Here is a 144179-nt window from a genome sequence, read left to right as displayed (position 1 = left end):
TCCGCTAAGCGCTGCAAACGAGTGCTGACCGACCTGAATGAAATTGACAATGATTCAGGAAAATAGGATCTTCTCAGCTACTTGGCAGTCGAAGACGGGGGTTAGCGGATCGATGGTTTTTCCGTCCAATTCTCAAAAAGGCTCAAGATAAAACACAGACGGTTATGTTCCTATGCTGGATTATTATAATTCAGAATGTGGAGTCTTCAGGACATTGCTAACCATCCCCTTTGATGCCTGGCGTGACAAGATGATCGAATAGCAGACCGGATTTCAACGCTGTTTCGCGACTGCCGCAACTGGAAAGACATTTTGGGGGTCAAGAAAGCGCTTGCTTTTTAGGACCCGCCCCTCACAACGCTAATACCACCCCTTCAACGTTAACCACACCCTTCTCAGTATATAAATACAACCAGCCAGACCGATCGGGACTCTGTGCAACTTCGCTGACAGGACTTCTTACCAGAGAAAGCATCCTCACATCGCTAAAGAGAAACACCATGATCTGGACCGGATCTCGCCCTGAAGGCCTCAACCTACACCAAGAGATCTTTGTTTTAAGGAGTGACAATTCCGAGTTTACTCCCTCACCACCTCAGCGGCGACCGTGGGTGAAGATTCACAAGCGGTGGATCTTCCTGCCTCCCCACCGCTTTTCCAAAGACTCAGAGCTCCCCTGCAGCCAAGGAGATCAGGGCTCCGCGGTGGAGCACATCCCTGAGAGCCAGATGGATCAGGCCTCAGCGCCACCTGAGGATGACTCAGAACTCCCCTGCAGCAAAGGATATCCGAGGCTCCGCGGTGGAGCACATCCCTGAGAGCCAGACGGATCAGGCCTCAGCGCCCCCATCGCCACCTGAGGATGACTCAGAGTTCCCCTGCGGCCAAGGAGATCCAGCAATCGCCATCAGAGAGCCAGATGGATGCGACCTCAGCACCCCCATTGCAACCTAAGGACAACCCAGCCAGACGGTGAGAGCGGTGCCGATGAAAACGATGGGTGGATTCGCTTCGGTTTCATCAGAGCGGTGAAAACTATGGTGTACCATCTTTTGTACCAAGCCATCAACAAGTTCATGCATGAAAAATGTTATGGGTGTTGCTCACGATCGTCCTAGTCAAAAAGAGCATGAATGCTTAGACGATACTGAGGATGGATTATTGAAAGCAACTACATCGTATAATGCCGCTGCTTTGTAATGAGCGTTTCATTGAGCCATTCAACACTTTCTAGCCGCACGCAACATTCATCAAAGACAACAATTCAGGTTAATGCTGTCGCACAGGCATATCTGTACGAATTGAGGCTGGTCAAGCAGGTGTATGACCCCCTCAATGTTGCATTTGCTCACGCAGTTGAAAAAGCTCCGAATATAGAGATCAGCTTCTAGCCGCCTTTGATTACTGGCGAGGGTCTTGAAACCAATGCATACATGTTTTCTGTCTTTCTTTTTATATATTAAACTAGTTAGTACATCGTATTAAAAGAGTGTCTGTTTTATTTTCTACATCTTTTCTTTCTTTCTTATATGAAATGAAATGATTGTTTTACAATTAGTTTGTGGTATTATAAATGAGTGTAATTTCTTTCCTGATGAAATGATGTTTTACAATTAGTTTGTGGTATTATAAATGAGTGTAATTTCTTTCCTGATTATGTTAATAAAATATATAAAAACTTGAATACAGATGTCTTCTCCTTCATTTAGCATCACTACGTGTGTGGGAAGGTATGGCTGAAGCAAAGTTAATGAAGCGTGTATATTACACACCTGCTCACCCAGGTTCTTTTGGTGGAGTAGATAGATTACAGAGGGCTATGCAGAGTGAAACCGGGAAAAAGGTTCCGATTGAAATGGGTCCGAGACTTTTTATCAGAACAAGATGCATATTCTTACATAAACCAGCAAGAATAAGATTTCCTAGAAATAGAGTGTTTGTTCACCAGGCCTCTGAGACAGTTTCAAAACAGATCTTTGTGATATGCAGAGTTTATCCAAAGAAAACGACGGCTACCATTATTTATTAACCGTTATCGACGTATTCTCCAAAGAGCCTACGTCAGAGTTTTAAAAAGGAAACAGCGTCCGATGTCGTAAACAGCTTTCGAGTCTGTTTTAAAGGAGAGTGGGGTTCCAAAGAGACTTCAAACTGACGATGGTAAAGAATTTTTCAACAAAATCATTCAAAGCGTTAATGGATAAAAACGGAAATTGAACATTTTTCCACAGCTAGTGAAATAAAAGCCTCGTGGTTGAGAGGTTTTAATCGTACGTTAAAATCAAGAATGTGGAGATATTTCACAGCAAACAACACTCTCTCCGTTATGTAAAACGTGCTTCAGATCTGGTCAAAAGTTACAACCACAGCTATCATTCGAGTATTGAAATGGCCCCTGTGGAAGTCATCGCTACTAACGTTTTTCAGGTTTTCAGAATTTGTACGGGACTAATTCCAAACGCTGCACAAAAACTCAAGATGGCGTTTTAAGCAGGGTGATCATGTCAGAATATCGAAAGTGCTGGGGTGTTTGACAAAAAATATGAACAGAATTTCACGGATGAAATCTTTACAGTTACAGAAGTGATACGCGATCTCCACCCATCTTCAAGCTGAAAGATTTAGACGGAGAGCCCGTCCGAGGTTCTTTTTATGCTGAGGAGCTTCAAAAAGGTGAAAATGTCAAAAAACAAAATGTGGGTGAAATATTAGACAAACGCACAGTTCGGGGGGTCAGACAGGTCTTAGTACATTGGAAAAATTGGCCGGAGAAATTCAACAGCTGGGTGAGAGCCGATGACCTCCGTGATGTATAAAACAAGGCGCTGCTCTCCGGAGGGTGACATTGCAACATGGATCGCTTAACTGAGGACCAGGGTTTTTATCTGACGCTGCCGTCCAACACTAGCCTCAATGTTTTTAAGGATAATAGCATATATCGAGTTTCCGTGTGGATTTAGCCAAACCTATTAACTTACAAGGTCAGTGGCAAGTGGCTTTGACGGAGGTTTCATACCACACACATGGCATAATGTCCCCTCAGAAAACGCCTATTTCGAATCGCGGGAAAAGCAGGCCAGGAAAAAGTCCAACGTGTACAGATAGAAACGGATACTACACTGATTTGAATCAGCTTATCACAGAGATTGAAGCACATCTGAGAAAGATAGATTCAGATATTATTTTCAAAGTTAACCGCACTGCTAACATGCTAACTTTTCAAGCAGGTGGCCAGAACCACCTATGTTTTTACGCTCCAATCGCCTTTATGTTAGGCACGGAACCTGGAGAATAGGTCAAATTCGACCACTGGCACGCCCCTCGACCTATAGACTTTAAGGCAGGGTTCTACCATCTGTATTTCTACAGCGACGTTGTTGCCTCCCAGATGGTGGGTGACATTCACGGCACCGCTATGGGCGAACCGTCCAGGTCCAAGGGGTTTTGGGATGTTATAACGGAACTTTCCATAATCCTTACTATTTACTGTTGGCTAAGAAACACATTGAAAATATACATTTGAAATATAAAACGGATCAGAACACCCTGTGAAACTTTACATACGGAAAGTGCATCGTGAAGTTGCATTTCAGACCTGTGACCTCACACCGAGCATTCACGTGAAACAGATTGTGGATATAAAAAAAACACGCACGACTGCGACCGGAATCATTCATAGCCGTGCAATCATGTCGCACCAGCAACGTTGCAATGTACTAAAACGTGAGAAGGAAAAAATAAATTAAAAAATCAAGAAAACATGGTTTTCCTGAGAGAAGACCCACACCGTTTCGTCTCCTATTACCAAAGCCAGGTTGGGGGTGCTTTACCAGGTTCTATGGCGCTCCCGTTATGTACGGGCGGGGGATTGGATCCATTTTTTTCAAAACTATTTCGTTTTGTATCGCCCCTAGTTAAATCCGGCTTCGCAATAGCGAAACCCCATCTGAAAAGGGCGGCCACAAACATTGCTTCAGACGTCATAGGTAAAGCAATGACCAAAATAACAGGTGTGAATAACCAGGAGGGGTCAGGGGTGATGGTTTTTGTCAAAAAGGGCTAGAAAGCGACCTCCGGGGCAGCGTGTTTGGCGCTCACATAAACTCGCACCGCGGAAGAAGAACAAGCCAGTTTGCAACAGCAAGCCTAGGAGAAGGAAGTCTGCTGCGAGCAAGGATATATTTAACTGATTTAGTGTTTTCATTAAAAATCAATCATGGCTCTTTTACATCAGAAATCATCAGAATGTACCCTGGCCGAACTTGATCTTTTCACGGTCCCTATGACTCAACTATCTGTGGAAGACGTCCGTCTAAAAATTACCAACGCAGACGGGAGCAATCTGGCTAATGATGCAGCCGTCGGACTCATAAATTACCCGTTGAATACAATGTTCAGTCAATGCGACGTTATGCTGGGAGATAGGTTAATTTCACAGAGTAGCGCGACTCATCCTTACAGGGCGATTATTGAAACCTTACTCAATTATTCGGACGACACTTTAAAGAGTCAATTTAGCGCAGGTCTCTTTTACAAAGATACAGCTGGAGCAATCGATTCTATTGTTACGTCAGACGGTCCTAACTTGGGTATGAACCGCAGAGCTTCATTCACCGCTAATTCAAGGGAATTACACCTGATGGGACCGCTTCACGCTGATATATTCTTTTGCGAAAGACTCCTATTGAACTCTGTCGACATGAGAGTTAAATTGACCAGAGCTAGTGATGCATTCTCTTTGATGGGGCCTCGTGATTCAACCTTCCGACTGAAAATTCTAGGGGCTTCTCTATTTGTGAAAAAAGTTTCAGTCTCCCCGGCTATCCGGTTGGGCCACGCTTCTGCATTAATGAGAGGAAACGCTCTATATCCACTTTCCCGCGTGAACGTGAAAACATATTCTATCCCAGAAAATTCCAGGATATGTACACAGGAGAATCTGTTTTTGGGTACCTTACCTCGATACGTAGTTTTAGCTCTGGTGGACCATGAAGCCTTCACAGGCCGGAGAAGCATGTCGCCTTTCAACTTTAAACATATGGATGTAGAATACTTAGCTCTCTGCAAAGACGGCAGACAGGTGCCAGCCAAAGCATTTCAACCTCAATTCAACGATGGTATTTCAGTGAGGGAATATTACAACATGTTCACCGCTACAGGTCGTCATTTAAAATAACTTCCTTTGAGCATCGCTCGAGAGGACTTTAACGAAGGTTACTCCCTGTTTGTTTTTAATCTCAGCCCGAGCGAGGACGCTGATGCTCTGTCCCCGGTGTGTAATGGGAATTTGAGACTGGAAATGAGGTTCAGAGTTCCTCTGCCTAACACGGCCACCCTGATTGTGTACGCATGTTACGATTCAATTTTGGAAATTGACTCAAAAAGGCAGGTCTTGGTGGATTTTTATTAAAAACATGAATAACCACCAAATCGAGAATTTGATGCATCATCTCCTGGGGGATTTATTTCACGGCGTCTGGGCATCTGATCAGCTCCCGCTGCTGAAACGCACGTACAAAGGACCGGCCTATTTCATCGTAAACACTCATCCTTCACACATGCCTGGAGAACACTGGCTAGCTTTGACTTTGGAAGAGAATGATCAAACCACCTTTTTCGACTCTTATGGATTCAGTCCTGATTTTGAATTTTATCCACCAAGCATAGTAACATTTTTGAAAGATAGATCCTCGAAAATATTGTATCATAATCGTCAACTTCAAGACACTCTATCCGTCGTGTGCGGCCATCACTGTGTTTATTATCTGTGTCATAAAGCCTGTGGGCTTTCAGTGCATGACATACTGGCTACCTACCACGATGACGTTTATGAAAATGATGTCATGGTTTACGATTTTGTGAAAAAGTATCAGAATTGTAATAAAAACAAGGCCTCGTGTTCGTTTATTCACGGAACCTGCTCTTTACAAATGTTTAAAGATTGTTACAAGTTGTAACCTGTCTAAAATGAAAACACTGTACACATGAATAATTTGAAACATTTTTCTTTATTACAAATTTATTTCTCCAGTTTTTATTTCATACAGACTTTTAGGGTGAAAATTTCAACCATGCAGGGGTTTTGTTGACTCTCTTGCTTCGAGCACGGCCATTTTCAGGGGTGGGATGCTCAAAGTCTATTCCGGAGAATTTAGGGGACAACACAATTTTTCCTTTACGTTTCACGACGGGCTTATCTTTGTTCTTCTCCAATACACCCGCTTCTGCCATGCCTCTGTATTGGTCACGAGCTTGCGGATTACTGACTGACGACACGGGGATGTTTAACTCCTTCAGGGTGGCCATGAACGGGGTCCAACCTACAGGTTCCTGACTCTGTGTTTTCCTCCTAATTGGAAGGAGGAGGTTTTTCAACAAATCAACCAGATGTGAACCCCCCCATCACACGGTCGCGGTAAACAAATTCCCCTTTCGAAGTCCAACTCGTACCAACTTGCGTTAACCTTTTCAGTATGTATTCAGCTTTTTTGCGATCTCTGTTAGGCAGAGCTCTTAAAAACCTCGATAGCGGTTTCATCCAATTCAACAGGAGACGCTGTAGAAGCAGTAGAAGCAGTAGAAGCAGAGTCCGCCTCGTTATTTTCAGGCACAGGGTCATGTTGCATAGTTAAAGTCACTAGGGGTTCCTCAAGCTGATCTTGTTTCATTAGAGTCAGATATCTCTGCAGCAGAGCGTTGTACCTTTTAATTTTTTCATAAGAACTCAGTCCCGGTTCATTCAGTATCTCTCTCATTTTAGAATCCAAATCCTCTTCAGCGGTCTGTCTGATGGATGGGTCCGACGGGGTCAAACGTTTGAACTGATGCGGTGAAACCAGATACATCTTTTGCGCAGTCCTAAGAGACATTTTTTCTCATCTCCTGATGAGACCTCCCTCCGATTAAAGGAGCCACAACACTTAACAAGGGCAGAATGAATCCACCTGTTTGATTTTTCAGAACCGACTGCTTGCGTTTTAAGCCAGTTCTTTTATCAGCCAGCAATCTGATGATTTTTTTTCTGCTTTTCCAATTTTTTATGCTGGGAATGAGATATTTTCATGTTACCTTTTAAGATGTTCAGAGCTATTTCACACAAGGCTTTGAGAAAGTCGGGCGAGCAGTGAGCAAGAATGTCTTTACGCTTCTTTGCTGTGGCTTGATATAGCGCTCTGAATAAGGGAATGTTCCTTCTTATGCGAGCTGACATGATAAAATTTATTTAATTTCGGTACATAGATAGCCGGCCACTGACCTGGGAGCATTCCTGTTCTCAGTCTGAAACGATCTGGCAAGTGGGAGTCAGATCCACGATTAAATATCCGTGAGATCTCTGGTGGCGTCTTGAAAACTCTCCATGAAGAAAGTTTTCTCTGACGGGAATATTTGACGGGCTAATATATTCAGTTGCAGTTTATCTCTGGGATTCTTAAACAGCACTATATAATTAGCGTTTAAACTAATGGTTCGGCTATACTTCCCTTTATGAAAAATATTCTGGGTTAACATTATAACACTCATATTTTTATGATGTCTGTATTGAGTGAAAATTTTCACCACTTCCGGATGGTCTGAAGCCTGGAAAATCACATCGTCTAAAATAACCAAATGATTTTGATCAGGAGGAAACAGATTTTCATCATCAAAAGAATCAGGTAGTCCTTCGATGAATTTAATCTTTTTATTAATTTTTTGCAATTCAGAATACATACTTTGAAAACAGGTGTAAATCCAAACGATATTTACGGGAACAACATCCATAACATGGTTACAATTCTGCAAAACACTTTTAACAAAAAAAGATTTACCACAACCACTCGGCCCTGCTATTAGAAGTGAAAAGGGAGTTTTGAATCTAGGATCAATTCGACCTCCTGTGTTTCACGGGAGAGAGACGTTTTATTTAGATTTTTTATTTTTCTCAGTTAACCTTTAATAACCAAACGGAAGAGTTGTACCGTCAGAAAAAAGCCTTCGCTTGTCATACATGACTCTGAGCATTGTCTGAAATGTGGCATTTTGAAGCTGGAAGTTTCTTTTATGCCTTCTGATGGTGTGCTGTGGAGCTTGTAAAACATCCCCTGTAGAACCTTGCAAATAACCTTCAACCAGCTCTTTTACACAGTCAAAATTCACTCTCTCACAGCATTCACGAGTCAGAGTGATACCTTTAAACTTCATCACAACCCGTTTCTGGCTTCTGGTCCGGTAGGCGTAGCTTTTGGGACCTGCGGAAAACATATTCGTCTATCGAGTCACCTGAAAGTTCATCAGTCAAGTCACCTAATAAATGTCCGAGCTCGAGGGAGGTCTGACCCGGTTTAACCACGTAGATCAGACTGTCCGTGCCAATGTACAGAACTCGCTCTTTAAGTCTTTCGAGACAGGTGTACAACTTCAGACGCGCGTGGGCAGTTGTAAAGGCAGCGATGAAGATATTATTCACCTTGTTGGGTGGAGAGACGCATCGTTTGTTGTATTTCCACTGAACCATACATATTTCATCGTTCAGGAAGTGAAAGTAGCTTACTGTGTATTTACCTGAAAAAAGGAAGTTAAAAAACTCTTCGGGCTCGCTCACAATGCTTGTCTGAGCCAAATCATTTCTCTGTGCAAATTTGCCCCAGAAACTGTTCAGACACAATTTTGCCACCTGCCTTTTAGCCGGATTCACCTCAATCTTCCGTACATCTAGCTGGATGCTTTGCTCACGTTTGTAGTCTGCCAGATATTTCATACGACTTTCCTCATCCGTAGCTTCAGCCGGGAAACCTGAAGCCTCCTGTTTACCCTTGAAAAATGTGTGGATATACGGTTTAAAGATTGAACTGCTCTGTTTTTCAAAATGCCAAACCTCAGTGATATTAGCAAGCCGATATCCCTGCTCAAGAGCCTTGTTGAATTCCACACTTACCCATACACCTGTTAACGCTCTCTCTTCGTCAGAGTGAGTGCAAGGATCCGACTGGTAGTTCATCTCGGCGCAAGCCCGGCACAGTGTGAACACCAGTTTACCGGTAGATGTCTTGTATGGTAGAACGGGGAAAAACAGACCCCGAGGTGGGTACACGGTCGCCCTGATGAAGCCGAAATAGTTATGAGGATCATCAAAATCTTTGCAAATGATTTTGGGATGGCCTAACGGATAGCTGCAGTTGGCATTCACAAATGGATACAAAGATGTGAAATCTACATAACGTACAGATTAATTCTCTCCAGCCGTGTACCTGAGCCTAAGAGCACAAGTTCGACCCCCAAACAAACCATCCCGCGGGCAAAGAGGTACAGGGGCGTTGAAACAGTCCAGAAACCTTTTGAGACCAGAGTGTGACGCCTTCATCAAACTCCAAGTATGTTCCCAACTCATCTCCACATGTACCCCATAAACCGATTCCAACACTCTGGCTCTCTCCATGGTAGCATAATGGAAAGTCTCAAAACAGACTCCTCTGAGCGGGCATTTCTGGTCAGCTGGAAAACAGGTGGGACAACCATGATAAAAACATCCATTGAACTCAAAAGCAGTTTTTACTCCTCGAATTTCTGCAAATCCATCCACATAATAAGGCCCCACTCTCATTTCACCTCGATTAAGAGAATGTTGAATGAAAATGCCCCGTTCAGCAGCTACCCACTCTAACCACTGAATGGACGCATCCGAAAAAGTCTTGAACTGCCAACGGTAATCCACCGGGGAAGGTATGGCTAAAGTGTTAGGGAGCAGGAAATTTGAAGTAAAAGCTTTAATACATGCGGATGCTATTGTTATGGACTTTAATGGATCCACATTTGTCTCTTTAAAGAACTCTTCTCTGAATTTCACACAAGCCCTGAAAAGAATCTCCACGTCATTTTTGCAATAATAAAGAGCCTCTTTCTGAAAGTCAAAGGGGTGCTTACAAGCCTCATTGTACCAGCTGGAAAAACGTTCCTGCTCGGCGGGGTTCATGTGTTCCACAGCGTAGAAACTAGGTGGAGGAAGCGGACCTACGTAGTTTAAAGTCTTCTCAGAGGAGAACAAGTGGGGAAAAAAACCTTTAGAATGGTCCGAGAAGCCTAATGCTTTTGGCATCTGGCTGAGTTTCATAGTAAGGAATGAGAGACTGTCTATGAATTTAAGACTGTAGTCCCGCTCGGTAAAACAGAGAACTTTACTTCCCTGCGTTATTAAATGTGGTTTTATACCCAACTGAACCATCACACTCAGAATCAAGTAAGAGTCAAATCCTCTGCTGTTGTGAGCCAGAAAAGTATAACCTCTATAACAAGGTCTGCGAAAATGGAGCAGAAGCTCCTTGACACAGTTCAACCCATAGGAATACCAAGTTTCCCCCTTCAACGTTTTAGTGCAAGCAAGATATGGAATGTGTGAACCAGACTTATCTGTAAAAGTTTCGAGATCGTAGAAAACCAATTTGTCATTGAGTTCAGCATCAGTTCGACTTGGCTGAATATAACACTGATGACCGTTTAGCGTTACATCAGCACCGGCAAGCACTTTCTCATGACAGATCGGACATTTTATGGAACACTCGTGAGGTTTGCTCTCTTTGCCGGCTGACAAATCATATAGCCTTTTACAAACAGGACAGAATTTAGTGGTGTCACAGCTACTCACATGCTTGTTGAGTTTGGGCCTCAATCTGGGCACCTTGTGGCTATTAAAACATTGCAGATTACGACATATGCGCTTACAGTCAATGCATTGCACAGAACTGTACGGCTGCATCGTACAGTTCGGATCAAGGCAAACTGCACAGCGACCTTCGCAGTTATGTCTGTTGATGTTTTGGAAGCCGCTAAAGCAGTAGCTACAGATGTAATTAGAGCCTGTGAATGCTGTGAGACTTTTTATTCCATAGTAATGATTTTTGAACAGAAACAAAAAAATTGGATTTGAACGATCTGAAAAGTCAGTCTGGAAATTACGAAGCAGTGCATCCTTGCTGTCTTTATAGAAAACGACAATTTTCCTGTTGAGAATATTTTCAAATTTGTGCACATCACCGAAAGTTACTGGAGTCTGCTCGGTCAGACCTGCCATATGCTGCCAAATTGTCCCTTGGTGGACGGCTTCACTGTCTGTAAAAGCCGGATTAAAGAGATGTGCTAGACTTGTTGCAAAACAGAGTTGATTAGAAGAATTTTCAACTATATATAGATGCCGCCGTTTTTTATGGATCAGTTCACAGTTTTAACAACCTTACGTTTTGCACCCCCGCTTGGCGTTCTTACAACCTGAAGGACAATTTCTACGTTGTCGGTTAATTCCTCGTTAGATTGTGTTAAGTCGTCTAAAAATTCCTGAAATGCAGGCAAAATTGAATCGCCTTCGTCATCGACTTGTACGATGGTATGATAAGCAAACCCCTGCCCGCTTAATTCAAGTTGAATAATGTCGTTACGGGAGGTAAGAGGTATAACAGATTCTGCCAAGTCAGCCAGAACATCATAAACCTGTGTGTAAAATTCTACGGGATTAGGAATCTCACCAGGCTGCATAGCGGTGATGTTTAAAGAGCGTCTTATTTCTGTGACATTGTAGCGGTCGCGCTGGATGCTGGATGTAGAGGACTGCTGAGTGTGCTCAGAGCTTTTTACAGCTGACTGGCTCGTGCAGGGTTGATCCTGCAGGCCCTGCATGTCTGGCAGTTGATGCGTGCTGGAGGTGGGGTTTTGCAAAACTTTATTAGAAGAACCAGATGGATTATGATTTAAACTACCCCCATGCTGCTGCTGCTGCAGGTGGTGATGAGGAGACTGTTGGCCTGCAGGATTAGGGTTAAATGGCTGAGAGGTGGATGCGTTTAATTGATGGAGGGCTTCTTCTAGCAACGATAAACGTTCAAAATTCCAACCCTGGCCAGCGTGAACCTGTTGTCTATCCGGTGAACCATTACCTTCATGTAAATTAGCACCCTCAGACGTATCCCGAACCGGTATATTTTGAAGGTCGTTAACCATTTGCGTGATTTGATTTAAAACATCTGTAACTTGCATCTCAAAGTGTAATGAATCATTTTCCGGGGAGGAGGGTTGAGAGAATGAAACGTTTAATTGTTGCAGGGCTTGTTCTAACCGAGAGGGTGAAGCATTAGGTAGATTCAGAACCCCCGACGTATCACGAACAGGTTTATTTTGTAATTCGTTTACAGCTTTAAACATTTCATTTAATGCATTTCTCATTTGCTGGCTACCCATGTTTACAGAGGTCACAATTTTACTTGATTACACTGAGTGGAGTGTTGATGACTGGAACAGCAGTTCGAGCTGGATCTGGCAGGATCTCACAAGTTCTCCAGCCTGCATGCAGTAGAGCTCTGCTCCGTCTCCTGACGGCGGAATTTGCTCAATAACCGTTGCGGTTTCTGTGATACAAATAAAAAATAAAAAATAGAATATCATTAAGATTTTTAACGTAATCAGGTTGAATACAATTAATAGATCACAAACTAACTCTATGAAAGCTTTGAAATGAAATAATACCCTGAATAATTCTTTTCACAGCACGAGCTTTGATGATTATCCGACGGATGTCTTGTTGCAGGTTCAGGACAGATGAACGGAGGCTGATCAAGCAAGGATATCTCTGTTCACTTGCTGTACGACGCAATGCAGGCGGCCGGAACAGTTGATCCAGCTGGATCTGGCAGGATCTCACAAGTTCTCCAGCCTGCATGCAGTAGAGCTGTGCTCCGTCTCCTGACGGCGGAATTTGCTCAATAACCTTTGAGGTTTCTGTGATACAAATAAAAAAAATAAAAAATAAAAAAAGAATATCATTAAGATTTTTAACGTAATCAGGAATGAATACAATTAATAGATCACAAACTAACTCTATGAAAGCTTTGAAATGAAATAATACCCAGAATAATTACTTTCACAGCACAAGCTTTGGTGATTATCCGACGGATGTCTTGTTGCAGGTTCAGGACAGATGAACGGAGGCTGATCAAGCTAGGGGTGGCTCGAGCTACTGCAAACATGAGCATAAAGAATAAATTAATAAATAAATAAAATATAACTACAGAATAAAAATAACAATGACCCAATGAGGGCTTACAGCTGGGCTGAGGAGCTTCTGCTGCTGGTGGTGGTGGTGGGGTCTGCTCTGGTATGCTTGCCCTGGAAACTGCTCGCTGAGGGGTGAGACCCTCTAATGGCTCACTGGCTGCGTCTGCATGGGCTGCTGTTACAAACAAACAAATAAATAAATAAAATATAACTACAGAATAAAAATAACAATGACCCAATGAGGGCTTAGCTTACAGCTGGACTGAGGAGCTTCTGCTGCTGGTGGTGGGGTCTGCTCTGGTATGCTTGCCCTGGAAACTGCTCGCTGAGGGGTGAGACCCTCTAATGGCTCACTGGCTGCGTCTGCATGGGCTGCTGTTACAAACAAACAAATAAATAAATAAAATATAACTACAGAATAAAAATAACAATGACCCAATGAGGGCTTAGCTTACAGCAGGACTGAGGAGCTTCTGCTGCTGGTGGTGGGGTCTGCTCTGGTATGCTTGCCCTGGAAACTGCTCGCTGAGGGGTGAGACCCTCTGCACGGGCTGCAGCTGAAGAAATTTTATTTATAAAGTTAAATATAAATACTGGATAAGATAGTAACAAACTGTTATTCATTTACCTTCAGGCCGAGGGGTTGAGGTGTGGGGAGGAACGTCTGCAACTAACAGAGATTCAGCCGGTGTATTCTGGGTTACTGAAGGAATCATAAACATACAAAGAGATACTTTAAAAACATTCCATACACGGAAAAAAAAAAAAAAAAAAAAAAGTTCATTTACCGTCCGGCCGGTTAAATCCGGCTAGCTGAATTCCGGCTGTAAGCACTGCTTCAACGAGAATGTGTCGGTGGTTTGTTACTGTCGGGTAAATAAGCAAATACAGTAAACGAACCGAGATACTTTGGAAATGTACAATCAGGGTTAGATTCAGAGTTAAAATAGTTAACTTACGCGTCGCGTGTGAGTCCTGGACGGTTCGATCCGGTGAATTCACAACGTTTCAAACGGGAGACTCAGGCGGGCTGATTACTATGTATGCAGCTTCAAGTTCTCCGATCCTCTGACGCGCGGAGCCCGAGGCGTTGTGAAACCCTATTTCACGTCTCCTCTGGCGGCGCAGTCGATTTTGACGTTGCGTTCGCTGTCTGTCCGGTTGAGGCTGAATGCCCGCTAATTCTCCGTGGTACACATTAGGATTGACCCGGTTCGAAGAGCTGGGATATTCGTCTATATAATACAGGAAATAAAATGAAAAAATAAATAAATAAAATAGTTACATATATAGGGTCAGGGTTAAAATAAAATCAACATAAACTTGAAAGATATCTCACCATAGTCGGTCTGAGTAAATTGTATTCCTTCCAACTCTCGAGGCGTAGGCCCTGAAAAATATTATTTTTAAATATATTGTACTAATGCAGATGGAACAGATATTGCTCTATGTAACGTTGGAATGCTTGGTAAACTCCAGCGCTCCTGAACGTCTCACTGGTAAAAACCCCTGCGTCATTTCGCTAGCGTCACAGGGAAACCCGGAAACACTCTACAGAGAACTGAACTAGCAAGCTTGCATTCTAAGAGCTAAAAAAGTAGCTATTGGTTGTAGATATAAAAATATTTAAACGTTTACTCACGGGCGAAAATGCGGTTATACTCCTGGGATTCAGTCACTCCATCGCTATGTATCTCCGCTGTCGCTGCGTATGTTGAAGGTCCGTAAGACATGTTGTATCAATCAGCTATGCCTCGCGTTGAGACCAGATTGAGACTGATAGTTTTTAAAACGTTCTTTAAAGGTAAACCCGCCCGCCTCCTAAGGGGGTGTCGCGTCCAGACTTGTAGATCAACGGCACCTGTATGCTTTGTTGAAGAGGTGAAACACAGCAGGGGCCGGGTGGAAGCCGTTTGATCCTTACCATGGCGGATGTTTCGCCTTGCATCTAAAAAGTCTGATCTTATTTTATTTCCTGGGCGCATAGTATGCTGACATGCAGATTGATACGCAGCGCGGTGGGACGCAGTCTATTCTCCCACCTCGTACTATTGTAGGATCCGGTGCTGTATGCCTAAAAGGTGTCAGCAGAGTCGCGTCTCGGCGCCACGCTATTGTGTGACTCAATTTTATTGCTAGAACCGCTGTTTCTAGCAAACACCTGGCCCGGTTGCGGTGGGGTGGAAACCGTTTGATTCTAAGAACACGGTGAAGTGTCCTGCAGGGTTTTACAGATCTGATTGAATAAACTTCAGACGCATTGACGCCTCGAACAGGCGCAATGGGGCTTTAACAAACTGCCCCCTCAAGAGCAAAGATTCCTATCCTGCAAATGCAGACTATAAGTCTGAAGGTTTATACAACTAAAGTTACACATTTGATAATAAGTAACCCTACAATAAGCACATTTCCAGACCAACCCCATATGCATTAAAGAATAATTAAATAAATAGGCAAATAAATACTTGAAGTAATGTATGTGTGTGTGTGTGTGTGTGTGTGTGTGTGTGTGTGTGTGTGTGTGTGTGTGGCCTGGCGGCAGGAATGTGTGTGTGTGTGTGTGTGTGTGTGTGCGTGCGTGTGTGTGTGTGTGTGTGTGTGTGTGTGTGTGTGTGTGTGTGTGCGCAGGGTGGGGGTCAGGAAGGGGGGTCTGGAGGGGTTCACATAGGGGTGAGAGGTCTCATAAAAAGGGGAGGGGGTCAGGAAGGAAGGAAGGAAGGAAGGGGGGGGGGGGGGGGTCCGGAAATCATAAATCATATTTTTTGGAAGGAGGGGGGTGATAGGTGTCATAAATCATAAGGTCATATAGAGTTCATAAGGGTCATAAATTAACTTTTGACACAAGGTATATACTATTAGTGTGTCCCCATAACGAAAAAAAAAAAAAATTAAATCATCCCAAAGCTCATATATTTACATACATCTTTTTGGGACAACTGTCAGTCAGGGGCCCTAACTTTTCCGCCCTATATGGCAGCCCTGGCTGGACCACAGCGTGTCAGGTTTTGCATAGTGCTTTGTGGACCATAGTACAGGTGAAAGTTCTGGGGGCGCACAATAAAAGAAGCTTATTTATCGACGGACCCCGATCATTGGGATGACTCTAGATAATACTAAGATATTTCTGCCATGTGTGGTAAGTTAAGAGTGACCTGGTCCACTTGGAAGAATGTTGGGAACGTTCCGACCTTGACTCTGGGATATCCAACATGTTGGATATCCATGCCTTGATAGCCTAGCGCGTGGTGTTCCCAGAGAACAAACAAGCACGCAGCTTGTTGACTCTGACATGTAGCTAAACAGAAAGCTAGGCGAAGGAACCTAGCTTTCCCCCGTTTGGGAGACCAAAAGTACTTTTTTTAAGAGGCCGAAATCCTAAACATCCTTCATAGAATCCATTACCTGTCATCTAGAACGCACTATGACGCCGGCGCGACGGTTGAGACACCGGATATCAGCATGAATTTAAATTGCAACGCCCCGGTCTCACCATGCGAGACCTGGGCGCTGTAATAACGTGGCGTTGCAACGTGATGTGATTCAGTGATACCACTATGGCTTCGAAGCGAGTGCGAGGACACCTGACAAAGGAGACGATTTAAGGCCAAACAAGAAAACCAGACAACCATCTCTTTTGAAATTCTGGTCCAATCAAACAGAAGGGAAAGTAGAAACCACTTTAATGCTTTATTTTCTAAATAACAGCAAATGTATATGATTTTTTTGTCGTAAACAGTGAACATATGTTGCCAGAAAAAGAAAAAAAATGACCGAAACCCGGCGGCCGACAACAGGCAAATTAAAAAATAAGTCCGTTCAACAAGGATCATTAGCTATATCTTAAACCAAAATGTTTGTGGTGATTTTGTGAATTTAGCGTTAATCGATAAGGAAAAAAAAGCATACATTGTCGTCTCGATCACTGTGTAAAGAGCAGCCATATTGCGCGCTACTGGTCGACATCACATCCTGTGACGTCTCTATGCGTTGCTGCACTCTACAAGCTACAACCGTTGTGCACAGCTCCAACAATTATTTTGGATTTCGGGAGGACTTCACCATTGAAATTCGCGAGAGCTATTGTTGAAGCAACAGCGACCACGTGCATGGCAGTTGGATGTTCCAATACATCGGGTAAAAGTGAAAAAAACAAAACAAAACATTAGTTTTCGCCGTTACGTTATCAGGTGGAGGAATAATTCCGCCATTGTCTGTAGTGCGGCAGTTTGAAGCACAAACACGCGACTCCAAAGAAAAAGAAACACAGAGTTCATTTATTGACCAGTATGTAATAGTTTTATATTTAAAGTACTTTCAGCAGTTAGAATTCTGATTTTGACCGGGCTTTTCCTTTAACAACTTTCCCCAATGTCGTGCTGTTGTGCTGTGCACTGCGGTTCCTAATTCAAGGGACCGTTTTGCACAGCTCCTATCAACAATTATTTTGGATTTCGGGAGTACTTCACCATTGAAATTTGTTAGAGCTATTGTTTAAGCAATGACCATGTGCGTGGCCGTTGGATGTTCCAACACATCGGGAAAAAGTGAAAAAAAAAACAGTTTTCACTGTAATGTTATGAGGCGGAGAGATATTTCCGCCATTGTCTGTAGTGCGGCAGTTTAGAGCACAAACAAGCGACTTCAGAAATTTTGTCGTGTTGTAGTAATAAATCCAAAGTGTAGGCTTATGTCTATAATCTAAATAACACAGATTGAAATGTTTAAATCTTGTTTTCTATTCTTCAGTGGACCTGGCACAACTACAGAAAATGACCACAGCGTTGACCTGTATGAACGTTCAGATATTGGAGACGCACAGAAAAAAGGTATGATGATTGCTAGAAAACGTTCATAATGAGAAAACATGGCATTCTCACAAGTTGTTTAAAGTTGCAAAGTAATGCAATTGTAGGAATACTTTTTACCTGATCACAAAAATTATTTTCTTTTCCAGATGAACAACAAGGACCATGTTTCGGTGAAAAGACAACTGAAGAGCTGGCGCTCAACCAAGCGGATTTTCCCCAAACAACTTATGACATAGGTTAGTAATAGTTGTATTTTTTTCAATGTCAAAAAACCTATTTCTTTTTTTGTTTTACACGATTGACTTTTTTGTTTAATCTTGAAATCTTACATTTCATAATCATTATTTCATAATAAAGTAAGACTATACAAAAGCTTCATGTAGGCAGATTTACAACTCTACCAGCACCCATACAAAATTGACAATGAAAATATCAATCTTATTACAGATATATCAAAGGCCAAGGACCGGATTAGTGAAACGGGCGACTCTGAAAAATTCTAACTTCTTCAGACCAGAAAACCACCCAAGTCTTTCAATTTCCCTGCCAAAGAATTTAAAGACAACCGGAGAGCCGGTGGGGTGACCAACAGAACATGCCAGAGGGACTGGCTGGACAAGTATGACTTTTTATCATACTCTGCCCAGGAAGATGGCGTGTACTGTTTGCCATGCATTTTGTTTCCTGTTCAGCGGCGAGACGCTGCTGAACCAATCCCCAGTGTGCGCGCCCCGCCCACCAGTCAACTAGAAACACCTGCGGAGAATGCAGAGGCAGAGCCAGCAAGCAACATGGCTCTACTGACTGAGTCCTGACATAATGGAATATTTACTGAAGGAAATTCATCAAGTGAAACAACAGTTTACTGCTGATAGCTTGTGCTTGATGCAAAACAGCAAATGATAAAAAATTATAAGATAATCATTATGAGGAAAACAAAGAAAAATATGTTTACCATGTCAATGGTATTGGCACCCTTTGCTGCAAATCAGTATCAAAACCCAATTCGGCTCACCTGTTGCAAATCACAAATGAAGATCACTTATGATGAACTGCCTCCACACATGTGACATGAATTAACCAATGAATAATCATGTTGGTGCTTTAAAAGGCACATGTTAGTCCATCTTTACATGTGACAATGGTAAAGACAAAGGAGCGGTCTGAGGACACCAGAAATGCTATTACTTGTAAGCACAAGAACTCCAAAGGGTATAAAGCCATCTCCAAAGACCTTGGTATCCCTGTTTCAACAGTGCGTCATGTTATTAAGAAGTTTTCCAGGCGTGGAACTGTCCAGAACCTTCCTGGACGTGGGGGGAAGAGACAAATTGATGACAGAAGTCTTCAACGGTTGGTGCGAATGGTGGAAAAAACATCAAGTCAATAATGGTGAGCAGGACTGTAAATGCTTCAGCTCACTGATAACCTGGTCAGCTATCTTTGTTGTGACTGTGGTTAGTAGCATTCGAGCTATACAGTCTAACCACCCAATAGGTAGAAGTAGTCCCCTTAAAACAGCCCCTCCTAATTTGTATAATGAGGCAGAAATGCATTCAGAAATTTAAAAAGGACAGGCAAAAAATAAATAGCGTTGAAGAAATAAATAGGGTAACAAAAAATTAAAAGGAAGCATAAAAAAGACAAAACTATAAAATTATATACAGAAATAAATGCATTTCAAAATTAAGCAATTGATAAATAAATAAGATAGTTATTACAAAGGTAAATAAATAAAGAAGCTAATTAAAAGATATGTATATATGTGTTATGGTATACAATTACACACACATTGTCAGGATTTGTTCTGATGAACCCGAACACCACCACACACAGAGCTGCGTTTTAAGAAGTTTTATTGAAGGCTTTGAGTAATGGAGATGGAGACCAGAGACTGTACCAGACTGGAACAGACGAGTGGTGGTGGAGATGGCTGAGGGTGGAGACGCGGCGGAGCTGGAGCAGGTAGTCGGCTGAGCACGGAGTCTGAGGTAGGGATCTCAGGCAGGAAGATGCAGAAAACACAGGCTAGTTGACGTGTGAAACTCAGGCAGGCAACAAGGTGAGAATGCAGATGACCCAGCGACGAGGAGTAGACTGAAGAGGGCTTATAAAGGAGAGCTGGCAGGTGTATTGAGTCCGGACTTGATTATTGCAGCAGGTGAAACTGATCCAGCATGGAGTGAAGCAGGGCAGAGTGGATGGTGGAAGGATCTGGAACTGTCCATGGTTCAGAAGGGAGACCTGCACGCTGACATTACCCCCCCCCCCCCCCCCTCAAGGCCGAATTCCAGGCTGCCTAAACAAAACACTAGTTCAAAAACAAGAACACCCATCCCGGGTGGGCGGAGGTAGGATAGGACGGGGGGTCAGACTCCAACAAAAGGTGCCGGGAGAACAGAAACCTCTTGAAGCGCGCTGGAACTCGTGGGACTTGACAGCGCTGGAAACCGTGGGATTTGACAGCGCTGGAACCCGTGGGACTTGACAGCGGCCGCTTGGGAGCGACGCCTCTTTGAGAGCGGCTGCGCTTGGGAGCGACGCCTCTTTGAGAGCGGCGGCGCTTGGGAGCGACGCCTCTTTGAGAGCGGCGGCTTGGGAGCGGCGGCTCGGGCGCGGCAGGTGGCGGAGCAGCAGAGTCCTCGGCAGGCTCCGTGGAGGACGGCCTGGGCGCGGGAGGCGGCGGAGCAGGGTCAGCCAGCGGCAGGGCAGTAGAGTCTCAGGCGGCAGGCGGCGCGGTGGGCGACTCCCCCCTGGACCGCCTCTCTGAACTGGAGAGCTGGTACTGGAGGCGGGTCCCCCTGGACCGCCTCTCTGAACTGGAGAGCTGGCACTGGAGGCGGGTCCACCTGGACCGCCTCGCTGGACTCGGGTGCGTAGACTGGAGGCGGGTCCACCTGGACCGCCTCGCTGGACTCGGGTGCGTAGACTGGAGGCGGGTCCACCTGGACCGCCTCGCTGGACTCGGGTGCGTAGACTGGAGGCGGGTCCACCTGGACCGCCTCGCTGGACTCGGGTGCGTAGACTGGAGGCGGGTCCACCTGGACCGTCTCGCTGGACTCTGGGTGCGTAGACTGGAGGCGGGTCCACCTGGACCGTCTCGCTGGACTCTGGGTGCGTAGACTGGAGGCGGGTCCACCTGGACCGCCTCGCTGGACTCTGGAGCTGTGACTGGAGGCGGGTCCCCCTGGACCCCCTCTCTGGACTCTGGAGCTGTGACTGGAGGCGGGTCCCCCTGGACCCCCTCTCTGGACTTGGGAGCGTAGGCTGACGCTGGCAGCGGCTCAGCAGGATCCTCAGACACTGACGGCGGCTCAGCAGGAACCGTTGTTGTGACTGGCTGAGCAGAGACCATAGAGACGGCCGGCAGTGCTGGAACGTGCACACCCACGCAGGCTTGGGCCGTGGCGTGTGCCGCAAGAACCCTTGGGACAGCCGGCTGTGCAGGTTGAGGGTCTTCGGCGGCCGGCGGAACGTGCGCACCCACGCAGGCTTTGGCCGTGGCGTGCGTAGTGGGAACCTCAGCAATGGCCGGCAGAGTGGAGATTTCGGCAGCTAGTGGCGCAGGACCCTTTAGGACGGCCAGCGGCGCAGGACCCTTTAAGACGGCCGGCGCCGCAGGACCCTTTAAGATGGCCGGCGGCGCAGGACCCTTTTCTCTCGTCGGCCGGCGGGGCTTTTCTCTCGTCGGCCGGCGGGGCTGAGCTTTCTTCAGCCGGCTGCGCTGGGATCTTGGAGACGGCCGGCAGAGAGGACTTGCGCACACCCACGCAGGCTTGGGTCATGGCGTGTGCGGTTGGAACCTCTGCGATGGCTGGCAAGGCGGTGTGCACCCCGGCCTCGTACACTGTGCGGGTCTTGTCAGGGACAGACCAACATGGGAGAAGGTCGTCCCTGTCCCCGTAGAAAAAATCCCACAGCTGATCTTCATGAAGGCGGGGTGCTCTAGCCAGACTCTCCTGAGCGGCAGCATCTGCGCCCGGCCGACTCACCGGGGAAAGGGAGGTGACGTCGGCTGCAGTTGGTGTGGCTTCAGCGGGAATGTCAGGCTTCGCCTCGGGAGATTTCACGTGCCGCCGAGTCCGGCGTCTGCGCCGGGAGGAGCCGGGCGGCGATGTAGAAACAACTGTCGACGGTGAGGTATCGGGAGCTGCAGCAGAGACAGCAGCGGCCGAAGTTGCAGGAGCAGCGGGAGCCGCAGCAAAGACAAGTGCTGAAGCTGAACATTTAGCGGCGGCTGCGGATGAAGCAAAGGCAGCAGGTGAGGTGGACAGACTGGTTGGCGGAGGTCTGGGTGGTGGTAATTTGCTGAGGAGCTGGGCAAGCGCTGCTTTGATGTTCCATTCTAGCTCCTCAAACAGCCCAGACACTCCGAGGAGCGACAGAAGCCCCATCTGGTTTTCCAATCCGTTTCTTGGGTGGGCTGAGAGTAGGCAAGGTCCTCAAATTTTCCTGGAGCTGAATCCAGAATCGTTCCGCTGCGTCTCGTAAGACGAGCTCACCATGAGAGCTCTGTGTGGGCATCGGGTTCAACTTTGGCTGGGTCATGCTGTCAGGATTTGTTCTGATGAACCCGAACACCACCATACACAGAGCTGCGTTTTAAGAAGTTTTATTGAAGGCTTTGAGTAATGGAGATGGAGACCAGAGACTGTACCAGACTGGAACAGACGAGTGGTGGTGGAGATGGCTGAGGGTGTAGACGCGGCGGAGCTGGAGCAGGTAGTCGGCTGAGCACAGAGTCTGAGGTAGGGATCTCAGGCAGGAAGATGCAGAAAACACAGGCTAGTTGACGTGTGAAACTCAGGCAGGCAACAAGGTGAGAATGCAGATGACCCAGCGACGAGGAGCAGACTGAAGAGGGCTTATAAAGGAGAGCTGGCAGGTGTATTGAGTCCGGACTTGATTATTGCAGCAGGTGAAACTGATCCAGCATGGAGTGAAGCAGGGCAGAGTGGATGGTGGAAGGATCTGGAACTGTCCATGATGCAGAAGGGAGACCTGCACCCTGACACACATCCTTTTGTAAATACTTACTGATTTGATAGTGGCTGGTGGCTGAGAGGTGACAGGCTGATAAGAAAAGTGCAAAGCAAAAAAAAAAAAAAAAAAAGATCTAAATAATGACAAGTTTGTTTGACATTACATGAAGCTTCAGGTTGTTGGAGCAAAAATTGGGAAAACACCAGATAATTCACATTGACACTATATCTATATATTCAAGAAACATATATTTAGAAGTTTAATCAGATTTCTGATTCTCAACTAAAGGTGTCCTTTCTTAACCTGACTCATGTCGCTCCGCCTAGCTCGGCGGAGCGACATGGGTCTGGCTTGAGTCAGGTTAGTCCTTTCTAGCATTTGCTATAATTTTTTTTACTTTTTAAAATCATTGACTGACAGACTATATCGTTTTTTTATTATTGAATATGAATGACAACTTGCATATTCCCTTTGTAACAAAATATGAAGCACATTTTTAAACAATTGTGCTGACAAAATAAAGGTGCACTTGTGCTACTCTGCAGAGCATATGAGCAAAAAAAATCTAAATATACTAAACAGTTCAGTTGAACTTACAAGTAAAGATTTTAAACATTTTTAAAATGCATACAAATTAAATATCAAATAGGGTGTATACACCAAAAACATAAATGCTCCATAATTGGAGCCCTCTTTACATGTCCTAAACCTCCATGTATTAACCACGCTGCTTATTTTAGCTAAACAGAAAGGGATGTATAACTATAAGAAAAACATGAAGCTGTACCCATTGAGGAATTTCAAGTAATTATGTAAATATTTACTGTAACATGAACAATATTGAAATTCTTTTCCTTGGCTGAAAGAAAATGTTCTCTTTCGCAAAAAATGGGTACATATAAATGTTAATACACAAAGTTGTTTATAAAATGTAGATAAACAAGTGATGTAATATCTTGCTATTAAGCGATCATCAAACCCACCTCATTTTAGTAGCCTTTGTTGAATGTATGTAAGAGCTACACAATGTCAATAATCCAGATGTTGCAGTCCAATACTGCATTGAATTCAGACCTGAACTCTGGAAAGCTATCATAGCTATCAGCTAGCTCTAACACCCTTCCACATGTGTGGGCAATAGGCCTTCGAGAGAATCTTGACATGTTTGTGAACAGAATCTCAATTTGGCTACAGGTCATCACATCACTTCCAGTTTTAAATCTTAGAAACTTCCGCAGTTTCTCTTCATCCAATTCTCTGAGGTATTCTCTTAAGGTGTTTCTCTACATCCTGTTGCTTTGGTGTCATCATTGCAGAGAACTGCATCAGTGCCTGCACCTTCTTAGGCATTGGTTTGAGACTGTTATACATCTGTATAAACTAATCATGCTTAAGGATAAGATTTGACTGCAAAATCTCTCTCCAACAATCTATAACATACATGGGTTTTTGCACAAGCTCTTTGTGTGCAATCTCCATCAGGACCTCTCTAAGTGTTTCAGCAGCAACTCTTCTTCGACATTCATAGTTGTCAAGAACTTCCAATAATTCATCTTTATCAACAGAGGAAAAATCCTTGAGAGCCTTTAGAAGAATATCCTTGTCTTGGCAACTGACAAACTGCAAGAAGGTTCCAAGAAGCTCACTCTGCACAGCTCCAAACAAGATCTCCTCCAAAAGAGGGAGTGCTAGCTTTATGGGGAGGTACTGACATGTTTCATAACCTTCAAGCAGAATTCTGCCAATGGCTTTCCAGATGTCGCAGGTGAAGTCATGCCTAATGAAAGGGACTTTCACTGTTGTTCCTAAAGTGCATCGGTCATAAAATTCTTGCCAGAATGAACTAAAAACATCTCTCAAAACACCCGAACCACAACCATTTCCCTTGGTATTGTCAGGAAGTAGTCGATCTATAATCAGGTTTTGTGTCAACACAGCTGAATCTTAGAATGCAGTGATCATTTCATCCAGACAGTTGCCATGGTGTAAGGTTATTATCTTTACACCTGTTGACATTGGGGAGGAGAACTGTTGGACCACATCAATGGAAACATTAGAAGTGGAGGGACACTGTTGGAGCGACACATCAAAATTATATGGTTCAGTGCCATCTTCATCTCTTTCATGCTCACTGACACATGGGCCAAATGTGACTTCAAGATCAGATGATTCGGATGTGACGTTTGAAGTACTCTCCTGCTCTATGGTTATAATGGAATAGTTATCATAGATAAGGTTAGTACTTGTGTCACCATGGTAATCAGGTTGTGTTAATGAAGGGTGGTCCATTGAGTAAACTTCTGTGAAGTTGTTGTGAAGGGAACCATCATCTTGCTCATGTAGTAGAGAATAATTTTCAAACAGACCCATTTTTGTGTCTTCAATGTTTTTTGGGCTTACCAATGCCAAGCGATCTCTATAAGAAGAAATATATTTGGCCAGGTCCCCATCTTCCATGAGAGGAATGACATCTTTGTCGATCTGTTGAACGAATGTGACAGAGTTAATATAGTTCTCTCTATGATAACATGCACTGATTTCTAGTAAGGCTACACATACTGTCCCCTTTAACATTATTTCATACATTCAGTGTCCAAATTTTGGAACAAATTGCACTCCAAAACATAAATATTACTTACAGAGTAACATCCTGTTAAAATTAAACTATGATTTTAAATTGAAACTTGCCAGCTGTTAAAATAATTTTGAGCTGAACTGTCTTTGTCTACGGATAAAATACAAGTTATGGGAAAAAAGTAACTAAATGTACATCAATCAGTACAGTTGGTACAGTTTAGCCATAAGATCTTACTGTAGATGGAATAGCATAGAATTTTCTCAACACATTACTGCAAAGAATTAATTGAAGAAACATGTTCCCATTCAAAATAGACTTAAATATATATAGCAAAAAATTATGGGACTAAACTGACTGAGTGAGAAACAGCTCCAGGAATAATGTAGTTATCAACAACGAATGTAGTTATCAAGAGAACTCTCGAAATGGCTACTACAGTAGTTAATTTGATTTCCATTTAATTTATATAGTGCCAATTCATGATACATGTCATCTAAAGGCACTTTCCAAAGTCAAATTCATTCAGATTATACAGATAGGATCAGATTATATAGATTCGATCAGATTATACAGATTGATCAAAAAAATTCCTCTCTAAGGAAACCCAGTAGATTGCATCAAAGTCCCGACAAGCAGCATTTACTCCTGGAGAAGTGTAGAGCCACAGTGACAGTTGTCTGCATTGTCCATGGCTTTGCAGCAATCCCTCATACTGAGCAAGCATGAAGCGACAGTGGAAAGGAAAACTCCCCTTTAACGGGAAGAGAAAACCTCCAGCAGAACCAGACTCAGTATGAACAGTCATCTGCCTCAACTGACAGGTGGTTACAGAAGACAGAGAAGACACACAACAAGACAGACAAAAAAGCACAGAAGCACACATTGATCCAGTAATCTGTTCTATATTAGATGGTAATAGCGGGTGATCTGTTTTCCATGGATGATGTCACAGCTAGGAGAACGCCAGAGCAGGTGTACCTACTATGAAGAAAAAAATGACAGAACAAAAAGACAAAAGATGAAATAACAATCAAGCAAAGTAGATTGGAGAACAGATGGATAACTCAGCAGAGTGAGAGAAATAGACCCTGATGTCAGAATTTGAAAGCATGACATTTAAAGTCATCCAGTTTTTAATGTCATCAAGACATGCCTATAGTTGAAGTAATTGATTGGATTCATCGAGATTTATGGATAGATATAGCTGAGTGTCATCAGCATAACAGTGGAAATGAATCCCACTCTATTCAATTCAATTCAATTTATTTATATAGCGCCAAATCATGAAACATGTCATCTCAAGGCACTTTACAAAATCAAGTTCAATCATATTATACAGATTGGGTCAGATTATACAGATTGGTCAAAAATGTCCTATATAAGGAAACCAGTTGATTGCATCAAAGTCCCGACAAGCAGCATTCACTCCTGGGGAACCGTAGAGCCACATGGAGAGTTGTCTGCATTGTACATGGCTTTGCTGCAATCCCTCATATTGAGCAAGCATGAAGCGACAGTGGGAAGAAAAACTCCCCATTAACGGGAAGGAAAACCTCCGGCAGAACCGGGCTCAGTATGAACGGTCATCTGCCTCGACCGACTGGGGTTACAGAAGACAGAGCAGAGACACAACAAGAGAGACAAAAAAGCACAGAAGCACACATTGATCTAGTAATCTGTTCTACATTAGATGGTAGTAGCGGGTGAGCCGTCTTCTCTGGATGATGTCACAGTTAACAGAACGCCAGACCAGGTGTACCTACTATGAAGAAAAAGAGAGAGAGCAAAAAGTTAAAAGCTGAAATGACGACAGTCATTTCAATGTAATACAATGCAAAACTGGAGAAAAGTAGACTGAAGAACAGTAGAAATCAGTAGAGTGAGAAAATTAGACCCTGATGTCCTCCAGCAGCCTAGGCCTATCACAGCACAACTATAGAGATAGCTCAGGGTAACATGAGCCACTCTAACTATAAGCTTTGTCAAAAAGGAAAGTTTTAAGATTATTCTTAAAAATAGATAGGGTGTCTGCCTCACGGACCAAAACTGGGAGTTGGTTCCACAGGAGAGGAGCCTGATAGCTAAAGGATCTGCCTCCCATTCTACTTTTAGAGACTCTAGGAACCACCAGCAGACCTGCAGTCTGAGAGCGAAGTGCTCTGTTAGGAACATACGGGGTAATCAGAGCTCTGATATATGATGGAGCTTGATTATTAAGGGCTTTATACGTTAGAAGGAGAATTTTAAAGTCTATTCTTGATTTAACAGGAAGCCAATGAAGGGAAGCTAAAATTGGAGAAATATGATCCCTCTTGTTGATTTTCATCAGAACTCTTGCCGCAGCATTTTGGATCAGCTGAAGACTTTGAACTGCATTTTGTGGACTTCCTGATAGTAAAGAATTACAATAGTCCAGCCTTGAAGTAACAAATGCATGGACTAGTTTTTCAGCATCACCCCTGGACAGAATGTTTCTAATTTTGGCGATATTCCGGAGGTGAAAAAATGAAACTCTGGAAACCTGTTTAATATGAGATTTAAATGACATGTCTTGGTCGAAAACAACACCAAGATTTTTAACTTTATTACCAGAGGCCAAGTTAATGCCATCCAGATTAAGTGATTGATTAAGAACTTTATTTTTTGAAGACTCTGGCCCAAAGATTACAACTTCTGTCTTGTCAGAATTTAAATGCAGGAAATTTAAAGTCATCCAGCTTTTGATGTCATCAAGACATGACTGCAGTCGAAGTAACTGATTGGATTCATCAGGATTTATGGATAAATATAGCTGAGTGTCATCAGCATAACAGTGGAAATTAATCCCATGCTGTCTGATAATTTTGCCAATACGAAGCATATATATAGTAAATAGAATTGGTCCAAGGACTGAACCCTGTGGTACTCCACAGGTGACGCTAGAGTTTGAGGAAGATTTATTATTAACATGGACAAACTGGAATCTGTCCGACAGATAAGATTTAAACCAGCCTAATGCTTTTCCCTTAATCCCTACAGTATGCTCAAGTCTTTGTAGGAGAATATTGTGATCAACTGTATCAAATGCAGCACTGAGATCTAACAGGACAAGTATAGACACAAGTCCATTATCTGAGGCCATGAGAATATCATTGGTGACCTTCACCAGAGCTGTTTCAGTGCTATGATGAGCTCTAAAGCCTGACTGAAACTCCTCAAGTAGGTCATTATTTTGTAAATGTTCACATAGTTGATTAGCAACTACTTTCTCAAGAATTTTAGATAAGAAAAGAAGATTAGATATAGGTCTGTAATTTACTAACTCATCTTGATCAAGAGATGGTTTCTTAAGTAAAGGTTTAATAACAGCTACTTTAAAAGCCTGTGGTACATATCCATTTACCAAGGATAGAATAATCATGTCTAAAATAGGACCACTGATCAGAGGGAATACCTCCTTAAACAACTTGGTTTGGATTGGGTCTAACATGCAGGTAGAAGGTTTAGATGAAGCTAAAGTTTTAGATAGCTCAGAAAGCTCTACTGCTTCTAAACAGTTCAAACTCCGATCAGGTTCTAAAGATTCCTCCAACGCTTCCTCACTTACTGTGGATGAGGTAATTATGTCTGAGAGGACACCAATTATTTTATTATTAATGGAATCAATTTTATTTCTGAAGAATCCCATAAAATCATTACTGCTAAGAGCTAAGGGAATGGATGGATCAACGGAGCTGTGACTCTGACTAGGTTTGGCAACTGTACGGAAGAGATATCTAGTATTAATTTTATTCTCCTCAATTAATGACGAAAAAGATGCTGCTCTAACTCTGTGAGACTGTTTTACTGTATTAGGTAGGATTCCTCTTGTTCAGGTTTTCCCAAAATTTTTGAGTCGCGCACCCCATTCCATGTCCCCACCGGGTCGACACACACCCAACCTTCCAAACAAACATATCTATCTATCTATCTATCTATCTATCTATCTATCTATCTATCTATCTATCTATCTATCTATCTATCTATCTATCTATCTATCTATCTATCTATCTATCTAAATACATATATATATATATATATATATATATATATATATATATATATATATATATATATATATAGGTTATATACAGGTTATATAGATACAGATAGGACCGGGTTGTGAGGAAATACTGTTAATTCTTCACATTCAGTGCCATATGTCAGCACAAGGTCTAAAGTATGAAGGCAAGAGTGCGTTGGTTTATGCACATTTTGAGCAAAACCAATACACTAAGGTTATCACATTCTGTGTCAACATGAACATTAATAATAATAATCTTGTCAGTGCTTAACACCAAATCAGATAAGAAGTCTACCAACTGATCCAAAAAGTGAAGGGCCTGGTGGACGATACAAAACAACAAATAGAAGTGGTTTTATTGCTTTGCAGTTTGGATAAGGGAAACTGAGGGTTAAATGTTCAAAAGAACTGTAGTTATTAATTCACCTGGGACTAATTAATAAATCAGACTGGAAGATGGTTGATACTCCTCCACTGGCCCAGGGGCGGCTATCAGCTGTTTTTTCAACAGCAGGGAACCGGGTCTGCAATTCAGACACACTCACTTCCAAAGCTATAAAATGTACATGTACCATTATCTGTAAAGGAGGCAGAGGAATAACTAAACATCTGACACAGAGAGCAGGAGATAAGGGGATACTTAGACAGACATGGAGAAGCTGAAGGAAGAGTAGGAGGAGAAGCCATTGTGAGGCCTGACTGACATTTTTGGAGTTTTTTTTTTATATACGTCAGCTGACATTTTCATTTTATTGCTATGTACTCAAATGAATAATGATCCCAACAATTTGGACTAAAGAAAAAACAGCCAATTTCACTGCAATTTTAAATCAAGTGCACTAATTCGGACACACTAGTAACTCCGCGCGTTTCTTTGAAGACGTAACACAATAGTGGATATCTAACAGTGGTAACAGGTTGACTGTCAACTTTGCACAGACGTGCACAACTTATTTGTTGTTTATCACACCACCCCAACACATTGTCAATATAGAAGACTAAAACACAGTCGTCTTTGTATCAGAACATTGTCCAACAACATTTAAAAAGTTGGTGCCGAATCTTAACAGACCGTGCTAGGAGCACCATGTCATTAAAAGACCGGCAAACTGAGCTGTCTGCCAGAAAAATCAGATGTGACTTGTCACTCTCAGGCATTAGTTACTTCAGAAGCATAATGACAACTACTTGATGCAGCCATGTGGAACGTTCTTCCTCACAAACGATGATAAGTCCGAGGCGGACGATGTCAACTCTGCACCCGAGACAAGTCAACCTCATCAAGGAGAGAGATGTAGCGACCGCAGACTTTAGGAAAGGTCTAGAAGCGCATTTCGTTGATTTTCCACTTCAATCTCAGAGAAGTGCATCTCGTTGATTTGCCACTTCAATCTCAGAGGACTTCAGGCATCATTTGTCAGAAATATCCGCAAATTTCGGAGGTTTTTTTTAATAAATTGCATAGTGTTGTTCTTGCAAATTTCTGACTCAACAATGTCTGAAAATATCCTAGTTTAAATGTTAGAAATATCTGCCTTTAATTATGAAAATCTTTGATTTATTCCCCCACAAATGTACGACCTATGAAGTTGAACGACAGAAATTTTCCGAGTTTTCCCTTGAAAATTTGTGCAATTTATCTCAAAACTTCTGAGTTTTTAGGTAGAGATTTTTGACTTTTCAAAATTAGAAAATTTCCGGGTTTTTTTTTTTTTTTTTGAAAATAGCCTATAAAATTAATCTCCAAATTTCTGAGTTTTTAGGCGGAAATTGACTCTATTTTTTTTTTTTTTTTGGTCTAAAATGGCCCTAATACACCGTCGTAAAAAATACGTCCTCCCTTCATTACATCGGAAAATATTTTTTATCACTAAGCATGTATACAGAGAGAGAGAGAGAGAGAGAGAGAGAGAGTTGTGCTTACAACTGTTTGTGAAGATCATTTTTACAATAGACTTCTAAAGAAAGCACACACACGCAAAACAAAATGAGACGTAGCTGACAGGCAGAAAACTACGTGACAATAAAGTAGACGTGGTGGTGTTGCCGGGGGCTCCGAGGCGGAGGTGATGGGCAGCAACGTCACATACTTCATCTCCTCCCCGCACTTTTATATTCGGTGACGTAAGGCCCGGAAAGTACTTTAAAAAGGATACCGGACACCCCGCTGCTGTAGTGCACCAAGTACAGCTCACTGGTTGTTCGTTTGGGTTGTCTTGGTTCGTTTAGGTTGTCTTCGTCGGGGATAAGTTGGACCTGTCGTACCTCATAAAGCGGCGAAGCGCGTGTCAAAACACCTGAGGGAGAGACAGAACCGCTTCGTTTCTTGTGCAGATTTGTCAAAACACAAACAGGTCTCACGCCTTCTGCTGATCCTTCTTTGGAGAGAAACTATAGAAAAGCCTCGTTGTTTTCCATTCAACAGAGGTAAGAAACAAATACACACATTTTCACTTTTACAGTTACAACTATCAGCTACTACAACTTAACTAGTGTTTATCACATATAATATCAACAAAGACTGATTTGTATTGTATCATAATAATATAACTTAAAATAATTTGACAACATATTGAATCCTGTATTGTAATAAAGAGCTTGTGATTACTGTAAAACAGATGATGATCTAATGGTGGCATTAGAAGTTGATGGTTAGTCGGAACGGTTATTGTAGATCAGGTTATTTTTTTTTCTTTTCTTTCTGAAGTCGTAGCAGAACACTAAGAGTACCACAGTGAGAATCAATCATGTCATTTTCGCCCGTCCTTAGTCAATGGCTGTGACCGCTCAGTGCAGCTGCCTCTGGATGCTGCTGACCTGCACATGTGTTTGGCTGGTGGCTGGATCAGACTGCGGGACGGAGTGTGCACCTTGTGTATACGGTCTGCAAGGACAAAAGTCTGCTTTCTCATCTCTGGTAATGTGATTACACATTCATCTTATATTGTTTGTTCTTTTAAGCCAAATTATGACTAGATATACCGGATAGACAGGTGTCTTGCCTTGTAAATTTTATCACTTACAAACTTCAAACGCGATGGACGCAGCAGTGTTTTTCTACCTCAACAAATATATTAGCAGCTGCATTTTAAAATGTATTAGATTACCATGTTGTCTTTATCACGAAATTCTGGCTGTCCAGATATCACGTCAGTATTTCTGTGTTGAGTTTGTTATTTTCTTGTTTTACCTATCCTTCTCCCCTCTTTTCTGTGGCTTCTTCTATGTCTTCTAGTTTTTTTTAATTAACTTCACAACTGCCTTATTTTATTTTCACATTTGTAGTATATTCATACTTGCTATGTTTGTTTTAGGTATTCTTGACTCATGATACCATGTGTGGTACAAAAAAAAAAAAATCTAATCAGGCCACAGTACATTCTCTATAACAATATTCAGAGGCAGTTGCAGAATTTTATTTCAGTAATTTCTATTTTTATATTTGAACACTTCAATATTTATTTCTCTTTGCTTTTAATCTATTGTTTTAGTCTTCCCTTATATTTGTATAAATATCCTGACTATAGAATACATATATTATCAAGATGTATAAATATATTCAGAATAATGAGGTAATGGATTAGAAATTCTCTGTAAAGCATTCTGCAAAACAACCTATGTTAAAGGGGGTTGTTTAATAGGAAATGATTTATGCGTTTACTATTAAAACAATATCTACTCTGCAAGCTCATTAATTGTAAACACTTGTTGGCAATCTTTTCTAATCATGCCGGCATTCATCTTCATTACTTTCTTTTCAAACTTTTCCATAACAACCATGGTTCTTCAATGTCAGACAGTAGAAATCTTGTTTAAAACATACCTCAAAAAGATTTACATAATTTTGCAGAATATATTCACTGTGTGGCATGTGCAAGTAAAATATTTTACTTTTACGTCCGAAAATCTTACATGTCAGTATGGTCCACTCTGACCAAGTAACAGTTCAATTCTTTTGATTCTGCTGTTCTAATCTACCCCCACCCTCACCCCTTTTCCCAAACACTGATGATGAAAGCATATAATGTCTTTTCAGAGCATAAATCATTTATCAGTATCATATAAATAAAGCCTGACTTATTGTATATAGATCAAAATAAGATGTAAAAATTCTGGCTTCTAATAAATTAGTATTCTTTTAAATATTGAACCAATCTCTAAAAGACTACCAAATTAATGTCAATCTACTTGACATTTTCTGGAAGTTGCTCATTATTTATTTATTTTTTGATAACTTGTCCATGCATGCCCATTTACTACAGGAGAACTTTGCCACGTATGCAAGCCTTGACCAAAAAATTATTATATAGGTGGCCTATAGAATACGATTGAATGGATACAAAGGCTTTGTTAATTTTCCTCATATTTTCTGTATGTTTGCCAGACGAGTGTACTGCTTCATTCTCTCTGTATCTCAGGTACCAGTGTGTCCTCATTCAGTTCAATTTTCCTGTTCATTAATTCAGTTTTCATAAGCCTGCAGCTGTGAAAGCTCAGCAAGAATCCTGTCAGGGCAATCAAACTGTCAAATCCAGTCATACTCTGAGATGTGTTGTCTTGACAATGTGCAGCCGCTGAGGTTTAGTAGTTGCAGTTAATGCTCTGGTTGTAACATGGAGTGTCAGTGTTAAACAACCTTTGTGGTTTGAGACACAGACAGTTTTTTTTTCAGGAAAAATATTTGCTCAATTCATTTTACTACGACAGTTTACTATGATATTTAAAGACTTCATGGGGAACCATGAGTCTCTCATTGATCACTCATATAATTTACTAACTTGTGTCACTTCTTCTCTTTTTTTTTTTTTACACAGTATGATAATTTATTAATGGAGAGAAGAACACGCACGATAATAGGTGCAGTCTTCTCTGTGATTGGGAACTGTTTTTGTTTTGTTTATAAATTAAATAGCATCCAACCAAATTATAGTGTCTGCATTTAATATATGTATGCGCAAATACTATAAAATTGACAAACCATAACACGACTTCCGCTTACGTCATGTCTTAGAGCTGCCTGCTTTTTTCTCAGCTCCGACAGACCCTGACAAAAATAACTGAATCCTGACATAGGCCTATAAATGATAAATGAACACTCGTCAACGTGTGAAAAAAATCAACATTGAACATTGAAGTAAGGACCTGAAAGGAACCAAAGAAGACAACGGAAAGGCCGAGGCTATAGCTACTGATGCTACACAAACCCCAAACAGACCTGTTGGGGACGATAACCCGGATAATGAAGTGCTAGCTGAAATGTGGAAACTCAAAACAAAAAATGGAAAATCTAGAAGAGAGAGAGAGTGATTGAAGCGGAGAAAAGAATAAGGGATGTTGAAGACGGACACACGGAACACAAGAGGATGCTAACATGTCACAGTGTTACATAAGTTTATTTTTACCAAAGTATCTTTATTGAGATTTTCCATTTGAAAATACAATCTTGATCCAGTCTGTTATAGTCCCTACATGACAGCAACATAAAGCTACAAGCTCATTCTATAGCAATTAAAAACTAAATAAGAAGTAGAATAAATATACAAACAGCTTCTCCAAATAACAGGAGTAATTTAGCATTATCAAACTGATTTGATACCACTGTACATGTCTATTCAATATGTCACACTACAGGTTCCAGCTTATCAAGAGTCTAACAAGCCCTCTAAAAAGTCTAAGTTCTTAATAAATTAAATTAATGAAAGGATTCTGAACCTTGTCATAAAGATATTGTTTGGATTTCCTAATATATACTATTTTTTGCAGTGGCAAATTAGATGACATCTGCTTTCACCATTGGGTGGCGTTGAGTCTGTTCACATTCTTCTAAGCCAAAGCTATATACTTTTTTGCAGATAACAAGCTTATATCTATAAAGGTGCATTCTGCTTTACTAAAATTATGCTTCTCAGGGTGAAATTCTAAACTGTCTTTGAGAGATTTTTTTCAATTATAACTCTCACCTGCTTTGAAAATATATTGATTTGTGTGTATTCCCACATGCAGTACGATTCACTTTTACTGTGTTTCTTTATATTGTGCCCCACTTTGGCGAACTTTGCAAAAAGCTCTCTGAGAACCACCTTTCTCTGACCTCACCAAGTTATAAACTGTTCACCAGTCTTTTAGCAGCATTTTCTTTGAGCATCCTGGTGCGCAGCTACTCAATGTCAATGTGCTATGAGGTGGGACACTGATGCATATTTTGATTGACAGCCAACTCAGTTTTTGTCTGTAACTGCAGCTCTGCTTTCTTTAAATGTAAAACATGCTTGTCACATCATTTTTGGACTTTTCAGAATTCAACTCAGTCAAATAGGCAAAATTGATTCAGTTTGTAGGACAGAGGTGAAAAATGCGGCACAGTCCCACCACAAATGGTAACTTGTACAGGTTCTTCTCAAAATATTAGCAAATTTGGATAAAGTTAATTATTTTCCATAATGTAATGATAAAACTTGAACATTCATATATTTTAGATTCATTGCACACTAACTGAAATATTTCAGGTCTTTTATTGTCTTAATACGGATGATTTTGGGATACAGCTCATGAAAACCCAAAATTCCTATCTCACAAAATTAGCACATCATGAAACGGGTCTCTAAATGAGCTATGAACCTAATCATCTTAATCAACAAATTAACTCTAAACACCTGCAAAAGATTCCTGAGACCGTTAAAACTCCCAGCCTGGTTCATCACTCAAAACCCCAATCATGGGTAAGACTGCCGACCTGACTGCTATCCAGAAGGCCATCATTGACACCCTCAAGCAAGAGGCTATGACACAGAAAGATATTTCTGAATGAATAGGCTTTTCCCTGAGTGCTGTATCAAGGGACCTCAGTGGGAAATCTGTGGGAAGGAAAAAGTGTGGCAGAAAACGCTTGTGGAGAAAGATTGTGGAGAAGGGCCGATTCCAGACCTTGGGGGACCTGCGGAAGCAGTGGACTGAGTCTGGAGTAGAGACATCCAGAGCCACCGTGCACAGGCGTGTGCAGGAAACAAGTGCCACATTCCCCAGGTCAAGCCACTTTTGAACCAGAAACAGCGGCAGAGGCGCCTGACCTGGGCTACAGAGAAGCAGCACTGGACTGTCGCTCAGTGGTCCACAGTACTTCTTTCGCAAATTTTGCATGTCATTTGGAAATCAAGGTGCCAGAGTCTGGAGGAAGACTGGGGAGAAGGAAATGCCAAAATGCCAGAAGTCCAGTGTCAAGTACCCACAGTCAGTAATTGTCTGGGGTGCCATGTCAGCTGCTGGTGTTGGTCCACTGTGTTTTATCAAGGGCGGGGTCAATGCAGCTAGCAATCAAGAGATTTAGGAGCACTTCATGCTTCCATCTGCTGAAAAGCTTTATGGAGATGAAGATTTCGTTTTTCAGCACGACCTGGCACCTGCTCACAGTGCCATGGTCAGGGTTACTGACCATGGTATCAATGTGCTCAGTTGGCCTGCCAACTCTCCTGATCTGAACCCCATAGAGAATTTGTGGGATATTGTGAAGAGAAAGTTGAGAGACGCAAGACCCAAAACTCTGCATGAGCTAAAGGCCGCTATCGAAGCATCCTGGGCCTCCATAACACCTCAGCAGTGCCACAGGCTGATTGCCTCCATTCCACGCCGCATTGAAGCAGTCATTTCTGCAAAAGGATTCTAGTGTTGAGTGAAATATAGTGCCTTGTCTCATTAAAAATGTCTTCTTTTTTTGCTTTGTTGTCCCACATCAATGCTTCAAATGATCAAACTAAGTTTATATAGGATAAAGAATCAAGAATCTTTATGGTAATAGAAATTTTTGATGAGACTGAGGCACAGACACATACATATAACATACATACATTACATATAACACATAGACACAACAAGACATATTTTTTCCACAGTTTATTTTTGTAAAATCAGTTGATTGCACTGACCAATCCCTTCCTAAACCTTCATTTTATAGAACTGTGCAGTCTGTATGCATGGATGTCCAGACAGACAAAGTGTGCAAATAGGCATTAACAGTAGTGTGTTGGTAAACATGTAAAAGACTGGACATTTCTCAGCAGGGAAATAGACCTGGCATCTTCTGGAAAGAAGCTGGTTTTGAATATATTAGTTTTTGATTTAATATTTCTGAAGTGTTTACCTGATGGAAATGGGCAAAACAGTACATTGCCCGGTTGGGTTGGATCCGTGGCAATGCATCTGGCCCTTTTCTGGATTTGTACAGCATAAAATGTGTCCAGGTCTTGTTGACGGCATCCCACAATCCCATGTGCTGTTCTGTGCCATGCAGCTCCCCTACTACACTCTTATGCTCAGGCACAATATGCTTTCTACTGTTGCTCTAATAAAGTTTATTAGTAGCAGAGTAGAAAGTCAAGTCTGTTTTAATTTACTGAGGAAGAAGAGCCATTGTTAGGCCTTCTTCTCCATGTGGAAGGTGTTTACAGTCTGGGAAAGGTCAGAAGAGATGTAAATGCCCAGGAACATTATGATGTCCACATGCTCCACCACCTCCCCCACTATGCTGAGAGAAGTATGTTCAGTCTTCCTGGACCTCCTGAAGTCCACTTTGACCTCTGCTAAGATTACGGGTCCATCCCTACTCCATTTCATCACGGCCCGTCTCATCCAGGTTTGAGGATTTGGCAGCAAAGGAAAAAACAATTATCAGAGACCAAACACTTATAGCATACATATATTTATTTCAATTTGGAATTCCAAAGAGGGAGACAGCACTTACAAACTTTATCAGCGACCACACATAGCCTATTTTACCCCGACATGTCTTCCATGCGATTGCAAGTTGTTGTCTCATCGTACAAACCCAAAACATGTCTTTTTAACAACACCTCAAGGACTCCCAAAGGGGTTGGATTCACCCCCCTGCGGACATTCAGTCTCCAGCAGACATGTGCTTTCTGACACTTCAGCCATTAGTTGCAAGTAATGGCCCTAGCCTGTTCCTGAGAGTTAACTAAGATAAAATTAAGAGCCATGAGATAGTTTTGAAAACCGTTAACTATTCTGCAAAACCCCCATATATAACTCCCGTGCTGTTCTGCACCTGGCACCTTACTGGAGCTTGAATTAAGTCATTAGCTGCGTCTCAATTCGCAAGCTGCGTCCTTCAAAGGACCCAGCCTACACAGCCTTAGGAGGACCCAGCCTTTGGAGGATGCTCCGGAGGATCCTCAGCCGTTGGTAAATGGGACAGTCTAGCCTTTGGAGCACTTCCTGGTTGAGACACGACGTCATCACGTCTACCCCAAGCCTGGGAAAAACAGTGCCAGACAAAAATCAACAGGATAAACGACACAATAATGGATATGGAAATTTTTTCTATTATTTTTTATTTATTTACTTGTTATTGGAGGACAGTCGGCTCAGACGGCTTCGGCGGCAGCGAAACCGGCGACAAATTTTTCTCAGGCTGGGAGAGCGCAGTGGAGAGGTAACATTTACCTGCTATTATTTTCACCCACAGGGGCCTGCTAATGATCATAATATACCAGTTATTAAACAAACGCTTGTCAGCAGATTGATGAATATGTTTAAATATAAAATGTTATATTTATGTGTAAGACTTGATATAAGCTTATGTTTATAACTTTAGTAATTTGAATTGAATAGTTAAATGTGTACAAACCCTGTAAATAACTGATTTAAATCACTACTGTCACTATCACTAAAAAAGCGCGCAAAGCACCTCGGGAAATCTTATGGCAGACGAGGCCACTAAGGATGGTAGCGGTGCATCCTCAGAATTCGGGGAAAAGGAGGACGCATTCGAAGGCTGCATTTTAAGCATCCTCAGAATTTTTGGCAAATTGGACAGCCTCCGTGCATCGTTGTGACATAACCGGCCTTAAAATGTGTCCTTCGAAGGACGCAGCCTGCGAATTGAGACGCAGCTATTGTTTTTCAAATAGTCTGCAAACCTCCCCATGCCAAATTACTGTTTTAAAGATTAAAATATGTGCAACTTTAAAAATACACTATTATTATAGAAATGATTATATATTTTCATAACACCTCCTAGGTCTTGTTGCTTCATGATGAAGTTTTTCTGTGGGGTGGTTAGTCATGAATGAAGAGGGTGAAGAGAGCAGGGCAGAGGACACAGCCCTGAGGTGTTTCAGTGTTGAGGAATAGTAGGCAGTGTCCATTGACAGACTAGCCCAAGGTCGAGAGGGCACCAGGAGGGGTCGGAGCAGACCAGAGGGGGGTCGGCGAGAGACTTTGACCTGACTACAGAGAGGGCAGGCAGTGACGAATTCTTTAATGTCCCTTGAGATGGTGGGCCACCAGAACTGGGAATGCACGGTACGGAGAGTCTTGGTTATGCTTGGGTGGCAGTATAGGCAGGAGCAATGACAGAAATCTAAAACCTTGTCCCTTAGAGGGTCCGGAACGAAAAGCTGATCGTTAGGGCAGGCCTCAGGAATCTGCGTACCACCCAAGGAAGCCCATACCTCCCTCTCCAGATCCAACCTTGTGATGGCACACCTGACTGTCTCTGGCAAAATGTATTCATGGGCCTTGGTCAATCCCTCTTCTTCTGCTTCAAACATTCTGGACAAGGCATTAGGTTTGATATTCTTGGAGCCAGGTCTATAAGAATGGGAGAAATTGAATCTGCTAAAAAAGAGAGTCCACCTGGCTTGTCTGGGGTTAAGCCTTTTAGCAATCTTCAGGTACTCCAGTTTCCGATGATCTGTCCACACCAGGAATGGCATCTTGGACCCCTCCAACCAGTGTCTCCACTCCTCCAAGGCGAGTTTAGCTGCCAGCAGCTCCCGGTTGCCCACATCATAGTTCCGTTCTGCACTTGACAATCTCCTGGAGAAGTATGCACAGGGGTAAATTCGGCCATCTTCAGCCTCTTGACTTAAAACAGCCCCAACACCGGAGCTAGAAGCGTCCACTTAAACAATTAATTGTTTCTCCGGGTTGGGGGAAACCAGTACCGGGTTGTGGTGAAGAGGCCTTTGAGCCATGTGAAAGCCTTGTCTGTCTGATCATTCCAGAGGAACCTTGTCTTAGTAGACGTAAAAGCATGTAAGGGGGCAGCCACTTGGCTGTAATTTTGAATTAATCGCCGGTAGAAGGCCAATCATGTCCCAGAGTATGTCTTTAACCAGTCTCTGAAATACAGCCGGCGCATTGGTGAGCCCAAACGGCATAACCAAATACTCATAGTGGCCCGTTGGGCTTTAACAAAAAGCCGTCTTCCATTCATCCCCCTCCTTAATGCGGACCAAATGATAGGCATTATGAAGATCCAACTTGGTAAACACCTTGGCCCCCTGGATCTGATCAAAAGCAGAATTTATGAGGGGTATCGGAGAGCGGTTTTTAACAGAAACCTCATTGAGCCCCCTATAATCAATGCAAGGGCGGAGTGAACCATCCATCTTGCCAACAAAAAAAAAACAGGCTCCTGCCGGAGAGGAGGAAGGCCGAATTATGCCTGCCTGAAGGGACTCAGTGATATATTTTTGCATAGCCTGAGACTCAGAAACGGACAGTGAATAGAGCCGCCCCCTAGGAGGGGTAGTCCCGGGCAATACACCAATAGCACAATCGAAAGGGCGGTGAGGAGGAAGATTCATGGCTTTGGACTTATTAAAAACCTCCTTTAGGTCGTGGTACTCTGGGGGAACCCTTGAAAGATCCGGGTAAACCTCCTCTATCTTACTCTTGACCATAACCTGAGGCTGAGCTGAGCGTAAACAGGTTCTAGAACAAGAGTGGGCCCACCCTGAGATCTCCAGCCTTTGCCAGTCTATTAAGGGGTTGTGTCTGCGGAGCCAAGTAACACCCAGGATAACCAGAACATGAGGGGAATCAATAATCATAATAGTCAGTCTCTCCCGATGATTTCCCCCCACCAATAACTCAACCGGCTCAGTGACGAGGTGGGAGCTGTTCAGCCTATGACCATCCAATGCCAGGATGCTGCGAGAAGAAGAGTCCGGACGAAGTTCAATGTTTAGCTTCCTGCCGAGTCCCTTATCCATAAATTCAGTATCGGCCCCTGACTCAATAAAAACAGAAAGGTTATGGGGTCTTGAAGAGACAGTTAGAGTAGCAGGGAACATGATTTCTGAAGAGGTTGAGAGTTTTGTGCGGCTCAATAGGGTTCTCTCACACTCTACTAAACCTGTCCTTTTAAATGGACAGGAATGAACCTGGTGATGCCTACCCCCACAGTAAAAATAGAGCCCAAAGCGCCTTCTGTGCTCATGTTCTTCCCCCGTGAGACTAGCTCCTTCAAGCTTCATGGTTTCAGGGTCGACCGGACCACGAGAAGGCAGAGGAGCAAGTGAGGCCAGAGGAGCAGCCCAAGGGTGGGCCAAGGAAGCACATTGGTCGCCAAATCCTCCAACTGCTTGAGAGACCTTGGGAAATCCCGGGTGTCATGGTGCAGCTTTGTCTGCTGCAACATGCACATATTCAGGACATTTTTCACCTTCCATTCAGCTCCAGTCTCACAGTTCAGTAATCACATACGCCTGTCAGTCACTAATCTGCCAGCACTCAGCACACCTGTCAGCCTCCCTATTTAAGCTCCCTGCATTCAGTCCTTCCTCTTCGGATCGTTCTGTTGGTTACTGTTACTTGTGCTCACAACTGCTCGTTGCTGCTTACCTCATCCTGTTCCCGTCCAGCCCGAGTTCCCTTCATCTCTGCCTGCCTGCTGTGGTTCTGGTCCTACTCTCACTCCGGTCTTGCAAGTATTCACCCAGTTGTGTTGCTATCCTGCTGTGATTCTGGTCCCAAGTCTCCACTCTGCTCTGCTGCTGGTCTTGCTACCTCCATGCTCCGGCTCCGTCCTGCCTGCCAATTTAGCCATCTACATCCTCTAGCTCCATCCCGGTTCTGCCTCTCTGGTCTCCTGCTTCCACTACTCCTAATCACTCAATAAAACTCACAAACTAAGCTCTGTGCAAGGACCGCGGAACCGGTAGGGCCGGTAGGGCCGCGGCCCTACCTACTTTTGATGATCAAACTAATAAAATAATATATATAAATAACATTAAATTATTCAATAGCTCTTTTTTTTAAATGCACAATAGTCTATGGCAGCAGCATCATTCTCCAATGAGAAAGCGATAAATCATCCCATCTAAAAATGTATAGGGTAGTTCACTGCTATTGTTTTCATCCGCGGTTTTCGCGCATGCGCGACTGGTAGGCAAAAGGCGAACACAATGGCGGACGCAAACAGAGAAACTGCTGCAAACAGAGAAACTGCTCCAGACAGCCGCAGAAGCGGCTGCTGCTGCTGTAGCAGCCGCTTCACCGGCCCGTGTAGCGATCGCCACCTCCCCTCCGCCGCTATTTAAGTAGCACAATGACTAGAGCAGAATTAAGTTGTATTTACCGGAGATGAAGTGTAGACTGCAAATTCTGTTGTAATATGATGGCTCCCCCAGTCCATTGGGAGTGTCTGCCTGCGCTCTTTTCATTGAAAATATCCATTTCTTTCTTCGTCCTTCCTCCTTCGGTAAACGACAGAAACGTACATCCAACGATTTGGAATGCCTCTCTGTGCAACCAGGAGAACAACAAGTCGTAGGCATTGTTTAGATTCCAGAAATAAACAAACTAAAAGCACGCTCTAAATCACCCGTTTTGTCATGTAGTAGACGAGAACAGTACTGTTTGTGGCTACACGCCGGACCTGGACGTAGCGCTGACGTCACGCGTGAACTACCCTATTGGCTGATTGTGTCATGTGATGTAAACAAAATGACCGCTACTTCGTTTGCTTCGTTAGCTTAGCTAGCTTTAAGGCTGTGTCCACTGCAAGTGCTGAGAGGTGTTTCTCGTCCCTCCGTCGTATCAAGACCTATCTGAGATCAACAATGACCCAGAAAAGATTAAATAGCTTTATGTGCGCCCACACACACAGGGATCTTTTGACCACAGTGGATGCTTTGAGGATAGGACTTCATCCAGGAATATTTAGAGCAGGGGTGAGTTTGACTTTTCTTTTTAAAGTATTTTTATTCTGTAAATATTGTGTTAGCTGTAATATAATGATTGTAAGTGGAAATAAATACGGGGCGTGTGTGCTTGAACGTCAGAAAAAAAAGTTAAATAAATGGGTAGTTCACTTTCATCCGGGTTTTTCGCGCATGCGCACCGGACTGATGGGCCCGACCAATTTGAAATGCGTTCCGCGGTCCATGGCTCTGTGTGTGGTTCAGTTCGGGTTCAGTAAACAAATCATGACACCGGGTAGCAAGCTCGTCCTTTATCCGTTCATTAAGACCAGTAACAAAAACACTCACAAGGGAGTGCTCGTTCCAGAGACTTTCTGCAGCTAATAAATGAAAATATATGATATACTCTGCAACGGACCGATCTCCCTGTCTGAAGAGCCCTCTAGTGGACTAAAGGGCTATCTGTTTCTCAAACAAAGGGGCTGCTCTTCCCAGTACGGGGTCAAGCAAATTGACCTACCCTACTGCCATAAAACTCATGTAATGTTTACCTTACCCTGGAGCAGGGAGAGACATACCTTAAGGATATTTTCCTCAACACAAGTTCACGGGAGAAAGCATGATACGAATGGCAAATAGGTGAATTGTTCTGCCACTCGGAGGTGGCCCACAACCTTGTCTTTCCCGCCAACAGGGAAATAATATAAGCTACTTTTGATCGGTCTGTGGGAAAAGCAGAAGGTTAAAGTTCAAAATTAATCTCACATTGCGTAAGAAAAGCCTGACAATGCTCTGGCTCGCCCTTAAAGGACTCGGACGGAGGAAGACGCGGCTCAGAGAGAGCTGACGTCATCGTGCGTGGCGCAGCAGCAGGGACCGGTGTTTGCGGAAGTAACTGGGTCGAAGGAGCCTGACTGTGGAGATGGGTTAATATCTCAGCAACACCAGTCTCCAACTGAGATGGATTTCTTTACGCCAGCCCGCCACTGTTCATCCGGCGATGGGTCAATGTTGTGGCCAGGCCGTACTGTAATATGCAGAGTCTGGACCCAGTAATTCAGCTAGAAAACAGATCAGTGATGGTGAAAACAAGTTTATTTCGAGATGCGGAGTAGCAAGGTGGAGCACCTCAGCTCGGCTGGAAACTCCTGGAGGCAAAGGCGACAGGTTAGTGACCGTACTGGCTTTGGACGTACTGGATGAGATCAGATCTGATCACTAACCTGAGTAGGGTGAGTCATGGCTGGGGACGTCAGTAGCAGCCGAGGAGTCGAACTTCAGTCGGAGCACAACAGAGCAGAGAGAAGCAGACAGTATGTAAGGGGTTATCCTTCAGCAACTTGGTCCAGGGGATTGTTCAGGGTCAGAGCCGAGAGGGCAGAGGTCCGGAATGTTTCCAATGGGTTTTCCAAATCAGTCCAGGTCCAGTCCACGTTTGGTAATGAATTTTCCAGATGAAATCAGAGGTTAGTCAGGTTTACTCACAGACTGGTTGGGGTCCGGTGGGGGGGCAGAACTGTCCAGGATGAACAGGATAGAAATCCAGAGTCCAATGGTTCGGGTCTTCGATCAGGCAGACAGAATCAGACAAGGGGAAGACAGGCTCGGTAACAAGGCAGAAATAGTTCAGGCAACAGACAGGCAAAAACAGGCTTGGCAAACAGAGAGGCTGGAAAGTTCTCACCAACTGGTTTGAGACGGCCTGGCACTGGAGGCTGATTTGGACTGAGCTTATATGCAGGTGAGACCAGGTGGAACCAGTGGAGGCTAATTGCAGTGAGAGAGGAGTAGAGCAGGTGTGCTGAGTTGTGGATCAGCTCCAGTGCCAGGATCGTTACATATGTGGGTTCTCTCCAGGTACTCTGGCTTCCTCCCACAGTCCAAAAACATGACTGTTAGGTTAATTGGCTACTCTAAATCCTCCTTAGGTTTGAGTGTGTGCGTGAAGGGTTGTTTGTCCTGTTTGATTGTCAGCAAAACCTCGGTCTGGTGCTTGGGTGCCATAACAGAACATTACAGTATTCAATCAAAAATGTATTTATTTAGAAGAAATCTTCTACGCTTTATTTTGAGATGAAATATATGCATTGTGCTGTATATGGACACCTAGCTTGTGGCCTCTACCCCATTCATTCTGGCAAATATGCTCAATTGGCTGAAATCAGGGAAACTGTCTTGCAGCTGAGACATCTAAGGTTAGTAATGAAGGAAGAGATGAACCAAGAGAGAGTTGGAGGCAACAGATGAGAGAATTGCAACAGAAGAAATGTCTGTCTTTCTCTCCCCTGACTTTACGTCGTTTATGAAACCGGCAACCGGTGGTTGGGCTGTGGGGAACTGAGGTGTGTTACCGTGGGCAAATTTACCTGCTGACAATCAGAAAATAATTTTTTATTTCTCTGATTAATAACATCTTTATGGAGGGCTCTGTTATTGTTACTCTGTGCCGCTCTACCAGTGCTCTCTCGCTCTCGCTCGCTCTCGCTCGCTCTCGCTCGCTCTCGCTCGCTCTCGCACGCTCTCTTGCTCGTCATCGGACCCAAATCAAATTAAATTTCTTCACGTTTCTATTTTGCGGCGTACATTGTGAGTCAGACTCAGATTTAGAAGCTGCTACGTGAAAATAAAATAAAGTGAGAACACACACACAGGTAGATTATGAGAGTTTGCTCCATGAATCCACCTGGAGGATCCCTGCTTCAGAGACGTTTCAAGTTGTGCAGGTGTGACCAACCCAACTATCTCTGGCTCCAGGATGAGCCACCACTGCACCTGAAAATCCTCAGGATTCTGTTGTGGATGTTGTGTGTAACTTAATTGCAATTTGATTTAAATTATGTTCTAATTTTATTTCCATAACCTTTGTTATGATGGTTGACTTGTAACTGCAACTGCATTTACAAGTGATTTTACAAGTGATTTTAATTATATAATGTCTCTGTTTTAGAATATTGTAAGATTGATACAAGAGGAGAGAGGAAAAAGATAGGAAGACGGAAAGGAGATTGGAGTGGAGGAAAATAGGAACACTGATGGATAGAACAGTTGACAATGTTATGCCAAAAGCTGTTTGAATATGATTATTATTATTATTAATTATAATTTGGTGTTAGCTAGCGAGATCTTCTTCTTGCTCCTCTTTGAGATGACAGCTGGCTTGCACATTTCCCTGTTCTAGCTCTCTGATTCTTTTCTTAGCTAAAACACGCCTCTCAATCTCTCTGTGACTCAGCTTAGTCTCTAGTATTAACCTTCGGTGGTATAACGCAGTGAACTCACCTAGGACATCTTCTACCAATCTATCCTTTGCCCTGCTATGGACCTCATCAACCAACTTCTGAATCCTTTGCTCACAGTCCTCTATGTCAAACTGATTTAGACGATTTTGTTCCTCCGACGTCATTTTAAGTAATGAGCTAATGACACATTGGGCCTCCGTTCCAACGGAGGGTTCTGAGCCTTCAGCTCCTTTGACTGAAGAACTTTTGCTATCCATTCTTTGTCACAGCTATGGATAGCAACACAACAACTGTAGCTTGGCACTACACAACAACACTGTAGCCTAGCTTGGCGTTACAACAAACAACAAAATAATCAACACTGAATTTTAGCTTAGCGCTAAACAACAACGGACACAACACTGTAGTTTAGCTCAACACTAAACAACAACTGCTAACCTGTTACGTAGTTTCACTTAACTGTTAACAGCAACACGTACTATGACTGACACTTTACTGCAGTAAGTGTGTTCAAATGTGTGCGTTTAATCCGGCTGCACAGGGGAAAAGCAACCCTGTGACTTACAACTCCTATGCTTAGGAACTAAGCATAGGAGTTGAATAGCCCTTTTGGCAAGGTGCTGCAATCAAAATGTGCTGGAATATGGATTGTGTTTATTCAATTCAAAAGTTGCTGGTCATTCATCTAGTCTAAAGGAACGCTAATAAAGTAGAATTCACCCACCCAGGACGCCAATTTAATGTTATGCCAGAAGCTGTTTGAATATGATTATTATTATTAATTATAATTTGGTGTTATAATTTTAATAATAGGTTATTCAAACTAAAATAGCAGCTATAACAAAATATGACTCAAATGGTGGCGATTATAAGGCACTAAACTAAATACCACTAATGCATTTATTAATTAGCTGTTATGAACTCATTTATGCTGGAACAAGATTATCCGATCAGCTTCTGACTGATGAGATTTATCCAGCAAGCTATGAGAACCCCAATATAACTGCAATTAGAGTTTAAACCCTTACTCCATATCACCATCCAATAATTGTGTCTCTGTTTTAATGTCAGATGTTAACACGGAAAGTGGTAACTCTATATTCTGAAAGACCATGCAACTGTGAATTGAAATGAACACAAACAATTACTATTCCACAGGTTGTTGCTTTTATTGAACCAAAAGCAATTCCCTGTTACAGTAATTCTCTGATTCGACAACCGTGGAACTCTACTCACTACTAAACCAAACATGCAAAATATATGTGGAAATAAGAGTCAAAAATGGGTTAAAATAAGAGGCAGCAAATCTTAGTTCACTCAGTTGTTTTAACACGACATTCAAGACGTTGGCACTGACGCAGCAGCATTAAAAGACAAACAGCTCATTACAGCTTAGCTATGCTGCGCCTCCCTAAGATGGCGACTATGACGACACGTAACCCTTTATGCATCACCTTGAGTGATACGTAAAGGGGGAGGTCTTAATGACGTAATCAACGCTTACGCTGATGTGGGGTGGCACCCATAGAGGCGGCCCGAATGAGAGATTTAAGAGAAGAGCGCGAACCGAGGTTCACAAAGAGATTGAAGTGATAAGGACAGGAAAGATAGAACGGGGAAAAGATGGAAAAATTGGCTCTCGGCGGAGCCACTTATAAGAACCGCAAATCAACACAGCCAAAATCACTTTCATAATGCATGCACATAAAACAGGAAATATTCAGCAGTTAAAAACACTCCGTCTTGGAGTAAACAAGAATTAAACTAAACTCCTACTTCTGCCCAGGCACACCTAAATCACATTACGGGTGAAAAGAGAAATAAAAACAAAAAAAAAGGGAAAGCCCCGTTACTTGTGTTGTCTCAGGGATGTCCCGGCTCCAAAGCCGTGGATGTCCTGGAGCGCTTCGGCGAGTGCAGGTCCGTCAGGCAGCAAGGAAAGGGGGGGTCCCCAAAGTCTCTCTCTGGGCTGTTGAGACGCTCTGTTCGGTCAAAACGAAAGCGTGGTCCCTTTTACGATCACCGGGAAATAAACGGCTCTCAGTTTTCAATCGAAGTGGGTTAGGTATGGGGTAAAAGCGGTTCCATAATAAACTTGTACATAGAAGGATAGTTGTGTCCATATTAGTCAGAAGTTGTGCATAAAAAACATTTGTAAACTCATAATAATTTAAATCGCATTCAAAAGATACAACATACAGTTTAAATAGTTACAACTTCAATAACTAATAAATACAAATTTCAAGTTTAAATTTGTGCTTTACTCTTTATGAACACAAACAGCAGCGGCTGCTTGAGAATACGGATTTTTTCTTTGAGAATACGAAATCACATCAGTGGTCTGACGTCACGGTTTCCAAGGCTGGTTAATGGAGCACAGAGTGCGAAGATAGGAGCCGCGCATGCGCTCTTCAGACTGACCGTCTCTGAATGCACCGCGGCTGCAGCTTCATTCCAGACAGCGCAGAGCTCACAGTGGTAAGTTAAACACTCCCTTTTCTGCTGCTGCTGTTCTTCAAAAGTACGTTTTCAGGTAGTTTGAAGCGAGAACATTATACTTTTAAGCTTCCCTATGTGGCCTGTTTACAGAGTTAGTGCGTAATTTTAATAAAAAGTCCGACGTTGAGCGTCTGTGCCAACTGGTAGGTTTTTTAAGATTGACAGCCTATTTCCTACTTTTATCTTTAAAAAAAACAACATTGAGGATGGTATTAAACATGTGATCACGTTGAAATTGTGACTATTTATCTGTAAATAATTAAAATGAAAACATAATTTTTATATATTAGTAACAGTAAAGGGAGTAGAGTTAAGCTACTTTGTTGCACCTACTAACCTTCACAGCATTGTTCATTAAGAAAAAGTTATTTCTGTCTGTCCACCTTTACAGCGATTAATCTATAAATGATGTGCAGTTAGTTCAGTTCATTCTTTCAGTGAAATGGTAGAAATACCAGAGAAGGGAAGCCATTTGTTACATTTACTACTATACATTTGACCCTTTCTTTCTTGAGAACTATAATAATCTGCATGTTAAGCATTTATAGTTTTATGGTGTATAAAGGTGAGAATTGAAAAAAACAATTATGGTAACATTTGGCATTTTTTATTTACAGGAAGAAACAGAAACAGAATATGTGAGGATAAACACTTCTGTGCCAATCCTCCAAATATTTTTTAATGAAGGGGACCTGAAACCAGCCTTCAGGCTAAGAAGGGCCACCATCGTCCTCCTCCTTCAGCTGCTGCCCATCCAGGAGGTCCATGGATGGCCACAGGAGATAGAGGTGACCCTCTGCTGGCTGGCCTGCGGTGCATCCTATAGGTAAACAGCTTACCAGTAAGATCTCTTACCTTCTTGTCCTTAAATAGAGCCAACAATGACACACAATTGATACATACATTATATTAATTGGATAGAAGATTAAGACAGATCAGCATATTACCTAAATTACAAGTTAATTTTATATTTGGTACAGGTCTAGTGGAGGCACGCTACAACAGGCATCACGACAAGGCTGATAAACATCACTGAGCGTGCCTTTGGTGATCTGAAGACACTGCGACGTTTCATCTTCTTAAGGGTGCTGGAGGTCTGCCTGACGTTTGCCCCAAAAGTAATCACCGCCTGCTGCATCCTCCACAGTATTTGTATAGCAGCAGGTGACCAGCTAGATGTGGAGGATGAGACGGTGGACCCAGAGGAGGATGACCATCCCGCGGCTGAAGACAGGAAGCTGCTCCAGCTGGCTGCATGTTTAAGTGAACATGACTACACCTGACCTTTTGTAGATCAGTTCTAGTCATGTACACGTGCTGCTTCATTTCATTTTTTTCATTACCTGTAAAAATACATAAAATAATCAGTAAATTAATTTCCATTCCAACTATTTTTAATTGTATGTTTGTAGGTGTTGTCTATTTGTATAAGATGTGAATAGAAGTTATTTCTTTGTTTTAAACCACGATAGTAACTGTTAATTTGTTGAATATGTTACACCTTCATTCTGTTCCAAAGTTAAAACATTTGTCTAAAATAAATATCTGTATTTTTTCATATATTGTTACTATTGTTTTCTTTCCCTCTTTCTTCTCTCGATTCTTCGTGTCCTCACTCAGAGGAAACTCACTTAGATAGGAAAAACATTTATAGAATTTATTTATAGATATATTTATAGATTTTATATTAGGGCTGGACGATATAGAAAAAAGCATATTGATAAAAAAAAATGCATATTGATCGATAGATAATTATCAAAAAGATTTAAAACCTGGCTCTTATAATATTGCTAAATGACTTACTTTTAATATATCACACACAAACACTCAATCCCAATTTAATTCTTATTTAACCAACATTTTTAATTATAGCTGATTTTTTTTTTTTATGAAAAATGACTTAACTTAAGAGACCTGGGTGATGTTATTAAATACTGACAAAGAATAAACTAAAATGACCGGCGCTGTTAGAGAAAAACTTGCAGCCCGGAACTTTATATCACGGATCATGAGTGGAGAGTAATTGTCTGAAGCCAGGTTTTTCAGCTGCAGAAAACAGCAGCAGCATGTCCATCACTATGAAGCACGTTACTGCATGGGTGATGTCCTTACGCCGCCAGGACGCTTTGTCATTTTATCACAAAGAAGGAAGCCCAGTTTAGTTGCTGTACCTGCTTTGTTTTGGAAGAACTTCCATAAGATTCCTAAGAAGATGACGCGCAGCAGCGCGGGGCTGACACAGCTCGCGCTGCTGCGGTAGTGAGCGGCTTACGTGATGAAACAAGTTGGTTGCGTTACCAGACTTTGTTTTTAGCGGTTCCTTGCAAATGTTACAGTTCACTGTGGTTTATTTCAGTCAGGCTGGCGAACAAGTAAAACCCCGTTTTGGGACATTTTCCTCCGCCGCTCCTTGCTGCGACATATTCACGTGCTGTGTGTTGTGGTTTGAGAGGGCGGGGCTTTGTGACGGTGTGCCTGGGTCCGCGATTACGATTGGTCGAGAGGAAGCAGTGACTGTAGCATCAACTAATATAGGCTAAGAGGAAGGAAGAAAAACTGTCTCTAAGACCAACTTTTATCGACCCTTTTTTCCCCTTATTGTGCCACACGTCTTTCGACTGATATATATTGTTATTAAATTATGGTCCAGCTCCATTTTATATGCTGCTGTCATTCTTTGGAGACATTTACAATTTATTCCAGCAATTATTGAGTTAATAAAGCAACACGCGTCAGCTTGATAAACACAAAACAAATAAATCACTCTTTTTTTTTTTAATTACGCACTAACTCTGTAAACAGGCCACGTAGGGAAGCTTAAAAGTATAATGTTCTCGCCTCAAACGATCTGAAAACGTACTTTTGAACAACAGCAGCAGAAAAGGGAGTGTTTAACTTACCACTGTGAGCTCTGCGCTGTCTGGAATGAAGCTGCAGCCGCGGTGCATTCAGAGACGGTCAGTCTGAAGAGCGCATGCGCGGCTCCTATCTTCGCACTCTGTGCTCCATTAACCAGCCTTGGAAACCGTGACGTCAGACCACTGTTGTGAATTCGTATTCTCAAAGAAAAAATCCGTATTCTCAAGCAGCCGCTGCTGTTTGTGTTCATAAAGAGTAAAGCACAAATTTAAACTTGAAATTTGTATTTATTAGTTATTGAAGTTGTAACTATTTAAACTGTATGTTGTATCTTTTGAATGCGATTTAAATTATTATGAGTTTACAAATGTTTTTTATGCACAACTTCTGACTAATATGGACACAACTATCCTTCTATGTACAAGTTTATTATGGAACCGCTTTTACCCCATAGTTAGGAAAAGTACTTTTTAGAGTCGACCTCCTGCATCAGCAGTGCAGGGATGGAGTTGCTTCGGTAAATCTTGGTCCAGCGAGAAGTTCGAGCACGTGGCGCGTGGGGTGGAAACTTATGGAGTGAAACAGCTGTGGTGTCTTCCCAGTCTGGCGGTGTGCCAAAGAAGAACGATTGCCGTGTGGGATTGGAATAAATACCAAATACCGGGCCGTGTTGCATGATGGTAGTTGGTGGCCATTTTGACCACATTGCATCATGGAAAATGCAGTCTGTCACGTCCCGAACTAATGCAGGCTGTCACGTCCTGAACTGGCGTAACAACAAGAAGGGAGAAAAATTTACTTAGAAGAGTATTAATAAAGTTCAAGTGATAAAGCATTGACATGATTTGAGTGATAAACTAACATACTGAGTAATGTAGTGTACAAAGTATGCTATGTAAAACAGTGACTCAGGTTTGAGTTGAGAAGCCCAATGTCTCAGGATATAACCTCTCTCTGAGCCTCTGCACTGAACATTCTGCCACCAGCTGTGGCAGAATGAAGAGGCAATTTAGTGGTATTTTTTTCCTCTTCTCCTCTTATTTTATCCAGACCTCTCAGACCACAATGCCTGATTACCGTAGCTGATGGCTCTTCAGACACAGAAGGCCTTGAAGAAACCAGAGATGATCTCATGTTAGCTGAGTACTGACCGGAGTTAACTCACCTTGTAGGAGCAAACAATATACTTGCTCATCAACTACTACCATACACATACAGATAATGTAGTTATACACACTTTATGTAAGTTTATACATGGTCATGCTGCACTACACACACAATCACTTGCATTCATGTCAAGGGGATTTCCAAGTCTGTTCTTTTTTGAACATGTTTAACATCTTTGTCCATGGCTTTGCAGCCATGGACAAAGGTGGACAATGCTGGACAATGCAGACGACTCTCCCTGTAGCTCTACGCTTCTCCAAGAGTGAATGCTGCTTGTCGGGACTTTGAAGCAATCAACTGGTTCCCTTATATAGGAAAATTTTTGACCAATCTGTATAATACGATTGATTTTAACTTTGTAATGTGCCTCGAGATGACATGTTTCATGAATTGGCGCTATATAAATAAAATTGAATTGACTAAATAATTTGAATTTTCACATCACCACAACCCATTTTCTCATCCCAAACGGGCTGTATGCACAGCTCCACCTCTTCCTGAACTTCATAAATGGTAAATAGACTGAATTTATATATCGCTTTTCCAGTCATGCTGACCACCCAAAGCGAACTTCAGCAGCTACTTTTTTTCCTGTCTTTCATTACTGGACAGACTGATTAATCCAGGTGTGTCTGACCTCAGTAACCAGCCAGACACACCTGGATTAATCAGCTTGTCCAGTAATGAAAGACAGGAAACAAAGGAGCTGCTGAAGCTCAGTAAGTAGTGGAGCTGTGCTTATATTCCATTAGTAGGATAAATTAATCTGCTTCTTTGAGATGCACAGGCTCCTGATGCAGCCAACTTACAATAAGAAACATATATCATCCTTTACATGCAGGCTTGACTGCTATTTGTTTTTGATGTTAACACAGAAAAAAACAATTTCTCATAGGTATGTAGATGTGAACAGAATAAGTACTTGTTGCACTTTTTTGAAAAGGTGGGGAAACTCTGTCTCCACCGACAGCCACAGGCACAGGCTAAATGTTTGTATTTACTGATTTTTCTTTTCCTCGTGTCACCCTCGTGTATAATCTGACCCAATCTGTATAATATGATTGAACTTGATTTTGTAAAGTGCCTTGAGATGACATGTTTCATGATTTGGCGCTATATAAATAAAATTTAATTGAATTGAATTGAACTCTCCCCTTAGGGGGCAGCAGAACTCTTCGGGCCCCACAAAATTGGAAAGCCCTGCTAACCACCCTTGACCCCTCCACTCACACCCCCACCACTTTGCCCCAGCCCAGTGACACAGTTCTAGTTTTCTATATAACACAATCAATTTATTATTTTTTTAATCTTATGATATACTAAAAGTATGGAGAGGCACATTCCTAGCTTTTACACTTGATTTTTGTTGTCTAAATAAATAATAATATAATAAATATGTCAAAATAAATTAAACTATTACTGTCCCTGTTTCCTAATTTCATCTTGATGAGATGTATTGCTTTTTATGTACGAGCTAGAAATGTCCCCAGATTTGTTTTCACAAATCTGGTCACCTTACCCTGCAGGAATAGACAACTTATCATTCAGAAACTGTTGCATGGTTTCCTGGTTATGCAGGAGGCTTCACTTCTTCAGATTCTGGTCTGGCTCTGGGTCAAAGATGATTGTTGTACCATTGTGCATTTGTAGATGCACTAGTATAAATTGTGAGTGTAAACTTTGAGTGGTTGGGGGGACACAGAGAGCTGAAGCTTACTTGTACATAACTGACAGAGAACTCAAACAGCTCACTCTAAAAAGAGCTCAAAAAAGGTAAATTGGGGAGGTGAAATCTCATTATCTGAGAATGATTTGTGCAAAAATTGTAATGACCATGTTTTGAATAGCCCATGGATATGTCCTAAATATTTAAAAGGAAACATAATAGGTAAAAGGTAACTCACAACCAAATCAACTGTTTCTTGCCAATAAAGTGTTAACATGGTTGTCCTGTAGTGCTGCCTAGATATTCTGGTCCTTATTTTCACAAATATGATGCACCACGGCAAAAGTAGGAACAAGTCGTCAAAACACAAACTGGGTAAAGCATGAAAAGCCCTAAATTTCGGAGAAAATTGCAATTTTCATTGTATTACAAAATGTGGTAGTTGACGTTATGAAGAAATCCCTCAGTGCTTTAAATGACTGTTTCCAAGGTTTTAAAATGATAAACTTTGTGTTTAAACTTGAGATGTTTTCACCTTAAAATCCCCCCTAGTGGCATATTTATGTCTGGGTGGGAAAAGCAGCGGCTCATTTGTATACTACCTTTAACTGCTTCTGCACAGGCTTTTGTTATGCGTGGCCAATAAGCTCAGTGCCTAGAGAGGCGATGGCTACTTATGCAGCTAAATAACCTGTTTGAAAGAGAAACTGTTAGGTTTTTAATGGAACAAGAATATATATATATATATATATATATTTCTCGTGTTTCAACTATATGCTTAGCTAAAAAATGCGAAAAATATAATCAGCAGACACGCACATCACCAATCCGTGAACTACTCTGTGGTGCTTGAGCTAGAAATACATAATCTCTTCCTTTGGATGATTGCTTGCTGTTATACCTTGAACATTGCTCCATGGGATTATTTTGTATTGTATTGGCAATGACAAATGTTATTTTAGTTTTTTTTTAAAAGTTCCTTTAAAATAACTGAATGAGCAATTAAAAAGCAACAATATCATTGTGCATGATGCTACTTGCAGACACAAAAACATGCAGATTTAAAGAAAAGTTAAACTGTTTACCAATTTTGTAAATGATAATTGTTTTAAGTTTTTTACTTAGTTTGTGTGTGTGTGTGTGTGTGTTAAATTTTGTGTTGTAATTTGTTTGGATAGTTGAAAGATGTTTGTTCAATGCAATGATCTAACACAAATATTTAACTAGAAAAAGCTGTTCCTGCATAACAGTGAGTGACAATGCTAATCTGCAGAATGATTTGAGGAGAGGATGCAGAAGATCCATGCAGAAGAGAAGAAATAGCTCAAAACCATGAAGAATTTGAACAATTTGAAGTAATTTCAGTAGTTCAGTGTTAGTACTAGTAGTATCAGTAGTAGTAGGAGAAGTATCAATTGTAGTAGTAGTAGTAGTAACATCAGTTGTATCAGAATGTAGCATTCATTTCAATGGGAGCAAAAAACGCACAAAAAGTACAAATACTTCAAAAAGTATAAAAGGTACCATAACCACGAGATATAGCAGTAATGTCGAGAACGAGCCGAACGTTTTGGTACAAAAATCGTTGAAATCGGTTGAAGTATGCGGGAGTAGTTAGACGCACAAAACCGTACGGAATATTAATAATAACCAGAAAAAGCTGTTCCTACGCAATAGCGAGTGAGAATGCTAATCTGCAGAATGATTTGAGGAGAAGATGCAGAAGATCAATGCAGAAGAGAAAAAATAGCTGAAAAACATTGAAGAATTTGAACAATTTGAAGTAATTTGTAGTAGTAGTAGTAGTAGTAGTAGTAGTAGTAGTAGTAGTACTATCAGTAGTAGTAGTAGTATCAGTAGTAGCAGTAGTAGTAGTAGTATCAGTAGTAGTAGCATCAGTTTTTAAAGAATTTGAAGGAATTTGAGGAATTTGAAGGAATTTGTAGTAGTAGTAGTAGTAGTAGTAGTAGTATCAGTAGTACTAGTAGTAGTAGTTGTTGTATTATTAGTAGTAATAGTAGTAGTATCAGTAGTAGTAGTAGTATCAGTTTTTAAAGAATTTGAAAAATTTGAAACATTTTGAAGAATTTAAAAAATTTGAAGGAATTTGAGAAATTTGAAGAATTTAAAAAAATTAGAAAAAATTAAAAAATGTGAAGAAATTTAAAGAATTTAAAAAATTTGAAGAAATTAAAGAAATTTGTAAAATTTGAAGAATTTGAAAAAATTTTAAAAATTAAAAAAACGTGAAGAAATTTGAAGAATTTGAAAAATTTAAAGTAATTTGTAGTACTAGTAGTAGTAGTGGTAGTAGTAGTACTATCAGTAGCAGTAGTAGTAGTATCAGTAGTAGCAGTAGTAGTAGTAGTATCAGTAGTACTAGTAGTAGTAGTTGTTGTATTATTAGTAGTAATAGTAGTAGTATCAGTAGTAGTAGTAGTATCAGTTTTTAAAGAATTTGAAGGAATTTGAGGAATTTGAAGGAATTTGTAGTAGTAGTAGTAGTAGTAGTAGTAGTAGTATCAGTAGTACTAGTAGTAGTAGTTGTTGTATTATTAGTAGTAATAGTAGTAGTATCAGTAGTAGTAGTAGTATCAGTTTTTGAAGAATTTGAAAAATTTTGAAGAATTTGAAAAATTTGAAGGAATTTGAAAAATTTGAAGAAATAAAAAAATTTAAAGAAATTAGAAAAACTTTAAAAATGTGAAGAAATTTAAAGAATTTGAAAAATTTGAAGAAATTGAAGAAATTTGTAAAATTTGAAGAATTTGAAAAAATTTAAGAATTTTGAAGAATTTGAAAAGTTTGAAGAAATTTGAAAAATTTGAATAATTTGAAAAATTTGACGTAGGTCAAATTTCTTGTGGAGCTTTCTCTCTAAAGGAAGTACAGACTCTGTGAAGCAGAAGTTTGTACGAGCTTCCTAGAGCTACTTCCGGTTAGCAACATGCTAACCGTTAGCCGCTAACAAGGTTGTGTTCAGTATCACCGGGTGATTGTACTCTGTCAGTTTGGTCCAAATCCTGTACTGGGAAGTGCCTCAAAAAGGGGTGCCAATACTTAATGTCACCAAACGTGACCAAAGTTTATGGGACAGATTGGCCTCCTTTAGAAACTCAGCCTCACCACATCTGGGGACAGAACTCAACATTTGACCAAAATGGTCAGTAGCGCCATTTCCCACATGTGGCTGGTGCTGTATTGGCCAATTGGGTCGTGTCTGGGCATCATGCCAGGTCCTGTTGGAAGCAAAGGCCCAATAGAAAAGCATGTGAAATCCAAAATGAGACAGAAAAGTGACAAATCGCTGAAAGTCACTTGAAAATTTTAAAATGTCAAGAGGAAGTGACTGTGCGAATTTCAGATTGCTACATTACTCACAGCAACTGCAGTGAGTGTTGAAAGTTGCTATTCTATCCGAATGGAGCGTCTCCCTCTGGCCCTCAGAGTTCCGTCGTCATGGAAACTCACTGACACAGCTGCAGCAGGCCGTCTACCGAAGTGCAGAGACTTTCTGTCAGAGGCTGCCTATTGGGTTATAATGGAGAACTTTGCCTCAAACAACGCTCCATATCTCCTGTTCCGTAAATGGTAGAGACGTAATTTTTTCAGCGTTTAATTCTTAACGGAATTAAACGCTCGTCCTGCCTCGTTCCTATGCCACCTTCAGAAGTTTTCTGATGACTCAGCAATAGTTTGCTGCATTAAAAAGGGTGAGGAGAGTGAATATAGAACAGTAATGGGCAACTTTGTCACTTGGAGTGACAAAGACTAAGGAGCTAATAGTGGATCTGAGGAGGGCAAAAACACCTGTGAACCCTGTTTCCATCCAGGGGGTCCCTGTAGACACTGTGTAGGAGTATAAGTACCTGGGAGTGTACTTTAACAATAAGCTGGACTGGACTAGAAACACCGAGGCAGTCTACAAAAAGGGCCAAAGCCGACTCTTTTTCCTGAGGAAAATAAAAAATATTGATATATATTTATATATTGATTCTTTGATGAAAAAAATAAAACTAAATTGTTTGTCATTTGATTGGTAACAGTTTATGAGTTATGATGGATTTCTGCATTTGTAACACATTTAAAAACTATAACCCACATTATGCACATTTTATTACAAAAACAAAACATGAATAATTATCGCTGTCTTACCTCCACGTATAATTTAAGTCCATGTGGCGCAGCAACACGGAAACCTGTTATCTGCACACAGTTTGATGCCCAAAACACAATAAGCTATCCACATACATTAAATTGTGGAAAATCAGTTCAGAATTGTTTGAACAATTGAATTTATGATCTAGAGACAGGAAGATGCAGTCATGGAATGGAAGCCATCGTAGTTAACATGGGATTGCGCAATCCCAGGGGAGGCCAAGCTCGCTGCGGCCTCACCGGCTTCGCTATCAAGCACCACCAAGGATTTACATGAAAAATAGCGAGAAGTCTGCAATTTTAAAGAGAATATGATCGAAAATGAGGAATTAGATAAAAAAAATACTTATTACAAATGACTGAGTGAATCAAAATTTATATTATGTTGTTATATACTTTCTTTGTTTTTATGATGACAAGTGAGGCCTGGCCTCACTTGCCTCCCCTGACTGCACATCACTGATATATATATATCTATATCTATCTATCTATCTATCTATATATATATATATATATATATATATATATATATATATATATATATATATATATATATATATATTAGGGCTGGGCAAGTTAACGCGTTGATTTCGCGTTAATTCATTAGACTATTAACGGCGATATTTATTTTATCGCGCATTAATGCATGTTGCTCACATGCTTTCAGTCAGTGTCAGTCAGCACGCGCGCTGACTGCAGCGCGCTGTGTCACGGCACGGCAGCACTCTCCTGCTCCCCCTCCCCTCTCGTACATGGATCAGCGGCGCCAGCCAATCAGCACGCAGGCTCAGCCTGGCCCGCCCACTCAACTCTCACACAAACTTAACACACAAACAGCTGAGAGAGACCGCAGCAGCGGAAAGCCGTTTGGCTTTATTTTAATACCGTAAATGAAATCAAGCTGTATGTTTTGTAAAAAGCCGGTTCATTTCAGTGGAAACACAACACATTTATCTAAGTACGTGAAAAAACATGAAAACGTCGAGCCATAGAAACGGAGAGAGGAGACGAAACTTCTGTCATTGCCCCGACAGACCCACAGACGTCTCTGACTGAGGCGTTTCAGTCCTCCATGGAACATCCAGGTAGATCAGTGTTCATCTTCAGCAGCAGTTCATGTTAACTTTCAAAGTAGATATTATCTATCATATGTTACTGGAGCCCACACAGAAATGTAATTAAGACCTTGAAATAACCCAGTACATATATTAAAAAGTGTTATTTAAGATAAGATAACATTAGCTAATCCTTTTTTTATCCCACGACGGGGAAATTTATAGGATTAAAGCAACAGGCAGGTGCACACAACACAGACAAAATTACATAAGGATTGAAACATATAAGAGGTGGATTAGCGAAAAAACACTGAACATAACATTATTGTTATTATTATTATTATTATTATTATTATTATTTAATTGTAATAATAAAATAAAAACCACAAAACCCAAAAGGTCAACAGTTTCATGATACATCAAGCTTAGGGACTGGCTAATATACAGCAGGTCAAAAAAGGCCATATTTTGGCTGCAGTGCTTGCTGTTCTCTTATGAAGAAAAGATCAACTAGTGCACTAAATTCAATAGATGGGTTGAAAATATCCAGTATAAAATAAGATAAGTGCTACAAATGTTACAACACTTTTGTTCATATGGCAGCAGAACATTAAAATAAAAGTGCTCTTTACACTACTTTTGAGTTTGCGCATACAATGCGATTATTCATGATTAATCGGACAAATTATGCGATTAATATATATCTATATCTATATCTACTATATCTATATCTATATATATATATATATATATATCTATATATATATATATATATATATATATATATATATATATATATATATATATATATATATATATACAGGGGTTGGACAACGAAACTGAAACACCTGGTTTTAGACCACAATAATTTATTAGTATGGTGTAGGGCCTCCTTTTGCGGCCAATACAGCGTCAATTCGTCTTGGGAATGACATATACAAGTCCTGCACAGTGGTCAGAGGGATTTTAAGCCATTCATCTTGAAGGATAGTGGCCAGGTCATGACGTGATGCTGATGGAGGAAAATGTTTCCTGACTCGCTCCTCCAAAACACCCCAAAGTGGCTCAATAATATTTAGATCTGGTGACTATGCAGGCCATGGGAGTTGTTCAACTTCACTTTCATGTTCATCAAACCAATCTTTCACCAGTCTTGCTGTGTGTATTGGTGCATTGTCATCCTGATACATGGCACCTCCTTCAGGATACAATGTTTGAACCATTGGATGCACATGGTCCTCCAGAATGGTTCGGTAGTCCTTGGCAGTGACGCGCCCATCTAGCACAGGTATGGGGCCAAAGGAATGCCATGATATGGCAGCCCAAACCATCACTGATCCACAGGGGCGTGGCCAGGGGTGGCCACGGCCACCGCTGGCGATGTCCTGGCCACCCCACTGGCCACCCCACTCGCCAGTGTAAATGGTAGTAGCGTCAGTTTATCATTTCATCCCATTATGCACAGCCAGCAGCAAAGCCGCTCTTCTTGACCTTCTTGCGCACCGTAGCTCACCCTGCCGCTCCCCCCTCCCCCGCCCGTCCGCCCTCCCTCTCCCTCCCCCTCCCTTCTAGCCGCTGTTGCGTTCTCAGACAACTACGGCTCAGCACGTGCTCGCCTTCAACGGTGGTACAAGGAAGGGAGAAAGCGAATAAGACTAACGGTAAGTAAATAAGTCAAATCATTCGTTTGTAAAAGAAGAGGGGGATATATGAACTGTATCAGCTCCTGTTACAGCGGCTTTTGTTGTCTTTTTGACAAGTTTTCAAAGAGTTACGTAGCTACCGCTCTTAGCTGGGGCTTCTGTATGGTTTGTCAATTTCCAGACAACGAAGTGAAAGTCAACAGACATGTCTTCTTATTTTAAGAAGAAAATAACAGCAGAAGGAGATAAAGAGATGACAGGGGAGCAACAGAGAACGAAGGAGGAGAAGGAGAAAGAGGAGGTGGATGGGGGAGAGGAACAGAGAGCAGCATGATGATAGATAGATAGATAGATAGATAGATAGATAGATAGATAGATAGATAGATAGATAGATAGATAGATAGATAGATAGATAGATAGATAGATAGATAGGCTTTATTGATCTCACAGTGGAGAAATTCACTTGTCACACATCAGCTTAATAAACAAAAGAAGGTGCCAAAGGATGAAAAGGTGCATAAGGCATATACAGTGTGTCCACATATGTACAGTGTATTAAAACTGTAGCGAAAGCAGGTGTTCCTGCACCGACAGGTGAAGTTATGACCATGTGGCCATAATAATGAAATTAATGAATTGTCTAGAAAGTAATATCCTCGGAAGAATTGTATGTTTTGTTAAGTGTATTTGTATATACATACACATATATATATATATATATATATATATATATATATATATATATATATATATATATATATATATATATATGTGTGTATGTATGTATGTGTGTGTGTGTATATTAGTTTTATTTGTCTGAATCGAAATGCCTATTGGCCATTAATACAGCTAGAAATTATCATAACTATGGGGAGGCTGGTATTATTATTATTTATTGTTATTGTCATCATCATTTTAATGTCAGAATAACAGACTTTCGCTCCTGTTTCATTATAGATATATCCCAGTCAAGAGTAGAGCGGTCCAAGCAGCCACAACTAAAAATCTTCCCTCGAACCTGTCAAGGGGACAGAAGAAGATGCTTTTCTAAAGACTGGTGCAACACATATAAATGGCTTGAACTGAGTCTGGTAACCAGAGATGGATCCTATGGATCTTTGCTGGGAAGTTATTTTTGTAAAAGTAATTATTTTTGTTTCAGACTAAGTAAAGGTATAAATGTTTCTTACACATACAGTATAACCTTGTAGTCAAAATATGACTGTTGTTCCCTGTTTTCCCTGAAATTGCTGTTACATGAAATATGTGCTTCTTCCTATAATTTTTTGTCCTTGCTTTCCAAAAGCTTTCAAATATGACTTAGTCAATTATACAATGAGGCTAACGATGTGCAAGATAAATAAATGATTTACTTGTGTATTTAATAGATCATATGTAAGAAAGGTAAATCCATAACCTGTTTGTTAAATATTTCATATGCAAGCACTGTAACAGCAAAAATGTCTTGGTTACTGCAAGACTTAAGAAAATTAATTTTTTATTGGTTCATGCCACAATTTGATGTGTTTTTTTTGTGACTGTCTGTTTTTGAACTTTAAATAAAGTACATTTGTGTGAACAAGTATTAGAGTCGATTATTTTATGTATACAGGCATTTTCAGCTATTTGCTAAACCTACTTATTCCTGTTAAGTGTTAGCAAGAAAGGGTTTGGTTGTGTACTGTATATAGTATAGTATATATGTTTGTAAAGGGTTTTCTATTGGCCACCCCTCACTAGCTTTGTGCCCCATGTTGGCCACCCCGGTAAAAATATTCTGGCTACGCCCCTGCTGATCCACCCCATGCTTCACTCTGGGCATGCAACAGTCTGGGTGGTACGCTTCTATGGGGCTTCTCCACACCGTAACTCTCCTGGATGTGGGGAAAACAGTAAAGGTGGACTCATCAGAGAACAATACATGTTTCAAATTGTCCACAGCCCAAGATTTGCGCTCCTTGCACCATTAAAACCGATGTTTGGCATTGGCACGAGTGACCAAAGGTTTGGCTATTGCAGCCCGGCCGTGGATATTGACCCTGTGGAGCTCCCGACGGACAGTTTTGGTGGAAACAGGAGTGTTGAGGTGCACATTTAATTCTGCCGTGATTTGGGGAGTTTTATGTTTTTTGGATACAATCCGGGTTAGCACCCGAACATCCCTTTCAGACAGCTTCCTCTTGCGTCCACAGTTAATCCTGTTGGATGTGGTTCGTCCTTCTTGGTAGTATGCTGACATTACCCTGGATACCGTGGCTGTTGATACATCACAAAGACTTGCTGTCTTGGTCACAGATGAGCCAACAAGACGTGCACCAACAATTTGTCCTCTTTTGAACTCTGGTATGTCACCCATAATGTTGTGTGCATTGCAAAATATTTTGAGCAAAACTGTGCTCTTACCCTGCTAATTGGACCTTCACACTCTGCTCTCATTGGTTCAATGTGCAATTAATGAAGATCGACCACCAGGCTGGTCTAATTTAGCCATGAAACCTCCCACACTAAAATGAGAGGTGTTTCAGTTTCATTGTCCAACCCCTATATATATATATATATATATATATATATATATATATATATATATATATATATATATATTGACTTATGTGTGTATATATTTATATTATTTTGTGTGGAATGTTGTAAATATATATATAAAAATGTGTGTATATCTGGAGCGTGTAACAAAAGTAATTTCCCTCTGGGATTATTAAAGTGTGTCTGATTCTGATTCTGATCCTGATTCTGATTTGTTGAAATACTGCATTTGTGTCTAAAATTGTCTGTGTGGCGCCCTCCTGTGGTTAAACAGTGGTCTTGCATTGAATTTCGAATCCACATTGCTATTGGTTCAAAAGATTTTGTGATGTAATTGGGAGAAACTGGTTTAAGTAGCTGTACCGCTGAGATATATGGCAAGACATTTTTACATTTAATCAGTTTTAATATTCAAAATTACCATTACATATCTACAATGTAATTTTGGCAAGTAGTAATGTCACTGTGACTGGTATGAATTTTGATTTAAGATATAGCTAATATCATTCTGACTAGTCAAAACCAAATTACAGATATATATGATGACACACATGAATGTCAAAATAGTTTGAATCTAACTAGGCCAAACTGAATTATAGATATCTGTAATTAGATTTTGACTTGTCAAAATTCTAATTTTAAAAGACCGAAGCGTACAGTGACTACCAGTGTAACTCTGCTCACTCTTCATGGTTCAGTATGGCCAATCAAGTTATCTGCTGCTTTCCTCCAAACCTGAACACAGCACGCTCCCCCTTTCCCATGTATCACTGCCCACTTTGAAGGACTTTTTTCAAATTTGTCTTGTTGCCCGATTATTGTTTTACATACAAATCCAGTTTTTTTTTTTTTTGGTTGTAAATCAACTGAGCTAACTGCTCCACAATGGAGCCCTTGAATTCTCATGTTGTTTGATCAAGACAATTATTTGAACAAGAAGATTTTGTTCTGCTGTTTTATGTCACATTTAATCTTCAAAATAAAGTGAAAAACTTTAATACTAATAGAAGAAGAACACACATGCTCAAATAAGTATGTAAGGCTGATGATGAAAGACATAATGGCATGTTTTCTTTTCTTCCAGACATGCTCACCTGAGTGCGAGAGTGTGATGGATAGCCAGAGACTTCGCATGTGCAAGGACTTTTTATTTGAGACTGATGACAATGTTTCTGTGGATGCTGACCTCCTTCAGCAGCCAAATCAGGAAGCTGTGGAAGCAATGATGGCTGAAGAGGCTGTAAGTTCACCCAAACACCAAATTGGCAAAAAGTACGGAGGCTTCATGAAACGTTATGGAGGTTTCATGTCTCGTCGTTCGTCGTCTGCACAGGGGGCGCTGAATAAACAAGCAAACCACAATGAGGAAGAAAACCTTAGACTCGGGATTTTAAAGATCATTAGCGCTACAAAAAATGATGGCATGGATGAAGGTAGGAATGAAAACGAGGCAGTGAAGAGGTATGGAGGCTTCAATGGTCATCTTGAAGAGGATGTGGTAAAAGGCAATCTTCTTGAGGCAGTTTTGGGTCATGGTCTTAAGAAGCGTTACGGAGGGTTTATGAGACGTGTGGGAAGACCTGAATGGCTCGTGGATAGCAGCAAGACTGGTGGCATTCTAAAATCCTCTTGGGAAAATGGAAGTGGGCTACAGAAGAGGTACGGGGGCTTCATGGATTAGGAGCCAAAGTGATGATCCTCTCCCCTTTTTCTTTGAGAGTTTTATGTTAACTTAATGTTAACTTATGTTGAACTGTGAACATGTTTATGCTTGCATCAACCTTTTCCTCATATATTAACTGCAGTGTACCATCTTGCTTTGTATAATGTGCTCTGTAGACTTAATTGGTTTTCCTTGTCCAAGTATGATAAATAACAAAAATAAATAAAAAATATATCACCATACAGCAGCACTTTATTTTTAAAGGACTTTATCAACATCAGCAAGACTGACCCAAGTGCGGTATCATAACAATCTAATTGAGAGACCAAAAAATGAAAGGTAAAACAAAACACACACAAAAAGAGGAAATCAATTTTTTTTACCCAAAGTTTTTGTGTAAAAAAATATTCTGGAATGTTAACAAAATACACAATTTTATAAAATTTACTAGTGAGGGTAAGTACAAATTCCTTTGTTGAGAAAACAGAGTAAAGGGTTCCTAAAAATACGCTAAAAACAATCTGCTATTTTATGACTAAATTAGTTCATGATGTTTAGAGAAAGATCACTTTAATACAGCTTATACACTACTTGTCATATCCACTGAGCTGTGTGCATGTTTGTCTATCGTTGTGAGGACCAAAACTTGACAGTACACCAACGTTGTGTAAACAATTGGCATTGTGAGGACATTTTGCAAGGGGCACACAATGCAAATTGGGCTAATGCTTAGGTTTATGGCTAAGGTGTGAATTGAGTTTAGGTTAAGGTGGGGGTTAGGTATGTACCTGTAACCTTAGGTTTGAGGTTAGGTTCAGAGTTAGGGCATAGAAAGCAATATAAAATTAATGAAAGTCAATGGAAGGTCCACACAATGATATACATACCAATATGTGTATGCATGCATAGTTGTTTGTGATGTCTGTCTCTATGTTGCCCTGCAATAGACTGGCGACCTGTCCAGGGGGCACCAGCACCCCTCGTGACCCCATGAGGGATAAGCGTGCATAGCTAATGGATGGATGGATGAAAGTCAATGGAACTTCCACACAATGATACACATACCAATATGTGTGTGTGCATGTGTGTTTGGGTGTCTACCTTCTCTCAGGGCCGGCCCGAGGCAAAAGCGAACTAAGCGGCCGCTTTTTTTTTTTTTTTACAATTAACAATTCAATAACTCAAATAAGTGATAGAAATGAATGAATGAATGATGATAAAAGAATTTATTTAATATGTTTTGTGACAGTTTGTGTTCAGAAGTAGAAGAAGATTGAAGTATTGTTTTGTATCGTTTATTAATTTATTTTATATTAATACATAACCTCACTGTATTCGTTTATAATATTCGCTACAGTCCCAGGCTATGATATCGGTGACCCTTAAAAAAATAAAGATCCACTTAAATGTGAATCATTTCGTCCAGTGAGTCTATTCGGATGTCATAGGATATTGACCAAAGTACTAGCAGCAAGGATTGAACCTGTTATAAGTAATATAATACATCCTGACCAGACAGGATTTGTTGCTGGTTAACAACTTCCCAGTAATCTCTGTCGCCTTTTTAATTTGATATACACTGCTGATAATAACGTTGATCAAGATATTGTAATATCCCAAGATGCCCACAAAGCCTTTAAAAGAATACAGTATCTTAATTTGTTTAACATCCTTGAGAGATTGGGATTTGGTCCTAAATTTTGTTCGTTATCAAATTATTTTTATTGCACCGCTAGGAGTATCATTTTCCCCCACTGTTATCAGAACAAAACAACCCTTTCTGTTCTATGTGTGTGCCTCATGGCTTTTCTCATGGCCTTGAGTATGCTTTAATTTCTTACATCCCTACTGTATCAAATGCCCTTTTGCCCCCTCTCTCTCTCTCTCTCTCTCTGTTTACAGTGCTAATAGTAAAATACGAGAAAAACACAAAGAATTATTTATGTTGGATCATCAATGTTTTTCTTTTATAAAATTGAAGTTAAAGTCTTTTAGGATTGCTTACAAACTGAAATTTTGTAGAACCCTACCCACAGGGAGCAGAATACAAGCCAGATTTATACAACTATAAGCTCAGAAGTCTGTCAAAAAAATTGACATATTTACTTACAGAAACTATGTTAATATTAAATATGTGTCTTTTTAAAGCACACCAAATCAAATGTTATTTTATTAAATGTTCACAAATTGATGTATGATCTACTTTTGTTATCTCTGAAAAAGAAAGTAATTTAATTGCATCTAAAAAAATGACATGAATGACATAACATCAACACATATTCTTTATCAATGCAAAAACGTCAGTAAATATAAACTGCAACTCTAAGACAGCTTCATTTAATTTAGTGTATTAAACTGATTTAACAAGTTTCACAGTTGTGATATTGCAGTTTATCAATGTATGGAAAATTTAAAGGGATAATAGTAAATATGAAAAAAACAATATATTTATACTGTATGTGTAGATGGAAACAACGACTTTAATGTCACTGCAACAATAAGAAAGTTTAATACTTGTTGAATACCCTGATCTTATATTGTGTGGCCAGAAAGGTATCCTTTTAGATACCTCAGTTAGAAAACCACACTATGTAGCTGAAATATTGCAAGTTCAAAGCTGCTGCTGTTGGGTCTTTTTGGTCTTTGCCCTGCATCTAACTTTTGTCTGTGAGATGTGTAAAGGTTTTTTTCCCCTGTACAGCATGTACAAATCACCCCACAGTATTCCAGTGGCATCAAGATCAGGGGCCTCATTTATAAAGGCTGCATATGCTTAAACCAGGGAGGGAGGAGTGATATAAGAAATAAAAGTGACTCAAGGTCATGTGAAAAACCATGATGTACACACATAGAACAGAAGGGATTGTTTTGTTATGATAACAGTGGAACAAAAAAAGATACTGCTAGCAGGCCAATAAAATGAATTTGATAATAATGACTCAATCTGTTGAGACCTGAGATGTTCCAGAAAAAGGGGCAGCCCAAAACCCAATCTGACCAAGAAACAAGCACATAGTCACTATTATGTTCCCACCTTATTGTGGGAACACTTGCACTCACCACACTTATCATATAGATCCTGCAGACGGCATCCCACAAACCCCTGGGTGGTGAGAACAGCACAGGGGATTGTGGGATGCCATCTGCAGGATCTAGACTCAATTTATGCGGAACGAGTCCAATGAAGGGCCAAACGCATCTCCACTGATCCCACCCAACCAGGCAATACGCTGGGTGGGTGGGATCCCACATCCCACCCAGCGTATTGCTCTCTCATCAGGTAAATGCTTCAGAAGCTTCAAAGCCAAAACAAATAAGCTTAGAAAAAACTTCTTCCCAAGAGCTGTGAGGGCAGTCAACCCCTGATGGGAGACTGCAGTCCAACGTGTTAAATCACCCCACTGTTACTAGTCATACGTTACACACTACCACCTCATTATTTGTTATATGTGACTCCTGAACGCGAAAAAAATAAACATTTAACCCTTGTTCATTGCCTGTTTCTTTGTCGGTTTTTATCTCATTATGTGTAATGTGAACCGGAGTGGCCAAGGAGAAAATTTGCTGCAGTGACATTTTGTATTCATGTGTGCATGCAAAAGTATTAAGTATCTTGTTGCCATGAAGGCTCAAGCTGTACGTGAGAGAAATACATTTTAATGAACAACCAAACTTTTTGCTTTATTAAAATATGAAATTTATACATTTATTAATATGTAAAAAACATGTCTCTTTGTTTAAGAGCATAAAACAAAGTATTTCAGCATGAAAGCAAGTATTTATTTACATATTTAACTGCCATACCACATTTTGGTCTTTGTTAGATAGCATAAAACAAAGTTTTTCCGTATGAAATCACGGATTTATTTACGCATTAATGTACCATATGTCTGTCTTTAGAGCATATAAGCAACATGTTTCAGCATGAAAACATGTTTATGTTTTATGCTTTTATGTATTTGACAGCATCATGTATCATAACCACATCTCTGCGGTTTGCAACGAACTAGTGTAAAAATCGGGTAAAAATTATGATTTATTCTAGTTGCGCATGCAGCTTCCTCAATACAAAAAGATGCACTGGGGGCACGAGAGAGACACATCCAAGATGGCAGCCGCACGGAAACATCAGCCAGTCCATCGGACTGTATAATGTCTATGGTGCAGTCAGTAAGGAAGGAGATAGGAAAAGGAGCCTGTATGCTTCCTATCAGAGTCAATTTGGCATAGGGAGCTCACAATGTCCCTCACTAGTGCTAAGGAGCCATAAGGAATCCCACAATGCTTTGCATGGCATAATAAGCACAGCCCACCTCATGGAAATTAACAAAAATGTCCAGAGAGAAGAGAGCCTGCACTTTGTAGTTCTTTTTTGGAAGGCTGTAGGCCTGGATATGATTCGAATCATCCATGTGCATTTCCGTTGCGTAATGACGTATGACTGACTCAGCTCTGTTACTCACTGGAATGCTCCCTAAGAACTGTCACAAGCACACGATGGAGGGGGATTGGATGTGCTATGTAGCTGCAAATAATTTTTCTATTCATGAGGCATGTTTTCTCATTCTGTTCATTATGTTTTTCTTTTATTCTATGATTTCTTGTGAATGATATGTAACTGTGAGCTGCTGTGAGTCAGTTGGATTTTCGGGTGAAATAAAGCTCAATAAATAAATAGGTGCTCAGTTTCACAGTGGTTAGCGCTGTTGCCCTGCAGCAAGAAGGTCCCGGGTTAGAGTTTATTGTGCCACATCCTGCAGTCACTGTGTTTGATCAGATTCTCTCACTGGCACTTTAAAACACCTGTTTCCTGTTGCTGGACTTTATATTTATGTTAAAAGCTAAATAAGAGATTGAAAATGTATCAAAAATAATCCCATTTTGTAAAAAGTACGAAAGAAAGAAAGAAAGAAAGAAAGAAAGAAAGAAAGAAAGAAAGAAAGAAAGAAAGAAAGAAAGAAAGAAAGAAAGAAAGAAAGAAAGAAAGAAAGAAAGAAAGAAAGAAAGAAAGAAAGAAAGACTCGTTGTGCACTCAATATACCACGATGCATTGCGTGCATCGGCCCCGCCCCTCTGGTTTAGCTGGATGTGGTGACAGTTATTGTTTTACGCCCAAGGCTGCAGAAAACGTCTGTTTTGTGCCGTGACAAAACACAGAGCTGAACCTGTCGGAGCTGCAGCTGCACTGCGGTATGTAAGAAGTTTCTTAGCCGGAAGCTGCTTCTTATTTCATCTTATGTTATTTCATGAGACCAACGTCTGTTAAATATTGTTAGAACGTGTCCAGAGTAAAGGTCGTCTTTCTAGCTGATCCATAATTTGCATTTAGGGAACTGACAGGATCTTTGTTAAACACTCAGTTTCGGTTCCGGCCTATATTTATTTGTTCCAGTATCAAGTTGAACCCTTGCCAGAAATCCATTTGTCTATATCCACTGCCGGTAGTTATTTCTACCAACGTAAAGAATGACAACATAGCTTTGCGCGATTCGGTTCTTTACGGTCTGTTCGCCCCTGTTTGGAAGTTAGTAAAGCGACCAGGAGTCAGAAGAACACCAAGAGTCTACTGGTGATCTCCAGACAGCAATCCCACCCAGAAAACAAACAACCACACAAGCTAAACTGAATAAGTCATGAACTGCCCACACTTAAAAAGAAATCAAAACTTTAATTGGAGTTTGTTCTTCCAAGCACAATCAAACTATCATTCTTTAATTGGACCCTGATTTTGACAATTGTAATGCATTTCCAAACCCATACCTGTTGCAGATTTAAGGGCTCCCTACTAAAGTCATTAGAAATGCTTTAACTATTACAACCCCACCCAACTCCCTGTTTCCTATGATCAGATCAAAGTCTGACATGAGCTGGAGCTAGCTTGGTGCTCTATTCAATTCTCCTCCATGGAGGAGAGGAGTTATGGCTACTGGTAAAGCTTGTCAAAATGGCCATTTCATGATATCACAACACAATCCCATAATCCATAGCGCCCATTATCCCTGGCTGCTATTCCCTCCAGTTGATGCAATAATGGATCTTTCATCTGCTTTTAACTCCAAAGCGGGACCACAGTAATGGTCTCGTACCTCCTTCGTGTTCAGCTACATAGCAGTGCACTTATTGAACAGCTGAGTTAGCTTATTGTTTCAAGGACTGTATGAGCCACAGGCGTGTGTGCCACAGATTACCCGCCTAATTTCAGCAACATGTCTGGGTCTAGTCATAACCATATGTTCACCTTGCTAAAACTATATATTATTTAAACCTATAGCTACCTGGAGCAATAATCACTATAACTTACACTGAAAACTGTCCAATTGAAAAATCATCATATCTAGTTTTAATGATTAACCACACACATTTTCAATGCCCAGCAACTCCAAATGCACAGAGGTCCCCTGGTCAGAGTGCTTGGAGTTAGTGAACTGCGCTGTTGTGTAGGGCTGATTTATAAAGTTAACACTGATTAAACAAAATTAGTAAATGAAATTAGGGCTGAGCAATAAAGCGATTTCATTGATTAATTAGAATTTGCAATTTTGGAAGATTTAATTTTTAGAATTTTTTTTTGTTACTGGAAGAAAAAAAGAATATATATATATATATATATATATATATATATATATATATATATATATATATATATATATATATACATACATACATACATACATACATACATACATACATACATACATACATACATACATACATACATACATTACATACGTACGTCCGTCCGTCCTCTTCCGCTTATCCGGGGTCGGGTCGCAGGGGGTAGCAGCTTCAGTAGGGAGGACCAGACGTCCCTCTCCCCGGCCACTTGGGCCAGCTCCTCCTGAGGAATACCAAGGCGTCTCCCAGGCCGACCGGGAGACATAGTCCCTCCAGCGTGTCCTGGGTCTTCCCCTGGGCCTCCTCCCGGTGGGACGTGCCCGGAAAACCTCACCAAGGAGGCGTCCAGTTGAGGTGGCTCGGGCATCCTGACCAGATGCCCGAGCCACCTCAACTGGCTGATTTTATTATACCAAATCTGATTAAAATTTATTTTTGATAAATTAAAATGTATCAAAAATAAATTATTTTAAAAACTTGCTTTTATTTCAAGCATTTCAACTTGGAGTTGGCCTTAATTCAAAGTGCAACTAAACACAAGCTGTGAAACAAGATGACGGCCCTGCCATTGTAAACAATGACAATATGTTTGCTGCTAGTGGTGTTACACAATAAGCTAAGAACAGGCTTCACTTCACTTGTGTAACTTCAAACTAACTTAAAAAAATAAAGTTAATTAAAGTGCCTCGTATTATGGTAAAAACAAGTTTCCTCTTTAGGATATATTTTCCTAAACACATATTCAGCATTGTATGCTATTCTTTTCATGCAAGCCCAATCAGTGCATTAGCAACATAAACTCCAGATTTTCCAAAAATGTAATCATAACAAATTGTAAATTCAAATGAATCAATTAAATCGATTTATTGCCCAGCCCTAGTATGAAGTTAAAAATGTTGGTCTTGTGACAACCCTAATCTGAGGGCTGTAACTTCCATCTGGTGTCTTCCCATGCATAGTTCTATGGTTGGTTATATTGGGCTCAAAAAAGACACGTGATTTTACAATGTACTGTGGGATGCGGTTGCAATTTTCCAGTGCAAAAGCTTTTATTTACATTGCTGATTCATGTACCAGGCTGTGAGAGATAGAAAACTGCCCTAGATGGCTGGATAGTGACCCATTATTTTCAGACCACATTCCTGTTTTATTTGAGATAAAGCTGTCCTGTACCACAGCAAAACCTCACGCTGCAGGTCAACTCTGTCGTGTTCTTAACCCTTCTGGTCAGTTTTCATCTGCCTTTAATCAGAACTGTATCATCCCTGAGACTGTGGGAAATAAATCCAAGGATCTAAACAAAGGGTTTTATTCTACCAGCAAAGCAGCTCTAGACTTGGCAGCACCATTAAAAATTAGACACTCTGAAACCAAGCATGAACCCTGGCTAAATAATGACACTTGGGCTGCCAGGAGAGACTGTTCCAAAGCTGAGCGCAAATAGAAAATAGACAAATTACAGGTGTTGCTCCAAATATTGAAGGAATGCTGGTGCCGTTACCAGAAGACTGTGAAAGACGCTAAAAGAAAACACCTGTCAAATGAAATTGTATTGAACAGTCACAATCCTTCTGTTTTACTCTTAAACCATTGACCTTGTTCTGAATGCTCCACATAGAGGCTGTTTAGAGACCTCACCTGCTGTATGTGAAAGCTCTTTTAACTTTTTTGTTGAGAAAGTCACCTCTATTAGGGCCCAGATTATACCCTCTGCACATGACCCCTCAGTCTTTGTGCCTTGGTCTGCTGTTTTTCACAGCTTTGAATCTGTGACCTTGCTGTCTTTGCAGAAGGTGGTTGGTCATTTAAGACCAACTGGCTCTCCGGATGATACAATTCCACCTACGTTATTTAAATGTCTTTCTCTCTATAGGTACTTCTGTCCTTGCTCTTATGAATAGCACTTTGCCTTCAGATGTACTTCCTAAAAATCTGAAACATGCCATTGTCCAGCTGCTGATTGTGAAACCTATCTTGGATCCCGCTATTCTGGCAAACTATAGACCTATCTCTAAACTACCTTTCCTTTCAAAAATCCTTGAGAAGGTAGTCTATGATCAACTAATGGTCTATTTGAAAGAACACAATATTTTAGAGGTTTTACAGTCTGGTTTTTAATCTTTTCACAGCACTGAGTCAGCTCTTTTAAAAGTTTTTAACAATATTGTCATATTGCAAGAAGAACGACTCTGAATCAGAAGCAACCACGGAGACAGTCAGTTATGGTTAAGAAAGGTTTTATTGGGAGAGGAACGGGTAATGGTGTCTGGCAGGATGATCTTGGTTCTGCTGGAAAAGATTAGGGGTAGTGGTGATTAAATGATCAGAGAAGATGGAAAGTTTGAGGGTACTGGACTCACGGGTTGGTGGTTCGCCTTGGCCTGGGAGGGTAGTGTCCTGGGTCTGGGTGTAATCCGGTGCTCTCTCTCTGGGTTCTGTGGTGTTTTGAGGGTGGACAGGCAGGTGAGCACGGCAGGAGGAGTGACGTCTGGCTTCTGATCTTGGCACGAGGAGGTCCGGTAAAACAAACGATAGCTCGGGAGTCCAGGAGTCTAAATGGAACAAGGACAAGACACGGAGTTAGGTAAAGAGTTTGAGAACACTTAGAACTAGGAACAAGATGGGTCATATACCACTCTGGGTGCGAGTAAGAACTGACGCCCTCCTCCTGGTCTCAGCTCCTTAAGTAGGGATCTAATTAGCAGAGATGATCCCCACCTGCCCTTCACGCCCGTAGGGAAAAGAGAGAGAGAAAAACCAGACCTGCAGGGTGACAGTACCCCCCTTCTAATGGTCGCCCCCTGCTGGCCGTCTGGAAGACAATGCCTCAAAGGAGGAGATAAGGTCTGGGTCCCCACCGGGACTCGATGGGGTTCCAGGTTGAGCTGTGCGTCTTTGTTCTGAGCTTCGTTTCAGAAAAAACGGCTGATCTACCTTTAGTAGAAAGCTGCTACTCTGAGTAGTTCTTCCTCCCTCTGTCATACTCAACATTTCCGATTTCAGAACAGATGATATCAGTCAGGTAACTAAACACAGCGCCCGATCAACCATTTGTAAAAAATAAAAAAAATTAAAAAGCCAGTCCACAAGCATCCTCGTTTACATTATTTATTGACTGTATCTAAAAAAAAAATCAAATATATGTTTAATTCAAATGAAAATATAAAATAATACAATGCAACATACAATGATTTAAATTGTATTTTGTATACTTGGTCATCAAATCAGTGTCAGTTAACTCTGTCAACCAGGTTGCCTGTAGGGATTTTTAAGGTCCAGCAGGTGTCAGTATTCAGTGACACAGTATCGGCACAGTATCAATACAGTTTGACAATGTGTCAAAACGCTTCATGACGCCTCATCGACCCATCACTAGTATGGAGCTAGACCCTGTTCTGAAGGTCGTTGGAATCGGTCCATATGATCATGATAACTGAACAAATGATTTACATGACCTGCCACCGCCCACTGCCATTCTTAGAAGCTAAGCTTGCTTTCTATATCGGTGGGTTGAGTTAGTTTTCATACCGGTGAAGAATTAGAAATGTTGTCTTTAAGGGCTCAGGATCTAGACTCAATTTATTTAGAACAAGTCCAAAGAAGGGATAGACACATTTCCACTGATCCCACCCACCCAGGCAATGCGCTGTTTGCACCTCTCACATCCGGTTAACCATCCGAAGCCTTAATACTAAAACAAATAAGCTTAGAAACAGCTTCTTTCCAAGAGCTGTGAGGGCATTCTCCCCCTGATGGGTGACTGTAGTCCATCGTTTTAAAATCACCCCACTGTTACTAGCCTGCCATATTTTACAATCAACCTTAATGTTACCACATACTTGCACACTGTCATCTCTGAATATCTAAATGCACATTACTGTAAATAAAGCCTCAAATCATTACTGTTCAATAAGGACCCTACTACTTCCTGTTATGTGACTTGACTGAACTGTGTTACAGAATTGGTCAAATACAGTACAACTACCTCACTTTTGTTTCTTATATTTGTTTTGTTTGGTTGTTTAAATTTGGGAGATTACTTGAGTTTTTTTTGCATTTGCACCATTTCCTAATTTCCTAACATCCCATTAATTCAATTCAATTCAATTTTATTTATATAGCGCCAATTCATGAAACATGTCATCTCACGGCACTTCACAAAGTGAAATTCAATCATATTATACAGATTGGGTCAGATTATACAGATTGGTCAAAAATGTCCTATATAAGGAAACCAGTTGATTGCATCAAAGTCCCGACAAGCAGCATTCACTCCTGGAGAAGCGTAGAGCCACAGGGAGAGTCGTCTGCATTGTCCATGGCTTTGCAGCAATCCCTCATGCTGAGCAAGCATGAAGCGACAGCGGAAAGAAAAACTCCCCATTAACGGGAAGGAAAACCTCCAGCAGAACCGGGCTCAGTATGAACAGTCATCTGCCTCGACCGACTGGGGGTTAGAGAAGACATAGCAGAGACACAACAAGAGAGACAAAAAAGCACAGAAGCACACATTTGTCCAGTAATCTGTTCTACGTTAGATGGTAATAGCGGGTGATCTGTCTTCCCTGGATGATGTTACAGCTAACAGAACCCTAGACCATGGCTGTGTCTCATTCCAAATACTTCCGTCAGTGCACTGCTAATGTGCACTGACCACTTACTGCCGTAGTGCCCACTTTCGACCGTTAGTAGTGTTCCAAAAGGAACACTTATGTTAAAACACTTACCGGAAATGACGGGATGACCTGACGAACGCAACACACGTGACCGCAAATTTTTCAGACCGCCAAAAAATATATGCCGGCGTTTTTTTTTTATAGATAGATAGATAGATTTTTATTACAGACTCAGAGTCCAGATTACATACAAAGAGAATACAAAGATAATATAAGAATAAAAAGTACAAAAAATAAACTATACAAACACATGACTTCTAGCCTTACAAGAGGCAATCATACCAATGTCTCCAGAGTACAGAAGAGTACTTTATTGCACTATATTTAACATTTGCCAACAGTAGTATGATTTTATTATTAGACTCATTCAAGCGACAAATAAATCTATACATAAGTTTTCTCAAGACAGCCATCAAAGTGCTGACTCGGGCAGATACAAACAGTTCACTGGCACTGGACCATCTGGGTTTATTTAACAAAAGTCTAAGTGCATCATTGTAAGCCACCTTCAATTTTTGAAGACTGGCTTTTTTAAAATTGCACCACAAATGTGCAGTATACAGTGATGTACAATATGATCTAAACAAGTTCAACTTCACTTCATCCGAACAGAATCCAAATTTACGGACAAGAATATTTGCCTGAGCGTATAACATTCGAACCTGACGGTAAATGTCCTTATCATCAGACAGACAATCTGTCAACATATGACCAAGATATTTCACTTCAGTTGAGACTTTCAATAAAGACCCAGACAGTTTGAAATTTGGAAATAGTCTATTTTTGTCCTCCTTAGTGCGACAGATCAAGATGGTGCTTTTTGAAGGATTGAACTTAACATCATGTAACTCACCATATGCTGAGCAGACATTAAGCAGCTCCTGAAGACCAGCTGAACTTGGGCTAAAAACCACTAAGTCATCAGCATACATCAAATGATTAATAATAGTATCACCAACCATGCAGCCGGTTCTACACAGGTTTAGCTGCTTAGAAAGATCATTCATATACAAGTTAAACAAAATAGGAGATAAGATGCTTCCTTGTCTGACTCCATTGTTGACATGAAAGGATGCAGACATACAGTTGTCCCATGTCACTTGCATAGTTTGATTAGCATACCAGTAGGACAGACATCTTACTATATACTTAGGTACACCAACTTGGCACAATTTTAAAAATAGTTTTCTATGATTAACACGATCAAAAGCCTTAGTGGCGTCTAAAAAACACAGAAAAACTGTAGAATTTTTGCTGTTATAATTTATCAGTAATTCTTTTAGTCCATATATACACATATCAGTGCCATGTTTGGGCTTGAACCCAAATTGATTTTCAGTAGACATTACTATCTTAGCAAATTTTGGCAGAAGAATAAGTTCAAAGACTTTAGACAGTGTATTAGCTAGGGCTATAGGTCTGTAATTATCAGAGCTGCCAATTTTACCAGCTTTGTTTTCAATCACGGGAAGTAAAATAACCTTCATCAAGGATTCAGGAATAAAACCATGCATAATAAAACCAGTAAAACACAAGGCAAGCAGAGGGACAACCCTTGAACTGGCAAATTTGAGATGTTCAGCTGATATAAGATCCATTCCTATAGATTTATTTACAGACAGTTCTTTAATTGCTTGATAGACCTCGTGTGTTTTGATAGTTTCTACAGCGCTAACTTTGTCAACCTGGAAGGGTTCACTCTGTACACAAGTGAATAACTTGCTGTAGTGATGTTGCCAAAAATCTACAATCATATTCGCCCCAGAAACACCATCAATAGTGTAAGGGAGAGAGGATTTATTGTTATTGATAGTTTTAACCTCATTCCAAAAGGTTTTTGTATCCTTTCCTAAAAACTTCTTTGCCAAGGAATCAGCCCTCATGGTTTGCTCATTCTGTTTAATGAAGCGTAATGCATATTTGTATTTTGAAGTGGACAGCTTTTTCTGCTCAAATATAGGGCCCTGTCTAGGTTTACCTGCTAGAGCCCAAGATGTAGTAGCTTCGCGGGCTTCTTTGTGGAATTTAGACACATATGTGTTCCATATGTGTGAATGTAAACAACAATCGTTTACATTCACAGCATGTTGTAATTACATTGCCTCCGACGTCAACGCGGGATCCTCCAAATATTGGCTGAACATGAGGTATGTTCGTGTATTTTACAAACACCTATCGAGTACAATGACTCGTATTACCACCATTACTTACATTTATATGATTGCGGTGTCGCAGCTCCGGCTGTCTCGGCTGAGTTGTCCGCCATTATTTTCAAAATGGGAACACCTTCCCGACATCCTTAGCCCCTCCCTTTCCGCTTTGTAGTCAAGATGGAGTCCGTTTAGTGCGAGTAGGGTCCATTGTTACACACTGCATTTTGTGCCCGTTTTTAGGGGGTCATCCGGGTACTTTCAGTGCACTGAGTTTTTGTGTTATCTACAATACATACTTAAAACAAAGTGTTCGAAGTGTAGAAGTAGGTGGAATGAGACACAGCCCAGGTGTACCTACTATGAAGAGAGAGAACAAAAAGTTAAAAGCTGAAATGACAACAGTCATTTCAATGCAATGCAATGCAAAACCGGAGAAAAGTAGACTGGTGAACAGTAGAAATCAGTAGAGTGAGAAAAATAGGCCCTGATGTCCTCCAGTAGCCTAAGCCTATAGCAGCATAACTATAGAGATGGCTCAGGGTAAGATGAGCCACTCTAACTATAAGCTTTGTCAAAAAGGAAAGTTTTAAGATTAGTCTTAAAAGAAGACAGGGTGTCTGCCTCACGGACCAAAACTGGGAGTTGGTTCCACAGGAGAGGAGTCTGATAGCTAAAGGATCTGCCTCCCATTCTACTTTTAGAGACTCTAGGAACCACCAGCAGACCTGCAGTCTGAGAGCGAAGTGCTCTGTTAGGAACATACGGGGTAATCAGAGCTCTGATATATGATGGAGCTTGATTATTAAGGGCTTTAGAAGAAACATTTTAAATTATATTCTTGATTTAACAGGAAGCCAATGAAGGGAAGCTAAAATTGGAGAGACATGATCCCTCTTGTTGATTTTCACCAGAACTCTTGCTGCAGTATTTTGGATCAGCTGAAGACTTTGAACTGCAGTTTGTTTATTTCCTGATAATAAAGAATTACAATAGTCCAGCCTTGAAGTAACAAATGCATGGACTAGTTTTTCAGCATGACCCCTGGACAGAATATTTCTAATTTTGGCAATATTCCTGAGGTGAAAAAAGGAAACTCTAGAAACCTGTTTAATTCAATTTTATTTTATTTTATTGTATTCTTATTTTTGTCTGCACCATCAACACCAAGTCAAATGTATGTGCAAACCTACTTGGCGATTAAACTTGATTCTGATTCTGATAATATGGGATTTAAATGACACGTCTTGGTAAAAAAATAACACCAAGATTTTTTACTTTTTTACCAGAGGCCAAGTTAATGCCATCCAGATTAAGTGATTGATTAAGAAGTTTATTTTTTGAGGACTCTGGTCCAAAGATTACAACTTCTGTCTTGTCAGAATTTAAGTGCAGGAAATTTAAAGTCATCCAGCTTTTGATGTCATCAAGACATGACTGCAGTTGCAGTAATTGATCACCAGCATAACTGGAAATTAATCCTATGCTGTCTGATAATTCTTCCAATCGGAAGCATATATATATATATATATATATATATATATATATATATATATATATATATATATATATATATATATATATATATATAGTAAGGAGAATTGGTCCAAGGACTGAACCCTGTGGTACTCCACAAGTTTTTTTTTTTTTTTTTTTTTTTTTTTTTTTTTTTTTTTAATTTTCAGTAGAAATGGACAAAAACAACAACAATCAGGCTCAGACATAAAAAAATAAATAATAATAAACGGTTACAACAGACAAATGAATGGAAGAATAACAAACCTGCCAGTCACAGATAAGCCAAATATACACATTGTCTCAACCAAGTCCCAGGTAAATAGTCTGGTGAGGCTCTCATCTTGTTCTGGTCATATCCAGATGGGTCAGAAATGGATCCCAGATAGCTGAGAACTTTTCAAGTGAATTAGCTCTCGTAAACCGGAGTTTCTCCATTTGTATGACAGAGGTCATATCAGTCAGCCATCTCTGAAAGGAGGGAGGAGAGGTTGATTTCCAGTCCATCAGGATGAGCCTTTTAGCAACAATAATCCCCAGCATCAGGGATTGTCGCATTGCTGTGGGTATATTTGCTGTGGACTGTGAGCATCCAAGGAGAGCGAGTTCAGCATCTGGTTGCAAGGTTGTTTTATAAGCCCTAGAGAACCAGTCAAACAGCTTGTCCCAGAATCCTGTCAGTTGTGTGCAAAACCAAAAAGCATGAGACAGTGTACCCTCAGCCACTTTACATCTGTCACACATTGGTGAAACCAAGGGGTAAATCTTATGCAACTTAAGTTTAGAATAATGAAGGCGATGAACAACCTTAAACTGAATTAGCTGATGCCTGCTGTTGATGAAGCAGGATGATATCATGGCCAAACTCTTACCCCACACAGCCTTTGACAGCCCAAAACCCAACTCCCCCTCCCAAGCCTTTTTTATTTTATCTGTGCAAACTTGAATACAGCCATCAAACAGACGTACAAAAGTAGAGATAAGATGCTTGGAGTCAGAAGGGCTATTCATAACGTCAAAAAATGCATGCTCTTTGGGGAGAGTTTGGAAGATGATTTTGGAACGAACGTAGTCTCTAATTTGCAGATAACGGAAATATTGTGAGTGGGGCAAATTGTATTTCACTCTTAGTTCATCAAAGGATGCAAAGCGTCCATTTATATAAAGATGCCTAATAGAGGCGAGACCCTTCTCCTTCCACATTTGAAAGGTTTTGTCTATTGTCGGAGGTATAAAGGAGTGATTTCCACAGATTGGCATTTGTGCGCATATTGCTGGCAGGCTCAGAACTCCTCTCACCTGATTCAGGATTCTAACAGAGTTTTTAATAACAAAAGTTTGACTTTTTATTATACCAGATGACTCTATCTTCGAGAACAGCAAAGCAGGCAGGGAAGACTGAGCTACGGTTATGGCTTCCATTTTCAACCATGAGGGGGACTCAGGAGCCAAACTGTCTGGATACCCCTGCCGCCAAAACATCAGAGCCCTGACGTTGGCAGCCCAGTAATAATGTTTGAATATTGGTAAACCAAGCCCCCCGTCTGATTTTGGTTTTTGCAAATGGGCTTTTGAAATTCTATGATTTTTGTAGTTCCAAACATAAGAAAAAATTATTGAATCAAGCTCTTTAAAAAAGGCTGCAGAGAGAAAAATGGGGAGATTCTGACAGAGATAAAGAAATCTGGGCAAGGAGACCATCTTAACTGAATTTATACGGTCGATCATTGACAAGGGAAGAATTTTCCAGGCTTCTATGTTTTGTTTAAGCCTGGCAATAAACTCTATAAAATTTAATTTGAAAATAAGTTTTGGGTCTTTAGGTATTGTCAGGCCAAGGTAGGTTAGGTGATCCTCCACTAATCTGAAAGGAATGGCCTTCAAGAAGCCTGGCGTTAAAGTGTTGGAAAGAGGCATAAATTCACTCTTTGCCCAGTTAATGGTGTATCCAGACATCCTACCAAAGGATGTGATCAGATCTAATAAAAGAGGAACTGATTTCTCTGAATTTTTTAGGCCAAGGAGGACGTCATCTGCATATAGGCTAATGAGCATTTCAGTACCGCCCACCCCCAAACCCACAATTTCCGGGTGAGCTCTTATTTTTAGGGCAGGTGTTCCAGCGCGACAGCAAAAAGCGCCGGCGACAGAGGGCAACCCTGCTGGACAGAACGAAATAAGGAGAATAAAGTTGACCGATCACCATTGGTCAGGATGGAGCACACTGGGCTGGCGTATATAATTTTCACCCAAGATATAAAAGAGTCACCAAACCCAAATCTGCGCAGCGATTCCAACATATATGGCCACTCGACTTGGTCGAAAGCCTTATGAGCATCGAGCGATAAAATCGCTGCTCTGTCGGTCTCTGTGTGGTTAGCATATATAGTGTTAAGGAGACGTCTTACGTTGGAAAAGGTATATCTGCCAGGGAAGAACCCTGTCTGCTCAGGGTGAATAATGGATGACAGGTGTTTGTTTAACCTAACAGCTAGCATTTTAGTTATTATTTTCCTATCGAAATTCTGGAGCGCAATAGGCCTGTTTCTTCTCTATTTTTCTTCAAAATGAGGGAAATGTTAGCCTCGTAAAGTGTTTTGGGTAGGTTTTTTCCCTTCTTTGAATCGGTCATCATTCTAAGAAGTAGTGGAGCAAGAATGTTGGAAAATCTTTTATAAAATTTGCATCCGAAGCCATCAGGTCCAGCTGCTTTGCCCGATGGAAACAACTTAATTGCAGAGATTATCTCCTCCAATGCAAAGTCAGAATTTAGATCATCCTTGGCAGCATCACTAAGCTTAGGCAATGTAAGAGAATCAAAGAAATCGGCCAGGTCAGACTGAGTAACATTGCATTTGGAGGAATACAATTCGCAATAAGAATCTCTGAAGCGATCATTTATTTCTTTAGGGTTGGTTAACAGAGTACCTGCTTTTGATTTAAGGCAATGGATCGCTCTGGAGGCCTGCACACCCCTGAGCTGTCGCGACAGGAGCTTCGCCGGTTTATCCCCAAGTTCGAAGTTCTTCTGCTTAAGTTTCAAGAGAAGATTATTAACCTGACCACCCAAAATGCAATTATATTCATACTTAAGCTTAATTATTTTATTGTAATCCTCAGAGGATTTTGAAATTCGATATCTAGCCTCGTAAATTGAAAGAGTGTTTTCAATCTCCCGTAAACGTTTTTCCCTAGCTTTTTTGGCAGACGATTCATAGGAGATAATGTCACCCCGGATAACGGCTTTTAACGTTTCCCAGAGGATCGAATCAGATACCTCACCGTTATCATTAGTTTCTATGAAATTATTTAGCTTAGTAGAAATAGTCTCCACAAATTTGCCGTCAGAAAGTGTGGAGTACCACTGCTTTCTGGTGGTACTCCACAAGAGACCCTAGAGTTTGAGGAAGATTTATTATTAACATGAACAAACTGGAATCTGTCCGATAGATAAGATTTAAACCAGCCTAATGCTTTTCCCTTTATCCCTACAGTATGCTCAAGTCTTTGTAGGAGAATATTGTGTTCAGCTGTATCAAATGCAGGACTGAGATCTAACAGGATAAGTACAAACACAAGTCCATTATCTGAGGCCATGAGAATATCATTGGTGACCTTCACCAGCGCTGTTTCAGTGCTATGAAGAGCTCTAAAGCCAGACTGAAACTCCTCAAGTAGGTCATTACTTTGTAAATGTTCACAAAGTTGATTAGCAACTACTTTCTCAAGAATTTTAGATAAGAAAAGAAGATTACATATAGGTCTGTAATTCACTAACTCATTTTGATCAAGAGATGGTTTCTTAAGTAAAGGTTTAATAACGGCTACTTTAAAAGCCTGTGGTACATATCCATTTACTAAGGATAGATTAATCATATCTAAAATAGTGCCACTGATCAAAGGGAATATCTCTTTAAACAACTTGGTTGGGATTGGGTCTAACATACAGGTAGAAGGTTTAGATGAAGCTAAAATGTTAGATAGCTCAGAAAGCTCTACTGCTTCTAAACTTTAAGACACTGTGCAGGTTCTAAAGATTCCTCCAACGCTGCCTCACTTACTGAGGACAAGGTAATCATGTTTGGGAGGATGCCAATTATTTTATTTTTAATGGAATCAATTTTATTTATGAAGAATCCCATGAAGTCATTACTGCTAAGAGCGAAGGGAATTGGATGGATCAACGGAGCTGTGACTCTGAGTAAGTTTTGCAACTGTACTGAAGAGAAATCTAGGATTATTTTTATTCTCCGTGATTAATGATGAAAGATATGCTGCTCTAACTCTGCAAAGGGTCTTTCTATACAGCAATAGACTGTCCCTCCAGATTAGGTAGGATTCCTCTTGGTGTGTAGAGCACCATTTTCATATTAATGCTGCACGAATGCTCATAGACCTATCGAAGCATGTAAGAGTTCTTTACACTACAATCAGTCACATACACATTCACACCCTGACGGTAGTGAGCTATGGGTTAGGGTAGATTAAACAGCTGTCCTGGGACAGACTGACACATCTGGCCCAGATATCACAATGAATGATGGGCCCCCTCTGGCCCAGGGCTGATTTGCCAGATGTGACCCATGTGCGGCCAGAACTGGGCCAGATGTGGACCAGCTGAAGAAACTGCAGCTGGCCCAGGGCTGGCCCACACATCGGGTCTCCTCTGACAAACCAGCCCCGGGCCAGTGGAGGCCCATCATTCATTACGGCGTCTGGGCCATATGTTATCTGCCATCTTTGGCCCAGACAATTTTTAGATTGTGTTATTAAGTGGACAATAAAATACAAAAAATGTATTACAATTGTTTTATTAATACAAAATTTGTATTTTAAGTACAACAAATGACAGTAAAAAATACCAACCAAAATTGGCATAAAAAAACTATACAAAGTGCGTCTAAAACTTGAAAGTCTCTTTAGCTGATCCCTCTCTTGTTCCTGTTGTCCCACTGTTATGGTCTGGAGCGTTTTGCAGCCATTTTGTGATTCTTGCATCCAAATCCCTGTCAGCTACAGTTGAAGTAAGATGATTGTGCTGCACAGCCACTGAAACAAAACAAAAAAACATAACTTTAATGAAATTTGTAAATTTATCCCCTTCCATTTTTTCAACCTATACCCAGAGTATTTGTTGAGCATGGCGCCTATAGTGTCAGAATAATGGCACCTTACCATTATAATTGAAGATAATTTTGTAATTGAATACAACACAGGCATTGCAAAATTTGTATTTAAATATTTTTCATAGAAAATCTTTTTCAAGCTTAGTTGATTTATTTGTTTAAATACTGGTGTTTTTTTTTTATTGCAAAGACAATCCAATAATTTCCAGCTTTGGTGTTTTTTTTCCGACATCAACTTTTTTGATTCAGTAACAAACCTCACAGTTTCTGTTTTTTTTTTTTTTTTTTTTTTTGCCAGTCTTCTCATTTTTAGATTTGCTTTACTTTTACCTTTCTTGTTTGAGGGCTGGTCTCTGTAAGGGTCACTTATTTGTATATTCAATTGGTGTTTATTTGGCAAACCATTATAGAGCTGCCAACTTAGAATGAATGAATGAACCTGCCTCCAGGTGCTGCCCCCCTGGTGCAAGAAGGTGACAGTTAAGCAATTCTAAAAAAAAAAAAAAAAAAACATCTGAAAATGAGAAGACTGGTATCAAAAAGACTACCGATAATGAGAAGATTGGTATGGAAGAAAAGAGCTGATATATACTACTAGAAAACCTGGAAAAGAGGTAGGTTGGAATCTGAATGAGTGTTTTTTCTTGTCAAATAAAGCGTACTAATGCATTTTTGTTTTAAATCATCTTCAGCTTTTATTTTTTAAGAGTGCTGTGAAATAAAATACAATAAAATAAATACTTTAAAATGTATAGTGAACCAATTTTCTGGAAATGTAGGAAAGAAATGCCCAGGTCCCTTTTTGGATAACTCCGCATGCGCAAGGCTTTCTTACCTTGCTCTTCCACTCTTCAAGGGGATTACATGAAAAAAATCTCCCGAATCCACTCTTCTTTGTATCAGACAGTTATTCATTTCTATAGAAGAAAAGGGGGCCGAGCAAGATGGCGGCATGAGTGCTCACTCAATAAGTAAGGAGTTATCAACGCTACTTTAACGCAAGAATCATTTACAGCGCTGACTCCGCTGAATATTTCAGATTCCGCGCCTAAAAAAAAAAAGGATTGAAAAAAGAAAACGTCCTGAAACCTCATCATTATGGCTGCAAGTGGTAAGCGCAAATCCATCAGCACAGAGACTACGGCAACTAAGATGTCAGCTAAAAGCCACAAACCTATGGAAGACCATGATTTCGCTGAAAATATCATGGCTTATATAGGGCTGATGATAAATGAGAGAGCGGATGGTCTACAAGCAAGTATAGATGAGCTCAAAGTTGTGGTGGACATTATCCTTGCAGAGATGTAAGAGGTGCAAGGAAAGTTGGCGGAAACCTTCACGGAAGTTGGGAATGGAAAACAAGCTGCTTGAATTCTGACGTTATGAAAGAAGATGGGATTTGTGACTTTTGGGTTTAAACGAAGGAGGAGGAGATGATGTTCCACCAACACCAGGATGCAAAGAAAAATGACCTGATGTTATCGACAGTGGACACTGGCTGGATCGCGTTATGGATACAAGTCGTCCTCGAGAAGTGATTATCCAGTTCTCCATGAGACAGTGCAGGGGTATGCTATGGAAAGCATCCAAGCGGTCATCCTTTCTGGAAGCACTTAGAATGAACTTAGAAAACTGTTGATGAAAACTGGAGCTGAAATAGCACAACAAAAAAGAAAAATAGAACCAGAAGTAATTAAAGAAATTATCTCTTTAATTGGTATTCTACGAGAAAATATATCTGAAGAACAAAAAATTTGATTAAAGCAATTACAACTGAATCTGGACAATATTTATATTTCCTAAGCTAAAGGAGCTTACATTAGATCGTGACAGAAATGGTTAGAAGAGGGAGAAAAAAAACTGCTGTTACTTTTTTAGGTTGGAAAAAAAGACACCAAATATCTATCAGCATTATAAAACTTAAATGAATAACAATATATGTGAAGACCCTGCTCAGATCTCTAATTTCTATGAAACTTTTTTTCAAGACCTTTATCAATAAAGATGCTCTGATGAAACCCTGGCGCGGATTCCGACGGGGGCGCAGGGGGCGCGCGCACCCCCCCCCCCCTTTGGAGACCAAAAGTATTTTTTAAAGAGCCCGAAATTTTAAACATCCTTCATAGAATTAAGATTAATAGCCAGTACCTGTCATTTAGAACGCACTGTGATGCCGGCGCGGCATAAATTGTCGACGCAATCACCGATACTGGCGGCGGCATTTAGTGCCCAAATATGGCCAGTAATGGCGGCCTGACGTCACATCCTGTGTTGTTTCTTAGCAGAGGCACTGCGCTTACACAGCTGTGATAAACAACAATTATTTCGGATTCCCAGAGGACTTCACCACTGAAATTTTCTAGAGCTATTGTTAAAGCAAAAATGCTCACGTGCATGGCAGTTTGATGTTGCAATACATCGTTTAAAAGTGGAAAAACATCACAAAAATAAGGAGACTGCTGCCGCAGCAGACAGATTCAACTCACATCGTTCCTTTTTGGTCTCCTTGCCTCAAACTGGTATGGCTGGATTTCGTAAAAAATTAGGTTGCTGTCAAGAAAGTCTTCTATATATTCCAAATCGCTCTCAGATGATGATGATGATAAATCCATGAAACTCCATCACTATCGCTAAATAATCACTCTCTGCCGCATCGGTCGTCGCCATCTTGGATAATAGCGCGCAGTGACGAGCCTGTTCTTCTTCTTCTTCTGTTGTGTTTTCTGGCAGTTTACATCCTGTGTGCATTACTGCCATCAGCTGGACGGAGATGTAATTTAGAAATATATTTTCCTATATATCTTTATATCTTAATGAAGCTAAATGATATCTATAAGGTAATCATGCTAATTCCACTTATGTTCATTCATTAAAATTATTATCAATTAAAAATCCTTAGATGAATAATTAGGGTAGTGTGAAAGAGTAAAGATGGCATTCTTTGGTCATTTAGCCTCACATTGTCTCGACCCCATGACCCTTGACCCTTGACCCCATGACCCTTAGGTGCGCACCCCCCTTTGAAAAATCCTGGATCCGCCCCTGAAACCGTCACACAATTTATCAACTCTTTGAAGAACACACAACAAATTATTGAAAATAGTAAAGAACAATGTGATTCCTTCGTTTCATTTCAAAGTTTATTTGGTATGGCCAGACACACATCGACATAGACAAACTGAACAAAACAGCTATTTAAAAAATTAAATACGTAAAAAAATAACTAAATAATGAAACAACAAAATGATCGGTGTATCCTCTACCATTACTTCTTAATATCAAAGGAATTGGTTCCCGTTTTAAATATCCACCAGCCCGGACAAATAGATACAAACATTCCTTTCTTCCCTCTGCTGTCCAGCTGCTAAACTCTACCAGGAAAAGCAGATGGTCACACGTTGCATACATATAAGCCTTCGCTTTATTCATTCTCTGCGCTGCACATATTTATATATATTTACTCACCTTTTATATTTTATGTGTTTCTTGTGTTTTTATGTGTGAAGTGTGAATGTTTATTACTACTGCAAAAAATTGCCCATATTGGGGCAAATAAAGTTACTACTACTACTACTACTACTACTACTACTACTACTACTACTAGTGGCTAATGTCACAAATAATAACATGACACACCGTTACAGGAGATCCTTTCTGCCTACTGACATCGACATGTACAACAACTTGTTAAAGAAGCCCCTGTAAAATGAGTTACAATGCTTGATTTTCCTTTGGGAATAAAGTATTTTTGAATTGAATTTGAATAAAATTAATTAATGCGATTATACCTCCGGGAGGCTAGGGGTCGCTGTAGTGATCGGTTGCAAAAATCGGCTAATCTAAAGTTATACTAAACACCTTTAAATCAACATTAATATTCCATATTATTGCAGCAATAACGCTCAGCACTATCAAACGATGGTAACGATGGTGGAGCGAAACAAAACAAACCTTCGGCGCCTCTGTGTGAGTTCAGTTAACTTTGGGCATCCAAGGGAAAGCAGTTCTCTAAGGAAACTTTGGTAATTGCGGCTCTGCGGCTAGCCGACACGCGGTCGTTGGAGCAGGCCCTGGGTCGTAGTCGAGTCCCTGCCTTGCAATTTCAGTCCAGATTTTGCTCTCAGCTTGGAAAAGGGGTCCTCTGCTGGCTCCTCCGCCTTCGTCTGGAGTCCGTTTCCTGCAACAGCTGAGGAAGCGAAGCAAAGCTGGTTCGGCATAGGGATTCTTTCACTTCGGCGTCTAGCAGAAGTTAAGACTGCATACTTAACTCTGATTCAGCCAGTAGTTCTCCGATGCCAGTCAATTTCTCCGCTCCGCAGAGGACAACAAGAATTCCCCCCTTTGTCACTCCATTAAAGCAACGTGAAATGAGTTTCACATAAAGCACATTTTACCCTGCTTGTGAGTCTTTGAGCCCAATGAGAGTCCCCAGGCAAGAATGAAAAAAAATAGTGAGGTGGAGCCTGGCTCCATAGCAGGGCACCCTGCTGAGAGAAGCTGTCTCTGTGTGGATGTGTGAAATGCTTACAACCCATTTTGATTTCTCCTCATGTTACATGTTATTCCTAATTCAATCAGAATTTTGCCCATGGCTTGATGGCACAATAACCCTCAATTTACAAAATAAAAACATTTTCACAGAACTGTTTGCTTCTAAATAAAACTTTAGAAATTTAAGTCATGACAACCCAATTGCTAAAAATGTTGAATGCATTAACACATTTATTGTGGTCTGGACAAATACAGTTTCAATTACCCTTCACCCCCATGAAGATCATTTATTGTTGCAGAACTACATACTTTATTCTTTCATATAATATCAGCAAAATGAAACAGAAGTCAGAAGTTCCACAGAATTTGCCTTGGCCTTGTTTGACTTCTCTTTCACTAGTCTAGAGGATGATCATCAGAAAAAGATTCAAATAGAGCTCAAGCAGGGACGGATTAAGGGTAGTCTGGGCCAGTGGGCAAAGAATTCACCCAACCACCCCCCCCCCCCCAGAAAGAAAAAAGAATGTTTACAAACCATGCTATTGTGGATTGTGAATAAATTGAAGCAGTTTGTCGCTTTACATCTTTCCGGACAATTATAGCTAGCCTGGTTGTGGCACATTAAGCCACTCGTGTCGCAACGGAGTAGCCAGAGTTCAATGAAACCTAGCAGAAATACTAGGTGCAGCTATATGCACACGATCTCAATCGATGTAAATTCAAAAATGCAGAGAATTAAATTGTTGAAACTAAGCGCGATCAGAAACACTGTCAATATGTTCAATGAAATTAACAACTTGCTAAGGTTTAGACGTGGGGTGTTAGCTGAAGTGCACCGTGTAGCCTAAAATGTTGTTGGAAGGTGGGCGTGCGTTAGCTTGTCAGAGAGACAAGTTGTAAAAAGTGTGCCTTAGCTTGTCAGAGAGACAAGTTATGAAAGCTATGAAGCTATGAAATCTAACCTAAGATATAACGACACACACTACCGGACACAGTCAAAATCATATTTCTAGAGACTTTATTGCTAACTAGTAAACCATATTGTCCTACCTGAAATCATCGAGGCTGCATTAAATCTTGCTATTAGCTGTATGATCCATTTGTCTTCTTGCCACCCATACTATACTTACTATGTTTAAATCCTCGACTGTTATTGTACGTTCATTACATTTTCTATTCACTGTTTTCTGCCATCTACACTTGGCAAGGCAAGGAAGCATGCTGTAACAGATTAAAACAAAAAAAAACGAATATGCTACCCGTCACGCTTTTGCGCCTGTGATCAAATAGAACGCATCGCGTGACAGCCTGCATGTGTCACGTTTTAAAGGAGGGGAGAGTTTTGATACATTTGGAAAATTCTAATTTGCCATGAACCTATAAATGGAGTTCCGATTAGATTTATTGTCAAGACGTTTAAAAAGGGAAATGATAAACAACCTGTCAATTAACCCTAACCCAGGCGTCAATAATCCATTTTATATAACTTTTTTTCTACTCTTCCTTCTTACGAAGTCATTCACTAATTCATCAAAATTAACCTGTCTAATCAGGTCTGATTCAATAGCCAGAAGTGGCAGGGAGTTCAAGCGGTTTTGGCACATCCTAATCCTGAGTTCATTCTTAATACGACTCAGTTTGGAATGAACGCTCCCCTTCACACTTTGTAATAGGCACGGTCAAAAAAAGTTTAAGTGCTATGTAGACATTCAGAAAGGTTGACTGTAAATCCAAATGAATCATGGTTTTGAGCATTTTACTTAGACATTTTTCTTTTTCTGATATGAATGATTTGTATTGTATCAGTTCATCTGCCAGGCTCATGTTCAAATCTGAAGGGTATGCTGCAGCGAGTGAGTTAGCCTTTAAAGAGAGCTCGCTATTGGACATATTGTCAGGCATGAAAAGAACAACAAAGAGCTTGGTTAAGTGTGTATGCATTCAAACAGTAATCAAGACAGGACACGAGTTTGTCAATGACAACATTGAAAGTTTCGATCCGAAACTTATCCTTTCCTTTAAATGTTACACCTGGCTCTGCACTATCATCAGACATAATTTTGCGCTTCTTTGTGCGCTGGAGGTCATGCCTGTACTCTTGGGAGACAGCAGTGGTGACATGTAAAGCTGCCCCTTCAAACACCTCAAAATTATCTCTTTGTGCTACCACAAAGTCTCGTAAAGACAAGAGAAGTTGTGTAGCTGTACAAATGTCAATATCATGCTTCTGCACCTGCAGGCTGGTGGCATGAAAACACTGAAGTACTGTGTCCCAGAAGTGTGCCATGAAGGCCATCTCCAGTGTGTCCATTTCGTCACAGAGAGTAGAAGCTTCACTTCGAGTTTCACATTTCTCCTCCATGTCTATAGACACTGACTAGCAGGGCCAGCTGTGGAGCCCGCTAAAAGCACCCTAAGGGCCTGTGGTTAGTCAGAGGGCCCTGGTAGGAAGTACCCCCCACCCCAACCCTCAAAGGGCTCTTGGTAGCCAAATGTCAGAGGGCCCCACTCCCTCCCTGTTTTCATCAGACGCTCAATGAAATAACAATGTATTGTATCGTATATGTTGAGACAGTTTTGGTCTCGGGGCCCCCCCTGGGGCCCCTGGCCCCAGAGGGCCCCTGGGCGCCAGCCCTGCTGGCCCAGTCCGTAATCCATCCTTGAGCTCAAGATGTGAAATAGAAAAATGGGTAGAGACTAAATAAAAGCAAAATATCAGAAATGGGCAGATATTACACAGAGAAATAGATTAAAATAAACATTGGCTTTTTTACCATTGGTCACTCTACAATGTTTAAATGTTTCAATATGGGGCTAGACACCTGCCACAAAAACTGCAGAAGATTTGACAACAGAGTACAAAACAACAGTGTGTTGTATTTGCCAAGCTCTGTTTCTAACTGTTGAGAAGGAAAATCGAGAAACTTTTTTTTTTTTGTTCACAAAGTCATTATGCTCACATAACCGACAATTGAGACATAAGCTTTCTAATGATATTCCACAGGACCAGATGACTTTTTTTTATTGTTGCTGCCACCAGTTGATCCGGGTTTGTATCCTGAAGCATGAACAGCTGTTCACTCTCAGCTCTACATCTGGTGAATTGCAACCAGACTGTGTGATGATTCCTCTCAGACGTTCGATTTCACTCCATATCAGACTTCATAGATAGATTTTGTCAGCATTCAAAACCCCAGTTTTATTCATGCTTTCACATACGTGACATACTATGCATAGCAACCTTTGAAATAAAAAAAGAAAAGCCCATAAACCAACTTAAATCTTAAATAAATGTCTTCACATCATTTTATGAGGGTTTTCTACCATCGCATTCCTCTCCCCGATGATTACCAGGGTTGTGTGCAGCCTACCACAGATTATTGTTAAAAGGTGTAAGGCAATCACTTTAATTGCTCAGTTTGAAATCCTCCATTGTGTCAGATAAAAACATGTATTTGTCTTAATAAATCTGTGACCAATATTAAAGTGCACAATTCATCAATCAATGTTATAAAACAGTATTAATGACTCTGTTCTGAAAATGAGGAAGTTCTGTGAATGCCTTGACAGTCACAGGATGTGGGTGGGTGAGTGGGGGGGGAGGGGGGCAATGTATTGTTCTGACTTAATGTTTTGTGCCACTAAAAACGAACATGTCTTTTTGTTTTGTACTGAAGCCCTCCATTCGTCTTGTCTATATCCTGAATATTAAACAGCTTTAACAAATAGTATTACAGATCAGCTTGATAAACTGGGCAATCCCTCTTTACAAAATGCATTTTGTATTTTGAGGTAGTACAGAGACATACATGTCTGGTTGTTGCTTTTTTAAGTTCTTCAAGTTGTTGTTTTTTGGCAGTTCATTTCATGTTATCATTGTTCCAACACTACAAATAAAATATCTTTCCTAATGACATGTATCTACTTATTATTCCTTATGTGATAGCACAGATAGTCTGCTTGAGGCCAGGTTATGAACATCTATTTAACAAAGAATAAGCTCTTAGATAAAACTGAGGATAGCTGTAACTTTTCCAAATAAGAAATTAAATCAACATCTTATTGTGTTCTTTTTAATGTTTTTTTGTCTTTCTGTAGACTCATCATGAATTTCGTCCTGGAAACAATCCAAGTCATCTTTCTTTCTCTATGGTACAACATAGAATCTTTCATTCACCTCTTGGTCCCGCGGAAGAAAAAGAATATAACTGGGGAAGTGGTTCTGATCACAGGGGCTGGCAGTGGAATTGGTCGCCTAATGACTAAGGAGTTTGCGACTCGTGGTACTGTGCTGGTTCTGTGGGACATTAATGAAGAGGGATTAAAAGAAACCACAAAGCTGGCCAAAAGTGTTGGAGCCAGTAGAGCCTACTATTTTGTCTGTGACTGCAGCAACAAGAACGAGGTTTATAGAGTGGCTGATCAGGTAAGGTTATTTTAGTTCTTAAATGTTTAAGTGCAATGTTTTTGGAAATGGGATGGATTTGCTGTAATTGCCACAAAGAATAGCTACTGTCTTAAATGTTTTTCACTAATCTCTTTCACAGTGCAGTAGAATGGCGGATTTCAGATAGTTTGCAAATGTCTAATCCAACTTCCCAGATTAATAAGCAGTAGCAGTTACTGGTTGTTTGCTGATTTCTTTGTGTTGACACACCTGTATGCTTCAGTCTGGCAAACTGCCAAAACCATTAAATTAAATTAAATCTTAGTTATATAGCACTAATTCACAACAAGTCATCTCAAGGCACTTTACAAAGTGAAATCATACAGAAAGATTGGTCAGAAAGTTTCCTATCTAAGGAAACCCAACAGATTGCATCAAATTGACAAGCAGCATTCACTCCTCCAGAAAAAGCGCAGAGCCACAGTAAACAGTCGTCATTGTCCATGGACTTGCAGCAATCCCTCATACTGAGCATGCATGAAGCGACAGTGGAGAGGAAAACTGCCCTTTAAAGGGAAGAAAAACCTCCAGCAGAACCAGGCTCATCCGCCTTGACCGACTGGTGGTTAGAAAAGACAGAGCAGAGACACAAAAAGGCACAGAAGCACACATTTATCCAGAAATCCTTTCTACGTTATATTTTAATGGCAGATGATCAGCCCCTCCTGGATGGTGTCACAGCTGCCACAACGGCAGACCAGGTGTACCTACGATAAAGAGAAAGACGACAGAGAACAAAAAGTTCAAATAACAACAAAGTGCAAAATTGGGGAACAATAGGAAACTCAGCAAAATAAGAAAAATAGATATTGATGTCCTCAAGCAGCCTAAGCATATAGCAGCATAACTAAAAAGATAACTCAGGATAACCTAAGTGACTCTAACTATAAGCTTTGTCAAAAAGGAAAGTTTTAAGCCTGGTCTTAAAAGTAGACAGGCTGTCTGCCTCATTGACCAAAAATGGGAGTTGGTTCAACAGGAGAGGATCCTGATAACTAAAGGATCTGCCTCCCATTCTACCTTTAGAGACTGTAGGAACCACCAGCAGACCTGCAGTCTTAGAATGAAGTGCTCTGTTAGGAACATACGGGGTAATCAGATCTCTAATATGATAGAGCTTGATTTTTAAACTCTATCATAAAGAGTTAAAAGGTATTTTAAACTGTCCTTCTCCATATAAAGCAATTTAACAGGAAGCCGATGAAGGGGCTGTTGCTGTTATAAAGTGGTCACAAATTTGCTGATAATCAGCCAATTAGAATGTTTGATTAGCAGCGCCTGACTGCTGCTTGAATCATGTCAATGTGGGGCTTTACTGTTTTCTTTTTACCTGTAAGTTTTCAATGTTAATAGTGGAATTTTTCTTGATATGCTTATTTTCTCCATGCAGGTTAAGAGAGAAGTGGGTGATGTTAGCATCTTGGTGAACAATGCTGGGATTGTTACGGGAAAGAAATTCATGGATGCTCCAGATTCTCTGATTGAGAAGACCATGGAGGTCAACACTATGGCTCACTTCTGGGTCAGTCAAAATGCTAATCTGTGGCATTATTAAAGACACCGATATACTGTGAGACAAAAAATGACAAAAAAAGTGGAAAACATTAGGGGTGTCACAAAATTGATGTCAGGGCAGTTTATATAGTGTCAGTATACAACAGAACTCGTTTCATGGGACTTTTTAAATGTCTTCCATTCATATACAATTGTGGATTTGAACCCAGTTCATTTCTTATCAATACAATTTATAGTAACACATAACAATCTTATAGGGATCACTATGCTGGTAATGATGATAGGACATGGCTGACAATAGATGGACTTTAGGCAATCAAGTTGATAAAAATAAAAATAAATCCAATATTTGAAATTCATATGTCTTTATGAGCAGTTCCCCTTTTCCTTTTTTTGGTTAGGGACCATGGGCTCAGACTACAAGTTGTAGAGGTTCCCCGTTCCATGTGTATTAGTACCAGATTTGACCCCTCTTGCCTTAATAACTGGCCTAATTCTTCATGGCACAGGTTCAATAAGGCATTGGAAGCATTCCTCAGAGCTGTTGGTCCAAGTTGACTGCACAGCATCACTGAGTTGTTGCAGATTTGTTAGCTGCACATCCATGATCATGATGATAATCTCCTGTTCCACCACTTCTCAGAGGTGTTTTACTGGATTGAGAGCTGGTGACTGTGGAGACCACGAGATTTACAGTGAATTATAAGAAACTAGTGTGATGATTTCCACATTATCCTGATGAAAGTAGCCATCAGAAGATGAGAACACTGTGGTCATAAAGGGATAGAAATATTCTACAACAATAATACTCTGGACCGTCTGTCTTCCCAGTTCTAATGCTCAATTTGAACTTCCGCCTTTTAGATGCCTAAATTCCTCGATTTGCTAAATTTCTGTCGTATGATTGTTTTAATTTGTTTTGTTATCAAGTAATTGAACAGGTGCACCTCTTGATGATGCCAGGGAGTGTATGTTTGTCTGGCCTGACAGTAACACTTTCACCATATAAATGAAAGCACAACATGAGGGAAAGGACCTTATCTGTAACTATAAAGTTACAGATACATGAAAACTAAAAGTGTGCATGCACAGCAAGAGGAAACTAACAAGGAATGAGCATGCAAATTGGTATTAAGGGAGCATGTCACAATGATTGGTATGTGAGACAACCAATAGATAAGATGATCCCCCTGGAAGTTGAAGCCGAAAGATTGTCCACCAGTGGCGGCTGGCCCATAGGGGGCGCTCGGGCACTGCCCTCCCTAGATGTGGAGGGGAAAAGTCAAAATATATATAGATTTTAAAAGTATTATTAATGTCAAATTTTACTTAATAGTACGTGGCTACATATAATAAGAATTATTAAAACACTTCTACTAATTGGCTCTACCAATTGACTCTCATTTAACAGTGCATTTCCACCAACAGGATGTATCATTTCTCTTCTTCTACACTTTTGGGGCTAACACTTAAGGCGCCCCACATGTGTAGCGAAATAACCAATTGTATACTGTTACTAGGGAAAATTTATAAATATTTGGCCAATTAGCATCGCCAAAATGAATGGCTTTGGGGCTTCTGGAATCTTTGCCCCTGCTACACAGTTATAGGTGTATAGACCAGTTCACGCGTGATGTCACGAGCTACATCCGGGTCACGGTGGTAGACAAAAACAGTATTGTTTTTGTTTACCACCGTGACAAAACGGGTGAATTAGAGCGTACTTTTAGTTAGTTTATTTTTGGAATCTAAACAATGCCTACGACTTGTTGTGCCCCGGGTTGCACACATAGGCATTCCAAATCGTAGGATGTATGTTTCTTTCGTTTACCGAAGAACGAAGAAAGAAATGGATAATTTCAATGAAAAGAATGCAGGCAGACAATCCCAATCGACTGTGGGAGCCATCATACCACAACAGAATTTGCAGTTTACACTTCATCTCCGGTAAATACAACTTAATTTTGCATTAGTCATTGTTCTACTTAAATCATTATATAAATAAAAAATTAGGATATATATTTAAGTCAAGACGTAAACGTTCGTTTCGTAATAATATACGTACATGTACAATGTATGTAATCCCTCTGGCATGAGTCTGTGAAAAGGATTAATAAAACAAAAACGCCACATAATCCTTTGTGAACAATGTTTTTCTATTAATTAAACGCTTATTGTGGAATCGTATTAATTTTCTGACTTTTAATTTAAATGCATGTACTGGGTTAGGCAGGGAAATCTATTGGCCAGCCCCACCAAGATTTTTTTTCACCAGCTGCCACTGTTGTCCACTATACTTAAGATATATGCCAATAAATTGAATTGTTTTGATTTTATTCTTTTACACTATTTGTTTCTGTTTAAATACTGCCCATGCAAAAGGTTATGTTTTGTATTTTAATTTCTAGTCAGATATACTATGTAATCATTTAGTTGGTTCAAGACTCAAAACCCATCTGTTCCGGCTCGATTATTTGTAAATACATTGCTCTTGTCCCTCCCCATAACTGTTTTTATGTTCCTGTATTTGTATTTTTGTATTTTCATTTTTTTTTTCTGTAAAGTGACCTTGAGTGTCCAGAAAGGCGCTGTTAAATAAAATGTATTATTATTATTATTATTATTATTATTATTGTTAGTGCCAACACAAACCCAAAAATTACTTCTCTTGACAAATGGATGCATTCTTTCCTCCCACTTTTAGACTATTTTTTTTCCAACTAAAATTTAATTTGTGAAAAAGGTTAAAGGGTAAATAAGTTCTCAGGTGTCAGTCTCAAATTATTTTTGTCTGTAAAGTCATTCTTAGAGCAAGTATGAGGGTTTTGAACTCGAAGCAAGAAGCCCTGTGTAAGGCTACGTTTGCACTGCAGGCAAATCCAATCTTTTTGCCCATATGCGATCTGTCTTTTTCACGACAATGTGAATGTTCCAATTCCGATCTTTTCACCCCCCAAAACATCCAATTTGTGTCACTTCCATATATGGTACTAATCCGGATACGTATCAGATTTTTTTTAAAAGTGTCCGCTATCTGAACGGTCATGTCGCATTTTATCTGTCTTTCACATCACTCTCATGTCTCATTACACTCGCTCACTGAAGATGGCGGCGCAGGTTACTGCAGTGGTTGAGACGCTTCCGTACATTTAGTTTGTTTTTGTATTTTTACTCGTGTTATCACCACTCCAAGCTCTAATAATATACAGGAGAGAGGAGCTATTGGAACTGCAACCCAATCCTGGAGTACACAAACCATACCGACCATCGAATCCGTACTTTATAAACCCTGACCTACAATGGACAACAGAAGCTCTACTCTATCCGCTTTCGAGACCCAGGAAACAGGGTAAGCATAGAAGGAGACAGCGAGGCTCACTCTGGCCAACGTAAGATCCCCCGCCAACAAACTTGACGAGATCCAGTTAAGAATAGCTGCGCGTAAGATAGACAGCTGCGTTGTGATTTTGACAGAATCGTGATTAGACGGCAGCGTCCCTGACGAAGATGTAGGATTGGAGGAGCCCACGCTGTTCAGGGCTGATCGAACGGCATTTGAGGAAAGAAAAGAAGAGGACTGGCAATTTACATCCACAACTCCTGGTGCACTTCGGCAAAAGTCACCTTAACCTTCTGCTCACCTGACCTGGAATACCTTGCAATTAAGTGCAGACCATTTAACTGACTGGAGAGGTCAGCTCTGTGATAATCATTGCTATATACATCCAACCGAAAGCTATCACTTAGCTAGCTCTGAAAGAACTTTACTGTTTTGTTACCGGCCAAGTGAATAGTAATCCAGAAGCCGCTCTGATTATTGCTGGGGACTTTAACCATGTTAATTTGAAGGCTGTGCTCCCCAAGTTCCATAAATTAATTAAGTTCCCAACCAGAGACAATAATACATTAGATCAAGTTTACTGTCACATCCTAGGAGAGTACAAAGCTTCTGCAACTCCGCACATTGGTTCATCAGTTCACATCTCTGTACAGCTGATCCCTGCCTACAAGCCACTAATCTGCACAACCAGACCAGTGATAAAAAAATGTTGGGGTTTGGACAGAAGAGGCCTGCTCAGCTCTACAAGACTGTTTTGCAAACACTGACTGGTACGAGGGCACTGACTTAGAAAGCTACACATCATCTGTGCTTTCTTATATCCACTTCTGCACTGATGCTGTCCCACCCATAAAGACAATCAGAGTGTTTCCTAACCAGAAACCATGGGTGGACAGCTCGGTGCGGTCCCTGCTGTAGGCCTGGAATGAAGAGTTCAGATCTGCAGACAAACTGGCCTACGGCATGTCTAGAAGTGAACTTAAAAAATGCATCCAGAAGGCCAAGCAAAGGTACAAGCAGCGCAGCGAGGACCACTTCAGCAGCAACAACCCACATGTGGAGAAGCATCAGAAACATCATGGACTACACGCGCAGCGACCAGCAGCTGAGCAATGATCCAGCTCTCCCTGACACCTTAAATAGCTTCTTCACACGCTTTGACTCTCCAAGCAGTATTTTGAGAGGATCCTCCTAAAGTACATCAAGGATGCCATCCTGGCGTGGACAGCCTGCGGTTTGCCTACAGGGAGAGTTGCTCCTCAGAGGACGCTGTCTCGTTAGCACTGCACTCAGCTCTGACTCGTCTGCAGCATCCCAACACCTATGGTAGGATCCTCTTCATAGACTTCAGCTTTGCATTCAACACTGTGCTCCCAGACATTATCCACACTTCTCTGCTCCTCATCAACAGGCTCCAGGTGGTGAGGATAGGGAAACGCACATCTGCTCCACTAATCCTCAACACAGGAACGCCGCTGGGTTGTGTTCTCAGCCCTGTTCTCTTCAGCCTTTTCACCCAGAACTGTTCTGCTGTCCACCCCACAAACACAGTGGTGATGTCTGTGGACGACAAAACTGTAGTGGGTCTCATCTCCAACAATGTAGAGTCCCACTACAGGGATGAGGTCAGCAATTGCACAAAGTGGTGCCCCAAGAACAACCTGATCCTGAAAATCAGTAAGACCAAAGAGGTAATAATAGATTACAGGAGGTCCAGGAGGAATGAACACGCTCCTCTCTACATACAGGGGGAGGTGGTGAAGCACATGGACAGCATTAGATTCCTGGGCATTCGCATCTCATCCGACCTCTCCTGGACTGTGAACACCTTGCACCTGGTGAGGAAGGCCCAACAACGGCTCTTCTTCCTCAGGAAACTGAAGAGGACTGGACTTTCCACTAAACTGCTAAGGAACTTATATAGAGCTACCATAGAGAGTATTTTATGTATCAGCATAACTGTATAGTATGGGAGCTGCACAGTCCAGGAGAGGCAGGACTCACGGCTGGTGAGAACAGCAAAAGGGATTGTAGGATACCGTCTGTAGGATCTAGACTCAATTTATGCAGAACGAGTCCAGAGAAGGGCCAGGCGCATCTCCACTGATCCCACCCATCCAGGCTATACACTGTTTGCTCCTCTCCCATCAGGTAAATGCTTCAGAAGCCTCAAAGCCAAAACAAATATGAAACTTAGAAAAAGATTCTTCTCAAGAGCTGGGAGGGCAGTTAACCCCTGATGGGAGACTGCAGTCCAACACTTTGAAATCACAACGTCATATGTTACAATCACCATAATGTTATTGCCTACTTGCACGCTATAGTCTCGGTATCTAAATGCACATTTCTGTAAACGAAGCCTCAAATCATCACTGTACAATACGCACCTTACTACCTCATTATCTGTTGTCTTGTGACTCTCCTGAACGCTACAAAAAAAAAAAAAAAACCTGCAACCATTGTTCATTGCCTATTTGTTTGTCTGTTTGCGTGTAATGTGAACCGGTGTAGCCAAAGAGAAATTTTACCGTGGTGACAATAAAATCACTCTTGACTTTTGACATATCCACACACAGTAGTAGCAGTTAGTGCTCCATAAAAGACCATTGTTAATAGCTGTTCTGTTTTCCTTTTACCTTATTTAGACCCACTATGATTTGGTCTTAATATTGTTGGCTCCCATTGCTCAACAACTTGCTAAATTATTAGCAAGGAGAGATGCTGGCCGGTATCCAAGGTTTTTTCTTTTCTATTTTCTTTTTTTTAACAAAACTTTTCACTTCTAGAAAACAATTACATTCACCATTACTTCTGTAAACAGCGCGCTGCTTTGTGACGTCTCATTCTGTTGTCTGTGCATGCAGGTCACTTTGTGGTCTTGAACCGTACAGGCAGAAATCTGATGATCTAATTGTAGTACAAAAAATTCAGATTTCTGCAAAAAAAAAAAAAAACGGAATTTAAGCTGCAATGTGAACGTAGCCAATGAGATGCATCTAACAGATGCATTAACAGTGCCCCTCTGTGCCAGTATGGCTATGTAATATGGTTTGCATTCCTTGAACAAGCACAGCAGTCAGAATTTTTTTTATGTCATATATCCTGTTTGTTCATTTCACCTAACGTAAGCCATGTGTTGAAATTTTATTGTTGTTAATTTTTTTGCTTTGTCATTTGTGAATTTCATCCTCTTCTGGTATTGGAATTTTCTAACAGTTTGTGTATATTTTGTTTTATGTTTTACTATCCTTCTTCTGTTTAGACCTACAAGGCCTTCTTACCTGCCATGATCGCCAATAACCATGGGCATCTGGTCAGCATTGCCAGCTCTGCTGGACTCATTGGAGTAAATGGATTAGCAGGTATGTCTCCTTTTAGTCATAACGGTGATGTGACTAAGCAGGGCTGATCTTACGATCTGACTGTCTAGGGTGCTCAGGATCCATTGAGCAATTGCTCGTTGCTCTTTGTCACAGCCATGGGAACACCATGTTAATTCAATTCAGTTTATATATAGCCCTAAATCACAACATTGGCACTATTTAAACAATGAATAATAAACAAATACATGTCCTCCCTTCTTCTGGCCCAACATTCACATACCTTTATATTTTTAAAAACTGTAAAAAAGCCAGGGAGGTCAATGAATAGATATATTAAATAGAAAACAATTAAAGCCAAAGAGAAGAGAACAACCAAATTGTCATTTAGGTAGACTACATTTGTGGATCAAGCTTTTCTTTCCCCTATGATTTAGTTCAACATACATGAAGTATCTCACTTAGGACTTTCCTGGTTAGGATATAATAAGAACATTTTGTCCCCAATAGTCATTTTGAAATAGGCATTGATCGATACCAAGTAACAGTGCAATACCTCGTTAAAATCAATAAACTGAAGGACAAAGGCCTAAAGGTGACCTTTTTATGAAAAATTTAGTTTTTACAAGGTTTTGTCCTATCAGTTGGGTTTCTACTGCTTTTAGCAGGGGTTCGGCGGGGTCTTACAAAGCCTTAAATTTGAAAATCAAACTTTAAGGCCTTAGAAAGTCTTAAGATCTTAAAAACTCATAGAATTATGAGTCTATTTTTTTAATAGGTCTTAAATATCTTACGTTCATTTAACGCTACCTCAAATGCACAATGAAATGCTCCCCTGACTCTGAATTGTGCTTTATTTAATGTATTTACAGCTAAAAACATACAGTCAATCAGCTTTGGTGTTATTGGTTAGTCCGTATCACTCCACTTGATGGTCCATGTGCATCAAGTGGAGTGTTTTATGACTGCAATTCTTCTGGAAGTTTCTGTATGTTGGGACATAGACCTGTCTTAAACTTAATTTGTAATGGTCTTAAAAAGTCTTAATTTTGAGTTATTGATTCCTGCAGAAACCCTGTTTTAGAAACAGCCCAAGTGCTAAAAAAGCATCTAGCTGAATTTTGACAGTAAGTAAATCTTTTGTTGGAGTCTGAAAAACACACTGTGTGAAAAAACGGCCGATTATTATGTCACAATCGGAGGCCACTGCCCCTTACCCAAGCCGAGCTCAGCCCCTCTCCTAGGAACACAAGCAAAGTAAAACTGTAGCATGGCAAAATTGAACTCATTACTTTTATATTACATCCTATATTGTAGTTATAATTATCATTGGAATAAATCACTTATACAACCTAATACTGGCATTAATACATACGAAAGAATTTGCATATAATTCCCTTACACTTACCTACAGATGAAAAGACAGAAAACAGTTAGCATAATGCAAATTTGCATTGAAAATTCAAAAGGGATGCTGTGCTATTAGCTTCTTATTTTTTCTTAAATTCTTCTGACCTAAAACAATCAAAATGCCTCCTAGAAGTATATTACACAAGCCAACACTTTATAAAAACATAACACATGAGTTTTTTAAGCTGTTGAGAAGATATAACAGGATAGTTTTACACTGCAAAACATGCTAGAATTGTACATTCTAGAATTGTTAATTCTAGAATTGTGCTGCTCAAGATTGCTGCATGTTAGAGTAGCTGTTGTTTTTCCAAAAAAAAAAAATAAATAAAACAACTATTCTGAAGCTGAAGACGTTTCTCTTCCTATCTAGGAAGCTTTCTCAAGAGCTTCGATTTGCATGTAGAAGCTCTAACGAGGCCTCGCCAGCAGCTCTATAAAGCTTTGGACTCCACACTACTCCAGACATTTTGAATTGAGAAAGCTTCCTGGATGGGAAGCAAAGGGTCTTCAGCTTCAGAATAAAAGTCCAATTGTTTTATTTTTTAACCTTTTTTAGGATTGATCATGACCTGGATGACTGAGAATCTTCACCAACACTCAGTTCAGTTCCTCCTTTTTGTAGATCAAAAGTTGCTTTTTTTTTAATCTTTTTTTCTCAACTGATGTTGGATACTGTGCTACTTGAAGGATTTTTGTGTGTGCTTTCCTTGTTTTTAATTTCTGGGATTTTAATTTATTAAGATGCATAACCATAGCAACCAGTTGGTTTGGTACAACCGGGAGCAGCTGATTAACATCTCAAAAGCTGAATTAATACAGCAACTATGTCCTCATATCCCAGATGAGCTAAAAGGGAAGTGCAGAGCAGGAGCAAGCAGCAGAGAGAGAAGGAGGAAATTTAAGCCATCTCTTCCATCGAACACAAATTTGAGGAACTCCAAGCCTTAACAAGGACCCAGCCAGAATATCAGGAATGCAGAATTATGGGTTTCCCTAAAACATGGCTGTAGGATAATATCCCTGAATCCAGCCTCTCTCCATCAGGCTTTCTGACCATACTAGCAGATAGAGACGTAAAGAAAAGCAGCAAGAGAAAAGGTGGTGCTTGTGAACAACAGACGGTGTCATCCAGGACATGTTACTCTGAAGTTTCATCTCTGCAGGCCAAATATAGAAGTGTTAGCAGTGAGTTTTTATCCATATTATTTATCCAGAGAGTTAACCAATGTTATTTTGACAACAGTCTCTGTTCCACCATCAGCTGTTGCAGACACAGCATGTGATGTTATCAGCTCAGTTTTGGATAAGTTACAGGCACAACATCCAAATGCTTTTCTAGCAATATCAGGTGATTTAATCATGACTCATGACTCTGTGCCATACGTTGAACCTTTCAACAGTTTGTCACCTGCTGTACTAGATTAAACAAAACTCTGGATTTGTTTTAATCAAATCTCAAGGAAATGTCAGGGATATTTCTAAAGCAAGACTTCCTCAGGACAAATCAGAGCACAATTTTGTTTATTTCTGCTCAGAATATAAGCCTCTTTTTCAGAGGCAACCTGTAGTAAAGGCAACTATGAGAATATGGTCACAGAAAGCTGAAGAAGTTCTCAAGGGTTGTTTTAAGGCAACAACATGGGAGGCACTGTGCTAGCCACAAGGAGAGGACATCAATGCTATGCCTGAGTGCGTGACTGACTATATAAACTTCTGTGTGGCTCACACCATCCCCACCAGAACAATGAGATGCTTCCTTAACAACAAACCCTGGATCACCAGTGACCTGAACGAACTGCTGAATGAGGATGAAAGTATACAAAAGAAAAGAGAAAGCAAGGAGGTGTACAGAAAGAAGATGGGGAGCAAGCTCCAGCAGAAGATTATAAGAAATGTGTGGTTAAGGTATGAAGACGATCACAGGCTTCAAACAGAAGGAGGATCGAACAGATGGAAATATGAACAAAGCCACATTCTTCAACAGGTTCAGTTCGAGAACAAGCTTGGGATCCTCCTCTCCTGCGTACAACCAAACAGTCATCACACCCTCTTTGGACCCAAAGCTTCCCTGTCACATCTCAGATATTTTTCACTCTTTACGACCATCTCATTTGAAAACATGCTTTAAATATATTTGGGTGTGAATAAATATGAAAGAATTGAAGGGGGGGGGGGGAAATCACGTGTAATAAATACTCATGGAGAAAATAGTTAAAAAAACGGATGACTGGAAATTAGTGGTTTAAATAAACAACATGCAATAAATGTAATAAAGAAATTAAACATGACAGTTAAATATTGAAACAGAAATACATATTTGTAGCTGATTAATTGATCAGTTATTGAATAAATGTTTTCTTTTTATTATTTTGGATAATTTAAAGAAACATAATTGTATATTTTAGCTACTTTTTTTTCGCTATACAAATCGCTATACTCTTGTATAGCGATTTGTTGCTTTCTTTATGTATTCTAAATTATGGCAGGATTGGTCCTCCAAAAGCACATCCTTACATTTTTGATGAAATTAGAATGGTCTTTTGTTGACTTCTTGTGTGTGTTGATTCTTCTCTCTACAGACTATTGCGCCAGTAAGTTTGCAGCTGTAGGTTTTGCAGAGTCGGTAGGCTTGGAACTTCAGGCAACAGGGAAAGATGGCATCAAAACCACCATTGTGTGCCCCTACTTTATCAACACTGGGATGTTTGATGGATGTCAAACCAAGTAGGTCTCTTCATCTGAATTTGTGTTGATATTTGATTAGACAATTTGACATGTGTTAAAGCATATGTAGAAACATTTTTGGGGTGATTGGGACAAAACTCTGTTAAATTATTAGTTCAGTTTTCAAAATATTAAATTATTGAAGGAATTAATTATACAGTTCCAATGTTGGTTGGCAAAAATAATGCACAGCATATTTTCTTTGATATATTCCTCAAAGATGTGATATTACAACCTTGTCATCGCTAAGAGATTCAAACACACTACAATGTTGAATGGTCAACAGAGCACAGAAATCTTCTCTGGACATAGGCTATAGTAATGTGGAGATGATGGTATGTAAGCTTCCATTCTTTTTGGTAAAACATATGTATTGTGGATGATTTTTGGTTGAGGTTCCCAATGATTAATTATATTTTATTTGAATTTCCATATTCATAATTAAAACCATAATTGCAAAACAAAACACATTTTATTTTGTTGCAAGAAGTAGAAAAAAAGTTAATCTATAGAACATCTATAGTAAAGTGGAAAAGGAGTTCAAAATTTGACCATGAATAGTGAAAAAGTAAAGAATGGAGAACAGAAAGCTAGTATACACCTACAAAAATGTAAGGACTACTGAATTAAGATGCCATTTATAATGTGTAACCTACATACATATACACTCAAACATTTTTATTGTCCATTTCTGACAATAAAAGCACTCTCTTTCTATTTTTTTAATCAGAACCCATCTACAGTGGGTATGGAAAGTATTCAGACCCCTTTAAATGTTTCACTCTTTGTGTCATTGCAGCCATTTTCCAAAAATCTAAAAAGTTTATTTTATTTCTCAGTAATGTACACTCAGCACCCCATCTTGACAGAAAAAACTGAAATGTAGAATTTTTTACAAATTTATTAAAAAAGAAAAACTGAAATATCACATGGTCATAAGTATGCAAACCCTTTGCTCAGTATTTAGTAGAAGTACCCTTTTGATGTAATACAGCCATGAGTCTTTTTGGGAAAGATGCAACAAGTTTTTCACATCTGGATGTGGGTATCCTCTGCCATTCCTCCTTGCAGATCCTCTCCAGTTCTGTCAGGTTGGATGGTGAACAGCCATTTTCAGGTCTCTCCAGAGATGCTCAATTGGGTTTAAGTTAGGGCTCCTGCTGGGCCATTCAAGAACAGCCACGGAGTTGTTGTGAAGCCACTCCTTCGTTATTTTAGTGGTGTGCTTGGGGTCATTGTCTTGTTGGAAGGTAAACCTTCGGCCCAGTCTGAGGTCCAGAGCACTCTGGAAAAGGTTTTCATCCAGGATATCCCTGTACTTGGCTGTATTCATCTTTCCCTTGATTGCAACCAGTCGTCCTGTCCCTGCAGCTGAAAAACACCCCCCACAGCATGATGCCGCCACCACCATGCTTCACTGTTGAGACTGTATTGGACAGGTGATGAGCAGTGCCTGGTTTTCTCCTCACGTACCGCTTAGAATTAAGGCCAAAAAGTTCTATCTTGGTCTCATCAGACCAGAGGATCTTATTTATCACCATCTTGGAGTCCTTCAGGTGTTTTTTAGCAAACTCCAATGCAGGCTTTCATGTGTCTTGCACTGAGGAGAGGCTTCCGTCGGGCCACTCTGCCATAAAGCCCCGACTGGTAGATTGCTGCAGTGATAGTTGACTTACTACAACTTTCTGCCATCTCCAGACTGCATCTCTGGAGCTCAGCCACAGTGATCTTTGGGTTCTTCTTTACCTCTCTCACCAAGGCTCTTCTCCCCCGTTAGCTCAGTTTGGCCGGATGGCCAGCTCTAGGAAGGTTTCTGGTCGTCCCAAACGTCTTCCATTTAAGGATTATGGAGGCCACTGTGCTCTTAGGAACCTTAAGTGCAGCAGAATTTTTTTTTTTAACCTTGGCCAGATCTGTGCCTTGCCAGAGCTCTTCAGGCAGTTCCTTTGACCTCATGATTCTCATTTGCTCTGACATGGACTGTGAGCTGTAAGGTCTTATATAGCCAGGTGTGTGGCTTTCCTAATCAAGTCCAATCAGTAGATTCAAATACAGGTGGACTCAAATGAAGGTGTAGAACCATCTCAAGGATGATCAGAAGAAATAGACTGCACCTGAGTTAAATATGAGTGTCACAGCAAAGGGTCTGCGTACTTGTGACCATGTGATATTTCAGTTTTTCTTTTTTAATAAATTTACAAAAATTTCTACATTTCTGTTTTTTTCTGTCAAGATGGGGTGCTGAGTTTACATTACTGAGAAATAAAATAAACTTTTTAGATTTTTGGAAAATGGCTGCAATCACACAAAGATTGAAAAATTTATAATGTTCTGGCCTGTCTGCTGTCTTCATCCTGCTATTACTCCGTATCTGTTCATTAACAGAGTCATCACCTGGAAATCAGACTTCTTCATGATAAAACTTGTGTGTTGGTGTTGGTCCTCTGTTAAAATCAGGAGTCTGAAAGTGACTTTTTTTGTGTGGGCTCTTTGTACAAACCAGAAAAACCCACAAGAGCGCACGCTCTACCAAGCGAGATTTTGGTGTTCCTCATTGATTTATGCCACTAGCGGAATGAAATTAACGTAAGCCACGACCCCTCTTGTCAACCGAATCTCCCCTACAACTCTTTGTATGTGCATCACATTTCACAATGTAGTGTCTCATTAACTTGGGACAATACTGGGCGAAGATGGCATCAAGTCTGCATTTGGAGAAAGGGGCGCTTCCAACAGGGACTCATCTGCAGTGCACTTAGTAAGTGCTGTTCCTGTGGAACCTTTTAACAGCGATCTCTCTTCTCTGTTCGCTTTGCTGTGACCGCAAGCACAGAGCTTTTAAGGCCAGGTGCAGTGTGTGTGTGTGTGTGTGTGTGTGTGTGTGTGTGTGTGTGTGTGTGTGTGTGTGTGTGTGTGTGTGTGTGTGTGTGTGTGTGTGTGTGTGTGTGTGAGAGAAAGGGAGACATACATACAGACACTCACGGCAGCGCCTATACTGGGAAACAATGGTAAACAAACCATGCCACATGAACGGGTGCATAAACAAGTCAAATTCTCGCGAGAAATAAAAAGTGGTCTGAAAAAAGGTCCGAATGAGCTCTGTTTAGAAAAAAATTTTAAGGCCTGGAGAAATTTTGAGATGTCTTAGATGCTTTACTGGCTCAAAACACTATAAAAAATAAATCATGGTTAAAATAATAAAAACAGATTTGTCTTAGGTGCTTCCTAGACACAAACTTACTATTAAAGTGTTAAAGTCACATGCTGCTACATCTGCTCCCTGTTTTTCCAGAAAGCCACGGCTAGCTTTCATCGCCCTGCAGTCACTTTAGAAGCATCATGTTGACTAACCATCTGTTAACACACCCGGTTTTACTGCAGAGAGATGACAAATGACTGCAGAAGGAAATGCAGGGCTTAGGGAACCTTACAAATTATGTTACTTTCTATGTTGTTAATTGTTCTTCCTATTCTAAATGTTATGTTCACACCTGCAAACAAAAACCCACTTTCCAGATTTTACTGTCTACAATTAACATCTATGTAGAACCTTTAAAATCTAGTACAAACACTAAAGCCATTCAAATAATATCTGCCCTTAAAAAAACGGCAACGCTCAAGCACCAATTTGATTTTGACAATATCATATATGTGCTTTATTACCCTTGGATATTGTATATATGTATTTCCTTTGTTCCTGTTGTTCTGTATGTCTCTTTTTCAAAATAATGTTGGGGGAATAAAAACAGGTGAAAGTTCAGAGGGGATTTCCGTTGAAGCGCTGGTGATTCAATGGGTTGATGCATTTTCACCGGTTAGCAACTTCATTAAACATTCTTACCTGCGGTGGCAGTGGAAATGTTTGACATTATAAATCAGAAATTTGAATCCTAAAGTGTCATTGGAGGGTTCTTTAACAGCTTGTTGTCTTTTGTTACACTTTATTTTCCTTTATTTATTTATAAATATGTGTGTATGTGAAACTGCTCATGTAAGTTAGTGCATGCTTTTCATACATACTTTTTTAGGGTTTTATAACAGGAGCTTTAGTCCAGACCCCTCACTCCCCCTCTTCCATCTTTAAAAGGATCCCTTTACAGTCTGTATTTGTGCATTTTCCCCACTATGTTTATCCCTTGTGCACTGCACCACTGAAAACAAATGTTTCTGCCCACCTCACCGCCTCAATCTAGTATCATTGAGAACAAATTATGCTGGGACGGTTAATTGTTTCCCAAAGTTTTTTCTAGTCATTTAGAAACAAGTGAGGCACAGAGCTTCAAAAGATGTGCCTTTACTCAGAATGTAGGGTTACAATACATAGAAAATTATATTCTTTCTATAGGCTTCGGCCATTTAAACTATTGCTAGTGGGCTAAAGGAGAAGTAGGATGTAATCTCCGCCTCTCTTCATTGTCAGACCTTAAACAAAATGTCTGCTCAGAGACCAACTTCAAACTCAGCCTCAGCACGCAAAATTCCACACTGATAGAAGCGCCCAGTGCAATAGAGGAGAAATAATGTCTGGAGAAAGCTGACAACAAAGATTATGAACATCAACTGTCTAGAAGAGCAGGAGCAGAACAGAGGGGAAAAAAATAAAACATTCTGAATTGTGCGTAATGACGCAGCGTAACAACTCCTCCGTGCTTCAAGTGTCGCATGTAAGGGGAAAAATGTCTGACCATAGGGAGGCTTAATAAAACCCAGCCATAGTGACAAATACCGTTATAGGCCTACACTGATAAACCCGTAGATTAATGATAACCAGGGGAGTTTTCATTGCCTGAATATGAATCTGATTATTGAGATTGTGCTTTTATAGTCAACTATGATATTTTTATTAAATGTAAAGTCAATAAAGTTGTTTTTAAAGAACCTCTTTCTGCAAACCATCCATATTTCCCCCGTTTAAAAATGATAACTGTAATATTCTCAACTAAACTTTTTATTTATATGACACATTAAAATACAACTCAGTAGGCCAAAGTGTTTTTCAAAACAGAAAAAAAAACATGAAGACTGCAAAATACAATATGTTAAAATGAAATACAGAAACACAAAAACATTAAAATCTTCAAGAGCACAACATATCAAACTGTTTGAGATGTCACATACACATATAACATCTCAAACGGTTGAAAGCCAAAACGAGAAATGGTGTTTTAAGAGAAGATTTAAAAACAGAAAGTGAACTGGCCTTCCTAATAAACTACGATTGTTTTGCTGCGATGACTGAGAAAGTACGGCTACGTCTTTTTTTTGGGAATGACTAATAAAATATAATCTGCCAACCTGAGTGAGTGAGAGGGAGCGTGCACATGAAGCAGGTCTGCCAGATACTGGAGAGCAAGGCCATGAAGACATTTAAAAAGATTTTTATTAAAAATCAATCTGAGAGTGAACCATTAGCCAATGAATTGCTGTTAAAACTGGAGAAATGTGCTCTTGTTTTCTGGCATTAAAAGATGAGAAGCAGCATTTTGAATCAGCTACTAAAGTTTTGTTAAGCCCAAAGTAAAGTGTGTTGCAGAAATCTGAGTTGTAATAAAAGTCGTAATTATAATCTCAAAATGATACCTTAACAGGTGTGGTTTCATTTTGGTGAGCTGTTTCAGTTGGAAAAACCTGGACCAGAACTCAAATTCAAACTGAGCATCAAATTTAAGATTATTCTCAAGTCTTACACATAGGTCTGTCGCAACATGTGTCAGATACTGACTTTAAGGTCCCACATCAACACTGATGTTAGAGACATCTAACACCAAACATGACCTCAGTCTTTTTATTGTTCAGGTATAAGAATTTTGTAGACATCCATGGCTTGATTTCTGCAATGCATTCAAGTAGTTTTTTTGCAGAGTAACTATTTTCCTTTTTTAATGCCATACAACATCTGACTGTTGTCCACATACAGATGGAAGGCTGGACCATGTTTTCTTAGAACTTACTCCAATGGAAGGAAGAGGAGGGGGGCCAAGAATAAAGCCTCAAGGCACGGCAAATCAGTGTCTCAAAAAGCAAAAAAGCAGTCCTTGTCATGATTTTTCTATGATGATACCAGAATGGACACCTCAGAGACCGGACTTATGTACTGAGAGTTTATTGACAGGAAGACGAATAATGGACGATGAAACCAGAGAGGCAGGACTGGACTGGAACCGTGGTGTAGCTGTGAGCCGAAGCTGATGGACCGGAGAGAGTTCTTGATAGCAGGAACAAAGGAGGCAGTAAACCCAGCAGTTGGCAGAGGCCTCACTTGAAGCCCTGAGTAGGTAGGATAATCCAGCAGTCAACAGAGGCCTACTTAAAGACTAACTCTTGGACTGAAAAAAAAATCCTGAAAACCGTTGAATAACTTTCAGAACAAGGTAAACTTTGAATATTCATGTATCAAAAGTGTTCAAATTAAGTTAAATATGAAATATTGCACATTTTTTACACCGATTATGGTATTCCGCGTTTGAGTGCTGCCTCCGTTTATGATCGGCCATTTCCGACGTGTGACGTCAGTTCAAGAACACCGAGAATGCGCTAAGCGAACTTGCATAGAACCACACATTGTTTACATTGCACAACCGGTACGGCGAACAAGGATATATATGGATGTTTTCCAGTATCTTCTTTCACACACCAAATCTGCTGATCCACGTCTACTTTGAGCAAGCGCTTTTAAAAAAAATCGCTGAACTAAGTCCACAATAAAATGCCTTCTAGGTGCGTAGTTGGTGGCTGTAGTGTCTCTTATAGGCCAAGTGCAGACCGCGGTGAAGTTGGTTTGACATTGGACATTCAAGCTCCGCTGAGTCAGCAGGATCTAGCTCACGATTGATCCAGTTGAAGGACTCCGATTTCGGCCAGCGTCTCTCAGCTGCTCCCTTCTCCCATACGCGGTGGGACCGTCAACAAATCTGATTTGATTTTTGTTTCTCAAGAGTGCTCCGCTGACGCCGCCGAGCTTGAATGTTCAATGTCAAACCAACTTCACCACGGTCTAGTGCAGGCCAGAAAGTAGCGCTACATACTTGGCCGGAGGATCAAAAGGTCCGAAAGAAATGGGATAAATTCATAAAAGAAACGCGAAAGGACTGGATTGCCGGCAGTGACAAAAGTGTTTTATGCAATTCACACTTCACGAGCGAGGATTTTGAGGGGTACTTACAATGGAGCATGGGCTCTATGTCTTGGGCAGCGTTAATATAGTCTCCTCAGGTTCACCTTGTTCAAACTCCGTTTCTTCGTATACATATTCAGTATCGGAGTCGCCGATGCTTGAGGTGGAGTTTGTAGATGTAACAGACATTTTTTTATAAATTTTTTGTACGTGGAGTAAGAGTTATTAATTAAATTTAATAAATCGGTAGCGAAAGTCGTAGTGTTAGCAGCCGGATGCACGGTTCTAGTTCTGTTTGTGACATCACATTCCGGAGCAGCCTGATTGAGAAATGTTCGGGCTCTTTCGCTTATACAGCAAGTTTTATCGAAATTACTTCACACATATTTACTTCACACATAACACATAATGCGCACATAATTCACATATAATATACATTTCTTTACTCTGGTGACTATTTGAATGCATCTGCTTTAAAATACATTCAGTCCAAGAGTTAGACTTTAAGGCACAGAGGAGGCAGGAAACCCAGCAGCTGGCAGAGGCCTCACTTGAAGCTCTGAGTAGGCAGGATAATCCAGCAGTCAACAGAGGCCTACTTAAGACTCAGAGGAGGCAGGATAATCGAGCAGCAGACGGAGGCCTTACTTGAAGCAGAGAGGTGGCAGGTAAATCCAATTGCAGGCAAAGGCTGAAGCAGAGAGGTGGCAGGTTAATTCAGCAGCTGAAGCACAGATGAGGCAGGTAAATCCAACAGCAGGCAGAGGTAGAGACACAGAGGGGGCAGGGTTCCAGCAGCAAGCAGGGGCAAACCAGGCTGACAGATGTGAAGTGAGTGGAGTACTGATTATAAGCAGCCTCTGTTTTAGTGTGGTGATTTGATTGTTGGGCTTCTTTCGGCTTGTTTTCATTGATAAAGCCCCTTGGATCCAAGCACCTGTGGATGTTTGTGCACATGCAGGTCGCAGGGCAACACATAGACAGACAAGGACCATTTTAGAGAAGCCAATTAATCCTACAGTCATGTTTTTGGACTGTGGGAGGAAGCCGGAGTACCCGGAGAGAACCCACGCATGCACAGGGAGAACATGCAAACTCCATGCAGAAAGAGCCAGGTTTGGACTTGATCCCAGGACCTTCTTGCTGCAAGGCAACAGCGGTACCCACTGCACCACTGTGCAGCCATGCACATACACATGCACATGTGCATGGCCAATTCAAAACACATGTCATATCAAGGCATTTTACAAAGTCAAATTCAATCAAATCATACAGTCAGATTGGTCAAAACGTTTCCTATCTAAGGAAACCCAGTAGATTGCTTTGAGTCGTGACAAGCAGCATTCACGCCTCCTGAAAGAGCATAGAGCCACAGTTGACAGTTGTCTGCATTATTAATGGCTTTGCTGCAATCCCTCATACTGAACATGCATAAAGCGACAGTGGACAGGAAAACTCCCCTTTTAAGAGGAAGGGAAACCTCCAGGAGAACTAGGCTCAGTGTAAACGGTCATTGGCCTCTACCGACTGAGGATTTGAGAAGACACAAAAAGAGTCCAGAAGCACAGTAATGCCCTGAAGGGGCTGCATCTAGGAGAGAAACACAGCCAGGGAGAAGACAGACCAACATATATATATATATATATATATATATATATATATATATATATATATATATATATATATATATATATATATATATATATATATATACACTACAGCTCCCCTGCCCCACTAAACCCAGGAAAGCACTGAATGATGGCTAAATATTAAAAGAAAATGTTTCTACATATTACAAACACTTAGAAAATATAAAAACCTTTACAAATAACTAAAAACAGTGTGGTGACATTTTCAGGTGCACCACAGACACACATACACACTCACACACATACATATATGTATATGTATGTGCGCACACACATGGTGTTAACTTGTCTGTTAAATTTTTCTGTGGTTGTAATAATTTTTTCTCTCTGATTTTGTCTTCAACAAGGTGGCCAAGACTTCTGCCAATCCTGAATGCAGAGAACGTAGCGAAGAAGATTATTCATGCCGTACTCACAGACCAAGTCTACCTGCTACTGCCTAAAAGCATGTATTTCATTGCTGCTCTGAAGAAGTGAGTTTATATTTTTCCCTTTTGCACCTAAAACACACAAATATAGATCTAGAAAAGAGGAATTGAACAAATTATGTAATTTGTCTCTATGCCCAGCCACAGTCAGAATTATGCTTTCCTGCAGCACCTTGTTCTGCTCACAGGAACTCTGATTAACCAAGGAGATAGAGGGAAGAGTGACTTAGATGGTTTTACTGGTATGATAGTATAAGATAAAGCAGGGATGCATGATATATCGAGATTAACGTCGGCGTCGGTCAATTTTGGTCATCTTTTAAGCAATCGGCCCGATAAGTAAAAGTAGGCCAATGTTAGCTTCCGATTTTTATTTTCAGCTTGTTGACATTTGTGTTTCGGGAGGGAGTGGAGGGGACTGGTTGAGTGAGCAGTAGCTGTTTCATCACGTGATAGTGACTTGTACAGCCAAGAATAACAGAAGCAGAGAGGCATGTCAGCGGTCTGGTCATTCTTCACAATTTCGAAAGAAGAGATGCGAAAAGCGGTATGTAAAACTTGGGTTATGCGAGGAGGATGCTGCTTCAAGTCGTATATCACCACCAATTTGATATGCCATTTGAAAAACCACCAACCAGACGTGGCAAGAAGCTAACTGTGCAAAAAGGCTAAAATGAAAGTAAAATGAAAGTCGACAGAGCAGCCGGAAGCCCAATACAGCAGACATTGGAGCAAACCAAGAATTTCTCTGAAGACAACCCAAAAGCCGGGTCAATAATAACCAAAATAATGGAAATGATTGCTCTCGACGACCAGCCATTTTCCATAGTAGAGGACCGAGGATTTCGGCGGTTGATGGAACACATTGAACCCCAACACATTCCTCCAAGTCGCCGTTACTTTTCTGATGTTTCCCTTCCGGCTTTGCACAAATATGAAAAAGGCAAAACTCTACTGGATCAGAAGCGTGCACTGGCTGTGTATGGAGCAGATCAAGAGCTGTCTGCCTGTTTAAGCGCACATCACTGGGGCCTCAATGAAAACATGACAATGCTTATCATCTCATTTGAACAATTAAAATTACCAGAGAAGGGTCATTTAACATTTCTACCTTTGGAGCCCAGAGACGGGTCGACTGACCTGAAAGATTTTAAGTAGCATCCTATAAGCAGTTGTGAACTGGCGCTTTTGTTCTGTAAATAAGGCCATTACTGGTGCACCAAAGGAAGGGGGAAGCTTAACTCCCTACTAACTGCCAGGTACAGCTGTGAGCAATGATCAGAAGTATTTGTGTCTAAGTCAAGAGGACTGAAATTCCAGCATGAGAAATATACAAAGGTATAAGAGGCAAAGGCAATTTGGTATTTGTACTACTTGAACTGTTTTGCATTTTGTTAAATTATGATTACAAACATCAGTGTATTTCATTGGTATTTTATGACATTGACTCGTACAAAGTAGTGCATAATTGTAATGTGAATAGAAAAGGATCTGTGGTTTAAAAAGTGGTTTTCAAAGGCAAATCTGAAAAAGTGTGGACTGCCTTTGTATTCAGGGCCTGATATTCCAAGATTAAAAAAAATTGCTTAATTACTAAATTCTAGTCAACACAAAACTTATTGTTCGATTGAAACAATAAGCTTGTTATTGTTCGATTGAAATCGGAAAGAGAGGGGCATACTTAGACATGGTCCATGACCAGGACATGGTCATCAGCCTAAACTGACAGGGTATCACTCAGACAAACATCTCCTTCTTTAAAATAATTTTCAGAACTACCTTGTTTGTGATGGTAGCACAGAGTAGGCTTTTTTTTCCTACCCTGACTCCCAAGCAGCTAGTTGATTACATACATACATAATAAACCATACACAATGGTTTTAGAGATTTTGTATCCCAAAAATGCTGCACTTTGCTAATAACAAACAATTGTTTATTATTATTATAGAATTTAGTTTTATCCACACTGCAGGGTAATAGTTGTAAAGTGATGGTGTTGGTTGCTTTTATTCTTTGGGGGATGCTATATTCACTAGATACAGGGAAACTGGTCAGAGTAAAAAAAGGGGACCTTGTTAAATGCAGTGCAATAATAATCAAATGAAATAAAAGTTATTTTCTCGGGTGTTCTGACCTATGAAATCAGCAAACAGCTCCTTAATTTTCAAGGAAAACTTGTAAGGGGTTGCCTACAGTAAAATGTGTCTTTTTATTATTATTATTATTATTTAACCCCATCAAATGATAGCCCTGCAGTAACTTTGAACGCCAACCCGTGTTGCTAATTTGGTTAGTTTTCTACTGTAGAACTGCCTCCATCATGGATCGCACCCACCCCCAACATGGACTATTCACACGTACCTTCTGGCCTGACAGTACAGAGGTGTGAAATGCTTTTGTGAATTCGGCTCTCCCCCCCCCCCCCCCCCCCCCCCCCCCCCCCTTGCTGATTCCTCAGGCAATGGCCCTATATACAATTGAACAAGGGATGCTAATTTGAGCCACCAGAGTCGTCAGTTTGGACTCAGGGTCTTTTGACCTTCTTTCGGGACTTCAGGGGGAGGTCGAAAACCCTGGTAATGCTAGTGTTAACCAGGGGGATAAGCTCACAACTTGCTACTGCCTCAGACGTGATTCCATCTGTTGTGGCACTGAAGCATTTGTTGAGCAAGGTAGCTGACACAGATAGTGGGGTGCGCACAGCAAATGCTACTTTACTGGAAGCTGTATATGAGCCATTTGAAAGCGTTTTTTCCAAACTGCTTTACTACTAGGAATCGATCCTTGACCCGAGGTACAAGGGTCGTTATTTTGACCCAGTTACCGAACAAACGGCAGTCAGTGTGCTTCAGAAGGAAGTCAATAAAATGACAGAGAATGACTAAGCTACGCAGACGGCAGCCACAGAAGAACCACAAGAGAAGAGTACTGTTTCAGCATTGGAACATTTAGGTTCTTGAATATTTACTAATTACAGTAGAACTGGGAAAATGTGCACTAATAGTTAGGATAGACTTCGATATTTCTGAGTTGTGGTTAAAACATGTTTTGCAATTTAACAATGCCTTGTTACCATGAATACAGCTATGTTGGATCAGTTGACCTTAAACCGGAAAAGCAAGAGTTTTTCACACTTCCCTTGTTTCTTTATATTTGATATTATTTAGATTTATGATCCAAACTTACTCCCAGTAGTTTTGTAAGTTTAGGCAGGTAAGTTGTATACACTTGTTAAGAATTGAAATGGTAAAAAGTAACACTGGAGATTTCTTGTTTCATATTGGCTGTGCAATCTTTTTTGAAAGTTAAACTTTTCAAAATTATTTTTAGTTGCTGCAAAATATGACCATCCCAGAAATGCTACAGTGGGTTTGTATGTATATATTACAATAAATAAACATAATAAATAAACAGCATGTTTTGGCAGAGCCTCTGTCTCATGTCTGTGGAGACTTACATACACACACACACATATCTATCTGTCTGTCTGTCTGTCTGTCTGTCTGTCTGTCTGTGTATATATATATGTATGTATGTATGTATGTATGTATGTATGTATGTATGTATGTATGTATGTATGTATGTATGTATGTATGTATGTATGTATGTATGTATGTATGTATGTATGTATGTATGTATGTATGTATGTATGTATGTATGTATATGTATGTAAGTCTCCACAGACATGAGACAGAGGCTCTGCCAAAACATGCTGTTTATGAAGGTTCTCCTGGGGTAGGAAGTTGATTTCCACACTCATGGTAATGTGACCAGGATGGCACTGCAAACACACAGACAATTCCCCTCTTGTATCTCCATTTATATGACCAATTATTATTCTTTATTGGAAAGATTGTCTCTTGAACGTACTTTGACTGTCACATCTTTTCTTTTCACATAAAAGCTATTGTACTCAGGTCTTTAACAATGTTTTTTATTCTTTTGCCATTGTTTGTTCCCTCTTTGAAGACAAGTCATTGTTATTCACGTTTATTAGTCATTTAAAAGCTGCTAAGATGCATTGATTTGGTGAGGGACAAGCATAACTCTGGCACCAACAAATAATTCACAACAATTGGTATTTGGGAAATGTTTTTTGAAAAGCTAGTGTAATTGCTGCCAAATTGTGTGTGTATGTGCACTTGCACTTCCAGCTGAGTGAGAACATATTTTTCTTATTTTGCCACTAAAGTGAGGACTTTGATGTAAATGAGGACCTTTTTTGGTCCTTCCTTTTTTGGGCTAGGGGTTGGATTTTGGATTAAGATGTGAATTAGGGTTGGGGGATGGTTGCCTACCCTCCCAATAATATGCTGGTGCACTGTAGCTCTCCACGATTTGAACTACACTCCTATGAGTGAATGGGTGAATGACTCAATGTAGTCGGAAGCAGTTTTGGGGTCATCTGGATTTGCAGCAAGAAGGTCCTGGGTTCGAGTACACCCCTGGGTCTTTCTGCATGGAGTTTGCATGTTCTCCCTGTGCATGCGTGGGTTCTCTCCGGGTACTCCGGCTTCCTCCCACAGTCCAAAAACATGACTGTTAGGTTAATTGTCTTCTCTAAATTGTCCTTAGGTGTGAATGGTTGTTTGTCCTATTTGTCTCTCTGTGTTGCCCTGCGACAGACTGGCGACCTGTCCAGGGTGAACCCCGCCTCTCGCCCAGTGAACGCTGGAGATAGGCACCAGCAACCCCCGCGACCCCATGAGGGATTAAGCGATTTGGAAAATGGATGGATGGATAATAAAACAAGAAAAGAATAATGGTTAATCAAGTGTTTGGTCAATGTCAATGCCCAAGATGGGATGAGTTCTACTGATCAACTTAAAAATATTTCATGGCTGTGTGAAAGAGAAATGTTTGATTGAGCTATGTCCCTGTAAGAGAAATTAAGTTTATATTAAGGTAGATTTACAACTCATGTTAGGAAGCTTTTAATAAAAGTTTTATTTTTTTCCGGTTGATATATTATGATTGTTAAAGTGATCTTGTGTGTTATTTGGTTGTCTGATTGTACATTTTGTGCAGAGCCTGTATGCGCAAAAAGGTTTTTTTTTTTTTGCTTCAGCGCAGTAGTGTGCTAATGGCATGTTCTTATGTGTTTAATAGTTCTGTGCTTTTAACATGAGAGAGTTTGAGATTTGGACTTGGTGACATCACAATAAAATGGGCAAAAGACTGAGCTATTTCTGCCCTGCGATGAACTGGGGACCTTTCCAGGATGTACCCCGCCTCTCGGCCATTGACAGCTGGAGATCGGCACCGGCACCCAGCAGGTACAATCATGTCAGAAAATGGATGGATGGATGGATGGACTGGGCTATTTCTTTTTCCTCGCCAGATCACTATGTGTAGCAACTTATCCCGGTGGAAAAAAGTTGCCCCCTGACAGTTCATACGAAAAGTCATCCTACAGATTTTAGCCCACCACCTACCTCTACGTCGAGAGGAGCCAGTTGAGGTGGCTTGGGCATCTGGTTAGGATGCCTCCTGGACGCCTCCCTGGTGAGGTGTTCCAGGCACGTCCCACTGGGAGAAGACCCAGAGTGAGACTCAGGAGGGATTATGTTTCTCGGCTGGCCTAGGATCGCCTTGGGATTTCCCTGGAGGAGCTGGCCCAAGTGGCTGGGGAAAGGGAAGTCTGGGCCTCCCTTCTGAAGCTGCTACCCCCGTGTTCCCGGATAAGCGGAATAAAATTGATGGATGGATGGATGGATGGATGGACAGCTGTACAGCTACATTGAAAGCCACATTTCTGCAGTGTAGAGAAGGAATTTGTGTTGTTTTCAATTGGGAGAATGAGAAAAACAATTCTACTCACGCTAGCTTCCCTCCAGAATTTTCAGTCCAAATTAGCATTATGATAACTTTTAGTTGTCTGTAACTTTTCAGCTGCAGTTAATTGCAAGGGAATTATATGCAAATCTTTTGACATGTTAACATTTAAAAATGTTCTAATTTCTTTTCTATTTAATTAGTACATTGACTAATTTTATATGGTACTTTTCTAGTCTACTGACCTCTCAAAGTGCTTTACATTATATAGTAGCTATATACACTATAGCCACATTCACCTAATCACACACAGTAATGCGCACACATTCATACAACGATACGCAGATCAGTAGGCAACTTGGGGTTAAATGCCTGGCCCAGGTGTACATCAACATGTGACAGAGGAACTGGAATTGAAGCCACAACCTTCTGTTTCTGATTACTGTACTCACTAAGCCACAGTCACCCTTAATAAGTCTGTTCTTGTATGAAGATGTACAGCTTTTGTGCATATAACCATGTGGACATCCTACATCAGCCTATTTTTTCCAGCCATATTTAGGATATGTTGAAGATATTTAACACTACTGTGAAAACACTTAAAATCCAACTAATCTAACAAAAAAAAAAAAAGTAAACCGAAAAATCTATTTTTTCAACTATTGGCGAAGTACCATTAAAAAAAGTTAACTATAATGAGGAGTGCAGTGGAATAACATCAGTTTTATTCCCACTTTAAATGCTTATATGCACACATAGGCCTGTTAAATCACATGCACATGGTTAGAACTCTACTACAAGGCAAGGCAAGTTTGTTTATATAGCACTTTTCAGTAACGATGATTCAAAATGCTGTACATGAACAGAAAAACGTTAGAGGGAAATATTGAATAGGAAAAGACTAACATTACATTAACAAAGGAATAAGCTAAGTAAATCCTTGACTACACTTTTTTCATATATGCAAAATACGATAAGGGTATCGCAACTCGCCCACCTTTACAGTTACTTGCCCCTGCACCATCTGTGGGCCTGTGGCATCGCTCTCTCTCTCTGCCTCCTTCCCTCAAGGCTCCACTCGGTCTCTGTGACTGGAATAGGAGTTGGGTAGCTTCAGCAGGTTATCAAATGGGCACCCCCCTTCACTGGTGTTTCGTTAATTTAAGCCCATGACACCTCGGAGGGGCTCAACGGCAGATCCAGCGTCCTGGACCCACCCCCACTGAATGCCACCCAACTCTGTCTTCAGTTTTCGTTCACTTAGTGCTTCGGCTCTGCCACCGCACCTCCCGCTGCATCCAAATCCAGCGAGATGCCTCCTCTGCCCGCTTGGTGGCATTGGCTACAAGCCGCTTCCTGGCAAGCCCTTCGATTCCCAGCAGTCCAAAGGCTCTCCAAAGCGACCGTCCAGCAAAGCCTCTGCAGCCCACCTCCACTGGGAGATTCCAGGTCTTCCATCCATTTTGCTGGCTCTCTAGGATGAGGGCTTGGTATTTATTGAGCTTATGCTCATAGGCCTCCTCCATCCTCTCTTCCCAGGGGATAGTCAGCTCGATGAGCACCACCTGTTTGGTACCTTTAGACCACAGAACAATGTCAGGCCTCAGGCTAGTGTGGGCTATCTCCTCAGGGAATTTGAGCTGCCTCTTTAGGTCGGCGCGCATCTCCCAGTCATTTGCCGTGGCCAGGATCCCCTTGCTCCTCCCTCCTGCTGCTCCATTTTCTCCTGCCCTGATAAAATGTATAAAACGAGGCCCTTTGGACATCTGTCTTGCCCTTTTCTTTGCCTGCTCGATGCCATCGGCCAATTGAGCAAGGATCTGGTCATGACGCCACCGAAACTTACCATCTGCTAAGCTTGAGTGACATGAAGAGAGGATGTGTTCAAGGTTAGCCAAGGAATTTGATGCGGTAGCCTTCCATGCTCTTATCAAGCGAGCTCTGCATAGGGTCTAATGTAATTCACCCAGCGCGATGGGAGACTCGTTTTGAGGAAACTATGGTTGTAGCTCAGTGTCTCCCTTGCTGTGGTTGCGGAGAGGTGTCTGTTTTGTAGAAGAAATCATCCGCCGATGAGTTACTGATCTGGAAAAACCGAATCTGAAACCTCAGAAAAACATTCAGATCCCAAATGTACTTCTAATTCTTCCAGTCTATTAGCAGCTTCCCGTAAGAGGTTGGACACTGAACGTCTGACTGATGAGTTTGACATTACTTAAGCTTTAGTGCGGGGAAAAGCCATGTAGATTTGACCGATGCAGTAAAATGCTAACCAACCAATGGGAAGAAGTTGAGCCCTTAAGACACAGCCCCTCCTCATTTGCATAATGAGGGAGAAATGCATACAGAAATGTAAAAATGACAGGCAGAAATGTAAAAAGGACAGGCAGAAATAAATAGCATCACAGAAATATATAGGGTAAAAAAATACAAAGGAAGAATAAAACAGACAAAAATATTATAACATGCACAAAAATAAATACTTAAAAAATATAAGTATTTAATAAATAAAGTTGAAGATTATAACGCACAATAAATAAATAAGGTAATTATTACAAAGGCGAATAAAAGAATAAGCTAATTAAAAGAGATATATACATTTATGTCTCACTGTATAATTTAATTTCTACCTACATTTATTAATTTGGTGGCAATTAATTGTATGCTTATTTATTTATTGAGCATTTATTTATTTCTGTATTTATTTTTAGATATGGAAGACTTGGTCCTCCATAAAAATTTAGCTATAACAAAATATAGTTCAAATGGTGGTGATGCCAGGCTAGAAGCTTGTAATGATTTATACTAGTAATGCATTAATTAATTAGCTGGTATGAACTCATTTATGCTGGAATAAATTATCTGGTCCGAAGAGGTTTATCCGGCAGACTATGAGAACCACAATGTAACTGCAATTAGAGTTTAAATCCTTATTCCTTATCACCAATCCAATGATAATGTCTCTGTGTTAATATCAGATGTTAACTTCGAGAGGAGGTTAGCTCTGAATTCTGAATAACCATGCAACTGTGAATTGGAATGAACACAAAACAATTTATATTCCACAGTTGTTGTTTATTAAACCAAAAGAAATTCCCTGTTACAGTAATTTTCTGATTCAACAACCTTGGAACTCTTACTCACTACTAAACTAAACATGCAGAATATATGTGGAAATAAAAGAGAAAAACAAACAATGGATTAAAATGAGAGGTAACAAATCTTAGTTCAGCTGAGCTAACCACAGTTACTCGACACCCTCCCAAGATGGCGACTATGATGACGTATGCTCTGCACCCTTGCGTGATGCGTGAGGGGAGGTCCTAATGACGTAACCACGCTTACGCTGATGGGGCACTACCTCGCTTCAAGAGGGCGCGGCTAACTGATGAGTTTAAAGAAAAACAGCAAACTAAGTTTCAAACAAAAAGATCGCCTCCGCTGATAAGGAGAGCAGAGAGAGAGGGGGAAAGATGGAAGAAGATGGAGAAAGAGTTACAGAAGGACCCGTGGCGGAGTCTTTACGAACCACAAATCAAACACAACAAAAATCGCTTAAAAAAAAGGCATGCACACACATAGAAAGATATTCAACGGTTAAAAACAGTAAAAAGCATTTACTAAGTTCCTACACCTGCCCAGGCACTTCTAAACCACCCCTGTGGATGAAAAAGAAATAAAAGGGGGGAAAAAATCCCGTTTACTTGTGAATCAGGGCTGTCCTGGCTGGGTTCGGGAGCGCTCCGAGTAACGCGGCATCCTGAAGGCGTCTTGACGGCGCAGTTGTCCGCAGGCTGCAGCGGGACAGGGATGAGAAAGTTCCTTCGTCTCCCTCTCCGGGCTTACAGTCGCTTTGTTTGGCCAAAGAAAAGCGGGGTCCTCTTCCGATCACTGGGAGATATCAGGCAGCAGCTGCGTGCCTTCCCTGACTGGCGGAATGCCAAGAAGAAGGGAGATTGCCGTGTTTTGCTGGGTGTTATACCTTTCCCTAGCAACGTTATCTCTCCGCTCTGTTGTTAGGGCAGCGGCCATTTTTGGGCCGTGTTGCATGATGAGAGTTGGTGGCCATTTTGACCACATTGCATCATGGGAAATGCAGTCCGTCGTGTCCCAAACTAATGCAAGCCCATCACGTCTGAATTGGCATTACATGTTTCTATTCATACATTACTCAAAGCTACAACTTAAGGTCTCTGATATGACCTTTTTAAACCACAGCTTAAAATTAGAGAATAGTTTCTATTCATAATACATTTTCACTGCAATGAGCTTCATCACTAGAAATTCAAAGCTTTATTGTTCCTATTCATAAAGCTACAGCTTGAGGTCTCTGATCTGACATTTCTGACACTATACATGAAAAAAGAAAGCATCAGAGTAAGGGAATAAAGAACAGTAGAGGCAGTGTGCCTGTGTGTTTTAGTGTAATCATGTGTGTGCGCAGGCGTGTGTGTTAGTCTGTGAACTGTGGCAGATAGCTCTAGCATCCAGAGTCTGATAGTGATGACGTTATCTTATAGTTCTCTCTGGTTCTTCTCAATGATGATTCCACAACAGCCAAAATTATGATCATTCTGTCAGAGTCCAGCTTCCAGCTTTCTTCAAGATCACTCCCATTCACCCAGCCTTCTTGTTGAGAAAATTTGATCAATTGCATTGATAGTCCAGCTGACCAGATCCATCATTTACAATTTGGAAGATGTGTAAAAATAGGCTCCAAAAAAGATTCATAGAAGCAGTCAGTGAAATGGAGGAGGGAGAGGGGGAAAGAGAGAGGTAAGGAGAGAAGAGAAAATAAAAGCGTTCGCATTGACTGAGAAGCAGAAAAAATAAAAAAATGATTTGAAGGATGTTTGACCTGTTAAACCTCAGACAATTAGCTTAGTGCTCTTGACTGTTTCAGGGTAAGTGAGCACCATTGTGGCACTGAGGTAGCACGGGTGTCCCATGTATGTAGGCCTCAGTCCTCAACGTGACTGACCCAGGTTCGACTCCGGCCTGCGGTCCTTTGCCGCATGTCTTCCCCCTCTCTCAGTACCCTTTTCCTGTCAGCCTACTTTCAACAAAAGAAAAACAATCCCAACAAATTAAGATTACTTGGGTCTGTGTGTTGCACAGTTCACGGCATGAATTCCAGTGCAGGGTCCTTGTTAGGTCATTGGTAGAAAGTCACCCTGAAAAGCACCCCTGGCGGGTCTACAGATCTGTATGACCCAGCACCTCAAACCGATTTGTTTAAACACCATGATATATAGAGAAAATCTAAGTTCTTATCTGTGAACATTGGTTCATTCTTCTTTTCAGTGATGTGTCAGGATTTGTTCTGATGAACCCGAACACCACCACACACACAGAGCTACGTTTAAGGAGCTTTATTGAAGGCTTTGAGTAATGGAGATGGAGACCAGAGACTGTACCAGACAGGAGCAGACGAGTGATGGAGGAGATGGCTGAGGGTAGAGACACGGTGAAGCTGGAGCAGGCAGTTGGCTGAGCAAGGCGTCACAGCTAGGGATCTCAGGCTAGAAGGTGTGAGACTCAGGCAGGCAACAAGGAGTGAATGCAGATGACCCAGCGACGAGGAGCAGACTGAAGAGGGCTTATATAGGAGAGCTGGCAGGTGTATTGAGTCCGGACTTGATTATTGCAGCAGGTGAAACTGATCCAGCATGGAGTGAAGCAGGGCAGAGTGGATGGTGGAAGGATCTGGAACTGTCCATAGTGCAGAAGGGAGACCTGCACCCTAACATGATGTCCTACAAAAATAAATGAAAATGCAATAAGAATTAAATTAAACATTAAAACAGCAATAAGCAAAATTTCATTATTTTAGAGAATATAATATTAGGATAATTCTATAATTATCTATAGAAGGAACTAAAAAATTGTGATTTGAAGAACTAAAGGTAATATTTCAGATGGACTAAGGTATGACGTCACACAGCATCTCTGTGTGTTGTTGTCCAGTTTCTTGTTTGCTTAGCCGGGCCGGCTGCGTGTGCATGTACATGCACGTGAACAGCTGGCACTGAGGGCTTAGCCCAACCCTGCCCTAAAACGCCACCATCAGAGCACTACAGCGTTGGTACTATGTGGCGGAAAGCATACCCAGCAGACCAAAATGTTCTCTTGCTAACAGCATTATAAAGTTATGAGGTACTTACTTCTTTACTAGAAATGTTCTTCCGTAAGGTGGTGCTGTTTTGCTGGGAATTTCTCCTTTTAAGTATGTGCATAGGAGGCAACACGTGAAAAGGGAAAGGAGGGGCCAGTTTGTAGCTGGAATGGACATCGAGAGAGGCATTGTCTACAGGCAGTGCTCAAGCACCACCTAGTTGTGAAACATCGCTTATTGCTCCTTTAACTATGGAAGTCAACGCATCATAGTTGTCTGTGTTTGTGTGTTCTCTGGCCTTTTTGTTTTACTAATTTTAACTTATTTACACATAATTCTATTTCCTGCCTAATGGGTTCAAATGTCCCCTATTTGACCTTTCATTGAGTTTTGAGTTTTTTTGTATTGTACATTAAAGGTGTTCTGGAGAAACATAGGGACCTATGATCCCTTTACAGCAAAGCAAGTGTCACAAAACAGCAAGCTCCCCATAGCACCAAAATTCTGATATTGCTCCGGGAACAATGTAAAACACCTGTTGCTTTCGAGGCTTCCAACTGTTCAAAAACAAATTGTTGAAACTACTTAGCCAGTGTGAAACCACATAGAGTAGTATCCAGCAGCAGACCTCCTGCAGACCTGAACCATCAGGACTTCAGGTGGAAGTTGACATTTTGTAGAAGGTTTTCTCTAAAAGTTTTGCCCGCAGATCACCACCAAATATTTAACGAAATGTTCCCACTGAGCTTTCCCTGCTGACAGACCAACTGTTAATTAGCAGTTCTATAGTCAAAAACATTTGTGCAAAACATTAGCATTAGCAATATAAGCAGCCTTAGCCCAAGTTATTTCTGATGCCACTGTGAGTGTCATGGATAACGGTTGGTGTTAATGAGATCTAATTAAGTTGGCAGTAGGGTTCTATGGAGTCCTGTTTTTTTTTTTTTTTTTTTTTTTTTTTTTTTACAAATACATTTTTTTACCCATGTATTGGATTTCATGTTTCACCAGATTGCTTTGTTAAAACATCTAATCCCATGAGTATTGTCATGGGATTGTCTAGTCAAAGCAATTCCTGTGATGAAATAAAAGAAGTTTCATTTTTATAATGAAGTCATTGTTCAGGATTTTTTTGAGTGTGTTTTTCAGTTCACATGATTAATATAAGTTAAAATTGCTTTAGTTCAGTTAAACCTCTCAGTATGTCTGTTTTCTGGACAGAATTGATTTAATTCAACAACATTGGAGGTTTTTAGAACACAATAGCCTGTATAATACATTTAAATTTAGACTTTGACCAAGCAATTCCAGAATCTTCTATTTTGCTTTTCAGACATTCAGAAGTGGACTTGCCTTGGCTTAGGATCATTCTTATACTCTATAACCCAATTGCACCTGAGCTTTAGGTCACACACTGATGGCAGTAAATTCTCCTTCAGGATTTTTGGACAGAAAAAAGGAATTCATTGTTTCATTGCTTATGTCAAGTTCTGTTTCAAAAGCTTGTTTCTGAAAAGTGGTGATAATGATATGCCTGATATAACAGAACATAACTTCCCAAAAGCTCCACTTTTGTCAAATATTTTCCCCAAAGTGTTGTAGATGTTCTTTGGTACATTTGAGACAGGTCACTGATCTATTTTGGTTCACCCCTGGTCTGGCCTTGAACTCTCATCTTTGGCCAGTTTGGCCAGTTTCTTTCCCATTGTTAAAGCAAAAAATGATACTTGAAGCAGGTCATGCCATCTGAGTTTAAATTGCTCTGGATTCTTTTGTGACCTCCTGGGTGAGCTCTCAATGCTCTCAGCGGATTAATAGGTTTGCTGTAGTCCCAAAGCCTTAAAAATTTGTTTGAATCCCTTTCCAGAGTGATAGATGTCAATGACTTTATTTCTCAGCTGTTTTTAAGATTCAAAGATTCACCACGTGTTACCATAGTGAAATTATTGTTTTTGGACACTCCGGCTAACAGTACAGAAAACAAACCACAGACAATGAACAAAGGTGACAGTTTTTTTCACATTATAGTGTGGAAAAGATTAAAAAAGAATACAAAGGATAAGAAAGTTGATTATCTTGCTTTTTGAGATATCTTACCGTACTTTATCTTGTCAGACAGATTCTGTTTTATCTATTTTCTTGGTATTACAGATTTGCCAATAATCAGATGAGTATGATTTTTTATGGGCACACATTACAGTCATATATATTTTGTGTTTATAAATCAGAAAATGTAATAATAAATGTTTCAACATTGTAAACCAATGTCTCATAATATTATCTTTGTGCATCAATAAATAGGAATTTATGTGTATGTAAAACATATTTGTATCTGTAGAACATAATTTCACAAGTTACACATTTTTTACACAAGTTATATTTTTTGTAATTTGTGTGAGGTCTGTTTAGCAAAAATCCACTTGCAAAACACAAATTGTGTATGGCTTTTTCTTCCTGTCAGATGATTGGTCAATGTCATGTCAATAACAAATTTAACAATCCAATCAGAATACAGATAGGTTTGGATGTTAGGGTTGCGTGCCACTGAGCTGCAAGCCCTGGAAGAGTAGTGCATGGTAAAGACGGAAGACGCCATTAGCACTTCTGCTGCTCAAATAGGCAAAATTTTTACATGCATTAACATTTAGTGGAACAAAAAGAAAATCATTCATCAATTGTATATTTTTTGAAAATCAAGTTTTCAACCAGAGTGACATCCTCCACCTTTAACATTAACTATAATGTTAAAGGTGGAGGATGCACCCTTCAACATATAATGTTAAAGGTTCACAGTAGCAGAAGCCTGCTGCTTCAGCCAGTTTGAAGCCTACTGCTGCTAATGCAGGTCAGTAGAGTGCAACCCTGACAGCCAAAGCAATCTGTTTTCTGGTTGGATTGTTAAATTTGTGATTGACATGACATTGACACTGACAATGGAACTCAAGCCCAAAGGTATAGTCATTATGTAATGAAGGGCAGGTCAGGTTAGTCTGGATGGCTTTTTTCCTCTTAATAAATGTAATCATCATCCAAAATCTGCCTTTTCTATTCCCTCAGGCTATCTTTCTGATTGTGTAATAGAGTCAAAGGTTTAATATTAAAAAATCTTCCTGTACTCTAAATATTTCTTTGTATTTCTCTTAACAGTTTCCTGCCCACAAAGCAGGGCATTCTGCTGGGTCAGTACCTGGGAGCCTTCAACCTTATGGATACATTCAGGGGACGCTCCAAAAAGCAAGAGTGAGAGTCAAGATTAGAAGAGGATTTCAATAAAGCCATCCATGTGAAGCTTTTTCATTATTAATTTAAAACCCTTTAATGATTTAATTTTACACAGAAAATGGAAAACAGTTGTGTAAAGAACGGCTTTTAAATTAAATGAAATTATTTTCCTTGTTTATGTTTGTACTTCTCTGTTAATGTTTTGAGTTCTCTGAAAAAATAATCCTGGTATGTTGCTATAGCCATCTGATTTTCAACAGTACTCAAATGAATAAAAAATATATATCCCTCAAGCAGTGAATTATACATTAATTTTGATTTGTGTTTTTTTCTATTGAGGATACTTAAAACTCACTCAGGTTTATTTTGGTAAGGATCTCTTCCCATTACTCTTTCTTTGTATTTTATTGAGCAGCTAAATTTAGGGCCTTAAAAATTCTTAAATTTACAGAATTATCATGGTAAAGTCTTAACATCTTTTAATAGGTCTTAAATTTCTTTTGCCCATTTAATGCTACCTCAAATACACAATAAAATGCTTCCGTGACTGAATTGTGTTTTAATAAATGTATTTACAACTAAAAACACACAGCCATCAATCAGCTTTCGTGTCATTGGTTAGTCGGTATCATTCCACTTGATGGTCCTTGTGCGGAAACAGCAGTAGTCCTGCCGTTGTCATAGGAAATTGGAAATTTAGCAACATTTGGAAGCAAAAGGACAGTTTAAGGCTTGGTTAAATAGTGCTTCAAACAGTAACTTTGAAGCCTGCTGCTGCTTATGCAAAAAACAAAAAAACATAAAAGTGGGTATACATGCGGTGGATTTACATTTAGAAAGCACTGTTACCGAACTAAATAGCGACAGATTAGCAGGTGAGATCTTGTGAGAGCTGTGTGTAAGTAACACGGTGGTATCCGCCTTGTTCAAAGCTGCAGCAACTTGTGAGGACAAGATCGACATTGATGAGTATGCCATGGCTGTGTCAGCCTACATTAACAAATGCATTGAGGACGTCAGCACCACCAAGACCACCATCAGCCGAGCCAACGACCTTGGATTACTGAGGAGGTCCGTCAAGCGCTAAAAGCACGGAACTCAGCTTTCAAGTCTGGTGACAAGGAGGCACTGAGGACAGCGAGAGCCAACTTGAACCGTGCCATCAGGCTAGCGAAGCGGAACCACACTAAGAAAATCCAGGAGCTTTTCCACGACGCCAGCGACACCAGGAGCATGTGGAAAGGCATACGGGCGATCACTGACTACAACCCCACCACCCCCCCTCCCGGTGGGTGAAGTTGATGCTGACTTCCATAACAGACTAAATAACTTCTTTGGGAGGTTTGAGGCACTAAACAACACTCCAGCAGTGAAAGCTGCTCTCCATCAGGCAGAGGAGGTCCTCTGCCTTTACACAGCCGACGTGTGGAAGACTCTGAGGAGAGTAAACCTGCGGAAGGCCCCAGATCCAGACAACATACCTGGGCGGGTCCTCAAGGAGTGTGCAGGTCAGCTGGCTGGCGTCCTCACAGACATTTTTAACTGGACCAAGCCACAGTGCCTGCATGCTTTAAGTCTGCCTCCATCATTCCGGTGCCAAAGAAACCTCAAGTCACCTGTTTCAACGACTACCGGCCTGTTGCACTGACTCCCATCATGATGAAGTGCTTTGAAAGGTTGGTAAAAGAACACATCGTCTCCAGTCTCCCACCAACACTCGACCCGTTCCAGTTTTCCTACCGACAGAACCGCTCCACTGAGGACGTCATCTCCTCCACTCTCCACCGGAGCTTGACACACCTGGAGGAGAAGAACACGCAGGTGCGGATGCTGTTCCTGGACTTCAGTTCAGCGTTTAACACCGTCATCCCACAACATCTGGTGGGAAAACTGGAACATCTGGGCTTTGCACACCCCTTCGCAACTGGCTGCTAGACTTTCTCACCAACAGACCTCAAACTGTCCGGGTCGAACAGAACACCTCAGATGTTATGGAGCGATATTTGTGCCTTCTGATTGAGCGCGCAGGAACCAATCCGCTTAACCAATCTGCGCTCAACTCTGAAAAACTCTTCTAAACCCAGTCCTCCTTGCGCTCAGTTCCATCTCTGCTCGCACGCTCGACCTTTTCCTTCCACATTCAACACCAGCTGTGCACTCGCTCAGCTGTTTCTGGTGGGATTGAAGAAAAACAAAAACAATTAAACAGTTTAATATTTTAGCCTAAAATATTTAGGCTAAAATATTTAAACAAAAATATTTGAGTTACTAAGAGTTACTAAGTGACCACCAATAATAATAATAACAATAGATTCAATAGATTAAAAGGGATATTATGAGGGTGTGGTATTATAATATTATTATTATTATTATTATTATTATTATTATTATTATTATTATTGGTGGTGTTTTAAATTGTTGAGTGTTTAGCCAAGTCATTTTATTAGATGTTATCTCTTATCTGATGTATCTCTTATCTAAAGTGCTCCTTAAATAATGATGACAATGATGATGAATATGATCAGAAGAAACTATTGCATCACCGCCCAGAAGCTGGAAGAAAAAGAGACAAAAACATTTTTCACACCTCACTTAGTAACTCTTAGTAACTCAAATAATTTAGTTTAAATATTTTAGCCTAAATATTTTAGGCGTAAAATATTAAACTGTTTATTTGTTTTTCTTTTTTTCTTCAATCCTACCATTATGTTTAGTAATTTCTGCAGCATTTTGATCTAATCCATCTGAATGCAGTATTTGCAAGCCATACTATGATTGGATGGAAAGAAACCTGTCTGTGATTGGCTGGTGAGGTGGACAGTTTTTGAAGTCGCGAGCGCACAGACCGAGTCGAGGGAGCGCAGAAACAGCCGAGGGAGCGCACAGCTGGTGTTGAGCGTGAAAGGAAAAGGTTGAGCGCACGAGCAGAGATGGAACTGAGCGCGAGGAGGACTGGGTTGAGAAGAGTTTTTCAGAATTGAGCGCGCGCCAGACGAGTTTTGAGCGCGTGCGTATTGTGTCACTGCGCGCTCGGATTGGTTCCTGCGCACTCAATCAGAAGGCACAAATATTGCTCCATATGATGTCATCACCCTCAGCACGGGCTCCCCTCAGGGCTGCGTACTGAGCCCCCTTCTGTTCACCCTGATGACTCACGGCTGCGTCCCCAGGTTCACCACCAATCACATCGTGAAGTTTGCAGAACACAACGGTGGTGGGCCTAATCAGAGACGACAACGACCAGGACTACAGAGAGGAGGTGGAGCAGCTGGTGGGCTGGTGTAGAGACAACAGCCTGATCCTGAATGTGGAGAAGACGAAGGAGATCATCGTCAACTTCAGGAAGAACCGGCCTTGCCATGCTCCACTGCTCATCAACAGCTCAGCTGTGTAGGTGGTCAGCAGCACCAAATTCCCGGGGGTGCACATCACGGACAACCTCAGCTGGTCTGTGAAGACCACGTCACTGGTGAAGAAGGCACAGAAGCGCTTGTACTTCCTGCGGAGGATGAGGAGAGCCCACCTGCCTCCGCCCATCCTCACGACCTTCTACAGAAGCACCATAGAGAGCATTCTGACCAGCTGTCTCTCTGTGTGGTGTGGAGGCTGCAGTGCCTCTGACTGGAAGAACGTGAGGAGAGTGGTGAGGACAGCAGAAGGGATCATCAGGGCTCCTCTTCCCTCCATTAAGGACATTTCATCTCAGCGCTGCGTGTCCCGAGCCCATAACATCATCAGAGACCTCACACCCCCACCATGGACTGTTCTCCCTGCTGCCTTCTGTGAAGAGATTCCGCAGCATCTGCTGCAGTTCCACCAGGTTCTGCAAAAGCTTTTTCCCTGTCATCATCAGACCACATTTGCACATTTCCATCATTGCATCTCTATCTAGCATTACAAATGCTGCCGAACTTAGTTTCGGCAGGCTGAGATGAGCGGCTGAGATCTCGCGAGAGCTGTGAGCTGTGCGTAAGTAAAATGCCGACATACATGTAGAAAATTAAATCCACTCAGGTAAGTACTAACCACTCAGGTAAGTACTAACGAAAATAAGAAGATGAAAGAATCCATTCTGGACATACAGTTGCGAAGTATGAGAGATAACCTCGTCTTTGCAGGCATCCCGGAGCAGCAGGAGGAGGATCCCAAGGTGGCACTCCGTAAGTTTCTCCAGCAGAAGCTGAAAATCCCGGCGGATCAGATAAAAATCATCACCTTCCATCGCGTTCACCGGCTTGGAGGTAAGAAACCCGATATAATCCGTCCTCGCCCGATTGTAGCTAAATTTGAGCATTATAAACAAAAAATGTATGTTAAAGGTCAGGGCAGAGAACTGAGAGGGACAGATTTCAGCGTTGAACCTTTTTTCCAGTTTCCTTTGGAAATCCTAGATCGTAGGCGAGTCTTATTTCCAATCAGGAAAAAATACATTACCGAAGGCTGACGCCTTCGGTAATGTATTTTTTCCTACCATAGCAGTTGACAAACTTTATAATTAATGGTCAGTTGTTCAGGGATCAGAAGATCACTCCTTCGCTTTATTAGATGCACAACAGGTGGATTTAAAGCATGTCACACTGGAAAAAAAAGGTGCATAGATCGGAACACGATGATAAATGAAATAAATGCACAGCTCAAGAGCACGTTGGCACGGTATGGTTGTTAGTCACGGTTGGGTACACGAGGCATGGGCTGTGGTTCTTCCTCTTTCATCTTTTCTCACTCTTCACACTCTCTTAATTCTCTGTCTTTCTTTATATTATTCGTCTGCTTCTTTCCTGTTGACCAGACAATCACAAGCTCAATTAGTTATCCTGTAGCATAAACTTATGTAGTGGAGTAAGTGATATTTTGCCAGCAAAGGTTCCCTGTTCTTTTTCTCATATGACTTTCTTTATCCATCCAGGATGTGCACGATATCAACATGAAACGCACTGTGGCCCTTCGTTGTCTCTCACTATACTTGCAGGAAGAGGACACACAGTTTTTCAATACTTGGAACGTAAGTCTTAATATATTTTTCTAAAATATTTCACCACTAATCACCTTTTACTGTTGGAGATATTTTGAAGTTCCTTGGTGCTGTAAGAAGGGTAGCCTGCTATGCTCCGCTGTGTGAATACACACAGACGTATTCACGGTTAATTTTATAAAAATTAGCCTTTCTAAATAGCAGCAGATCGCATCCTGAGCCATTTCTGTCTCTAGGCTCCCACATAATAAGGTGGGTGCCTAGAGACTCAATTTTATGAGCGAGCACATTATAAACTGCTCGGCGGGGAGGAGTCTTCACATGGAGCTGCTCCCAGAGCCATGGCTCTGGTCACTCCGAGCCAGTCGTGACTCTCAAGCACCTGAGTGTGGTGTCCGCCTCTCAGCACCACAGACTGACAAGTGTGTGGTGCTGGTGGGTGCTGTTCTGGGAAATATAGCGGCTTGTGACAAGAAATGTAGCCATATGTACTCTGGACAATGATGTTTAAAATGTCCGTGGAGAATCCACACTGTGCGCACTACAATTAAGTGTGCAGCTGTCTTTAGTATTTCTTCTAAGCCGAATCGAGCTCAGAGTCAGCTGAGTTTGCACGCAGGTAAACTCACATTCCTGCCAGGAGAGAGCGCTCAGAGTAAAAACATATTGTTCCTGCCTTGATACATTTATCTGCATTTTGTAAACTGCCCCAATTTCTGCTGCACTAAAGAGTCCAATGGAGTCGGAGCAATGAGCGTCTCCTGGCTGTGAAGACATCAGTGGACTCTGTTCATATGTGGGAGCATGGGGCGTTCATTAAAGAGAAATGCTAATAAATGACCGACTAGTTATCCCCTACAGAACTTATTTGCATTGGGAGTGCGGGATGATTGGAGGAGGCGTAGTAGAGGGAGTTAACTTGTTATTGTGTAATGCTTTGCTGTATACTTAATTGTTGAGTGGACAGCTGTATAAGTATTCAGAAATAGTTACAGTGACTTTTGTATTTTCCAGAATGAGGAATCAGAGGAGTTGGACATCGGGAACACACCCATTGGTATTGTTACGGAGATCAGAGGAAGAAGTGCATATCTACTTCACGTCAGTCCTGCATCCACAGCCATTGTGGTTGGAGATGACTTTCTCATGAGGGACATTACCACATTTGCTGATGCATATGTGTTACTGTTTGGGCTGGTTTATGATTTGCAACTGGACTACCCAAAGAAGCTTGTTGGCACCTTCAGTCTTCTTTCAAAAGGTTCTCATGGGGTTGGATGATGGTGCACCCCTGAAACCGTCTCTGCTTTCTTTGAAAAATGACCTGCTTTCAATGTAGACATTATGTAATTGTCCTCCCTCCCTCCCTTTTTATTAGATTTTTTTCTATTTCTGTGCAATGACACTTTTGGTTATTTATTGAATTTATTATTTATTCATTTAAAGTTATTTATTGTCTTAAGTTACATTTTGAAGTAGAAAGGCCATAGCTGTAAGTTCACTAGAAGATGGTTTTGGAAGTTTTTAAAGGCCATACCTTTACACTGAGTACAAGTTCCCTGTATCAGTTACACATGTCTGCAAATAATTTGCACACACACCCATACAGATGTGTGTATCTGGTGTTGGTTTACCTACAGTTTTAGAGAAAAAGCATTTTAATAAAAACATTTAAAATATTCTGCATTTGTTGTGTGAAGAAGTTTGAGTATTCTGAACTTAAAAAAAAGTAGGTTATGAGATATCTAAAAGTATCTTTTTGGTTACTAAACAGTATAATTTTTGAGTTTAAAAAAGTTAATCAATTGAGTACCATATTATCCTAACAAATTATTGCAAAGAAATTAAAAGATATATACAAATTAAAATAAATGTCTTAAGTGCAGTGCACTCACAATGTTTATTTTGAGTGAATTAGTAATGTTTGATTGTTAATTATGTAAAAGTTGTAAGTAATTCAAACTTAAATACTCTAACTTCTTTACTCAAAAACTGTGAGGTAATCGGTTTCCACAAAGATTTTGAGTATTCTGAACTGATTCGGGTTTACAGTGTTGTAGTGTCCACATAATTTGAAATTCTCCCCGCAGGAATCACAATAAAACTATGCATAAATCAAGCGGAGCACTATGGCGAAAGCTGATTGCTCCACTTGTAAAAGTAAAATCTGTCGAGCTCTATTTGGCATTAAGACATCAATTCTTATTGCCACATTGATAGGACACTGGGGGGGGGGGGGGGGGGGGGGGGGGGAACTTAGTTTCTAAATGCAGTCTTGCAAATGCCCTTTGCACAATCATTCTGCACATACAAATGGTTTTAAACTACTCACCTGTACACTGTCGCACACTGTCTCTTTCTCTTGCATTGTTTACATTACAATTGTTTACATTTAATCACAGCTGCACTTTATACTGTAATTTACTAGCTGTATGCAACGAAATTACGTTCTGTATGCACTCTGTGCATACAAAATGACAAATAAAGTTGTCTAAGTCTAAGTCTTATTTTCAACGGAAATAACTGGGCAACATGGCCGACTGAGCGGGGGAAATTTTTGCAAACTCTCTATAAAGTTCCTCAAAACAATTTTACCCAAACAAAGACTTTCTCTACCAAAAGCGCAATTTGATCTTAACTAAGTATACAACTGGAAAAAAGTAACTCAACACCCGCTTTGACAAACAGGAAAAAGGTTTGGAAGATGTCAAATCGAAAATCAGAGAGAACAGCACCATGATCTGCAGTCTAGCTAAATCCCTCGAGATCAACATGGCTGAGGTGAAAGAATGTAAGGATAAAGTGACCATTCTGTAATCAAAAGCTGCAGTGCTGGAAAAAGAAAATCATCAGCTAAAACAGAAAGTGGAGCATCAGGAGGCCCACAGTCGGCACTGGAACCTGAGAATAAAAGAATAAAGGCAAAGTTGAATGAAAACTTGCCTGAGGATGTTATCGGGCTTCGGAAAAAAAGTTCAAGCCAGGAAATGGATGATATGTTAGACATAGTTCACCGAATTGGGAGGACGGAGGAGAACAGAACGAGGCCGGTCATCATACGGTTCGTGAAAAGGCATGACAGAGATGTTATCTGAAGTCTCATGAAAGAGTCAGAGGTTTTCAAGCAAGCTGGGGGTTTCTTCACAGAAGATCTGTCAGATGCAATAAAAGAAGCAAGGGCAGTGTTGTGGCTGGAGATCGAGGAAGTGGGAAAAGCAAGGAAGAAGGCATTTTTTCGTGGTCCTTATGGATGCATAGATGGTTAACGGATCTAGTCACCAAAATCAATACATAAAATAAATCTAAGTTAGAGGAATTGTTATAAAAGTTCATAGGTTAAAGGGTACATTCAGATTCCCTGAATTTTATTAAACTCCACTGTCCTGGTACCCAGTTTGAGGTATTTTTCTATCTTTTTTTCTGTTTTGTTTTTTGCACATTATTTATATTTGTTTATTCTAAGGTCTTAGCTATCTTTTATTTCTCTGAAAATGAGGGTTTAAGTCAAAGTAAGACACAAGACAATAATTCTTTTCTGCAAAGGTGTTAAATCTCAAACTGTTTTCCTTCAAGAAACACATTAATGTAAAGAAGATCAAACTTTCTAAAGGAACCAGTGGGGAGAGAATTTTTTTTTTCACATGGAACAAATCAATCTGGAGGTGTGACTATTTATTTTCAAAGGTTTCAGGGGGGATGTTATTAATTATAAAACTGACAAAGATGGAAACTGTCATGACAGAGCCATCTGCACCAAGTGGCAACACAAAATAGTTAATGTCCGAGGATGTTATATGAGGCCACTTTATCATATCATCCTCTCTGTCATGAATTGTTTGAGGTTGTGGCATTGACCTGACTCTTTGATCACTCCGCAATTTTTGGAAATATAATCGTGACAGTTTACCAATTCAGTCGACCTAATGACCTAGGGAACAGCTGAAATTGAAGCACCGCACAAAAACCGCAAGGTGGATCCATATTTACTTCCGCATTCGAGCATACGGTGGATACTGGTAAAACAATTTGATCTACTTAGGTAAAAAAAAGCCTATAAGCAAATCATTGTAGCTTTAAAAAAATTTACCATTGTCTCATATTTCCTAAAAACAATCTGGAGGAGAAGACCTTCACCAGCTGAGAGCTAGTTGGATGAGTGTTTTGACAACATCATAATACACAAACACACCAACATCAAAGCACACCCTTCAGAGAGCTCAACCAGCGCTTCTACTATATAACCACTGTAAGCTACACTTATGTCCTGGAATCCATACACAAGAAGCTGGACGTGGAGTTACTCATGGTGAGCATGAGACTGTACTATCTCCCACGTGAGTTTGGTCACGTGATAGCGCTCTTTGTTTACATCCCTCCCTCTGCAGATCCACGGCGCGATGACCAGGCTGCAGACACAGCACCCCGCGCTTTCCTGCTCATCACAGGAGATTTGAATTGACCCTCTCTTCGTTCCACCCTCCCCACGCTCACCCAGTACGTCACGTGTACAACAAGGGACAATAAAACTCTGGACCGTTTTTATGCAAATGTTAAGGACGCCTACTCTGCCCCCCTCCCCCCACTTGGATGCTCGGATCACAACCTTGTCTACCTGCTCCCCCAATACATAACAATGGTGAGGAGGACAATAGCGCAGAAGAGGTCAGTGAAAGTTTGGTCAGAGGAGGCCACTGAGAGACTGAGGGATTGTTTCAGAACCACAGACTGGAGCATGTTCCAAAGCTCTCCTGGTGATGACATCAACTTCATGACTGGATGTATCACTGGCTACATGACCTTCTGTGTGGAGAGCATTGTGCCTACACGACGGCTACTGACCTGTGCTGATGAGCTCTGTGAGGTCCTCAGCTTCATCTACAACCTGAGCCTCAGCCTGGGGGTGGTCCCCACCCTGTGGAAGACCTCCTGTGTAATGAAGCTGAAGCGCAAGTTCAATTGAAGAAACTCATCGCCTGCCTCCATTCAATCAGAGTCCGATCCGCCTCTGATGTGAGCCAATCAGCTACGAACCGCACCTTCATGAAGCCAATCAGCATCCCGCGCTCATCTTAAAAGCAACTTCAAGTCCATGTCTCAGCCTGCTAACCAGCAAGCGCAAACGGATTGCATGTCGGATTTCGAATCAGATGTCCGATTCAACCCACCCCCAACCCCTTCTCTACCATCGTAGCTGAGTTCATCTAGCTTCCAAGACGTTCCTCCATCCTCAACCCATCAGAGTGTTTTCTCCCTTCAGTCTTCAGCACTCCCTATCACCTCGTTATTGGTCCGGCAGAAGACCACCATGTTGGGCCCGGTTCTGCCAGAGGTTTCTTCCCAAAGGGGAGTTTTTCCTCTCCACAGTCGCTTCAAGCTTGCTCATCATGGACAGTTCATGCAAACCTGTGTTTAACAAGTTGGACATCTATCTTAAACAGATCACCATATGGACTGAACAAACTTCTTCTATCTCCACTCCACCACCAGTTTCAGACCTGGGGGGGGAACATCCCTGTTCTCATACATCTACCTATGCATATTAAAGTATAATTCAGCATTAATGTTCCTGCCGAGGTCTGAGCGCCAAAGACTTAAAATATTGTGTCAATAAAATCCTTCTAATTGCCATTTCTTTCTCTGTGAGTTTTTCAGATTGAAGTACCGGTTCCCAAAACGCCGGACGCCAGGGAACCGGCCCACTTCAGACCAGTCACCCTGACCTCCCATCTGATGAAGACCATGAAGCGCCTCATCTTTGCACACCTACGCACCGTGGTGGGCCCCACCCTGGACCCACCTGAAGACCACCAGGAGCACTGTGAGAGTCATGTTCTTTGACTTCTCCAGCTCTTTCAACTCCATCAGACCGGTGCTGCTGAGGGGGAAGCTGGAGGAAGCGGGAGACAAACAACTACCTCACTGCAACTATCAGCTACCTTTTGTTGTGCAATTATACACTGTTTAAAGTTATTTGATGTTTCATAAATAACTCTCTGTCTGTTAAGTATTGTCTGGTGATGATCAGATCTTAAGCTGATATCAAGACAATGGTTGAAAGGGATGAATTCGAGCACTAGCGATCTTTTAACAGCAAAACCTGCACACACATACAATAAAGGAGTGATAACTTCTTTTTAATTTTAAGAATCTAATAACAGAAATAAAATTAACATCCAGAGAACATCACTATGTAATGCTGTTTATCTGAATTAACACAATATTTCAATCAGCAAATCCTCTCTACTAGGCTAGTGAAACTTAACTAAACTACTAAGCAAAAGATAAAAAGAAGCTAAGCAAAGGAACTATTTACATGAAAAACAAACACAAAAAAACAAAACAAAGTGGTTGATCATAATCAGATTAATTCAGTGAATCCTTGTTCACTGAAGATCTGATTCCAAAAAGCATGGAATGGAGTTAAAAAAAAACTTTTGACATGTGTTTCAACCCATTCACAATGCAAAGCTCAAGTTAAACAAAACATTATTTGATGAAATAATATTTTGTTTAAGTTAAAGAACCTAAGTTCACCTTAAACAATGCGAATTGTGGTTAAATTAGCTTAACTAATTCAGAACAACATTTGACATGTGTTTCAACCCATTCATTTAAACTTTCTGTTCTCTCTCTTTTATCTTCATAGTAGGTACAACTGGTCTGGCGTTCCGTTAACTGTGACATCATCCAGAGAAGACGGCTCAGCCGCTATTACCATCTAATGTAGAACAGATTACTGGATCAATGTGTGCTTCTGTGCTTTTTTGTCTCTCTTGTTGTGTCTCTGCTCTGTCTTCTGTAACCCCAAGTCGGTCGAGGCAGATGACCGTTCATACTGAGCCCGGTTCTGCCAGAGGTTTTCCTTTCCGTTAATGGGGAGTTTTTCTTTCCACTGTCACTTCATGCTTGCTCAGTATGAGGGATTGCAGCAAAGCCATGTACAATGCAGACAACTCTCCATGTGGCTCTACGGTTCCCCAGGAGTGAATGCTGCTTGTCGGGACTTTGATGCAATCAACTGGTTTCCTTATATAGGACATTTTTGACCAATTTGTATAATCTGACCCAATCTGTATAATATGATTGAACTTGACTTTGTAAAGTGCCTTGATATGACATGTTTCGTGATTTGGCGCTATATAAATAAAATTGATTTGAATTGAATTGAATTCACAATGCAAAGCATAAGTTGACCAGAACATTATTTTATGAAATAACATTCTGAGGACCGGTTTGTCCTGTAAAATCATTTAATTCAGAATCGCTTGCCTTTGTTTTTGCGATTCTACCTCCGGGCGCTAGGGGTCGCTATAGCAACTCGGTGGCTAAGAGGTTACAACATAAAGTTACCAAAATTGCCTTGAAAACCGGCATTAATATACCATATTGATGCGGGAATGAGGCTCATAACACCATCGGAGGATGGCGGAGCAGAACAGTTACGCTTTATATTTTAAAACGTACTCCTTTTAAAATGTCCGAAACCGGATGTTAGCAAGGCTAATAGCAGTTTGGCAAGCGTGAGCTACCGGTTAGCCCTTTTGTTCTAAACACCGTGTGTCCAACGGTTTACAAAACATTTCCCAATAAACCTTTTACTTCACCCTCAGCTCGGTGCCCAAACCTGTCCGTTGTCTCGTGTCAGTTCTGTCCAGCTTGGCCATTCATGAAAAGAGCGTTGAAGGAGGGAGAACCGTTGGTTTCTCCGGGC

The 144179-nt window shown here is 40.8% G+C and overlaps 2 protein-coding genes and 1 long non-coding RNA gene across 4 annotated transcripts; all 3 read left to right on the top strand.

Annotated features, from left to right (window-relative positions):
* Positions 1-31452: 31452 nt before the first annotated feature.
* LOC105920838 (proenkephalin-A) lies at positions 31453-66224 on the top strand. The gene is made up of 3 exons (XM_036137821.1): positions 31453-31852; positions 32196-32342; positions 65283-66224. The coding sequence occupies exons 2-3, from the start codon at positions 32199-32201 to the stop codon at positions 65877-65879; spliced, it is 741 nt and encodes a 246-aa protein (XP_035993714.1). The 5' UTR covers positions 31453-31852; positions 32196-32198; the 3' UTR covers positions 65880-66224.
* A 4697-nt stretch (positions 66225-70921) lies between these two features.
* Positions 70922-131802, top strand: LOC105920835 (short chain dehydrogenase/reductase family 16C member 5). 2 transcript variants are annotated; one of them, XM_021312868.2, is made up of 7 exons: positions 70922-71051; positions 94533-94860; positions 96272-96403; positions 102999-103098; positions 107049-107193; positions 116304-116429; positions 131422-131802. In XM_021312868.2, exons 2-7 carry the CDS (start codon positions 94540-94542, stop codon positions 131516-131518), a joined length of 921 nt encoding a protein of 306 aa, XP_021168543.1. In that variant the 5' UTR covers positions 70922-71051; positions 94533-94539; the 3' UTR covers positions 131519-131802. The 2 variants fall into 2 exon arrangements, with proteins under 2 accessions (XP_021168543.1, XP_035993713.1); XM_036137820.1 differs by lacking the exon at positions 96272-96403.
* Positions 131803-135407: 3605 nt separating this feature from the next.
* Positions 135408-138585, top strand: LOC118563327. The gene is made up of 3 exons (XR_004931145.1): positions 135408-135737; positions 136403-136498; positions 137483-138585. It is a non-coding gene; the product is annotated as an uncharacterized LOC118563327 (long non-coding RNA).
* The last annotated feature ends 5594 nt before the right edge of the window (positions 138586-144179 follow it).

Source organism: Fundulus heteroclitus, chromosome 6 (assembly GCF_011125445.2).
Source record: "Fundulus heteroclitus isolate FHET01 chromosome 6, MU-UCD_Fhet_4.1, whole genome shotgun sequence".
Taxonomy (NCBI): domain Eukaryota; kingdom Metazoa; phylum Chordata; class Actinopteri; order Cyprinodontiformes; family Fundulidae; genus Fundulus; species Fundulus heteroclitus.
Note: the sequence above shows the minus strand (reverse complement) of the source record. Positions and strands in the feature narration are given on the sequence as shown.

Excerpts from the sequence above, each read along its gene's own strand:
- LOC105920838 (XM_036137821.1), top strand. The coding sequence starts at position 32,199 with ATGGCTGTGACCGCTCAGTGCAGCTGCCTCTGGATGCTGCTGACCTGC. Across the intron at positions 32,343-65,282 it reads AGTCTGCTTTCTCATCTCTG|ACATGCTCACCTGAGTGCGA; the intron begins GTAATGTGATTA and ends CTTTTCTTCCAG.
- LOC105920835 (XM_021312868.2), top strand. The coding sequence starts at position 94,540 with ATGAATTTCGTCCTGGAAACAATCCAAGTCATCTTTCTTTCTCTATGG. Across the intron at positions 107,194-116,303 it reads TTTGATGGATGTCAAACCAA|GTGGCCAAGACTTCTGCCAA; the intron begins GTAGGTCTCTTC and ends GTCTTCAACAAG. Across the intron at positions 116,430-131,421 it reads TTCATTGCTGCTCTGAAGAA|TTTCCTGCCCACAAAGCAGG; the intron begins GTGAGTTTATAT and ends TTCTCTTAACAG.